The sequence below is a fragment of the Pyrgilauda ruficollis genome, unplaced genomic scaffold (genome assembly GCF_017590135.1).
Source record: "Pyrgilauda ruficollis isolate IOZ18807 unplaced genomic scaffold, ASM1759013v1 scaffold23, whole genome shotgun sequence".
Classification (NCBI taxonomy): domain Eukaryota; kingdom Metazoa; phylum Chordata; class Aves; order Passeriformes; family Passeridae; genus Pyrgilauda; species Pyrgilauda ruficollis.
Window position 1 is genome coordinate 11,764,826 of NW_024522539.1, and position 121,896 is coordinate 11,886,721.

The 121,896-nt window shown below is 36.0% G+C and overlaps 1 protein-coding gene across 1 annotated transcript; it reads right to left on the bottom strand.

Moving 5' to 3' along the window:
• Window positions 1–30,281: 30,281 nt before the first annotated feature.
• WDR72 (WD repeat domain 72) lies at window positions 30,282–121,468 on the bottom strand. Its single transcript, XM_041469159.1, has 19 exons — window positions 121,316–121,468; window positions 120,201–120,307; window positions 117,163–117,241; window positions 114,270–114,444; window positions 113,722–113,798; window positions 111,875–111,994; window positions 110,669–110,814; window positions 110,210–110,306; window positions 107,686–107,827; window positions 107,143–107,388; window positions 106,400–106,620; window positions 104,956–105,151; window positions 94,187–94,389; window positions 77,515–78,335; window positions 74,598–74,689; window positions 73,053–73,135; window positions 68,365–68,476; window positions 36,117–36,215; window positions 30,282–30,337 (listed from the first exon to the last, which is right to left on the bottom strand). The coding sequence occupies exons 1-19, from the start codon at window positions 121,466–121,468 to the stop codon at window positions 30,282–30,284; spliced, it is 3,225 nt and encodes a 1,074-aa protein (XP_041325093.1).
• Between the last annotated feature and the right edge of the window lie 428 nt (window positions 121,469–121,896).

The window sequence follows — 121,896 nt, forward strand, 5'->3', positions numbered from 1 at the left end:
CATCTGGTGCTGTAAAAACATTCATTCATTCATGGAGTGATTCTGATCCTACTAGAAACAATTTCAGATGGATATTAATGATAATATGACCATTTCAATGCAGATGCATAAATATTATATAAAATAAAGAGCAAAAAATACTAATTTCACAAGCGTACATATGTACAAGGTACAAATGTATCTTGACTCCTACCAAGTAGAAAATGCTGGCATAAAGTGTTGTGATAAAGGACCAAAGATGCTAAGTCATTTGTTGAGCCTGCCTTTGTACTGCAGATAGAGCTTTGAGTCTTCAAATATACAACCGTAATGCAGCAAGGCACATTTCTGAATGGTAGTAATTTTCCACTGCAGGATATAGTCATGCTGAGATTTAGTGCTTAAGAAAAAAAGAGAGAAAGAAAAAAAAAGATTGCAAAGGTATTTAATGTATCACAACAGCACCCCACCCCCCATCCTTGATACAGATAAATTGTCATATCTGTTAAAACCCAGCCCACAATGATGGGCAGTCAATACAATAAACAATTCAGTCTCCAGTAGAGATGAGCAAGAGAATTTCTCATCTACAGAAGCAACCTTTTTGTTGCTTCTGCAAAAGAGTGAAAAGAATTACATTTCAGTTGGCCCCTGTTGCTGACTTTCATTTAGAACAGAAAGCTGTATATCTCCACGGAGGGGGAAGGCTGAAGGTCAGTCAAGAAATTCAGCTTGTTGCATCACACTGCCCTGGTCTGAATCTGATCTGCATGCTCAGCAGCAGGGTGACTGCAGAGAACTGCAACCAATATTCCAAAAATACACAAAAAACAAAGAAGAAAACATTGCTTACAAAGGTTTCCCATAATAGCGGGAAATTGTTTACATATAAACTTGCCACCCTAATCAAGGGAACAGGAATTCATTATGAGTCATATAGTAAAAATCAGGAGTTTGCTTAATATGAGAAATAGGAAGATAAGTGATTTATGAATTGGCACAGTAAGGTTGTCCAGAGGTATTTAGATGTCTCATGGGATTTTCAGTCAATGTAAATTAGATGTGTAATGGTTTTGAAAAATCTCACCCTATGCCTATTGCATGTTGAAGTGCCAAATCACTTCTAATATTAGTCAGTGAGGCCTGTTACCCATTAAAAAGGAAAGGTAGAGAACTCTGCTTGAGCTTTGGAATTGTCTCTTGGTTCCAACTTCCAACTGTAAATTTAGGACTTTCTCTTCTAATATGTTGCAGAGTAAGTAATCAGACTTGTCTCTTGAGTGAGACTTTGTACCTACATTCCTGGTGGTGGGACCACCAGTCTGTGCTCCTTAAGCAATAATTTAACATTTTACTTGCCCCAATTGCTTCATCTCTATCTGCAGTCTATAGTACAAGTATGAAGTAATATTTCATCAAATCTCATGTTACAAGGTTATGAGATATATCTGGATGAGGTGACTGAGGAGAAGCCTGGATAAATCTATTAAAAATCATGAAAGAAATGAAGCCTTATTCTTATAAAAGGCACTAAATTCTGCACTATTTAAAATAGATAAACAAGAAAGAGTATAGAGTCTGCAATATTCTAGTGGGATACAAAGACAGCTATCACATTGTTACTGCTATGGAGTTCAAGTGTCTCCTCCACTGTGTCCCAATTACACTGCTCCATCAGCAGACAGGGTTTAGTAACCTCACAGATATGGTAAGAACTCATTTACATGGATTTTATATGGGTGAGCAATGCAAGTTCTGCACTGGACCTGTGTCACAGATGGAGCACCCTGCTGCAGCAAAGGATATCCCTGGAAGAGATCTAAATAAACTTTGTTCCAGTCATTCAAATGTTTTCTGAGGTGTCCCTTGATTCTTACCTTGGCTGTGCCAACCACCTCCACACCATTGCTCAGGGCAGCTCTTGCTCTTTTCTGCCTCGTGACTTGTTTCTCATTTGCCAATGTATCTTGTTTCCCTGATTCACTTGGCTGCTAAGAGAAATATGTTTTGGTAAAATTGTCCTGTACGGGCAAACTGCCCACTAGGAAATACATCTGGAAGAGCTGAGCATCAAATAGGACCAGTTTTGTTCCTTGATTCTGGCTGGGATGATCTATATTTTAGTCAGACTCAAATTTTCATAATCAACCCTGTTGGGTGGGTCTTAGTTTTGCATATTCTGTGTTTGATTTCCAGGAGCTGATTTTCTACCATTCTTGAAAACCTGAAAATATCTGCAGATGTTTGTAAGGCAGCATCATCCGTGTCTCCTCATGGGATTCTCAAATTATCACCATGTAGGTGTGGATTAAATCCTTAAGAAATAGCATTTTTGATGATGGAAAAAGTATCTGAGAGAAAAAAGTAGGATCTAATAAATTCTAAATCTGTAGAGATCCAGGGAAATACAAAGGAAAGGAAAAGGAAGGACAAATAACCCTAGTCTAATAGAAACAATCGATAATTAGAGAATGCAGATTCCCTAAGGAAAATAACAGGCAAATGTTAAGGCTGACAATGGCAAATATTTTTACCTTCCTTTACAGACATAGTATAGAATGTGCACTCAAGTATAGTAAAGCAGCACTTTCACAAGCATTTTTTGCATGAGCATTTATCAAAATGGTTTTTACCTTTCCAGAATGTCAGTTTATTAACCTTTCAATTCAGACTTTCTTTTCAATGCATTTTGTCCCACTTTGACTATGAATACCAGTTATTTATATCTCAGTTTTAGTCAAAGAAATAATGCCTTTTGAAAAACATTTGCTACTTGAAATTTTCCTTCTGTAAGAGCTGTTGGAATTTGGTCATACAAACCTGGAATCCAGGTGATTTAAGGTGATAAATTTGAGAATTAGTAATATGCATTAGTAGTGTTATTGTTTAATAAGATACATATTCATCAGGTACATTAAAATCTGGTACATTACATAAGGTACATTAAAATCTGCCTGCTGGGTGAAGCTGAGTAGTCTCCAGTGCTCCAAGCAACCCTGAAGAGTTGCACTTTAACAACTGCGTTTCCTGTCTTTTTGAAAAATCTTGAAGAAATTGTTTCATGTGGAAATATTCTGTTAAAGAGCCAGAGGCCAAGTGGATCACAAACATGTTTATTGATTTGCATACTCGAGATGGTGCAGGTTCCTTTCTCAGTTACTGGTGGGTGAGCTCTCTGAACAGAATTGCTCAGATGCAGCTCCTGGTAGAACCTGCCCTACTCAGTCCTGAGAACAACTGCACAATACTACATATTGCCCCAAAATGGTTTTGCATTTACACAGCAATACAAGATGCTGAGAAGCTCCCTTGAGAAGGTCAGGGAATAGGAGCACAGGGAGTGTGTATGATGCACAACCACCTACCCTAAGATTTCCAAGCACATCTAGCTCCCATGTGCTTTTTTTCTTGTAATTTCAGCATCCCAGCAGACACAGCTCCTCTTTGCTATCCCATTTCCCATCATCCACTCTCAGCTGTAGTGAATGATGGTCCCCGGTGTTCCATAAACCCCAATTCCCAATTCCAAACACTTTACAAAGGTTTGCAAAATACAGTGCATGTAAAACATGGTTGGTTGTCAGTCTTCAAGATGAAACCAGGTATTGGCTGGACAGGAATTTCAGTGTGTTTGAGTTCCTCCTTTCGCTGAGAGAGGACAGCAAAAGGCACCAATAATGTCACTCCAAGTATCAATGTCACCTCAGAGCCAAACTCTTTCATTCTTATACTATTTTATAAATTAATATTAAAGATGAGAGCACAAAAGTGTGTCTATTCTAGGAGGAAAAAGAAAAGCCCCATTCTATCATCTGCTTCTGTCTCTCAAGTTCTTTTTATGTTACAGAGCTGGTTCTATCTGATGAGACATAATGTCATAATAAATCTGTCTGCCTCTCACTCACTCCACCAGAAAGTAGATCTTGCTTTTTATTGTGTGTGTTCTTTCCACTTTTGTGTGTGCCTTTTTTCCAACACTTCTAAGCAAAGTGCAGAAGTCCTTTTGTTCTCAAGATGTACTTCCTTTGACATTAGTTCTGCCTGTGAATATCATGCACAGGGGAACTTGTGTGCTGCACCTCAATTAAAAAAAACCCAGAATCAGCAGCAACCTCAGAAAATTTGTCCAATCTATTCTCTCATATACCATGCAGAGAACACAAAATACAAAATTCCTCTTATAACTAAGCCCTTCCAACATCAGTTGTGCAAAAGGCATGGCCTTCTTTTTGCTGCAATCTAATACTCTGAAGTGAAAAATAAATATTAGAATAATGGTTTTATAATTATGGTACTAATAAAAAAATACCTTCCAAGTAAAAAGGGAAGAATTACCTTTCTTGGCTTTGGGAAAATTACTGTTTCAGAAAAAGCTTTTGTGATTTTTTTTTTTTCAACATTATCCTTGTTTCATGACTTTCTGCCTCCTGTTTATGTCCCTGGTGAAACAATCAGAACCCAGGCATCTGAACTGACCTCCATCTCTCTCCTCTCTTGAGTACAGATGAAATAAGCAAAGAGATCATAAGATTATCTCTTCTGTCAAATGCACATCTTCTGGATGTTGTGAACAATATATACATAACATGCAAGGCACTTCTAAATCACTACTCTCTTTTGCTGTTAACATCATCTCAGCATCTTAATTAAACTTTACACTCCCATATTCCTTAAATTCTGAGTTCCTGCAACATTTCCCTATTTATAAGTAAAGAAAAGTCAGGAAAAAAGCCATGTATGAAGAAGTGCAGCCAAGGAAAAACCATCAAGCCATCAAACTGAGTAAACTCTGTCTCACTTCTATAAAAGTAAGAGAAAACTTCTTTTTTACCTGACACTGTATTTCTGTCAAAATAACAGCCATTCTTTATGTCTGTCTTCAGGTACCAGACTTAGATCAGACTCTTAGGGAAAAAACTGTTCATGCTTTGTCTCTAGCTCCTTGCCTCTTTCACTGTAAATTCTGGAAACACAACTTTGATTGGGCACAATTCCCTGGCCACTCCACAAACCAAACTGAGATGAGGCCAATTATGGGAGTCTTTCATCTTGTAGAAGTGAGATATCAAAGAGTGTAGTTTGATAGAGGCAAAAACTTCTAGTGAGATATTATCACATGCATTACACTCACACATGGGACTGTGGACATAAAAGATCAATGCAGAAAAGTACCAAAAGGTCAGTTTTCAAGATTTCCTGAATATTCAAGGATTCAGCATAGATTTCTTTCTGACTATTGAACAAAAGCAATTTAAATGAAAAACTCTGCTTGTGGATTGCCTGGTCAACCTTCCAGACCTTCCATACTTGCTATTGTAGAGAGTCAAAACAAAACAAACATTTTAAAAATGTCAATTATATATTTAAATAATTTTCAAACAAAGGAATAAGCCTTAAGTAGATTTTCTAATTGCCAATAGTTTTTGCATTTTCCCTGAAGTGGTAATTCAATAAACATAACTACAGGATTGTTTAAGGGTAAAAGAGATCCTCTTTCAAAAAAACCAACAAAACAAAACAACAAAAACAATATCCCAACAGAACAACAAACAAAAAAAAAAAAACAAAAACAAAACCCTCCAAAAAACCCAACCCAACCAAACCAAAAAAACCCCCCAAAAAATCCACAGAAAAAAGTACCAAAAAAACCAAACAATAGAAGAGATCCTTCTTTAAGGGAGAAAAAAAAAGCTTATTTACTTTTTTTTTTTTTTTTTTGGGGGGGTGGGGTCCACTGTGATTGTAGTCTCTTAAGAAATATAAATTTTTGCAAGTTTAGTTATATAAACAATTCCCAAACCTATTTTTCAAACTCACACAAGAAAATTAGGCAGTCATACATAGAAACAGGTGATTGTGAAGTGTGGCTTTACCTACAGTAATTTTTGGAAAAGGAGAAGCCTGATTGAAAGCTAGAAATAGAATCCTAAATTTTCCCAGAGCAAACAAACAGTTATGTCCAGGAAAAATTTGCAGATTTGCAGAACTTCTTAAAACAACTTCAGTCTTTCCAAAAGCTGTTTTTTGCCTCCTTTCTCTCTCCTTTTCTCACCCAGAAACACATATACACACAGAGCAGACAGGCAGATGTTTGTGAAAACTGCAGTTTCCGCAATCAAAAGTACAACATTTACTATGGCTTTTATCAAAGATTTCAATTCCCTCATCTTAAGGAAAATGACCCTTTTATTTTGTTGTGGACATAAAATTATGGCTCAGGGAAAATTGGAAGCATTTCTGTTGAGGGAAATCAATTTTCTCACTGCCATATATGATCAACATGTCACAGCCATCACCTAGATAATAATAGTAAAGTACAAGTAAAATGGCTGGTAATACTGGCTTCGGGGGGAAAAAAAAAAAAAGAGCAAGATAACACCTTTTTTTCCCCCAACATGTTTTCAATAAAAAAAAATATAAGAAAGAACGCAAAGGTTTCTCCAGTGATCATAGCCTTTCAGAACGAGAATGGGGGTTTTTTTTGTTTATTGATAGTCTGAAGTGTTGATGAATCTGATGAGAAATTTGGTCTTCCTGGAAAAGAGTCAGCGCTTTGTGTAAGCTGTGCTGGGCTCTTTTCAATCAGCTTGTTAATGGGTGGCTAATGGTGAGGAGAAGTGACCAGCCTGAGATTACCCAGGAGTATGTTTATGTAGAGGCAACACTCAGAGCAGAGAAGCATCTTCTTAATTTGGATACTACAAACAAAGGAAACATCAAATTTGACCTTGCTGGGGAAATGTTAATGGCTTTTGCTCATCCTCCTTCTGCCACTTAGCATCTCTTGTGCCCCACCTTGGGAAGCTTCCCGGCAGAAGTGTGCATTAGCAGAACTCTACCCTTACAAAACACTGGCCCAGGCAAGGAAAAAAACATTACAAGTGATTAAATGGTCTTTTGATGTTCACTTCAACAGATGTAACAGGTCACCACAGTTAAGCACATCTCCAGTGATACCATAATAGTATATACAAGGTAAATCAGAACTCTATAAACAAAAGGAAATAATTTCATGTTTCAGGTTAAATTTTCAATGTTGTCAAGTAAAAATCAAGAAACTACAGCTGGAAAAGTTAAGGGCTGCAGGACTGGAAATGAGAATACATACCAACACTAATTTTAATTCATTGAAGAAATGTGACAGAATCCTTCAAACCCTGTTGTAACTGAGAGTAAATAATTTCTAGGACATGAAATAATAATCATCTCTGCTCTTCCATCTCTGTTGTACTTTGAGCTTCACAAAATTTAAAGAGAGATGATGTCATTCATATCATGCTTCACAAATGGCAGTGGGCTTACAGAACAAGCTGAAAAATTAGTGCAATAAGGTTTGTCTTAAGATAGAAAGGGAACAAAGAAGAAAATTAGGGCTAATCCATCTCCCACAGTTTTTGTTGATGATTCTGGACTTTGCTCCTGTTCCTACTGCTAAATCCTGAAAGAACATTCCTATTAACCAGTTGCCGTAACATCTGCAGCTGGATGTAACTGGTTTTTACCTTTGAAAATGGAGTAGGTTATGCATTCCTAGGAAGATATATGGGATCCAAGAGCAAAATCAGTGACATCAGATCATCAAATGAGTTGGGGTCCTTGAAGAAAGGTATCACCTGGCCTCTAGGTGTTTAGCACCAGTTAAGCACTGTTTGGTAGAGTGTACAGATGAATAATAAGAAGTGATTTTCCTTGGTTGTGCTCAACCCATGCCCTCAAACTACCCCCTGCAAATAAGTCTGAAGTAGTATCATTATGTAGGGTGGTGTAAACGGGGATGATTGTGTATCACGATATGAAAAAGAAATGACAGCAGCAGACTGTGGTCACTTTAAAATATAGCTTTTCCTGTCATACCTTTGCCAATAGTTTCTTTTAGAGAAGCCCCTGCTTCCACTCAACACAAGTGAAACTTGTGCTTTGTCTGCCAGATTCCCATGAGAATTCTTGTGAGAGGTAGTCAGAGAAATGACCTAACTTATGTTCTTATTAATAACAAAAGTGAAGGAAGAGACTTTCTACTTGGGTTTTCAGAAAGCAAAAACATCTAATTTTAACACTCTGGTAGTTACTTTCTTGACCAAACTGCATAAAACAAAGCATGTATTTATATTTTCTGATGGACTTATTGTGAATTGCATGAAAGTCCACTATGTCCTTGATCTGACAAAATGTTTAAGAATAAAACTAGTATGACTCCTAAATACTTCAAATCAAGCATCTGCTTACTTAGGTGAGGAGCTATGTGTAATAATTGATGAAGGTTAAACATTAAACCTTCCAAGTCTATCTGATCATTCTAAGAATGTGCAATGTCATGACATGATTCAAATTTAAATACAGTCTGGAAGTGTGTGTCTAAGGAATAAAAAGTATAACTGAAATGTGCTAAAAATACGGTGAAGACCTTTCAAATCCTTTTTTAGCCTTTAATCCATTATTTAGCACTCCATTCTTTAAAAGAAACCTGCAGAGCTATATCCTCAGAAGCACAACCTTGAAACAAAGTGTTTTTAGACATGCACAGAAAGCATTAGCAGCTTTCATTGCAAAATGACACCTGTGTGCCCGTATGTCCTGATCCCTGAAGTCATACTTCACAGTATAGACTTATTCATTCAAAAACACTTCATCTGATTTATATCAAAGTACCTGCTCCTGTCTACATGGACTAAGTAAATGTCCAGCTCAGACAGCAAACATTATTGTCTTGAAATCTTTCATTCTGGTGTATTATCATACATTTATCATTATGGTGTTTCATACCCACATACCCATAAATATTTGGTTTTGGTTGTAGGCAGACCTGAGTGTCATGGTAAGCTGACCTGCAAGTAAGTAAGAGAAAAATCTTATCTGTGGCCTTGGAGAAAGAGAGATAAAAATGAAGGGAAAGTTTGAGTAGTGTGAGCAAAACTTTTTTTTAAGGTAAATTAAGTAAATGTCCCGTAGTCAGTTATTAACTTCACACGGTTAATGCTGTTGTTTGGTCTAGGAAGGTTATCTGCTGTAACATTTCTTAACATTTTCATAATGTTATCAAGAATTAAAAAGGTAACATTTATCAAACATTCACAGTGTCTGTGAGCTAGAACAAAGAGCAGCCACACATTTGTGATAACGTCCGGCTGTCAGTTAGAAGGGAGTCCAAATACCTTGGAGATATTTGCTTTTGGATGATGCATTCTCTGTCATGTAAAAATGTAACTTTTCAAAGTACACATGTTACTGATTAAGTTAAAGTCAGAAAATCTTATTTCCTTCTAATTACTTCTAAAGCCATATGCAAAAGGCATATGGAGAAGGAGAAGGATAATCAACGGGATGATCCAGATAAAGGAGCCTTAACATGAAGAGAAATCAAAGGGCCCAATCCTCCAAATCCTTCTATGATTAGTCTTTAATCTGCAGTGAGATTGCTCATGTGAAACAGAAGTTACAGGACCAGATCTTAAGTCTCCCAACTGCATCTTCCTAAGAAAAGAGGTGGATTAAAATCCAGACCTAATGTCTCATTGTGTCTGGCAGAATCAGAGAAACAATGGCAGCAGCCGTTGAGTCTAAAAAGACTTGTACCATTCCAGCAGGATTTGACTTGGACAGCTAGGACAAATCCTCAATGCTGAGAAGGGAAAATTTTGATTACAGCACTTTGTGTTAAAATGCTTGCCAACAAAGCAATTGAACCCATGCAAGTGATCATGCCAAAGGCATCCAAAAAGCTAGGACTCACAAACCTTTTCACTACAGCAGAGCATAATGTCTGATTGAAAAGCTTACTACCATTTCAAAAGAAGTGAAAGAAAATAAAAAAGCTAGTTGCTCTGCCTCCTTTTTCTAACATTTCCCTCAATGGCTATCATTGCTGCCAGAGTGCTGGAAGTGTCTTGGGACTTAGGCTAAGACATTGTGTGCTGATTTACATTTTACATTAACAATTATAGATGTGGAGGCTATTTCAACAGACAGCAGCGTGCAAATTAGGGAATGGAGAGGCTTGAAAACATGGAACTGAACAGCTTTGAGTACAACCCAGATCTGTTTTAGGTTCACCTCCAACCATTCATTCGCCTGTTCAGGTCTGGGCAGATCCTGGCTCTTCTGTATTAACAGCTTTCATCCAGACCTATTTCTGGTCAATAATAAATAACTTGGGAAGAGTAAATAGGTGAACAGGATTGCTAGTTACAATCTCTAACAAATTAAAAGGCATCAAATCAATATCATGTTTCAGCGTAACTCCACACTTTCCAATTCACTATATACTTCCTAAAATTATAATTTCACTAGTTAATCAGGGATTATTTAAATTATGTGTTAACAGTGGCTTTTCTGTCAGCGTGTCTCCCAATATGCCCAGTAAATCTTGTATCAGGAAGTGGGACTAGAAGAGGCACCTGCTGGTGTTCCTCAGTGTGTAGGTACACACAAAGGCTGGATTCTTCACATCTCTCCTTGGCTGGCAGCCCCTCTTATGGCAGGAGCCAGCAAACAGGTTGGCTCTGCTTCTGCCTCAGTAGGACAGGGGACATGGACAAAGGGAGCAGCACAGGACAGCTCCTACTACTTCTAGCTGTAGAGCTCCCTAGGACCCACAAATGCCTCCACTTCTTGGGAAGAATGTACTTCTGCTCTACATTTTTATTATTTCCCAGATTTGATAAAATTTTAATGTAAAATACATCAAAATTATAGATGACTCAGTGTCTTCTTTCAAGATATTACCAAGGCTTCCTGATATTCTGACCCTCTGTGGAATATAACCCTCTTAGAATAAACCTATTACTCAGATCTGTAGGTATCACCAATTCTGGTTCCATTTCTGATAGGCATGACACAAAATCCCTGTTCAAAATAAATTGTGGGTTTTGTAGCAAAATGCAAAAGTAGTAGAACAACCTTGTGAATTTATTGGGTTTTCTAACTATGGAATTGAAAATATTTGCTATTTTATTTAATATTTGGTATTAATTACAACCATCTATATTCTCCTTTGAGAGGTGCTAGTCCAGGATGAACTATCAATTCCAGGCCAAATTCTGACCCAGGTTATAATCAGCAAGTACAGGATGGTATTTTGATTTCAGTGACACTGCTCTAGATTTACTGTAATCTAACCAAGATCATTACCAGGTTTTCTTTAAAGACATTGTTCTCTCAGATGTCTTTCCAGATTAATTGGCACAATTACATCCTTCTTTCTCTCTTCCCCCTCAGGTCGATCTGTATGTCAGAGGGCTACAAGCTCTGTTGATTCAGAGCTGAATGAGTCCTGTAGGGAAACGAGTTACAATGATCCTCCCCATCTCTAAAGGCCCAAACTCTTTTGGTTTTGATGGAGCAGTCACAAAAATACAGTAATCTTTCATTCACCCAAACTTCCTTTTATTCATTTGAAGGGTAAGAGACACTTCCAGGATGCAATGGGCTGTCTGTTCACATGTGAAGCACTTCATGAAACTCTTACATGCTCTTACTACTTCAGCTTCCAGAGTAAAAAGGCTATTGGCATTTACAGTCAGAAAGTAATTTTTCAACGGGAGAATTGCTAGGCCAGAGGGGATAGCTTAGTGATCTGAACATCGAGGATCAAATTAAGCCTTGGTGCAAAAGAAAGCAACTTCAATGGAACTGAGCACATTTACATCAGAGGTGAATTTTGTCCTGAGAGTCTGCATGGGAGCAGAGACTCAAATCCCAGCAGCCACAGATAAGGGAGGAGTGGATTGTCAACTCAGCAATATGAGAGATTTCTTACGAATGCCAGCTGAAGAATGGCTCCTGTGAGTAGAAGGGGCATCTTTTTGTGAAAGATATGGCACACACAGCTATGAAGAAGGCTTGGCTTGGAAATGTTTACAAATACATGGCATATCATACAGGAAAAGAAATCCCTCCCCCTTTCCTTTCAAAATTTCTCACTTTATTTCCTCACAAAATTTTTACTTTATTTCCTTCAAATATTAATTGAAGATATCAAGATATTTTTCAAATGTTTATCAAGACATCTTACCAAAATGTATTTCAGCAGGGGTTTCCCTTATATAAAAAGTTTTTTTATCTAGTAAAAAGTCACAACAACAAAGCAACATGATATAAAGAGACATTTACAGTTTGCCATGTGTTTACCTAAGTCTAAATAACAGCAACCAGAAGAAAGAACTTCTGTTAACTTTTCCTGAACTTTGTGATAATAGTTTTTCCTCTTCTATTTTATCATTCAAACTCATTGGCTAAATAGCTGACAAATTTTCATCAGAAGAGAATACTGCGAGATGTATTTTAATTGACCATCCCAGGTGGACTGTGGATAATGTAAATTAAAAATCCATTAAATAAACATTTCTGAATGTCCCCCACTTTTATGCACAATTTTCCTGCTGTTGTTTCCATTATGTTAAAATATTAAATAAAATCATCTTTTATACCACAAGGGATGAATTAACACTGTTTTTTCTTTTTTTCCTTTTTTTTTTTTTTTACTGCCCTTTGACTATATTCATTATTTCATCAAGGCTAAGTAATCAATATTTTCATTTAAAAATAAAGAGAAAAATCTTTTTATTAAGAGCATAAATGCCATTTTCAGACCTGCTGTATCAGATATTCTTAGGGAAAGCAGAGAAATCAACGACAGCTCCTATTCTCTCCTCTGCTGTTTAAATTTTCAGGGGAAAAGGCTGTGGGTTAGTAGCATTCAAAGACAATGTTCCAATATTAGAAATCTCCCAACCAGAAAGTTGTATTTTGGGCTTGTGTTTCCCAGACCTCTGCAGCAGCAAAATCCCTCATTGCTCTTGGATGGCAATTACACTTTAAGCAAAAAGATATTGCAGATCATTGATTCCTGCAAATCTCTTCCCCTCTGAAGTAGCAGCACTTGCTTATGAATGAAGATACACACACTTTCACCTTGAAATCACATCAGCCTATTTTCTCCATTTAGTCCTGGAAGCACATGAATTAGATGTGCCAAATTGGATACATCTCATCAGAAGAAAAGAGGTTTGGTCCTGAGAGGCTCCCTTTAAGAAGGTAAGATACTTGCCTGAGGAGTCCTAGCAGTATGACCGACACTATTTGTGGGTGCAAGAATTACCAACAGGAAGCTTGTCTTGGACCTGAACACTCCCAGCTCCATTCAGGTGAGGAAGATCCAAGTCCTGCTGAAGCTTCGTGTCTGAATGTTTGTGTGTGCAAGGATTCCTTGCAGGAGGAAGGCTTGCACAACTCCACTGGGTGAAACTACGCAGTTGACTGACAGAGAAAAAATAGTTGAATTAAGCTCTTCTTTGATTTTACGGAACATTGACTTCTGCAAATGTGACCTTAAATTCAAATTGAATTGATCTTAAATGCAGGAGATTTCATCTACCTTCCAGGCAAATATGCTCCATATGTTAAATACCAGTAAATATAGTTAAGTTCTCCATTGTCTATAAATGGAATACAGAACAGATTTCTGTAAAGACCAGATTCTCCCTTAGCAGCAGAAGATTTAAAAGGTCAGAACTGGTAATGATCAGCTGAAAACAAGGGCTTGCCTGAAAGCTGTTAGAGTCTGCATCATTTCCAGTAGGCCCTAAAGCCCAGTGCTTGACAGTCCTTATAGAAAAATTCAGGTGAAATGGCACCTTGTGGATTTTTTTTTTTTTTTTTTTTTTTTTTTTTTTTTTTTTTTTTTTTTTTTGTCTGGGTGATGACTCTTTCTTCTTTACCTTCTGATGGTGAACAAGAAAACTTAAATGCTATTTTTAGGGCATATCATCAAAATTCAGGTATTTCCTCTCAGAAACTGCCAGAGGTTCAGTATTTAAACTGACCACTACTGCAAGGGGTAAGAAAATAACTTTTAATTAGTTATCTCCTAATTGCTTCCTGTAAGGTTTTGTGATTTTTCTTAAGGGTATTGTACTTCTTGACACCCCAAGAAGATTTTTTTCAACAATTCGGGCTACTTATTTGATATGCAGCCCTCTCATATAGTTCTGGATAGCCTCTATTTTTAGCTCTTGGATCATACATCCTGGGGAAGGAGAGTGATTCTATTCTCTATCCCAAAGATAGATTGCCCCTGAGTGCCAAAAGATGGCAATGGAAAAAAACAAAAACAGCAGCAAAGTGCTCATGGCAGAAGGCTTGATGGAAGCTTTAGGGGACTAATTCTGATATGTTTACTTTATTTTCTTTTTAATGGGTTGTCAGCTGAGGAGAACAAACAGCTCTTCCTGCATCCAGAAGCATAAGCATTTATTGGTCCAGATAAAGCACAGAGAAGAAAAATTGCTCAGGGTGTACTATAAGTCATCACCATGTCTCTTCAGGTAAAAAGCCAAAGTATTTCTGCTGTACAGTTTTCACTGAGCTGCTCTGTGCAGCACAGATTGGAACCAGAATGTACAATGGCCACTGGAACAATGCAGAGTTGAATATTGAATACAACCTCTGAATCTTACCCTGCAACAGCCACTCAGGTGAAAGCATTGCTGATATCATTAACAGAAAAAGCAGTTCCCTTGGGAATGATATGTGTGTACTTTCAGGAGAAGGGTACACACTCCTATGCACATTCAGGGCCCTCCTGAAGCTGGGAGGGATTTGGGAAGGTTTGAAGAGTCAAGGATTGCAGTCTCGCAACTCTGACAGACTTATACTGGGAAGCCCTGCTGTCTTCATGCTGTTAAAATAGTCCTTTCTGTGCAAAAGGAACTTGCTATATTTTCCTCTTCACAATCCATGTCACCAGTAAAACCTTGATTTTTTTTTACACTGGCACTGGATCAAGCAAAGGGTACACATGGAAATCACTTTCCTAACTTTTCAGGATAACGACCTTAGTAAAAACTTAGGGAATTGTTTTCAAAATGCCTGTGAAAGAAAATCACATTGATACTGTTTAGCTGTGTTTCAGAATGTTGTCAGTAAAAGTGCAAAATTACATTTCCCCATGCCCACACTGGAAGTGTCTGGTAAATGTACTGCTGAGCTGACATTCAGTGTCCTTGTAATGAATCAAGTCTATGTCTTTACAGAACCTGGGGTTTACAGCAGCGCTCTGAGTTTATAGCTGAGAGTAGTCTTAAAGATCCATGTTTCCTTTATGTATTTCAAATTGATTTGAACCATAAGCCTTTCTTTGCAAAGAATTCTCTAGAATGTAACCCTTCTAATCACCTTGTATATTCTGGACAAGGACCTCAGCTCCCTCAATAGATTACATTACAACTGCACCTGTGTTGCTGTGTAAAACTGCCCAGAGGGAGACCAGAATGGTGAATAAATCTCATTTCCCAAATGACTGTTCTTCTGGTTAGCTTTGGTGTGGTTCTCTTGAACTGGCCAATCTTGAAAATTGTGGACACTGGTTCTCTTTATGACCACCAGTATTGTCCATGTCAACAAGTCCAACACTCCGAGCAGCCTTTAGCAGTCTGATATGTCTTTGTGGTGACAATGACATTACCCTCAAAGGCAACCCAAGGACATTCCCTGACTCAGCAAAGAGGTTTTGGTGGTAGCCTAAACACATGATGGTGCCAGGCTCTCAGAAGGAGCAATGGAGATGCATACAGGGAATCCAGGGAATTGTCAGACACAGGGAGAATAAGGCCAACAGGGATCAGCAAAACCAAGAACTGGCTGGGTGGCTCTTAAATTCCACTGTTTTAGGGATATGAGAAAGGTGTGGTTGCCATTTTATCAACAGCATGTCCAATAATTCCAGTCCCAACTTCTGCTCAGGCATAATCATTCATCTATATCTGTTAATGACAATTTAATTGCATGTCCTTATCTCATAAATACAGAAATATTTGTGTATAGTAATATGTGCTAAAGAACACATTGAACTTCAGTTTGCCATCAATTTCAGTTTGCTATTTATATACAGCATATGGATTTCAAGTTTTCCCTTGACACTGGCATTGTTGAAACAACCACTTGATCTATTAAATTTTTTGAGTAGCTCTTTAAATTATAAATAGTGCCCAGTTGTTTATTTCAAGTGCTTTCAATACTCCAAATGTGGTTTAATTGTATTTGAAAACTGCCAAATATCAATGGAGATCAATCCCGTCCCATTGATCTGTTTATGCAGTTAAACATGTAGAATATCAGATTCAGGCTCTAACATATTTAAATACTCTTCTATTGATCAGATGCTGCCATGATCCAGCACAGATGATGGCATAGATGATTACAGGAAACTGCCTGCTCTGGTTTACTCAACTGATACCTCCATCTTTCAAAAGGCATCATGGAAAAACTGACCCACAGCTCAAAAGCAGAGGGCGAGTCAGATGGACACATGAGCTTACCATATAAAAATGTTTAATATCCATGGAAAGACTTTAGCAACTCATGTGGGAAAAAAACCACATACTGAAAAGTAGAGTACATTAAAATCCTGCACCTTTCTGCCTTAATGGGACAAGAGATGAGTTAGGGACATCAAATTATCTTTGTTCCTTCCCAAAAGCAAACTAATATCCTCCAGGGCTGCTTGTCCAGCTACAGGACAAAGGTCTAAACTTATGATGCGGAACTGTCTTCTTTAGAACATACAGCAGAAAAATGCAGTAATGCCAGATCTGGCAATGATGGTACTTCAGTGATTTGGATGAGTATGTGATCCTGATTAGAGAGCTGTACAAGCAAGGGAAGAGACTTTGCTTCAACTCAAAACACTTATGAAAAGATTTTCTAGAGCTAAGTAAAGGTCCCTTTTATTTGTTAGCTATTTTAATTATCCATGAAAGGGCTGACCAGGAAACACTGACCTTTGTATTTGTAACGGCACAGAGAGTGAATGCGTGTTAGTTCCCAATGCCATGTACTGATCAGGGCCAGGTATCAGGAAAATCACTCTCTGGCCAGTGGTGAGGCTTCAATGGAGCAGTCAGTTCTGTGTTGCTGTCTCTCAGTCAGCAGAGGGGAAAGAGCCTCACATATCCCTCAGACATCCACAGAGCTAAATGAAAGCTGCAAAAGGCAGAGGAAGACAAGGATTTAGATCTTGGGAAAAGAGGAGGAGTGGGATGAATTAAAGAGCAAAATTGCTCTAAGGGATTTGCAGAGCCTTTCTAGGTAAGAAGAAGAAAGGAATGTCATTTATAGTTCCATAAAATGCTCCACGTATGTGACAATATTTGAGAGAGTGATGAGACAGGAGTGTGGTCCTCCCATTCCTAAGCAAAGGGCTTCAGAAGAAAACCAGCATTGCTGTGGATGAATGAGCAGAGTTCAGGCAGTTCAATAGCTCTTCTGAGACCTGAATGCTTTATTTCTTGGGTTTCTTTTGAAATTTCAGCTAGCTGTGTAATACTATGATGAGAGCAAAAAACAAGTATGTATAAATTGCTCTGTGGTGTTTCAGGTGAGTGAAATGCTTGGAATGCAACCACCCATCATTATTAATATTGTGCTCTATCTGGGAGTTAAGGTAAGTAAGAAATCATCCTTGTCAAGTTTTCTTCAAACTGACCCTTGCTTCAGGCCTTAAGTAAACAACAGCCTTCTCTGGGAAAACTGCATGTGGTACTGTCGTTATCCGATAGGTACTTTTTCCTGATTTATACACCAGACAGTGTTTGAACAAAGTCTAAATGTTTTCCAACTTCTCTTCATAGCATAAAATAAGACTAAATCTAGTTTAAGGTAACTTATATACCCATTGTGACATCCTATTAACTGGTCCTGAAGCTAATTCATATGGTCTCAGATATGAATTAAAATACTTTTCCATTATTAGAGAGAATTATTGCTTTGTTTACAACAAGTTTTGAAGACACTACTGCATCTGCTTTAGACACAGGACTCTACAGCTGATGACTGTCTTTGGCAGGATTTAAATATTTCAGCACCTACTGAAAATAAATTTATTAGAGATACAACACCAAAAGTATTTTTCACATTAAAATATGGAAAAAGGAAAAGCAAGATTGTGTTGAGTTCAGAAGACTTCCTTCTTATCAGGAGTCAAGCATTGCAGACAATACACTGCTGGTAGCAACGACTTGAACCAGCACTCATCAATATTTCTAAATTACTAAGAAGAATTCAGTTAATCATTTGTTTCTTTACACCTTCTGGCAACTTGCAAAGATTGCTATGAGTTAATATAAATCCCATAAAGTTCAAAAATGTCCTCTGAGTACTGGAACTTTGTGGGAAACACTAATAACCAACCCAGGGATTACACTACAGAACGTTTGTTGAAGGCACCTTGGTATCTGCTGTGACTGACAGCGTGATGAATGATGATTGCTGGGCTGGCTTTGAACAAGTGTTCTTCCTCCAGCAAAGTCAAACAGACCTTGCAGAGGAAGTTATGGAATTTGCTTTCTGTTAAGGCAACTCAGAGATTAAAATCCATATGCCAAAACTTGAAAATTTGGAATCCAGCTCAGGAGTGGATGATTCTTCTCAAAAGAATCTCCCTGGAGCTCTTTTGTCACTGCTATAATAGCTAAAGACTCTGATCCCCTGCGCTCACCAGCAGAGCCCAGCACAGCATTCAGAGGAGAGATGCTGCCCTATCCTATCTGCCAGGCAAATGCAAAATACCTGCCCAGGATTGATAGAAATAATATTTGACTCTGTGTGCTCAGCAGATTCTTTGCTGGGAGCTTGTGGGCAGAGGGAACAGTAATTGTTGCCTTTATATTTGTGAATTTGAAAGCCTCAGTTAAAATTCACCATTTATGTTTAAAGGCTTAACATTCACGTGATCCCTCTTCTGAACACAGCCAATACACACCATAGCATTCATTCATAAATACAAGCAAACAGTCACAGAAACTGAAAAAATAAGGATGGAAGAGGGTAAAATATGCAGGAAGCTATCCTATCCCCCTATGGCCTGAAATTTGCTCAGGGTATTATACATGAGATTAGCAACTGTCTGTCAACGAAAGGAAAAAAACTTGGGAAATTTAAGGAGGATATGGCTCTTACTGAAGATGCAGAAGTAAAATAATAATGAAATATAAAAGCCAGCATTGTAAATTTCAGCCTGAAAGGTGAAGTCTTTGAAGACAGAGAAAATAAGCGGTAAGATTCTTCTATCTTTTGTTTGTTGGCATGTTTGCCTCATAATAGGTTAACATTTCAAATGTGAAGCCAAGTCTATCATTTGTATTGTTGTAGTCTGATTGCCAGGACCAAAATGAGACACATTTATCTTTAAAATACCTCTAAGAGTACCTCTAAAATACCTCTAAACATATGTGTGCACATAAAAGTATAGAAGAGTTTGATGAGGCAATAGCATTGATTATGAATGGACATGGGCTAATACACATAAAGATTGGTGTGCAATACATATGTGCAGAGGGAAGAGTTAAGCATTGCCACAACCATTCTTTCTGCAGTCCTAGAGCTGACATTTCCTGATATAATTCCAATCTCCATGTTCATTATTAAAATAGGACTAAATACAGAATATACAGCAGTGGATACAAATAAATACCTACACATACACATGCTGTACATTGAGTGAAACGCTTGACTGAAAATACTTTGGAATCAGTACATCTGTTTTAGTGGGGCAACAGCAGATAAATGTGATAGTCTTAATATAAATTTGCACTTTGAATTTTAATGCATTTTAAAAACCTAGTAAACATTTTAATTTAGCATCTCTAATAGGAGATATTTTACACCTTCACATATAAGTTTCTTAAACCAGACATTCATCATAAGCATGTATAATTTTGTCTCTCTGTCCACAGGACTTTCTGGATTTATGATAGGATAAACTCTGATAGTCTATTCACACCCTGCATTCTTAAGATGCCACTCAGAATATCTCATAGTGGATTCACAGTTACTGCTGTTTCTTTAGGCTTCACTCCACAGTTTATTTCAAAAGTACTGTGAAACTTCTTGGGAGAGGGAAAAATTACATTTAATCTCTTAATATCATGACCAGGTATATGAATCCATATACCTGAATTTGTTCCATTAAAGAAATATAACAGCTTCGTTTCAAAGGTCAGTGACTTCTGCAACATTCTTGTTTCTCTTTCTTGTCTGTAGCCGAGAAGGAGCAGAGACCACTCAATTCTCAGCAGTAAAGTGGTTCTGTCTGCTTAGCTAATTTCCCCACACACTTTGTAGTTCACTGGTGACATATGTTCAATGCTTCCACAGGTCTTAAAGAAAAGGAACTCACATTTTGCCAAAGAAAAGCCAAGACCACAAAGGAGATGAAATATAAGATAAAGTAGTAACACTGCAGTGGAGTGAACCCAAATGGGACCTGGATTTTTTTAAAGTGACATATTACAGACATAAACCCGAGTTGGAGAGATCAAATCTATATCAACAGCAAGAGCTAAGCCCTCCAAAATTCAGCAGGGCTCAGATCTCCTGGCTGGGCTTGCTCCCATCCTTCTGTGAGATGAAAATGTAATAGGAAACTCTAGCAAGAACATGTATTTTCAGCTCCATGATTTGATTAATATTGGTAGAGCACTTTCAAGATTACTCATATTGCATATCATGTATATCTCTTGAAGAGGATCCAATGCACTTTTATCACATTCAGGAATGCACAAATACTATGCTTTACATACATTCCATCATCCTGTGCATACCCTTTGTATATATATCTGTAATAGCAATGTGCCTCAGTTAGTTTTCTGGCAATAAAGCCAACTGCTGGGAGAACTGAAAGTAAGTTTGAGTGAAAAATTATTATACTCCCCAGAAAAGCCGGAGCATGTTCAAACACTTCCTATCAGGCATGCTCATCAGGAGTTGGTGTAGGTCAAGAGCATGGATATTATTCCATCATTTTATAAATTTTTGTAATTTTCCATACCTGAGAATGTTACCTCACTCTAATTTACTAGCACAGATACAGCATCTGTTTCTACAGACAACTTACAGTGAGTCATACCAGCTCGTAAAAATGCATAGCTATAGTACTAAAACCATGGAAAAGAACATAAATACCTCATAAGGAAAAATAGATTAGTACTTAATTTCACAGTGTTGGGCTCAATAGACCAAGGCTGTCAGAGAAGCACAGTTATGGATTAGTTACGCCCATTTTCATCCTATAACATTTTAAGCATTTTATTTTCATTATTACTTTCTTTCTAAGATAACTCCAGACACCCAGGTTTACTAGTGTGATTTCATTAGTAGCATTTCAACTGATAGGTCTGAGAACAGAGAGAGAATAGAAGTGCTCTTGCTGGGAAGGAAGTGTCTGAGGGCAGAGGAGGATCTGCTTTTTTGTTCTCTGGATACCACTGCAAAGTTTTAGCCATGAACTGCCACAGAGGACCTTATGATAGCTTTCACAAGAACAGTTCAATGCATTTCACTTAGTTGTCACTTTTTTAAAAAACACCGTTGTGCAATGGCAATGGTGTGGAATAGAAGTTGAATTTCATTGTAGAGATAGCTACATTTCAGTGGTGGGTGAAGTGATCCCAGCAGACTTTGTAAAGCACTTTGGGATTCTTACAGATGAAAGGTGCTATATAAATGTCAGGTATTGTTATACACCACTTAGGAAAAATGTTCCCATTTATTCCTCTGGATTTACTGTTGAGCATTTAGAGATAATAGTCATTGCTGATAATAACAGCAAGAATAGTATCTTGAACACTGCAGACTGTGCAGATTGTTCTGTATTCTGCGTCTCTGTAGCAGGAGGTCGCATACTGATAAGGAGGAATTTTTTGACAATGTGATTATAGAGAACAAGCTATTTTTCGTATTATATGGTCAAAGTGCAACTGTCAGAGTTATTTACATGGCTGCATCATTTACAACCCAGGATTATTGAAAAGATTCAGCTGAAAGGTAAGCTGCTTTCATGACGATATTCAAAACAGCATAGTACAACAGCTCCCTGTAGTAGGGCTATTTGTTTTACTGTATTACCTCTCTATACTTGTCTAAGTTCTACTCATTCATTTTGTTAACAGAATTTATTTAAATGCATGACAGATGTTTCTAACAATGCTTACCCAAGCACTGATTAGAATTTGTTAGTAGGATTCCAGTGTTTATCCTAACATGAGCACCTTTGAATTTTGGTGTTTTGTTTAGGGTTGGGGCGGGGAGGGGCGGGGGCACTTCTTTTTAGCATAACAGAGTTTCAAATGGAGTTCGGTATTGATTTTAACAGGAGTGTAAAAGGCAGACGGCTTTTGCCAGGTAGATGAGTAATTTCAGCAGTGCACTAACAGATCAAATGGTCTTTATAGTACTGGAAAACAATCCTGCCCCAGCAATTCTCTCAAGTGAGTAACACCTGAATATAAAGAAACTCACATTTCCCCTTCCTCTTCTGCTTCCCTTTCTCTCCTCTCAGATTTCTGTCTTCCAGTTGGGTATCTCATTAACCTGCAGGCTCTATCCCTGCCTCATTATCTTCTCCTGAACATCTGAGAAAGGCAGAAGTGAGGCTGTATTAACCCACTGATTGCTGCTGACCAAGTGATGCCCCTGAGCCCTTTTGGAAGCAGCTTTGGCTGAATAAAAGCTGCTGGAGCATGTGGTCCAGGAGTGACTACTGGATAAGTATAGGAGTAATCTACAGCGGGGATTCCTTTTATTAAAACCTTGGCAAAACCTTTGTGTGGAAGGGAGCTGAGTCTATCTCTGAGGAAGATGTGCAAGCTTCCCTGCTATTCCCAATATCTTTTAGTACAGAAGCTGTAAAAGCATTAAAATGTACAGAACAACCTCCTCTCCTTCCTGCTAGCAGCAAGGGCACTTTCCCAGCTAATCCAGAAAAATTACCCCCTGGAGAAAGACTAAATGCTAAAGAAAACTTAATGTTGCTGAGATTTCTTTTACAGTCCCATACCCCTATCAAAAATGCCACATGAGAGCTCAGTGTCCCCATCAGCATGGGTACTGAACCCAGTACCTGCAAGATTGTATCCCACACAAATTCACAGAAATTTAAGTCTTCCTAGAGTATTGACATTTACACCCACCTTCAGAGCACTGTTCAGAATTATAAAAGATCAGAGTGCAGCTTGGAGGCCAGTGTAATCATAATTTCACCATGCTGGTATATTTACTCTAGATAATAGAGTTTATTTCCTCTTATTTTTCCTTTTTGCTGCTTTTACCTTAATCTCTCCCTGTGGAAGTTTAACCACTGACTATCACGGGAGGAAGAAAAAACCTCAAAATTCTGGAAAAAGTGTGATAGATTTTTCCCACACACAAAGGAAAACCAGCTAAATAGCAGGAACAGAGATTAGCATTTATAGATTAAGGGGGATAGCACAGGATGCTACATGTTCCATGGGCTAAGCAAAAATTTAACACCAATTATATGTGCTTAAAGGACTTACATAAGAGAAGGCATTTTAAAATGAAAAATCTAGAATGAAACCTGTGAAGTACTTACGCAGTTAGTCAGACGTGATTCAAGATATGAGGAAAGACATTTCTAAAATCTCATATTAAAAAAACCCACACAAAGCTTAAGGTTTACTCCAACAGTATCATAAATTCTCCTCACACACAGGGTTAGTACAGGAGAAACCAAAAGGATGGACTGTCTTTCAAATATTGACTCTTTTCAAGTGAAGCAATATTCTTAAGTATTTTGTCAAATAAACATGTACACAGGACATATGTACTAGGACATATGCTCGTCATGTGGTAGGTGGTAGATCCATCTAACTCTTCCCAGAAATTTTTTTATGGAAACCACCAAAGAACCTCTGTAATTTAATCCCTGGCTGCTGCAACTGGCTGCCTGCCTGTTAATTGCTTGGACAATACCCAAATTGTCAGACCAAAAGACCATCCAGTGATTCATTAGGCTGTCACTTCATATAGCCAACGCAACAAATATAAGAAAGAGTGCCTGAAATGAGTCTTTGCTTGTGATGTTTTCTCTGATACTTTCTCAGTATCCAATCCATTACAATTGTTCATCACCTTCTTTAAAAAGCTTGAAATGTTATTGCTGCAAATCTCAAGTTCCTAAGGAGCAGTTATACTACAATGTGATTCTGCAAAAATATCTCTAAGGAAAGCCTGTTTGGTAGTTCTAAGAGTTTCTATATTGTATTACTCTTGTGATTTTGCTGCTTAAGCCTAGTAAGTTTGGGCAGGCTAACAAAAATCTACCAAAATTTTTATTATGGAATTTTGCTTTTGTATTGACTTGCAAAATACCATGACCATCTTTTATATATCCTTACAAAACTGTTCCAATGTGCTACACAGAGATAACACTAACATGGTGACAGTTATTTCAAGTTGCTAGGAGCTTTTAAAATATATTTTCATTATAGGTCATGAATAATCAGCACTAATATGAATTCTAAATCTATGCTTGGTTGCAATGCATAAAACACTCCCATAACTACACTGAGTTATATTACCAGTGAGGTAGAGGGAAGGTGAAAAGATATTTTTTATTACTTAAGCAGTGGCATAATTTTGAAAGTATAGGAGAAAAAAGTGGATTTGGGAGACCTTGAAGCAGCTTTTTGACAAATATCTGCTCAATGAAATGAAATCTAAGATTGATTTAATGGATGCTATGAAGTGAGAAGCAAAACCCATCAAATCTTCAAACTATATCCTAAAAGCAGCAAAAATATATTTGCTCTCAGCATGCATTAGTCTGGAAGACGTTTAAGAAGAGAAGTGCTTTTCCCATTACCGATGTCCAAGGCACTGTACTCAACAAGTGTAGGACAGACAAAAGCTGTCTACCCCAGTGCTTTGATGCAACATGTGTCCAGTTGCTGCTCTTTTCTCATCACTCATCTACTTTTACTCTTGTCACACATTTTATCAGCCAAGAATTTCTGCTTTCCCTTTGTAAATCCTTTGCCTGAAGCAGTAGTTAAGGAGTGCTGTCACTCCAGGATATGTGTCATGACATCTATACCATGTTTTTGGTCACAGACGTTAGAGGATTGTTTGGTCAGAGCCCATCCACTGAGTGCAGTGTGAAGCTGTGACAGACCCTCCCATGTGGAATCCTGGCCTCTGCAGACTGCCTGACAAACAGTTGGTTTTCCTGACAAACAGCTGGATGATCCCCTGTGCCAAGGGTTTCTATTTCACACCACACAGTGAAGGCATAGAGGGATACCCGTTCCCATTTCTCTCCCAGCTTCCGCAGGGGGTTAGAACAGACCTGCCCACATCTGCAGCTGTGGCAGTAGGATGAGGATGGCTCAGTGCTAATTTGCCCACTTTCCCAGTTACTTCAGCGGATCCCAGAGTCAGTGTGGCTTAAACCTCCACCCAATGCATCCTCAGACAGGATCCTGTGGAATGAGATATGCTGTCCATTGGCTATTTCATCTCCCTCTTTAGCTGCCACTGGTTTAGAAGTATTGAGGGAGCTAGTGCTGATCTGCTTGGTATGACAGCTCACTGTAACACTGCTGTTTGCCCCCAGCATTTAAACCGTATTTTCTAGTTCAAGGCACTAACATCATTATACTTTCTTGTGCTAGATTTCCCTCTGTGCACAGTTACACATATAACACCTGCTTTTATCTCTGAGGGCCTGGAGATGGTCCCACAAAATCTCCCTGAGGTTTCAGCTGACACTGCAGAGACTAAGACTACTAGACAGCTTTGATTCTGAGTCTCAGTTTTGTTGCTTCTCTTTCAAAATCTCTCTACTTAGCCAAAGTAAATGTCAGTGCAGACAGTTCTACACTAGGCAAAGATAAAGATATTTGGACCTTCAAAAAAATTTTTTTTACCAGATAATTAATATTTTCTATAAAGCACTGCAATTAGTAGAACCCCTAGCACAAAATCCTACACTGTGTATCCCACTACCTTTATCTGTCCTTCCTCTTTGTTTCTTTGACAAGGATGTCCACAGTCAACAGCTTTCCTGCTAGGGCTGCTGCTCATTCTGCAAGGAAATAAAATTTTGAACTTTCAAAAACATCCTGTGTGTCTTGCAACCTAGTGCAGTAGGAAAAATTCTAGAAATTTAATACACAGGTTAAAAAAAAATAGTGGCAATTATGTTAATACAGACAGATGTGACTTACTGTCTTTTAAACACTCATATTACAAAGTTAAAAGCTTCTTTACAGGCACATGTTACTAAACTAATATCCATATTTAAAGTAATCAGGCTTTCAGTTCAATCTCAGCAATAATATTCCCAAACATGTTTTTTCAAACAAACTCAAGAAAAAGGTGGAGTGAATTTCAAGGCTTGAGTGCTGCTGCCATCTACATGGCAGGAAGACTATAAACCAAAACAAACAAAAATCTGTATGTTACATTTACTGGTCAGAGCTGTAAGTCTGCAGATCAGTGTGATGATAGAAAATACAATTCTGAAACTGAACAGAATCTTTTACTGCCCTGAGTTTCTGTGTGGAAAATTCATTGTGATTTAGGGTAGGATGTATGATTTCCCTACATCCTTATTATCAAAAAGATCATACATTATTTAGATAAATTTAAGAATAAATAAGGAAAATAATCACTATTTTACTATTTTTGAATACTGTTAATATTTTTCTGATGAGTATTATGTTTTCAAATTCGGCCCCCCCTCCCCCCCCCCTAAAATGAAAGAAAATCTGCAGTTGATGTAAAACTGGAGGCTAATGTACTTAATGAAGCAACATATACTTACTATATTACTTTCTCCAGTAAGGCTATTTTTCACAACTGTCTTATTGAGAGTACTGCAGAGGAAGAAAACCAGGTTTTATTGCTATATTTGCATGGCACAATGTAAATTCAGTCAGCATAACTGTATTCTGAAGCTAAATCTTCTTGAATTACATGAAATAAAAAGAAAAATGTAATTGAACTTGTACCACTAAGAAATTTTGTCAAATGCACAGTTTGCTCTAAAAAAACATTGCAGACATTTGCTTGGTTTCATAATCTTTGACATTGTTTAGGAACTCACACTGCTTCACCTTGGCAGCTCTGTTTGTACTCACCCATCACAGCCACATCCATCAGAAGACAGGGAAAGTGTTCTTGCTGTGAAGTGCCTCTGTCCCACAGCACAGCTCTCAGACAAACTTTAGACCTTCCAGCAGGTGTCATTCGAAAAACAAACTTCCCATGGGCCCCAAGAAGACAATTGGGTTATTGTATGAATTTTATGTTGCATCTCAGTTCTGAACTACTTCTCCAAAAGTAAAATTGATGAATTTTCAGTTTGGGGATCTATGAATTCAAACGATACCCCAACTCAAATGCTAACAGTAATGCTAACATCTTTGTCTAGCAGTTCAGACTACATATTCAATGAGGAAGAAAGATGGGGAAGACTGGTCCTTGAACTTCCTTTGCATCCTTTTCTCTTCCAAGAAGTGTGGCCTGCAAAATCCAGCCGAAATCTCCAATAGAAGAAGGGTTCTTTGTCTTCACAGATGCCCCATCATGGATGTGGGTGCAATGTTATTCAGCACTGGGGCAATGACTCTGGGATTTGTGCTGGAGCTCACTGTCCCATCTGCCTTCAGAGAACTTGTTCTTTCAAAAGGAGCAAAATCCTGGGCAGAGGTAATGCTGCTCACTGAACTCTCTCCTTCTTTTCTGAATTTTCAACACTTCAGCTCAATCAGACTTGCAAAATCATTTCCCTTGCTAATCTGCTACTGTTTGGAGCTTGTAGTCCCATTGCATAGTGGTTTTGTTAAAGCATCTCTATATTTCAAACACTGAATCTCATCAAGTCCCATGCCAATGTGTTTTGAAAACATCTTTCACTGGATTAGGGAAGTGCATTACTCCACAAAATACAACCCCAAAATGGAAGCAGTTTATTACAATTATTAATTTCAAAGTATGTAAATGGCACAAGAGATTTCAAAATATAATGTTTGGATTTGAAGACAAATGAACAGTTCAAACTTTAGGGAGGTTTCCATACAGGAATCTAAGTCAGTGACCATTCAGTATGATCAGTCAGACCAAGTATGAATCATTTGGAATACTCAAAATCCCTCAAATAAAAAAGATGCTGAAAAGTTTTGATTTTGTCTTATACTAAAAGCAATAAATGCCTTTTATTTTTTTTAATAATATAATGAATTATATATGTAATGTAAAAAATGCTTACAGAATTTGAAAGCCAAAAAGCTATGTTTAACTAAGACTTTGCACATAGCACTCTGAACTTCAATTTCATGCTAATTTTTGTATGAACTGTCCCACATTTCCACTCTGGATTGCTTGGTCCTCCTCTGGCCTTTGCGCTGAGGCCAGTTCTTGCCTTGGCACAGCCTGGGCACACAAGCAGTAGTGCAAACCTAAGTGAGAAGACAGAAGCCTGAGGCTGGAGTGGGGAGAAATCCCCTTGACTGCAAAACCACACCTTGAGCTGTACAGATCACTGGATCCTGTGACTTCTGTATGAAAAACAATCCAAGCTAAACCAAAGCGCCAAATTCCTCAAGGAGTTTAGGTATTCATGAATTTTCCACCATATATATAAAATTTAAACAACTACTCAAAAATATTAGCATACTATTCCTTTTGACAGGATTCCTTCAGAGTAACACAATAGAAAAATATATTCTTAATTGCCTTGGGACTTTGTTGTAAACTCCATCTCCACAAGCATGAATGCAGTGGTACATCAGACCACACTCATAGAAAATGCTTCTTTAGTTTGACTTTTAAGAAATTATTGCAGGAAGTTCATCTGTGTTTGTGTATTCAGCTCTGAAATTGCCACTTTGTTGCAAAAAGATTTTTCTGAGTGAGTTCACTGTGAGTACATATTATAAAGTTGGTTGTTTGAAAGACATCCAGAAGCCAAGGGGAATATATTTGCTTTACTGGAAAATAAATGTACCTAATAAAAAAGTTCCTGCCTTACCTTACTGATCCTGTAATGATAATTAGCAGAAAGCACGCAAAAGCATGTGCCAAACACCGATCACCACTGCATAAACCATTCCAGAGGGCTGGCTCTATCGGCAGGCTGCTGATGTGCACTGCTTTGCAGAATTAAAGACAAGCAATCAAATATCATGTTGCACAAATGTAATTGCTACTACAGCAGTAGTGGGTGTTATGGGCAATGCCAATTCCTTGAGTTATGAGACCTCCTTGAACACATGCATTTTTGAAATATCTAGATGAAAGAGTTTTCAAAAGATTTGTAATCCTGCCCCAAGTGAGCAGATGCTGATGCAAAGCAGTGATGCTTGTTGTGAACAGACTTTTTAATGTCCATGGAAGAGACTGCTGCAACAACTGGATGTGGTTGTTCTTATGGAAGAGGAGCAAAGGAGGGAGATGGGTCCATCCTTTGTTTGCAATTTGTTCTACTGTCCCCAAGGTTCCTGTAGGGCTACTAAGTTCTGTAGGTATATTTACAATTTTATTTTTACCTCCTTGATGTTTGCAACTCTCATTCAGCCACAAAAGTTAAGAGGAGGATATATGTTAGCTAAAGACATGTTCTGCTCTCAGTTGTGTTGTGCAAGTATAAATGCATCAATGATATTATTCCACACATCCAGCACAAGAAATGCAAAAATGAACCCATAGCACTCAAGTAAAAAATGTATAGCTGCTTTTCCCAATGAGCACAAATTGGTATTCAATGAAGTATATAATTTCAGAAGAGGACCCCAATGGGTTTCTCCAGTCCATACTGGTACTACATTTCTACAGATGATGGTAATGGCAGTTTTTAGAGAAAAGGAAAATTTGCATCCTAGACATGGCCAGATTTGTTATCAATTTCCCATTCTCTCAGAATGGGAAATTGATAACAAATGCACAGAATAATATCAATTGAAATTGATAACCAGTGCACAGAATACTTTTTGTTTTTTAGTTCTAAATATTCCATGTTTAATTCAAACTGTGAATTTCTATTTTCAGTAAAAATAAATTTTCTAATTATTTGAAATGCATTTGGCTTCGCTCAGTGTTAAAATGCTATTGATAAGAAAAATCATCAGGAAAAAGGGAGAAAAATTTAAATTTTATGTATGTAAAACAATACTAAAATTGATATAATTGTTTAATGGCAATCAAAGTTCTAAAGATCACTACATAAACAAGTGAATGATATCCAAAGATGAAGAGTTGATATTTTCTATATTAAAACTACTCAAATTTATGTAAATATATATGTAAATCTATTAGTGATGGGAGTGTGAATTGAAGCCAATAAACCAGCCAAAAGAAGCTGATCTCATGGAAGTTATTTTTTCTGAAAATGAATTGTTAAAGATATCATAATAAATACAAAAAGCCATTTCATATCCACCACACCATATATGTCCTATTTCTTGGCAGTCCTTCTACATCTTCTAATTCTTTCATCTCAGTGGTTTTTTCTAACACACCTTACAGGAGCACACCTTAGATATCCAGGGATGTTGCTTCATGTCATCTGGAAAAGAAATGCATGATTTCTTAATGATTTACAATTTGAGGTTTAATGATTTTACAATATGAGGTAATAGCTGAAACTTTGTTACTAAAATATATGTTATTTTACAGTGTTTTTATAGAGTAACAAAGTCTATAATTTTTGTAATGGAATAAAATTTTAGTGTTAAAAGTTAAAAGTTAGTGTTAAAAGTGCAGAAATCTACTTTCAGAAGACTGTTCACATTATATTTCATATACCACAGGAAGCAATATGGAACCTGAAACAGCTCAATAAAATGTATGGCATTCCTCAAAACTCTTCTCCTGCACAGACTTCTGCTTCTTCCTTTCATTTTAAAGGAAAGTGCTCCAGTGGATCAGCAGAAAGATAATTTCTATTTTGAATTAATAGGGTTTAATGTTTCCTCTGCAAAAATAATTGTCAAATTATATACATTTTCTCTTAGCAGAAATAATCCTACAATAGCTGTAAACAGAAGTAATGTTATATTTTATTTTAATCCTGTGAAGGTATTTTAGAATTTCACAGAAAAGCTTTCAATCACCAATTTTTATATTTATAATTTCTTTTAATTTGAGGCACGGTAACATTTGCAACCTGAATTTTAAATATTATTTGCATTAGAAACACTGCTCAAACAGGTACCACCACACCTCTCATGACTATATGAACACTGAGAAAGCAGCACACATTCTTTTATTCCCATCTAATGAATATCTTGTAAATTTATCGTATTATCTGTGACTTTTCTGTCTATCTGTATCATAGACACAGAGAGGCATTTTCTTGATGACTATTAGGCAGTCTTCTGAGTCTACAGTTTAATTTGCTATTAAAAAAACAAAACCAAAAACAAACAAAAAAATCACAAATCAAACCAAAACATATGAGTCATGATTCTAGTAACACAGAACACTGATAGGATATGACACTACACCTACTGCAGTGAAATGATGATAAATTCAGCCATTCCTATGCTGGAAATTCCAGAACTTCTTTCTGGAATAATTCCTGGGCACTGACATTTTATACACAGTCCCTTAGCCAGGAGTGCCTGTGACCAGTGGGCTGCCCCTGCATTGCATCTTCTTCTTGCTCCAGCATCCTCACCAGCAACAGCCTCCAGCACCCCATTCCCAGGTCAGTCCTCATTTACTGCCTCCTGCTTTTCATGAGCATGCAAACACAGAAAATCATTACTTTCTAGGGTGCTTTGTACCTGGAAATGTACTGAATATTTACTTTTTCATTCTGCCTGTGTTCATAGATAAAATCAGCAACAATGCTGATTTTAAAAACACTCTTCAGTGGATGGAACTTGGAGCTGGTAAGTGAATATTTGATGCAGTAATTATAACTTGCCTGATAACAAGATAGTCACATATTTTAGTGCTATATTTTCAAGGACAGTGTGACTAATAATACATTTTTATTTCTATTTGTTGCAGTTCTGCCTCTCACACACTATTTCAGGGACAGTCAGAGACCTTTCCCATTTCTGTGTCAAGGTCTCTAAATAGGACAAGCAATTAAGCAAGACTGAGAAAACTGCTTGGATTTTCCTTATTATCTGTTATGCACCCAGAATTACATTCTGTCCTGAAAAGTGAAAGATTGAAGAGAGAAAATTTATTATGTGCAATGGTTTTGGAATGAAGGGATGGGAGAGATCATGAGCTGCAGAAGGGACCAGGCAGAGACTGTTTGACACTACAGGCCATAAGCATACACAGGTTTTACCATTTACATGGTTTCTATCCAAAAGATGGAAAACGCTATACTTTCCATTTACAGCTTCCAATTCAATCTTCCATTAGTGAGGCTCATTTTCCCTCTATTACCAAGTGAAGTAATAGTCTATTTCCTACTCTACTTCAATGAGTCTTTTGGGGAAAATAAGAGGGAAGAGGCATCTGTGTCTACATGGTTTCTTGTGACTTCAGCTCAAATCTATTCCTTTTTCCCACAGGAGCTGCACTTGCAGAACTGTCCTTAGTGGGACTGCCCCACTCATGAAAGCTATGACACCTCAAGCTGTGTTTAGTCCTGCTACAGTCCTCGTAGGAAAAATCCTCTAACAAAATTCAGAGCATTTTCAACCCCCTCAGGAACCATTTCAAGCAACTCCCTTTGGACAAGATGATCTGCATCTAGGGTGTAAATTTTCCACCACTGTTTGTACACGAAAGTTCAGGTGAATAGCTCAGACATAGAAGTCTAACTAACACAGCCATGGACACCCACTTTCAGCTTCTTTTTCAGTTCCCTTAAATGTGGAAAATTCTTATAGTAAAATGGAAAACTGCTGGGAATATTTATTTGAAGAAAGAAGCACTTTATGGGATAGTGAATTCTTTAGGGGAGATTGATATGACTAAAAGTCAAGTTCTACAGAAAACTGTTGGAATTCTTATCTGATTATTATGTTCAAGGCCAGAGCAGAGACAAACTTGAAAAGCCAAGGCTTTGCATGTCAAACAGGAGTAGTCCTCAGCATGTGGGGAAAAAATGGCAGTGATAAACCTACTATTAGGCATCTGGGAGAGAAGCCCAGCATCTCCTCTGTGTGGGGCCTAAAATAGACAGGAACCACTATCACAGATAATGGCAGCCTGTAGCCACATGAAGGGAGAAACTAAAATCCATTTCATTTAGACAAGAAACCACAGTCTGACATTTACCTGTGTCCATCACTTGTGAAAAGTGTTTACTGTGAATTATCCAAGAGAAAAGTGCAGGTTGAGGGGTTTCATTACCTATCTGAGAGTAGTTCAGATCACACATTAAACATAAGAAATCACAGGTAAATCTTGGATTGGTGTCTTGGGTAGTCAAATGGATTCCTGCTATTCATTTGAGTATCTGCCTCCCACAATTTCTGGAAGCCAATGCGCAGAGCAGTGAGAACATGTGCAGACAAAGAAAATGGGAAAATAAAACAAACAGAGCAAGCTTCATGTGATTTTTGAAAACAAAGATCACTTTGGAAATAAAGCTCCTTCTAATGTCAGTGAAAGAGACTGCACCGTTCACCACCAAAAACCACAGTGTACAGATAGGTGTGTTAATGGCTGCTCTACAGCCTTCCTGAATCTAGTAGAAGTAGTAATAAAGAACTCTTTCTAGCAATTGTTGGAATTCCTTCCAGGTATATTGTTATATTTTCACCTTTTCCTCATCAGAAGACATAATAAAAAAAATATATTTCTTAACATCACTCTTGCACCTATGACAACATCTTTTAAGTGAAGCACAAGAGACTATAGATTTATTAATAAAAACTTATAAGTTTGTAAGTTTGCCCAGACTTTGCATATGTGTGAGAAAGATTCTTAAGTCACAGATTTCACCAAAGGAAATGCTGACCTCCCAAGCACTCTCAGGTTCCATGATTCAAAGGTAAAGCACCTGAGAAAATCATAGTCAACTGAATGTCATATTATTGTTTCAATGTTTGCTACTAAAAGTAAATGGTAAGCTTTAAGTAAATGTATTGTGTTACCAAATCTTTCCTTTCAAACAAGCACTTCTGTCAGAAGTGTCTTAATTTCTTATCACAGAATTTCATCCGCACAAGGAGCAATAAATAATTCATGTTCCTAGCTCTTTGTTGTGTGTCCCTGAACTGCACAGAGCTGGAAGGCTGACAGCTGTGTCAGGACAAGCACCAAAGATCTGACATGACAAGTGACTAACAAGTTTCTTTCAGTCTATAGTGAAAGAAGACAATGGCATAAAGTGCAAAAACGAAATCCTGAAACAAAATGAAACTGTTTCTTTCTCTTTACCTAAGTGTTTGCTATGAGCTTATTTCCGACCCATAACCTCTGGTCATTTTATAGTACTGCCCAACCCCCTTTACTCCTCACATTCGCCTGGCCATTTACGCCTGTCCACGGATCAATATGAGCAATTCTTGGAGAAATACGATGTCTCCATGACAACCAAGCCACAAATTCTCAGTGGAAAGCAGTGAGACCAGTAGTGAAATCTCCTGAGGTTTTCAGACCTATAAGACAAGATGTCTTAAAATGCAGGAATGGACAGAAACAAAAGCCAGAGTAATTCATTGTTTATTACTAGTTTAATGATGTCAGATGGACCGACTGGAACTCAGTTTTTAAGTTTGGATGCTTTATCAACATGAATTTTTGCCAGTCAATATTCACCTCCTGAAAGGCTTTTATTCTTTCCATTGCTTCATACAGATATGCAGAGTGAGGAATTGGCTATGTAAGTTCCCCTCCAAACAGGCACACTTTGCCAGAGAGAATTAATTTAACGTTAAAATTAGTTATTTTTAAGGTACATTAATTCTCCCCTGAACACTGTAGTGCCGCCTTGCTTTAATCCTTTCTCACTTCAAAACTGATCAAATCTTGGACAATCCATAATTCAGCCCATAACTGTTGTTGAAGTTACTTCAGATGGTTTCTTAAGGAGATACTAAACACCACAGATAGTCAAACCTGTCTCCTTTCTGAGTAGATTACCTATTTCTTTCTAAATCTCATGGTGGTTTCTGCTGGACAACATTGAGTCCAAGTCTATGTGGTTTTAAAATGAATAGAGATTTACAATTCATTGGTTTCAATTATTGTAACATATACTGGTGTTCATTTCTCTGGAAAAGATGAAAAGAGAATGTAGTTCAAATCAGGTATATGACAGTAGTTGAACTCCCAAGGAATCTTGGAAGAGTGGAGCGTGCTGAAATATAATCCCCCAGACATGGGTCCTATCCGGGTTCTGAGATGACTTAGGGGACCTGACATGGATTTCAGACTGCACCCTTTGACTGAAAATTAAATCTCAGCAGTGTTCCTTGGGGAAGGATCAGGGGACTGTTGGCAGCTGCCCCCTGTCAGCACAGGCTGCAAGACTTGGAAATCTCTTAACTAAGCTGACAGGCCACAGAGACGATGAATCAAAAATATGATACACGGATCAGCACACAAAGATGCAGGAGGGTACAGAGAAACCAGATAAAACAGGAAGGAAAATACCAAGTGAAGAAAGATGTTTAACTCTTTCACTAATGAGGACTGTGTGCAGGTTATGTGTGTGGTGTATATGGGTCAAGCTCACAGTTTGCTTAAAAGATCTTGGTATTTAGTCGCACAGAATGTTTTTAATCAGCTGTGACTCGATACAATTTATATTTAATTGTTTCCTTTTGGGATTCATTTAATAAATTTCATAGATGTTCCATAACGAGAAAGATAATGAAACTACATGAAGATAAATCTTTCGGTTACCAAAAAGGATGCACTTTATGGATGTTCCTGTATTTAGCTGAATCAATGTTAAGAGTCATTAAAATGAAATAATGATTGTGAGCTGATTTAAAGGAAAGAATCAAGCTATTTAATGCCACCAATTTGCTTTCCTCCAGAGATACGGTGTTTGAGTGTCCACTGCTGCATTCAGCTGCAGTATATACAGTACTTCTAATTTTTCATAATCTCACGCTACCTTCAAAGGGTCAGACATTGTACATATATTAAGTAAGCAGTATAGTCCAAAAGTAATTATAATGAACTAGTAGTGTCAGCTTTCTTTTTGGTCATAAAGCCTTTATCCTTTTTCAGACCTGAACTCCTGATGAAAGAGGAAAGGATAACAGCTCCACACTGTGACCCCTGGAGGTGACCATTAATTTGACATTGCAGCTGCTAAAAAGGAAACAGCATTACAATCTGCTTTTTTTACAGACCCAAAAGCTGTGTCAGATTTATCACTTGATACTTGGTAGTTGTCTTTAAATGCCTCTCACCTGGACTCTCAGACTCTTCCAAGACACATCTGTCAGACGTATCCTCCACATCTTGGAAGTTTGCTGACTTGGAGCTCTTGTCATGCTTCAGCACACTGACTGGAGCAATAAGAATAAAACACAGGGAGGGAGAAATGTAATGTATGCCAAAATCAACACTTCCTGGCTTTCTGCAGAGCCTTCAATGCTGAAGACATAATTTGTAAACACAAATAACAGATTGAAAAAAAAACCCAGAAACACAAACTACTTATATGCAACCACAGGACAGTTGAAAAATCTAGAGACAGGAATGTATGCAGGGTGCAGTTTGAGGCATCAGCTTAAATGAGGTCCCTCTGAAGTAGTAAACCAGCTTTTTCTTACAGAATCCTAAAATAATAAAATAATTTAGAAGTCATAAAAAATGCTTGTCTGTTTCACCAAAGAAGCCAGTAAACAACATAAAAGATCAATCAGATGGTTTTGTAATTACTGGAGTCATTCAGCAGGGAGAGAAATGGTGTATGTTTTAAGATGAAAATATGTTGTATACAACAAGCTGAAATGTGTAAGAAAGCTACTCATAATTCCAATATACACTGAAACCCAGACTGAATAGCAGTTTAAGGATTACCAAATTTGGTTACATGTTTTACTTAACTGCTAAAAACATTTCCATTTCTGAGCATACAAATATTTTCAGGGAAACAATTACCAGTCTATATATGACTTTTTAATTCACTTGGCTTTTGAACAAATCCCAAGAAACTTTTCTTGAGGAGAAGAGAGATGCTTCCCTTGTCAAAGTCCATTTCCCTCTCTTCTGCTTCATATCTCTACAAGGAGCCACAAATACAGCTTGAAGATGAAGTACAATTATAAGTGGTACATTATAGAATAATAGCACAGTAAAAACTAGTTCTTGATTTTTCTATCCTGTTAAAACTCTTAGCTGATCCTATTTCCTAAGATAATAGCAGTGGTTAGAAAACACTTCTTTTCTTTGTAATGTCTAGAAAACTAAGCAAAGTTCCAAATTTCTGGGGGCGGGGATACCAATGGCTATGCACAAACTCCATGTTCTTCAGTTTTCTTTTCAAAAGAGAAATTCCTTCTCTTATAAATTTTGATAATTTACTTTTTTTTTAGACCAAATGAATATTTGCTAAAGGATTATGTAATTCTAACACCTATTTAAATTTTCCAGGATTATGAGTGAATCAAGAAGGCCTCAGGGCAGTATGCAGACATGAGGAACTCAAAAGACACATATTCCACTTCAGTGCTCTGTGCTTTCCATGGGTTTGCAGCTATTGATCCCAGGTCACCAAAAGGTTCCATTATTCTTGACTCTCGCAGCTACACAGAGTCTGTTTGAAGCAATCAGGGCTTCAATACTATTGTGGAATTAGAACCTTGAAAATGTAATATTAAAACCTAATATATAATAAAATCTATGATAGTGACACCATGCATTTCACCTGAAAAAACAAAAAACCAGTAAATTTTGCTTAAAGGGTTTGCCTTGAATAGCAACAAATCAGTATTTAAAACCCTGCCCAGGTAAAGCAGGAAGTGTTGACATGATAATCTGCATGGGGTGAGTTGACACTGAAGAACAATTACAGTAACAAATAACAAATGTTCTTTTTCACACATAAAAAACCTATTATATGTAAAGGAAGAAATATCTTCAAAGATATCTGTGCTTTTCTCTTTTTACAAAATGTAAATAATTTTCAAATACACTAAGTGAATATTTCCCCTTCAAAAGAAAATTAGAATATACAAGTATTCATGTCATATTTAAAAATAAATATAATTTTATGCCAAATTTTTAGAACACTTTTTTTTAAAATAGTTCTTCATACAGTGGAGTCAGCTGCACTGTGCTGACACATTGAGTCATTACAGCAGCATGAATTTAAAAGTCAGAACTACTCTGAAGTAGAACAATAGGAAAATTTCCTGTGATGAGAGAGAGAAAACAAAAAGTACAGCTATGCCTTTGGAGAGAAAGCAAAAAAATCACAAGACCTGTCTGTTTTGGTCTAATAGTAGTCACCAAAAATTCAGAATCAGCATTTCAAAATGAATTGTGTATTTTTCCCCAGTCAAGAAGTCTCACAGTGATCCAAAGAGGGAAGATAGTTCCGCAGTCCCAGGCAGGAGCTGGCAGAGACTTCCCTTACTGGAAGGCTGTGCTCCAACTGCCTTGTATGGGACTAAAACAAACCTGCTCAAGTGCTCTGCTCCTTCCCAGGCCATGTCAGCACAAGCCAGATAATTTCAATTGACCAGATGGATTTTACAACACAGTACTGAACAGTATTCTCAGTGAAGATACCAGATTTAGCTGAGAGATAACTCAGAGCATAACAAATAAATCCCAACTAGAAGCAGATCCATACACAGATGAGGTACCTCACAAGGAAGGTGTGAAATGAACAAGAAAGAAACCAAGACAGGACAGCAAGATGCTTGGACAAAACAGGAGGATTTCCAGTTGGTGTATCTGAGTTGGTACTGCAGAGATTTGGGGAAATCTGGGAGAGTATGGAGTCATTAAAAGCCAAGAAATACAAAAATAAGAAAAGGAATGACAGGCAGAGCTCAGAGAGCTGAAAAATGCCAAAAAGCATGAAACACTTGCAGAAATAGCTGGTCATTAGAAACAGTTTAAAGGGAGTGGAAAGCAGGGGTGGAAAGGGTTTTCATGGGGACAGAAAGACAGAATTCTGGACAACTTGTGCAAAAACGGCTGCCAAAGAAGGCAGTCCAGCAAGTGTGAGTGAAAGGAGGGAAGTGCTTGTTTCAGAAAACCAGGAGACAGGCTGGGATTGGGTCCCTGGTGCAAGGAAGGGAAGTGTCCCTCAGCCCTGTCACCTGCTCAGAAGTGCACACACCTTCCTAGGCAAAACCAGGCAAATAAACTTCACAAGACCCTGGCTTATGAAGTTACATAATAAGTGCATGCAGTGAGCAAGAAAGGAACCAAGGCAGAGACCTTCAGATCTTTTCTGAAACACCACATTATATGCTCAACTGGAAAAAAATAAAAAAAAGGTTTCTTAAAAATATCATAGAAGAACAAAGGGAATTGAAAGTTAAAAATAAGGAAAGTACAGTCTGGCCCAAATAAAGAGTGAAAGTAAAAATGGCATTATATAATCAAGGAAAAATATATAAAAAAAATCTCAGCACTAACACCTACTTTACTGCAAGTTCTCTTAGGGGAATAGGATTTTATGTACAAATATCAATAGGAGAAAGAGAGTTCTGAATTGCTTATACTGAGGATGCTGATGGAATTTAAGTTATTTAAACATAAACAGTGTCATCTTTATTCAGAAGACACTCTGTCCTACTTTGGGTTTAAATGGACCTTAAAATTACTTTTGCTTCCCTCTGAAAGGTAATCTCTGTCGTCAAAGCGACATAAATAGAGTATAAATGAGCCCCAAATCTACGAGTCCTAAGCAAGTTAAAACTATTTCTGATATTATAACTCCAATAACATTTTCTTTCTATTCAGTGCAGTGTCATTTCCATTGTTACATGGACAGTAGAGATTACCTTTGTTAGCATGGAAATAAGGTAAAAGCACATATTTCATAGAAGCAAATGACCTTGAACTTAGCATATAAAGATGACATAAATCTTCATTGCACAGGATCAATCTTGAGAATTGTAGAATTTTTTTCTGATGCTTCTTATTGAGCTCTTAGGATTTGTTTACTAAACTTGATACCCATTTTCTTACATTATTGAAACAGAAAAAGTCATTAATATAGATATGGGATTTAGAATAGTAAAGCAATGTCATAAAATAGTAGCATTTAATGAAACATTTATGTATCTAGTTTCAAAACATTTAAAACAATTCCACACAATAAAAGCAAATAATTTCCAAAAATATACTGGTGATCAGTCTCTAAAGAACAGTCTTTGATCAAACTGTTGAAGCTGTTCTTTGTGAACACAGCTTAATCACGAAATACACAACAATTCACCATAATCATTTATTTCTACACGTTTGGTTGAAACTCCGTAAATATCCTACACTGAAGTTTAAAAAACATGCTCTGCATACCAATTTTTAGACAGCAGACACACCAGAGAAAGAAGTTTGCATAACTCAGACAACTAAAACATTTAGCATTTTCTGATAAGACGCCTGTGTTATTGATAAGGTGGATTAGTGACTTAAAGACAGTCTGTCTGCAGGGAAAACAAGAACTTATTTGTCATTCAAAATGACTGGATAGGGGAACAAAAATTATTTTTCATTCGAAGATGTTAGAGGGGATACAGGTGATAAATATATTTAAGGTTCAATATGGAATACAAAGCAACCTGAATCTAAATAAAACTGCATGGGGAAAAAAAAAAAGTTGTAAAGGGAAACAAAATGGTGGCATTTTTTAATTTTTGTAAATGGATAAAACAATTGTGCTGCAATGTCACTTCTCAGCTGTTTGGCTTCTAAAGGCAGTTACTGTATTATACCTAAGAAGTTTGATGGAGCAATAAATGCTTTGAGTACTATTTTAAAAGCACATTTCATAGATATCATAAAAATATAATGAAAAGTTTAAGAACATCCATATTTGCTGAAACTAAAAATTATCAGTTTAAGAGTCCAACAACCATAAAATAATACTTTATCAGAAATTTCTCCTAAAGTCTAATCTGAAACTCAAGGAATTACAAAGAATTTTCTTTCCGTCCTGTAATAACTCACAGTAGATATCTGTTTCACAAATTTCTTCAGTTTTTCCTTAAATGTGTAAAGGATGTTTTGCATCCTTTACATCCTACACCCTAACTCACTTTGACATGGCAAACTCCATAGTCTTCTCACACAGGGAGGCACCTCATTTTGTCTGTCTGCCTATTCCCTCTTGGCTTAATATGCAACTTCTTGTTTGAGAAAAGGTTTGCCAGGTAACACTCCCTGGTACGGTGCTTGCCTTTGTTGCCACAGCAGGAATGCTGTTGACTCATGCTCAGCTTGTGATCCAGATTCTTTCCTGAGAAATTGTTATCTTGCTTTTTCTTCCCCATCCTGTCTCTTTGCAGAAGATTAATCCTACCTCAATCTAGATTCCTGTCCTCATCCTTAGTGAATCGAACCATATTTTCTTTCTAGACCATTTCTCAGGCTCTACAAACCAAAAATTCATTTCACTGACAGAAGACATCAGATGCCGGTCATTTAATAAATTTTAGTGTAACTTGAAAAAATCTGCACAGAGGTATGTAGTTGTCATTTAATTGAGAATTGCTGGTTGTTATCTTCTGATAATTAAATATCACATTGGCTCAGTTTCCATTACATTTTAATTAAAAAAAATATATTAACCTAAAGAAACACATTATTATTCTGAAGTGAATGCTGCAGTACATGGAAATTGAAATAAGCCAGTATGGAACCAGCCAAACTGGAAGGTCCTGTAACTTGAATCCATTACAATGAACACAGAAGTAGGACCTGATGGCAGAGCTCAGTTTGCAGAACAACCAGCCCACATGCCTGGGAAGCCTGAGCTGGCTCTTGCACTTCAAAAACACCTGCAAACAGCTCGTGCCACTCGCCAAATAAATTGCAACTAGAGAACATTTTTCCTTCTGTATGTGAGAAAGGTTTTAATACATAAAAAAACCCCTCAAAAGTCCATTTTCTTCTCTCCCTATGTCTATGAGGGCAGCATTCCTCCAAACAGAAAAATTGAAAATTTCAGTGATTCTTTCCCAATATACCTTGAAGTTTTATTCATCCTGAGGGACTTCTCTACTACTCTCAACTAAAATATAATGACATGTAACAAATTATGCTCTCAAAGGACATCCCATTTTTGTTTCATTAGTGCAATGAAACATTCACTCAATTTTAAAGCAGTTGTCTTGATCTTAGTTGTGATTTATAGCAGATTCTGACCATGTATTCTGTGTAGTATATATTATAAAACACCTAACTAGTTAAATTTGTCTCTGTGGGTTCTGCTGCAAGAAATAAAATACTTTCCCATAAAATTCCACACAGTATCTACTGCACAGCTCTGAAGAACAAGCTTCTGTAAAACTTGGGAGGATTTTAGAAAGGAAAATGCAACACCAAACTGCCTTTTATTAATTCTTCTATTGTTATATACTGTTTCTTCTTCTCAATGTTCTCTCTGGATAGAAAGTCTAAATTTCTATTTTCCAATTTCCCTAAGTGTGTCATTTAATCAAACATGATGTAAGAAAGACTGAATTATTTGATTAACATTGTTTATCCCTCTCTCATTTTTTTTTTTACCAACCAGTAATTGGGAGACAATAGGAAAGAAAAAGTGGTTACAGAAGTAGTAAAGAAAGCCAAAAACTGCTAGTTACTAGATAATCAGTCTCTTTTTTAATTAAAGTATATAGCATTTCCTCACCTATGCAAATTTCTAAAAACATCACAGAATATGCTGAGATAAAAGGGATCCACAAGGGTCATCAAGTCCAACTCCTGGCCCTGCACTGCACCATGCTCAAGAATCCCACCCTGTGTCTGACAGCATTATTCAAACTCTTCTTGAGCTGTTTGGTGCTGTGCCCACATCCCTGGGGAGTCTGTTCCAGTGCCTGGCCACCAATCACCAAGGATGAAGAACCTTTTTCCACAGAAATACAGCAAAATTCCCCCTGGTTTCTGTACTTTAGACCAGTGGTGCTGCAGAGTACACAGTGCAGATGTGAATCCTAGCACTATAAAACCAACAAAGAAATACTTCCTATCTTTAAAATTGCATAATTGACAGCATTGACATTATTATTTTCATGATAGCAGATTGATTTGGTATTCAAATATAAAATCATTAATCAGGAAGCTTGCAGAGGATTCTGGTTTAGCTCCTTTCTACAGAGAAATTCTTGCTATATATTGCATCAATTTGCTTTTAAAACCAAAACTAAATGAATGTGTGCAGCACGGTTACGACACTAACACGTCCCTGTGCATAATATGAGTGTTACAGCTTTTATAGTTTTCCCATCTCTCGATCAAAGCTGTCGAAATAGCTTAATCCATGAAAAAAAAAATACACAGAGCCTCTTTATTAACCTCTTCTGGCCAGATTATTGTTATTCTTTTGCATTATGGCCTTGGAGATGTATTACTGATAGGGAGGTAAAGCCAACTGCAGCACAGCATGACTCTGCTGAATGGCTGCTGTAGGAAAGTGGAAGTACTTATTTCCAAGACATTTCTGTGATGCTCCCCACTGTTAAAATGTTATCTGACTTTAAAAGATTTTCAGTTCAATTGTAAGCAATAAGTAAACTCAAGCAGTACAGAACTGTATACTGAAGAGTTTCACTAGCTGGTGAAACAAGCATTATTCCAAGAAACTAATGTTGTATAGGACTGCTTCCTGGTGGCTGAGACCTCTGATTGGCAAAAGACAGTGGACTTTTCAGTCAGCAAGCTAGTTACCCATGGATGTGGCTCAAGGCTGACACACAGATTGACTGGTTCACACTAATTTACTTCACACAGATTCCATTTATCTCCTAGAAGATCCCCTGGCAGCAGCTTATAATGGCATATCCTAGGATGCCTGCCTGCATGAGTTTTTAAAGCGGCAGAGCTTGATGAATCTAAGTCCAGAAAACAGTTCACAGATTGAGGACTAGGTGCAATCAAAAAACATCAAGTAGCACAGCTGGGACTTGCTAGCTTGCTTGACTGGTTTGAGCAGCTGAGCATTAACTACGCTTGCTTTCCTGCTGGCAGCCCTGTGTCACTAGGACAAATCGGAGCACTACCCGACAGAGGAGGAGAAAAGAGAAGGAAAAAAAGAGGAGGGGAGAGGAGAGGAGAGGAGAGGAGCACAGATTATTGCATTGCATGGCTACTATTTACAGGTGCAGGAATAACTCATTAGAAGATTTAATCTCTTTCCAACCCTAGGATTATTAAAGTAAATAATGCACTGTTACAAAATAATGCATGTTTTGAGGCTGTAAATTTGGAAAATTTTCTTTTGGTCATGGGGACAGTTCCTAGGAAAAAGACCTGAATGAAACTAAAGTTGTTCTCATTTCTTTCTTATTGAAAACAAAATATATTCAATGTACAATTCCTGTACATTGAAAAATAGTTACCAATATAGTTGATTATTCATTACAGCAATGTGAGCTACATGTCAATGCATTGCTTTGCCCCCATGGAGAACAACAGACTTCAATAAATGCAAGCAGTATGTAAGCAGTATTTTTAAAAGGACTAAAAATAAAAGGACTGAAAATACAGTCTTACACTCTAACTCTCCAACCTCAGATAGATAGAGCCTATTCTAAAAAACTTTTTAGAAAGGAAGCAAAAATTAATATTATCAGAGAATAACATTTGACAGCAAATGTATTGTGAGAGGTCCAAAGCACATTTAGTACTTAGAAGGTTAAAGACTCAGCTGTAGTGCTAGTTGATGAAAAAGTAGGATTAAGGCTTTAGTATGAGTCTTGACATGATCATGTTGTCTGCCTGCTGTCTAAAGCTTTGAAAAACAGCTGGGATCATCTTCTTATAAGCTCCAACTCAAAGATGTTTAAGCAGTTCCAAATCCAATTAAACAGAGGTAAATATAAGGAAGGGCCCTACTGAGCCAAATAATCTTATTTTTTTTTAATGAAAACCAACATAATTGCAGGTTACACAACTCCTTAATCTCACTTTAAACCTAACAGACTGCTGCCTTACAGTGCACATGGCAAGTCCAGTTAACCCAAGCATTCTGTATTGGTGTGCTTAATTTTTGATCATTATCCTTTATTATGTTACTTGTAATCCTAAAAGCCTATGATTGTGTCCAGATATTTGGCAAGGATTGTACCTGGATATACAGGGATTCCTCTTCTAAGAGTAATGGATTAATTGGATAGCACTGTATGACTAGTAGATGGTTTGCAGTGAAACTGCTGTGCAGTTTTTTAATTTGTGAACTCCACTTCCTTCTCCTTCTGTGCCCACCCTTTAAACAAATTGCCTTTTTGAACATTAGCAGTGTTGCTGGAGTAGCCTATCTATTCTCACCCCTAAGGTGACAGTGGATTAGCAATAACACTGCCCTTTTGGAGTGGGCTGCTTACTAAAATCCTCTTCATAAAAATTAATGGAAGATATGGAAATTGTATTTTTCACAGGGAATTGCATATTCAATTTAAAAGTAGCTATCTTATGAACATGATCCAATCAGACTATGATTACTTAAAGGCTTAGAGCATTAGATCCTTTATTTTCCATAGAGTCAAAAGATTTTTGAGGTGATCATACTGTGCCAAGGTATGTATTTCTTACATTAATACATTTAATACCCTAAAAGCAAAAAACACACATAGGTAATCCTTCTACTTTGTCCTATAAATATGTACAAGGACATTCTCCAAGGATGAAAAGGCAAAATCTCATCAGGGACTACTTCAAATACAAGCTCCTCATGCCGGTAAGAGCAAGAAGGAAATTTAAATGATCAGGAGCGGACTGTTTGCAGTAGTTGTGTTACATTATGCATGATTCTTGGCTGCACAGGATTTAATTAATGATTTCCAGTTACATGGCTAAGATTTGTAGTGAATTAGTGTTTAGGGCAGCAAACTAACATCTCACACCATAATTTTGTGATTTTTCCCAAACACCAGTTACTAGGGGTTGCTGTCCCCTTTGTTATTTTGTAGCTGGAAATCAGTTTTGTATATATGGGCAATAATTCTGGGCTCTGTTACAGAAGCATGAGTTTAGATTAATTTCAATGCAGTTATTCTCCTGATGCAACTTAGAACACAATTTGGACTTTGCTATTCTCTGAATTAATGAGGAAATCTGTTGCTATGTGTAAATATCAGAAAGGTGCTTGTTGAACTGTTAGGAGATACATAATTATATTGGTAATGAATGTGGATCATCTGCTGCGTTATCACAAAGCAGACACAGGTTTGGGAAACAGGCTGTCCACTTTAAGCACCACTGGATGTATCTCCGGAAAATGAATATGGCACTCCCTCAAATGAATAGATAAGCAAGAATCTGTGAAGCACTTAATGGTAAAAGATGACTGCTGCCAAATACTGCTCCTTCATCTACACTCAACCCTATTCTTCAGGCCATCAGCAAGACCTACCTGTAAGTGAACAAAAGAGCCTGGAGCCTCCCCTTTGAGACAGGTAATGAAGAGGCAAGACAGACACCACAGGCACTTCCAAGAAGTTGGACATCTAAGGAGCTGACTGACAACTGCCTCTGTGCTCCAGAGGTTGTGTGAGACCACATGTGCAAAGAACTGAAAAGAATGGGTCCAAAAAGAGCAGCTGATCTGCCTTGCCAGGTAAGACATAGTACAAGACCACATATTTACTGGAGTTAGGGACCATGGTGGGATAAAGAGCAAAGGAGTAACATGAGTGTAAGCTTTTCCATGAGCTTTTTTATGCATTCAAGTGTTATGTATATGTGAGGCAAGAATTTTAAGATGTCAAACTCACTGCACCTTGCTTAAATAAGGCTGGTCAAATGTAACAGGAAGATGCTGCTCAGTGCTGCCAAACTGAAAAGTCTGTAATCAGTTTTGGTATTGCTCACTTTCAGCATAGGATTCAAGAGGTAGGAGGCTAAAAAAAAACCAAAAAAAAAAACCAACAAAAACCCCCAAACTTTTCTTTAGGTTTTTTTTTTTCACTTTTTTTTTACATATTAGCTTTTTTGGCTGTTGAGCCCTTATTGCTCAGGAAGAATAATTTCCGTATAGCAATAAATGCCTACCATCACTTCGCCATATGAATTGGGACTTTTAGAAAAGAAACACACAAAATACCATAAGATTTACCATAAAGTTATGAGGGTTGGTGAAACATTACATTCACTGGCTGCATTTATATTACCATAGTAGCCAAACCATTAATTAGAATTTGTTTTTTCATTAATGTCTGATCATTACTTTCTTGTTAGTTCTGAAAATAAACATTTCTATTGCTTTTTTTATTACACCTTGTCAAAAATATCTGGAATACCTTTAGGTGTTCTGCAACTTAAGTCTACTAGGGTGTTGTTTATTTGTGCACATCTATATTCCAATTCACACATAGAAAAGGTAGGTTTACACTGACTATTGGGAAATTATCCAGTTCTCCACGAGAAATTCCATATGGAAGTGTCCTACCAGTCTGCTGCAGATACTTCAATTGTACTGCTGGAATTCTTCTCTTTTACTGGTTGATTTGTTTCTGTTTCTATTTCCTTTCAGCTACCAACTTGTCTGCACTTGCAGAGGTGAATCAAGGGACAGTCATATATATCCTTGTTCATATGGAAGAATAAAAACAAATTAAGTGTTTCAGGATACAAAACTGCCAGTTCAGGAGACCACTGAAGGTTGCACTCCAGCTTGTAAGATGAGTGAAGTGGAAATGCCAAAAGGGCTCCTGCACAAAAAAGGTACAAATGTGCAGCAGGACCTTGACTGCGGTTTCAAAAGCACTGTGCAATGGCTGTAGCATAATTAACAGAAAGCACAGCAGTCTTGTAAAATAAATCACAGAATGCTCACTCCCTTCTTCACCTCTGTGTTGACTAGGTGCACTTTTATAAAAAGCAATAGAGCTGCTCTTGATTTAGCACAATCTGAGTTTGGCCAAGGTGACCGAGATGAAGCAAGCAGAGTAGAAATTCTAATAGATATGTGAAAAGGATTAGAACAGATACTGTAAAAGTAAGACGACTTTCCATAAGTACATTCAGAAGAACAGAAGGCAAGTTCACTTATAACTGGCACTCAGGAATCTGCTTAACCTTTTCCAAAATAACCCAAGTAAATTCTGAGCTTCAAAACAGAGCTTCAGACTTATTCCATTGATTTGCGACTGCGCAGCTGTAGCACCACAGTTTAACTGCTTCCAATTGTTAATTAAATGCACAGAGCCCACTGAAACTCACAGGCACCCCATCTTTGCACACCTTTTATCACAAATGACAAATGCAGGTGAGCCTCTAACCATAAACTGCTCCCACAACCCAAAGCTTTTTCCAGAGGAGAATAACCTACCTCTGGCAAGAGAGCTCCACATTTTTACATTGCTACAGAATTGCAAGAACTCTCGTGGCAGTCTGTGAAAAAATACCTACAGTGCATGTGGCCTATTGGACTTCAAGAGGGTGGAAACAGATCTACAGCTGTTTTAAGTACCTAGGAGTATTAACTTAGAGATGCAATTTTTCCTAGAAAATATGAAAGGCTAAAAACAAATTTAAATAGTTCTTACAATGGGAGATATTAAATTCACTATTAAAAAATTTGGATCAGCAGTATTTACCATACTGTATTGCTATGAAAAACATTACCTCTATCTACCTGACACTTTTACAGTTGCATACACAGCTGCCACTTCAGGTTCTATTCCCAGGGAATTACTTATTCAGAGCTAAAGGAAAGTGAAAATGTGGTTTAGAAGAACAAATTACTTGATTTTTTTTCAGCTCATGAAGTCAGCTACAGAGTGCAAATGAATAGGTAGGGCTCACCTTCCTTCTTGTCTTATTTTTTATTCTAACATTGTCACCTCCTGAAAAGCAGATTTTTTATTGGCTTCTTTGAGACTGCACCCTCTTTTGGATACGTATTTATTTTCTTTACTTTTGATTTTTAGGGAGCTTCACTTACCACTCAATGTAAAGACAGTACAGGGGTTCTCTTTTCTCTTTGTTTGTTTGGTACTTGTAAAGACAGATCAATCTCTGCCCAGTTAAATGGTCATTAAAAGAGGAAGATGAAATTTGTTTTTTCATTAATCTGGTAAGTACGGTTTTCCATGTATTTTTCTGCTCATTATATGTCTGCAAGTTATTACTGTTGAATTGCTTTTCACTTTTAACTAGCAGTATTACTTTCTTTCATCCAGCAATTGGATGGCATTCTCCACATTTCTTGAACCTAAATTTTAGTACCTTTGATTTTTATGACACTATGAAATCTAAATTTGGTTCCTTCTGCACACAAATCTGCAAATTATCTTTCATGGACATGTAGCATTCATAATATGCAATTCATAATCATGCAATTGTTTTGCATGATAATAAAGGCCAGAGTAGGACCCAGGGTTAACTTGCATATGGCAGCACATGGCCATGTTTCTAGAAGATTCAGAGGGAGCACTGAGAACTCTCCACACAGCTCATCTGTACTAAAAAAAGATTACTTGTTTGTGAGCACACTGTGTAGGCAAAAGCAAACAAATATGATGTATAAAATTACAGAATACCTGCAAGATACAGACATTACTTATGAACAAGGGAAACTCTGCACTTCAAACAGTCACAGGGTTAAATCCTGCATTTCATTAATACCAAATGGCTTTAACTTTCAGTTTAAAGCAACCCAACCACAAAAACCCTAAATGTGCCATCAAGACCGTAACAAGTACAAGACTGTTCTTAAAGCTAAGGAATTTGTTAAAAGGAGTACTGCACACGGTTACAACTCTCCCCACAACAAGCAGACTTTCAGCTTATGACATTTAGAAGAAAACACTTCATTCCAACCAAAAATTGTGCGCACCTTGACATCTTACTAGTATACATTTTTCTCTCCTACTAGAAATACCAAAAGAGGAGGGCTGATAACCTTACTGAATACTAATGGGTGACAGAGCTGCATTTACAAACGTGATTGACTACAGGTATTTGAAACACTAGAAATACAGTATTTGCAACATTTGAGTATCTACATGAATACAGACGTTCAGGGTTTTTTAGTGTAATTTTATCACTACTTTTTCATAGCAATTTTCATCATTCATGTACATATGATTGGTCATATTTAAGATAGGTGCAAATACTATTATTTAAAGAATTTATTTTACAGCAGCATTTAAGAAACCATAAATTTATGACAGCATTACTAGAGGAAATCCATTTCTATGAAAGCTGTATATTTGCAGTACATTGTTGAAGTATATATTGCATTAATACTTCACTGTGCTTCTAAGCGTTAATATAGGTTATTTGTTTATTACTACGTCAAGGTTATTCATCATATGCAGTGTCAGAAAGCACAAGCTGACATCTCATATTGTCTGCTTCAAGGGCAAGACCAATGTGACCTTTGGCTCCTTCTTTTAAAAAGGATGAAATCATTCCAGAGGGATAATGCTGAACGGCACAGCTCCCTTTAAGAATCAATCTGCCATTTATGGTTTCCAATTTTCCATACTGTAGTATAGTTTGTTAAGATCTCATGGCTAATTTTCTCTTCAAAGTTTAGTGTTCTAAAATACTCCAAATATGTTTCTTACTGCAATGTCACTTATGCTTCCTATTTTAATCATCACCGAATTAAAATTTCAGATTATAAATTCTTTTTAATTTTGCTAGGGTGCTTCTGGATTCTGTTTGGACTAAACTCATGCTGGCCAGTGACTTCATAGATCTAGATCACACCTTGAATCAAAAAATATTTTAGACTCAAGGTTTTTTCTCTCCAGATTCTGTTAAATTCTCCAAGAAAAAGTCTTCATATTTATTGACTTTTCTTGCTTTACTGTTCTTCTAAGCTCTCCTATATTCAACTGACACAGGTGTGCAACTGATGATAGAAGATACAGTTAACAGTGAAAATACATCAGAAATAGAAACGGTTCTTAGGTAACTGTGCAAAAATATGGGAGTGACAAAAATGAGAGGTCATCTGTTAACTATGGAGCTCTGCCTTCGGCTGCCTCTGTACTACACCAGGGGAAAGCAGATGCACAATCAAACCATGAGCTAGATGCGAAACTACGTGTGTTGTTTCACAAGGATGACAAGGTGCCTCCGTGATCTTGAAACAGACATATTTGTACAGGCAACTCTTCCAACTTCATCAACCTCAAAGTGAGTACATTTTTGGAGAGAGAGGGATGAGATTAACATGTATTGGTAATTTTATTATCTGTATGTGATACTGATTTCACTATAAAATTCAACCAAGGAGAATGCAGCATTCTTTGACCTAGCTGATAAAAGGTCAGAAAGCAATTTTGAATAATAAATGAGACCTGCTGACCTCATGACCCAAGTCTGGCAGGGTCAGCAGCAGCCCTCTCACCAGATGCTGATGGCAGATATACAAACGCAGACAGCTCAACTAATGAGCTTCCTGAATAAAGGTTTTAGATCCAGTGACATTTAAGTGCTATGCAGTATATAAAATAAACTTACAAATAATCTGTGCCATAAAAAATTAAAGTGATATTTACAGTGAGGTGCAATATGACATACTTTGTAATCTTCACTACAATGATTATTTTACAGCTTCTCCTAGGTGGCCATTAACCAGAAAATATAATACCTGACTAACATTTCCTCTAAGGTCTTTTCACGCTTATATGGTTTCCATTCAGTGGATGTACTTTGAAAAAACAGACTTTGATAGTGCATTTTCTTGGCACCTCATTCAATAAAAGTCAACAAAAATTACTTCTAAGACAAGTTTGAATTTATTTTATTTAAATTCAAACCAACATATTTCTTCCTAGTGAGTAAAAGACAGGCTTAGGGTATGTAAAACCAATAACTATTTTCTTCTCATTGCTTCATGAACACTTCCACACAGAAATGAGTTACACAGCACATGGTTCATGGAGAGGGAAGTGTGCTAAAATTCATTCTCTCCCCTACCTTATATTTCACTCTGCAAATGTCTTATTCCATTCCAGACCTCAGAAGCCCTGAGTTTCAACTTCACCCTGGGTGCTGGGTCTGAGTTCCATGAGCTATCATCTAATTCCTCAGACATATTACCACTGCTAGGAATATAAGTATATATTTATGTTCTGCATGAATTAGCAGTATAAGGCCAAATTTCTAAATATCTGAGATATTTGAGATCTGATTTGTAAGGAAAGATAATTGATTAGATTCTCTTCAGCTGCAAATAATTCACCGTGAATACAATTAACTACAGCAATCGCAAAAATTAGCTTTTCTATCTTTTAAAAGTCACTATTATTAATTCTATGGAAGATGTCTTGTAGCCACTTACTGAACTCTAGAGACTACATTAAAAATGCTACAGAAAAATTGTTGTGCTCTATTCAATTCTGTGTTCCTTTGCATAACTAATTTTAACTTATACAACAACTGGTGTTTAAGAACTTGGAAAAATTAAAACACTAGCCGGAGATGGAAGCAAAAATACTGTCCCATTTCATTGAAGGGGAATCTGAGACACTAGGTTACGTGAAAAATATTTTCTTTTAAACTTTCTAAAGTCTCAGCCTTTCAATTTAATTGCATTCCTCCATGGTCTTGAATTGTGAAAAAGTATAAAGAATGATTAGTTGATTTAATTTTGTAAAACAATACGTACACTCCTACAATATTATTTCCCATTTATCTCCTCTTTCATCTAACCAGCTTTTAAAATTACATTTATATTGCAAGGTGTCCTCTATTTAGGCCATAGCTTTTCAGAGTCAGTAAAAAAGAACACGACCTCTCCAAAAGGCCTCCCAATCAATGTACATAATAAATTTGTAATATTTGCAGTGTTATTTAGATTCTTGTATCTTCGCAGTACATCAGCTCTTCAGAGTGCCACTGTCCAACTTTTGACTGAAATGTTATCCCGACATTTATAGATGGAATTTACCTACACAGTGGTGACCGGCATACCACTAGGGAGAGAGCATCTGTATCCTTCTGATCCAGGGGCTGCCAGGAGCCATTTAGATCTTTTTAATCAGCGCTGATTAAGGCTAGTCAGATGACTACCCTCAAATTTATCACTGCTTCTAAAGTCCTTGGAGCTGCCAGTAGCTTGGGTAGCTCATGCAAAGGATTGTCTTGGCCACTCGCCTTCCCTCTGCACTTGTGAGGACTTTGCAAGGGGAATTACACACTGTCTCTACATAATCTATCCCAATTTTTCACTGAGTCAAGTGTGTGCCCAGAATACAATTTTGGGACTTCAGTACTGTGTGTAGATACCAATTAAACTCATTTTTAGTGAACCCAGCTTCTAAATCTTAGTGCATTCATTTAAGGAACCAGTAACAGTAACCAGCTCCTGCACTCTCAGCCTGCATGCAATTGAAATAGAATTTGATTATAAATATATTAAATTATAAAAGTTGCTCAAAAATCTGCCTGTAGCTTTGACTCATGTATTTAAAACAGCAATAACTTCCACTACCAAGAAAAATTTTCTTACTGCATCTAGTGCATCAGTAAAATGTACTCAGTCTTGCTGCTTTGATTTCTATCTTGCCACTAGACAATTATTTGTATTGTAAGTCTGCTAGATTTCCTTAAAAACATTACATTCAATCTGCCTTAAAATACCTTCTCCATTTCATAGCTATGAAAGTACAAAAAATTTTGGAAGTCAAGAGCTGTTCACAGTAGCTTCATAGCCATTTTCCCCCAACAAGACACTACAAAGCTGTGCACCAGCAGAACCTTCTGCCTAGCAGAGTAAATCTTTCATTACATAAATCAGCTGGACTTACGTTAATTATTTACTGGTGAAATAGTGCAAAGTAGAACAGTGCAATCTGGAATTAGATTCAGGGTTTGGAGATAAATCTCTTAATGAACACCTGAAAATGTAATTGAAGAGAGAGAGGAGGACTTAAGAGATCCACCCAGTGGGATCACCTATGAGCAGAAATTCCATTTAGCTTTGCTCAGCAAGAGCAAAAATGCAAATAACAGAGTGGATGACACTATAGGCTTGCAAGGATATATGTATGGAAAGGAGAATCAGAAAAATGACTGTACCCAACTGGTACTGTAATAACAGAAAACTATTCTCTTACAGAAAACCATCCAAGATAGGTAATACACACTAAAACTGTTAAATCTAGCTGTGTTTTGATGTACCCTCTGCCCCTGCACCATTGTAGTGACAGCTAATGCATGATGGGCTGCTCTTTTTTACTTCTTGTCCTGCTTTTCATGCAATACAACAGGACCATCCCATTTCATTTTTTATTCTGCACATTTATGCTGTGACTACATTCACCAAAGGATCCATTTTACCTCTGTACTCTAAATGAAGAATGTGTAAATTAGTACTGTTCACTAAAAATCAACACACTTTTCAGAGTGTACGATATTTATTCTTCTTAACCTGGAATAGCTTATTCCCAAAAGCAATTAACATGCCTTATGCTCTTTCCTCTCCTCCTCCTAAAATCACTACAAAGAAAACTAGAAATTAGATCTTCATCTTGGTACATTTTCCATCCAAATACAGACCAAAAAATCAAAGCCCTAGTTGCCAGGTTTCTAGCAAAATTATGCTTGAGAAGAGCCATGTTCACATATTCCAGAACAGTTTCTGCTATCTGTGGCTTTCATTTTCTTTTAAATAATTACATATGCCATTTTCCTTGAAAAGATTGTTTTATTCTGATTCTGAATGTGTACTACAGTTTTGCAACTTGAATGAACTAATCAGTTGTGGATTTTCAAAGTAGAACTTGCACATTATTACAGTAATAAACATACTGCAATTTTTTTTTTTAATTTCAAAGAAACAGTTTCTCTGCATATAAGCTGCAAGATGTCTAACAACCCAAAACATAAAGCTTTTACTTGTATTCTTGTTTAGGATCTTAATTAATACAACAGATTTTACAAGAGCTTTGTCATAAGTCATCATATTTTCTCAATCCTTAAACTGCACTTAATTTTAGTCTTCTCTTCTGAATTTCACTTAGAACTGACTCACAAATCAGAGTCAAGGAAACACTGGTCTTCATACATACTTGTCTAAAAAAAGCATTAGAGATTTATACTTCTTGTTCATACAGATTCCCTTTAATTTTATTCTCTATACTAGGCAGCTTATTCACTGAGTAAAATCTAGTTTTCTAGGAGTCCATTGTATGTAGGGGAGCTTTCAAATGTTACCATTGCCAAAGGATAATAGAAAAAAAAAAAAAAAAAAGAGATCATCAAAGCCTCTGGAATAATAATGGGTAAAAAAAAATGTTTCTGATGAAAACAATTAGTTACAAGCACTACGAGTTGAAATTCAGTTCAGTGTTAAAGAGACAGTTTAGAAGCACATGGTACATTTATCACAGCTCCACAGACAAGTTATTGAGCTGTCTGTGAAAAACAGAGCCAAACAGGAAAGCTTTCAGCAGAAAGCAGTGGTTGAGGTCCTTGATTGATAGAGTTAGATGATGCAAAGCTGTCTGATGGCCTTTCTGCAAAATAAAGTGAAGGAACTCAAGGTCTTTCATGACGATCTCTGACCACAGATGAACAGCTACTTTATTACAGCACAGATTGAGGTTGCACCTTAGTCCATATTCTGCCACTTTTGGATGCACACGGTTAACTTTACCAACAATCCACTGTGTTTAACATAAGTGTCTGCCATCTTTATATGATTTTAAAAAGGGCAGCAGATTGCAGTAGTTAGAAGCTTAACCTCTCTTCTGTTTAACTGTGGTGATTGAAAAAATATAATCAGTTTTATTACAGGGTTCTTATTGCAGTGATAGGGTTCATTGTTTAGGGGGAAGTGCCTCATTTAAAAGACACAGATAAATCCCTGTTGTGCATAAGAGCCAAAATCCACTTGTGCTTCCTCCCTCAGAAAGGAACTAATTTACTTTTTCCAAAATGTAAATCCTATCTTCCTAATGACTTGGGGGTGCTTCCATTCTTCACTGATGTGATGCTACAGATATCACAAAATACATCCTCGCAAAGTCTGAGGGCAATTAAAGCACATTTACTTTTAGCAGAAATGGAATACTTATCTCCATGTTTGTGATATTTAACAAACATAATTTCTTAGGAAAAGATACCACACTACCTGAACAATATGAAGTACTTACAGCCACCTAAACAATCCTGACTTGTGGAGCACAATTCAGACAAGAGCAGTGACTTCTCTTCACAGTACAAATTGAGGCTATTTTGTCTGGGGTTCTCCCAGCTACCTGTGATTCACACTGGCTAAGGCTGTACTGCCTCTTTCATTTCAAAGTCCAGCCTGGAGACAAATACTATGACCCAGTCACTTCTACACCTCCCATGCTGACTGACACTTCTGATTTTAGGAAAGCAAAAAATTCCACAAAGAATTTTTAGAGCACATGAGTTTGACCCCGGGGTATATTTTAATTTAGCTTAATTAGCTAATGGGGTCGCTAAAGCAACTTTCCAGAAGTTACTCTCATTCACTCTCTTCAAATGTCCTTTGAAGAAAAATATGTTTTCAGATATTTAAAGTCCTTTCTCCTTAATCATAGGTCTCTTTCCCTCATTAACAAGGCCAAAGTAGCATCCTGGACTAAACAATTGTAAGCTTCTTCCAAATGAACTATTCCAGTCTAGTGCAATTTATATTTGAAATGCTTCAATTCATCCTCGCATTCATTTGTAGACTTTGTTCTGGGTTACTCTCTCAGCTCCAGTGCTCTATTGTGAGCATCCCCAGAGCAGAACAAGTTACAGAAAAGCAGTAAACATATCTCCCCAGGAAGTGTCTCAGTAAGCAACCAAAGTGTCATTGACAGCAAAAGCCTCAGTTCTAACAAGGACAGGTTCATATATTCAGACACTGTCTACAAGAATTACTCAGTTTTCTAACATTTTCTGTTCTGCAGTGATGAGTCTTGCTAATACCAACACATCTACACCCTATGTCTTGGACAGCCTTGGTTTTAAAGTCAGAGTTAATCACTACTCCCCAAACTCTTTTCCTCAGAATAGCTTTTTCTTTCCATTACCTTAGTTTAATATTTGCTTTAGAGGCTGCTGCCTAAATAGTCTGGTTATGGAATTCAGTGTGTCATCTATCAAAGGATTGACAAGAGGAAGTCTGCCCTGAAATTCTGACTTTTGAATTCACAGAACTGCCTTTTTCATGGTTGAAGTGGCATACAGATACTGTGACCTATGTACTCAGCTTTCAACTCAGTTATTCTAGCATTTTTACAATAACATAGACCAGTAGTAGTTTTAAATTATAACATTTTAAACACCTCACTTGATATTATTTGGTTGGATCTATTCTGACTGCTGAAAAAAAATGCTGCAAGTCTTACAGGATTTTTGTGCATAATGATATTTAGAGTATTATCTAGGCTTTTCCTCCTGCATCATGTAAAAGACTCCTCAGCACAGTGCCACCTAAAACTTCCTAAAAAGGAAGATGCTCTCAGTTTCCTGGGTTTGATACTGGTCCAACAGAGTTGAGGAAAAAAAACAACACTGAATGCTGTCAGTAGAGACAATCATTGAGAAACAAAAAATATTTCAGTATTAAACTTTAAACTGATGTTACATGTTTCTACCCACAAAACTGTAAACAACTTCCAAAGCATTTAAGATTATCTCAAAGTAGTCTTTCTCTCAGATTAAGATTAGGAACACTATGTTTTGACATACTAGAGGCTGAACTATGAAAAGGATTGCTTTATTATACCTTGGTTGGGTAAGTTACATCTTGAAATAAAAAACCCTTTAAAAACAAAACACCCTGTCTGGTTCATATAAATAAAGGTATTTTAAAAACATGTATTGACTTTTCCATGTTATTAAGCTTTTTAGATTAATCCAGTTGTTAAATGGTTGTTCTAGTAACTGGCCTGTCATCTGGAAATGTTCTCAGATTGTTTTTTTGACACAATGTCCCTGCAGAAAGTTGGGCAGTGTGACACAGAGAGCACAGGTTTGCCTATCACACTGATTACTTGATGTAATAGTAAGCAAGCTTAAGTGAACTGTGTGTCTTCAATCTTTCCAATCACTTAGGGATGGGCACCAGAGGATACCATCCATCATCCATGGCCTGAAACACATGGTGCATCAGCAATCTTAGGCTGACCTAAATGATAGTAAAAGCTGCTATGCTGTTCACAATAAGGAATTGTTGTCCACTGAATTACAGGATTCTGATTAGATTGCTAACATGGCCAACTTGATGTATAAGTGAAGTGTCCAGGAAAGATATTCCCTAGGATCCTTTGAAGATTAATTTATACCCTTGAAATGTGCACCAATCACAGAATGAAAAAATATGTCAAGGTATTTTTTTTGTGAACAAAAAAAAGCACTGCAGTGGTAACAGCTATTAATTTATTTCTGGCAGTTTTAGCCAACAGAATTCAATAAACAAGGTTCTTATAGGTTTTTGTTTTGTTGCAAGGTTTTTACTGCTTGACTCCTAAAAGCACTGAGTCCTACAACAATATCTTTTATAAAGGGGTCAGTTCCCCCTCACATTCTATTCTAAAATCTCAGCAAGAATTGCAAGTATTACACAAAGGCAGCAAGAAAAAGACTGAAAATTCTTTGTTTTGTATTATTGTATTACTATGTAATGGGCATGTAAATATACTGCAATATCATGTATCTATTTTGAAGATAAAAAACATACACATCTGACCACTGATCCCAAAATTATCAATTTTGTCTCTCCATAAATTAGATTATGCTTGTCATGTTATTCATTCATCAATTTAGGAAAAAATAACCCACATCACAGAGCTAAGGCTTCAACTGCAGTATCAACTTTGGTGTGACTTGGAGCAGGGGGCAACAAAGAAAGGGGGATTTATTACTCCAGAGTAGCTCTATCCCTTAAATCCTCTTTAGGTAGTAAAACAGAGATAGTGAAAAGCACATTTTAGGAAGCACATGCAAAGAGCAAAAAAGAACATTATAACAGCTATAAGCTGTACTGGAACATAACTAAAAACCAGCATACATTTGTGCTGACCATCCAAGACCATTAAAAAACCAGCTTACTCCAGGCTGAAGTAAATTACTCCCTTATAACATATGGAACTTTAAAGAAATTGTTTTGCAAATCTGTCTACTATATGCAAATATCATGAGAAGACTGGAAACAATGGTCTTATCTGCCCTATCTGCCAGTCTATTTTTTTTTTTTTTGGTGAGTTGCTTTGCTTTTCCTGGAACATGTGAGCCTGCTGTGCCTGTTAGCTCAGACCTTCTGTTGGTGCTTTTACTTTATTTCTAATGTGCTTGCCACCAGTGTAAGTTCTTAACCACATACAAATCCTATTTTAAAACATTCCTAACCATGCAACTAAACCATTAAATTTCATTACATAAAAGCACAGGTTTAAAGTCATGGACTCTTTTATTATTCCCCAATATAATCTGCTGACAGAAGTGTAATTCATATAATACACTATATATCACACCTTGACACAGATAACAATGGTCACTAGTGAAAGGGGGCCCTATTGAACCTTTCAAGGGGACATACTAATTAAATAATAAATTCTTTCCTGTGCATTGAGAAGGGCTTTAATCTGCTCAAAATATCTGAGACACACCTATTAGAACAATTTGCCTAAAATATCAAAATGCTACTTTTCACTGAAAACAAAGCTAGGACCAATGTCTGCTTAACTTATATAGAAAAAAAAGATTGTCTTTTCAGTCAAGACAAAGACTTCTGTTCATTGCCAGCATTAAACTTGACAGTTTGGGGAGATGCAAAACCCCGAAAGCACTTAATGTCCAAAAGAAACAGAATAATTTTAGCATTAGCATATTATTAGTACATTAAATTGAGCTTGCATGCTTTAATTATGCCAGACAGGTTTTGCTTCTCTCTTTTTACACTTCTGAAGAGAAAAAGAAAGGAAAAAAGAAATCCAAAACATACTCAGATAAATGAGTTCTAGAGAGGAAAGAGTACACAGGCAAGGTAGTAATTATTCTACAGGACATACTTCCTGAATTCAGGTTCCTGCTTCACCCTCTTCACTAGGCTATCTGAGCATCTCCTAGTAGCACAGCAGGTGATGTAACTAACATCCATCATATGAAAACAACACTGGCACCTGGTCTTTAGAGAATCAGCGATACATATCTTAAGTGTGATAGAAGTTGGATTTTTCCAAGAGTAGGGAGAAAAAAATCTTCTGCTGAAACACTTGGAATGTAACAAAAAAATTCCTCAGATACACCAGAAAAGTTTCTGTATTCTTTAACTCTTACTTCATTACCAGCAATGTAATTGAAGAACTAAATCATGATGCTGAAGCAAGATAGGATACTTGGTGGACATAATGTTGGACCTCAAAATACATACAAGGAAACATTAAATATGAACCAGCCATGGAATACTGAACAACTTAAGTTTCAGAATCTGGAAGTCATTGTGTGCTGATTGGTTATGTGCACCATGCAAATATGAAATACTATTTCTATTAATGATGATCATTTGCTTTGAAACAACATCAAGTCTACTTTTATATAACAAAGAAAAACAGATTTTGTACACATGAGCCATGAAATACAAATAGATGCATTAAGCCTTCTAAAAATGTGTACAGGTGCAGAAGTGCACCCAGAGATGAACACATGGTCCATCCTGAAATTTAACAGTTCTCTTGAGATACATTCTAGTAGTGATGGATATATATGTACCTCCAACTGGTTCAATTTTTTTTTATAAGCTTGGTAGGCAAGAAAGGCTTCTTTTGAGCTATTTCCATTTTTTGTTTGCTGAGACAGATGCCTTGATCTCATTATTAGAGACAAGCACTGTTCAGCTGTGTTAATCTGCTGTGTGTTATCTGGGAATCTCTACTTCCATACTAATAATTACTTGTATAAATAAAGTAGTTTTACCTTTCAGCACGTTTTTCACAAAACACATAATGAAAAATTTCCACCTTACTGAAAACTATTAGGAACAGCTTGAAGTGATTTCTCTTTCTGCAAGTTTTTTCTTTAACAAACAAAACTATTAAACCATTTAACTTGTCTTACTGCCAGATAATATTAATAATTCTGTTGGTTCAATATTTGCATGATTAATTTTATAATTTCATTCCAAATAAGGTAGGTGAGTCTGTTATTCTGGAATTCAAGGACAGAAAAATTTCAAACATATGTAGTTATAGACCAGGTTCAGGAACTCATTCTGTATCTCCTAAAAGTACAAAAAATATAAGATGTAACATTCGAAGGTACCTTGCTTCATATATCATTAAAAAGAATCCCTTCAATAAATTTGATTCCAATTACATGACAGAAAACTAACTAAAGCATGACAAAAATTGTTAACTACGCACTGCAGATTGTTCTGCCTTCCTTACTGCCCAGTAGAAGCCATAGGTAACTGTAGTCAAAATGTCTCAAAGATTTTATTCCCCATGATAAGGAAAATTCAAACAGAGCCCAAAGAAAATATTGCCAAACTCTTGCAAACCTTTTTCAAGCATGGCAACAATATAATCATATATTGTTGAGAAGAGAACTTCTGCGTGGGGGTCATCCCTTTATCCATACTGCTCTGAACCACTCCTTTCTCAGAAAGGCATCCTGCTCTACAATCTTTCTACGGTAGAACCTATTTAAGCCTTTCCTGCCCTTCGTGTACCCATAGTATCATGCATGAATATCGAACAGCAAAGAAATTAATAAAAATAATATCAGGAGACTACAAAACATAATACAGCACAAAAAACTCTAGATGGTGCCTTATAAATATAAACAAGATATTCTGATACTGTGTTATCTATGGTTGTTAGCACAGAGCTCAGTTTCAGTGTTAATTCTGGACTATACACAGTAGTACTTTTTCTCCCACCTCAGCCTGCTTCTCATAACACACCCATCTATAAAATCTCCAGCTTTGCAAGAACTATTTGCACAAAAAAATTCTAGGGGAAGTGCTAGAATTTAAGTAATCTATTTTTGCTATTTTATTCACAAGATTTTACAGCAGCTGGGTGAGCAAAAAACCACAGAGAAATAGGGAAGCATTACTAAGGCCTATGTGCTCTTAAACAGTTTGGACAATAAAGAGGACAGAGTCTGAGCAGTTACAGATTGATTATTACCAAGTTAAAACAGCAGAAAGACAAACTTCAAAATAACCTAGCAAGGTGAAAACCTTCAGGTTTTCTTTCTACCTTTGTGAATAAAATTAACACTAGGTTATACAGACACAAATTGATTAAAAAGGAGAGTACGACACACAAGAAATTAAAACATTACTTTGTAACTTACACGCTTATTTCTTATGGTATGTTCACATGTCTTCCAGTTGTAAGGGTTTATTTGACCCATGGCTCTGTGTACTAAATTAGTCACTAGAAAGCCAAGGCTCCAACAAGGATTACAGGTTATGTACTATTAGCAAGTCTGAACACTGCATTCGACTAAGAACAACCATATAGGCAAAGAGACATTCAGACTAAGGAAACAAGATATGACAAGGAGCGGCTCCTCAAAAAAACCCCCCGAGTAAACAAACCCAAAACCCAACAAAAGAAAAAAAACAAACCAAAAACAACCAGTAGAAGACAGTCTTACAGGAGACTAAGCAAGTAACAGGGAGTATTTGCAGTTCCTTCACTCATTATTTTAAAGCCCCAAGTTAGAACTGTGAAATCTTTCTAAGATTAATGTTGCACTTTGCCTCACCAAATGAACTTCTAAATAAACAGAAGAGACTAAAAAGGAACCAATGATCATTTTCGATGTCTGTATTAACAACTCCTTCCCTCCCAAACCTTTTACCTTTAAAGATTTAAATACAGCATTATAGATTCTTTGCATTCAGTAAACACTGAAAAAGCACATAGAAACCAAAACTGACTAAAGCTTATTGTGCATTTGAATTTAGAATATATGTGATCCTCATGCCTCCTTGACCAGTGAATTCTATCTATCCTAATGTTTTGTAGGAGTCTGAGATGGCGCCTTTTGAATTTGATTTTGTGCAAAAATACACACCAAATCTGATTTCTGCTACATTAAGGAGTCCTCTGGTAAAATAGATGACGCATGGAATGAAATAAGCTGTAGTTCTAGAATGAGTCTTTAAGCTTACTTCCTTTAGTACTTGACCACTAATATTAAAAACTACTGGATCAAACTACAGTTTTAATTGGATATGTAGGACATGATACAGTGGTATAGTTAAACTGCAAGTTAGATGGTAAAATACAGCATTGATTTGTATTCTTTTACTGGAAATATTTGTAATATGAAACTAGGATACAATACACTCATTTTTAATGCATATTCCGTACAGACCAAAGCTACGGCTGTCACCAGGTTATGCCCAAAGCACATTCTTCAAATAAAAGATTAATTGGTTTGCTGTTTCTCAGTCTAAAATGAGATTACAGATGAATCTAATTCACATTAATAGTGATGAAATGTTGATTATACAATTCTTACACTGCTTATTGCTAATGCACATGCACAAAACAGGCCTACCATATCATTTTTCAAAATACCCTGATGTCTAATAATTTAATGAATTGTTATGTATAGGAACTTGCCCAAGAGCACAAAAAACCAGCTCCACTTAAAAACTTTGTTTTATTGGATGAAACGTTTGTGCTAATAAGAAGACCAGATCGGAGAGAGAAAAGAAATTTCATTTTGGAGATCATATACTGATTCCTCAGATTATGTTGGAGTTTTCTGGCGATTTAGTTTCTCACCAGAACACAAGCAATATAAATTATATGAATGTGTTTATAGTTAAAATGTGTCAATGCATTTGTATCCCAAAAAGTTACTTCCTCAGCAGTCAGGCAACAGAAGTTTTCATTAAAATCTTGCATAACTTTTGTTGGCATCAGTGATCCAAATAGGCTAATGCTCCAAGTCAGGATTATCTTTTGAGTCTTTGATTGTTCAAATACAGAGTCAGAATGCATATCTGGACTAATATGAAAAGGCAGTAGGTTATAACAAGATGACCATGTGAAAGATATATCAGAGACAGAACAGCTCTTCTCCTTGGCTGCACTTCCTTGATGAAACCTTGAGACAGCAAGCAGGGGAGGAGTTTCATTTGCTATATAGAAAGACAGACACAGAATTATTTCCTAAGAGCCGACATAAAAAAGTCATCTGCAACTGGACAGATTTCTGAAATGCTGACAATGGAAGTGTTTAAAGCCCTGTGCTGCAGGTCACTATTCCTCTCTAGTGAACAGGAGCTGTTATATCCCGCCTTGCATTGATTTACCATTACTGAACGGATTCCTCATTTTAACAAAACATATCATTAGATGCTAGGTAAGTCTTTGACAATTCTTTACACTGGCCTATGGAATTCAATGGCCACCATTAATTTCACTCTGGTATTTATCAGCAGAAGCTTTTTTCCTGCATGAACCAATTTATTTAATTGAATAGTTTAAAGGGCTCCAAAACCACATACAAAAGATGAGGTTATAGCTAACAGCTTTCAAATATACTTAAAAGCTTGAATCATTAGCAGTTGCTTAAACCAGGAATTTTTAAGTGCAAGCCAGAATTTATTGCAAACTAGTCTTAGTATTGTGATTTTTCACATTTCATTTTTTCACAAATACAGCAGGCAGTTAAAATATTGTGCTGTATTTAGGAATAAAGCCTGTACTTTGCTGTCCTTCCACTTTCCACCTTTTGGCATTCCTGGAATATTACATGCATCATTTCCTCAATTTATTATCTGAGTATTAAATTCTTAAACACTTATCCCCCACAATTCTCTTAAATGGTAAATAAATCCAGTTCCTCAAATTTCACAAAAACCTGAGGCACGCAATTCCAGAAGAACTGGAATGCTGTAATGCCATTCCAGATAAGAAATTTTTGGCTCCCTATGCATTAGAAGTAACAGACATCAAAGGATGGCACATGGGAAACTCCTTCAGTGCAGTAGCTATTGGGAGATTGCAGCCCTACACACAAAATGCACCTGGAGGTGAGAGAATCTCCTTTCTAGCTCTTAAACATGCAAATATTTTGATATTCTCACAAAAAAAAAGGGAAAAAAATTCTGTACATGGCTCATTGCTGAATGCCCTGAGGATAAGCAATGAGTTGCCACTGAGCAAGATGCAGGTTCAGATCTACTCCAGGAGGGAATATCCAATTTCTTTGTGTCCAATCAGTGGGCTAGGGAATGACAACAATGGTATTATCCCCACACTTCCTCTGATCAAAGAAGTTCTGCACGTGACTTGGTATGGATTAGGTATGTATGTCATAAGATCAAACACTACAAATGAAAAATGAATGCCAGCATAGTTCCTCTTAGCTTTATGCTATGTGGATATAAAAGTGAATAAATTAATTTTCAAGACCTGAAAATCACCACCTGTGACACATACGAGTGGAAAACAACACCACATTGACAACCTGTTAAATGGTACTACTAATCTGAGATTATCCCTTCTTGCCTTTTCTACACAACAATAAAGTCTAATATACTTTTTCAGAATTATGATAAGTGTCAAAAAAATTAGGGAAAACCTAAGGTTCTCTGAAGAACTGAAGAAAATCCTGCAGAAATTGATAGTAAGATTGCTATCAATATGTTTGGAACAGGTCCAAAATCATTATCTCTGACATTAACATAAAGAAATTGCAGCTGTTTGCATTTATAATTCCCTTTAGCAACAATGTAAGAATGTACTAGGACAGAACAGAGTTAACCCTTTCTCAGGCATGCTTTACATGCAGAGTTTGGGTTTTAAAAATTCCTTATCTTGGTTTCTGAAAGAATATGAGTTTGGTAACTTGGGTTTTTTCTTTTGCTGTGGTTTTTGTTTGTTTGGAGTAAGCAATTCTGTCTGTATATAACCACAGAAAAATATGGCATTTTAAATTATTCATCAAGTTAAGCTGTTCTCTGCATTTGATCACCCTTAACCATGAAGTAAGGGTGCAGGAGCTTCAAAGGAATAAGTACCTTTCTGGGAAAAAAAAAAAAAAAGCCACAATTATATCATGTACTATGAACTTCAAAGACTAAAACTGAATGGAAAATTCTGAAAGTTTGCATTAAAAAAACCCAACAAACTTCTATTCACTTCAGTGGAAATTTATTGAGTTAAATAAGATGAAATATCTCTAGATCTAACCTATTAATTCCAAGTAAAGAAAAATGCAATGCAATACAGTGCAATGATGATGGCAGCCAAGAGTCAGATTCTTTTACTTTGGACCAGAGGGCACAAACTCAGTCTTGAACTATAACTTAAAAACCCAAAACAATATTTAACCTTTACCTTGATATTGCACAAGATGCCAACTACTGTACAGCCCATAAATACAGAGTATTTAATAAAATGACATACCTATTAGATAAATTACTAAATCTAGACATATCTACTTGTTTTAACAATTACACTGGTTGTGGACTTACCCCTGCATGGGTTTTTAATAATTTGCATATCATGTGTTACAAGACACAAATAATTATATTCTTTCATATATTAGAAATCATAAAATTATTTGTTCAGTTTCCTATGAACTCATGTTTTACAATACATATGACAAAACCCTACAAGCCAAAACAAGAATACTTCTGCTATTTACATATTGTGATAAATAATGCAACAAACATAAGTGGAAATGAGAACAAAAAAAATATAATATAATATTAAATACAGTGAAAAATCTCTTTTGCAATCATTCTGTATGTTTTCTGCCTCTTTCAGACTACATTAAATTCTAAATATGTAAAGACATCCAGTCTTCTTTACAGTATGTATTTATGTAGTTCAGATCATGGAGTATGAAAAAGTCATAGGCAGTACAAATGCTTATGCATATTTTTCTCCTAGCAAAGCAATTTTCTAGTTGTTTTTTGAATAACCATCAAATAATTAGGTTAAGAACAAAATGATAGTAAAAACTATCTGTTACTAGACATACAAAAAATAATGCCCCTTTCAGAGAGTGGAAGTAACTCCCCTGAATTCATAACTTGTCTGATAATTAATTAGAATTAAACATCAATTGACTACTAGAACCATACCAGCACTTTTTATGTAACAGGAATGTTCTTTTCATCTAGTACAGAAAGTTTTGAAATAAACCCAAAGAGCTAAATATGTTTGGAGACACCTGCATCTGCAACTTTCAGTTAGCTCCATTTTAGCTGCAAATCTGTCAAAATACTTCATTGAAATACACCCTGAAAGTTCAGGAAATTGGAAATTAAGTCCATACATGAACTTTACAGCTGGAGCTTCTTTAGTTACAATGCAGCTTGAGCTAAACCACATAAACAAAATTATTTCAAACAATATTCATTGTAAGCAAAGTATAAACTCATATATGACAATCACTGAAAGTGTTTTTCATTTCAAAATTATAGAGACACCTCTTTGTATTGTGGCCTGAAGCAAGTATCACTGATCATTTTCAGTATGCCGGAACAAGGATATTGGTAACAAATTTTCATGACAGACACACACACTCAATGAGATAATAAATTAGTTTCCCAAGTGAAGGCTCACTAATAAGATTGGATCTAAAATTTAGGCCACTTAATTTTAAGACTCAGCTAATGGGCTAAAAAAAAACCCCAGTATAACTTCATAACATAAATTCAGGTTCAATCTTTTTTACCATAAACATTAGCACCATTGTAAAGTTGCAAAGAGTAAGCTTCTTGTAAAATGAAATTATCTAATTGTAAAATGCATTTGATATCTCCTTGCATGGAGGTTATTACTAAAAGAAAAATAAAATATTCTGTATTACATTATGAAGTTATAAAATTTAAGCAATTAATTTTTAGTGCTGTGTAAGGTCTGATGTCACTGGAAAGATAAATTTGTAAAACTTCTTTCCAATATGATTTATTGATTCTATTTCAAATAGAGTGCTTCTTTTATTTGCAAATACCAGGCCTATTATACAATCAAAAAACTTTACCTTTTCTTCTTTAGTATTCAGAGGTGACAAGAGTGTGAAAACCCTTTAACTCCTTGACAATCACATGAGAAAACTCCTAGCCTGATAAAGTTAGAAACAGGACATTTGGCTTGTCTCACACAGAAATAAAGTATTGTGAACTCTACTCCCAGCTTGCTCTGATTTCTAGAGGAAGTTCTTTTAAAATAATATACCAACAAATTTTCCACTTACAAAGAAAAGAAATTTTTCTGAGGGGGATGTTTTACAAGGTTGTGTAGTGATAGAACAAGGGGCAATGTATTTAAAGTGAAAGTGGATAGATTTAGCTTAAACATAAGGAAGAAATTCTTTATTGTGAAGGTGGTGAGGCACTGGAGCAGGTTGCCTGAAGTTCTGGATGGCCCATCCTTGGGAGAGTTCAAGAGTGAATGAAGCCTTAAGTATCCTGGTCAAGTGGAAGGTGTCCCTGCCCATGGCAGGCAGTTGGAACTGGATGATTTCTAAGGTCCTTTCCAACCCAAGCCACTCTATTATTTTTAATGTATTGCAAATCCCCCTTCTCAGTCTTTCGGAGTGTCCAAAACTTACCATTTCCATTCTCTACTCTGGCCAATGGCTCTCTGCAAATTGCTGTCTTTCTCAAGGGATTAATAGTCCTTTGAACTTCTGCCAGCAGCACTGCTTGCATTGCCTCAACAATCTGTCATAAATGAAAATTATTATTGGATTATATCAGTACCTCAATTATTTATCGAAGTATTTGACAATTTTAACCAACTTGAACAAAATCTGGAGACTGTCCTGGTCAATGTCATTAGAAAAATAAGTCTTTCACACAGTGATAATCCTGTGTCTCTACATGCACACCAACAAAAAAAAAAAAGGTTAGCTAGATAGCAATAAAATAGTGTAAGTTATCCGTCAGGACTTCTTCCCAATAAACATTCATTTTCTTTAATGTCAAATCTAGAATCAGTCACCTACTGCCTCCTTGATTTCAAGGATAAACAATTACTAACAAAATATAGCAAAACAAGGTGATAACAGCTAATAAGTATGTTCATTTTTTTTTTCTGATGTGTGCAAAAGTGCATGACAGACTGAATAATGACCTTGTTGTCTTGGGGTGACTTGGTTTTGACTGTTTTAGAATTTCTGGTATCTAATCTCTCTGATAAAATTAAATAATGTTTTGTTGTTAGTAGTGATGCTCTATTCCTCTAGCTAAAACATACTACCCCCAAATTTTTTGTCTAACACAGAGAGAAATATCATTCCTCCAATCCCTCTTATGGAAAAGAAACATCCACTGGAGTTGTGAGCAGCCTGTAAATGGCACTTGCAGTAGCTGATGTACCTCATGTGGGCATTAGGACAATGCAATGTGGAGACTGTCTGACAGAGTTAATATTTTCCTTCTCTTTAGCAAAAGAGTGCCATAAGAACTAAGGACATTTTAAGATGTAAAGACACTCATAAAGCACATGAAGACCTTAGACAAAAGACCTCAAACCTTTGTAATTCTTAGTCTAAATTTCAGTATGATGTACCTTCTCTGCATTTGGTATTTCCTTCAGAAAAGGAATACAATTTTTCCCATTTGGGAAGTTATTCATTCTCAAGTACAAGAAATTTCCTGAAAAACGGGGTGAATCTAAGGTTTCAACCTCAGCTTAAATATGAATTTAAATAGAACACAAAAACTTTAAGTTCAATATATGTTTTTATAAACATTTTAAGCTTATATGCTACTTATATTATAAAAAAGCTATTAAAATTATTTAAGTTTCATATGGCTAAAAGTTGATATGCAGGATCCTTAAAAATGCCTGGAAGAGAGATAGTCTCAACTCACTAATCAATTACTTGTCCTCAAAAATATCTATAACTGCCCTTGTAAATTCAAATCATTAAGTGAAACAAAGGCTGAGGGTGTCCTTTGTGACAAAATCCTTTATTGCAGACAAATATACCATAGTCAGGTCCACAACATAAAAGTTCACTGCAAGTGAACCCAGCCCTGTGTGATTCAACATAGCACAAACCTTCATCTTGTTGTAATAGAACTCTATTTTACAGGGGACACCAAAGTCATTTTCCAGTTCCTCACATCTATACTGCCCTGAGCTTTGGGGATTACAGATCCTGACTTTGCAGCAGACTCTTACAATATATCTATAATAATTAAGAAAGAGAAAGAAACACGGAGACATTTTCATTGTCCTGGGAAAATTTTTGACAAAACAATTCTTACAGAGGTACACAAAAGAGATCTGCTAAGAGCCTGTCACTAATCTGGATCAGATGCTCTTTACTTGTACCGCTGCTGTGCATACCAGGCAGCATCTTAAAGCAAAAAACTGTAACAAATGGCACAACATGATGTGATTGTAGAGGCATCTGTAGATGTCTCTGCATGTTACTTGTCTGTGCCTGTATCTGCATTTCCACAGTGCTTGGTGTGGTCTCATGTTTAGTTTTTTCTTCTCATGGAATCTTACTCCAAAATTTATATACCTCATTTACCCTTATCACCAAGTTTAACCATCTCCAGTACTTTTTCCTCTTTCTAACATGTAACAAACCTATATGAGTACCTTTCATTTTCTCTGATCACTTCCACTTAATCTTTAGTGTCCTTCTAGATATAAATTAGCTACCTTATTGACTACATATGCTTTCATTTTTCTCCCCATAATTGCAATTGCCGTTGAAAACACAATGTGTTTTTTAGTTTGGATTGTTAAATGTGACAAATGATGCTGCTTCTTTGACTGAGGAAGTATAAATAGCATATGTCAACCTATAAATACTGATATTAAAAGTGAAAGATAATTGTTTGACTCTGAAGCAGCAATAACACAGAATAATTCAAAAAGACAAGTGAACGAAAGTTGAGATAAGTTGTACTGTTACATCCATACTAAATTATCTTGGCTTTCCTTTCTACACTTTATCAATTACTTGCAAGGATTACTATTCTCTTTCTGATGAGTGTGTTTAAGGAGAGAAGTCAATAGATATCACTCCTGGTTATTGCTCAGGCCATAACCTCTACAGGTGTGAGCCTTGCAGAAACTGCCTCCCAGGTGCCTCCATAACAGAGTCACATCATGGGGCAAAAATACACATTAAAACATCAACTTGAATGACCCAGTCTGCTTCGCTCTAATTCTGCACAGTAATTGTCAGAACAGTTGTCCAGATACTTCTACTGAACTATATATTTTTCTTCATATACCTATCTGGAAACATGAGCACACATGCCATTCCTGTGGCAAGGAATGGCTATATTTTATCTGAAAGAACAACAAAACAGATGATGACCTTTCCTTTCAAATCATCTGGGGGAAAGAAAATACTAAAAAATATTTTAAAAACATATACATTTTTAAAATTTGATTCAAAAAATTACCTCCCTACAGCCTTCAACTTCAATGAGTCAGTAGACCCTAAATAAAAAATTAGCAGCAGGTTTTTTCAGTTTCTTTGTTTGCACAGAATCTGTTACAGTGCTGTAAGGAGAAGAGGAACCAATAATTGGTAACTCCGTTGGGTCATGTCTGGGAGTCAGTATCCTTCACGGAAGATCACAATAGAAAAAAGTTTTTAAAAACAGCCTAAATAGTGATGTTTTTGGTAAATGCACATGAGTGCTTAATCAGGCTGCTCAGAATTAATAAATTGGGCAATAAACTGTGATTGCACAAATAAAGTTTTAACAAAACCATCTTATTGTCAACAAAAAACTATAATTTCATATAAATCACTGGTCACTAAATATCATACCTACTGACAACATTTTTTTTTTAATCTTAAAAGTTTTATAGCACTTTGGTGGCAAGCAATCTAAAATCTGTGCTGCTAAGTTGGTTATCAAAGCTTAGTGCAGCTACAATGCTGTAGCTGAGTAATGTTAAAATTTGAGAAGCATTGAGAGCATGATATTTGCAGTGCTTGACAATTTCAGAGTCTTACATTTAAAGTCTTTTCAGGTGAAAAAGTGTGAGGCAGCTTATTCCATACCTTATCTTTCAGCACACTAACCTCCCGTGCTAGATGAGACCAGTATCATTGTGCAACTGATCAGTTGCTAAATGCATTCAAAAATATAAATACCTAGATCTCACATAATCAGTTATGCTACAAACACAACTTCATAAATATATTAACTACTCACTGAAGAGTTCCAGTGGCTGACCAGGTCAGTAAGAGATTTTATGCATTCCACATGACAACTGCAGTTATTGAGGTTTGAAAAGGAAAGGAAAGAACACTTATTGTAAGAGAAAGGGGAATGAAAAAGAATTCAGAAGTAATATGGAAGATGTGCAGACAGTAGGAATATAATAAACAACTGATAAGCTCAAGATGAAATGTTGGAATCAATTGAATGTGAATATTTGCAGAAACTATTTTTGTCTAACAGAATAGGGGACTATTACTGAAGCACCCCTGCAAAACTCAGCTCTGGAAAATATGCTTTGCATTTGAAGTAGCAGAGAGTTGCATGCAATTTCAAAAGTAATATCATAAACTAGATTTGTAACAGGTATTTCCCCTTTCTGGAATGAAATCCATTGTTGTCAGAGTATAACATCTTGAGTTTTGTATCCCTGAATATTAACTCACTCAAACAACAACACAGCTTTATTTAAATGCATATTTCCAAAATGAAAAATGGTCTCTAGATTTGACTGCTTAGATTGTTTCACTGCTGCCTGTCAACCCTCAAAAATTATTTATCTCTCAAGACTTCAGATTCTTCACTAATAATGGGGATGAGCATCATCTGACCTGAAGTACCCATAATTACATGACTTGCAAGTTGTTCTTAAAGACTCTTGTAATAATTAAAGACTCAGGATTTTTGCTCTTCCCTAAGGCATTTTCAGTTACTTTTATAATAATACATTAATAAAGGACACTGTCCTTCGGCCTTTTGTTTTCCTGGAGCCAAAAATGGCATTTTTGATGTAAGTTACATGTGGTTGCTAGAGAAAAAAATAACTCATTCCTTAAATAAATGCTATGAATAAGAGCACTTAGATGAAAGATTAGTAGGAGAATTACTTTGTCGCATCTAAACATTTACTTTAAGGCATACTTCATACTATAATACTAATCTGCTTTCCACAGACCTCAATGGCATGTCTTATGTGATAATTTCCCCATAAATTATAACTATTAGGTCAAATTGCAGATTCCAAATACTAAATTACAGCAAATGGCACTTAAGGATAAAATTGCTACAATTGACACAGGATATTTTCTACCTTTACAGATTGGTCATTCCAACAACAAATGAGTTTCAGCAATGAAATGCTCCCAAAGTCTGGGGAATGATATCTACTCTTACCTGAAAAACACACAGATAGTTTATGAACTGACAATATATAGAGAAGCACACAAACAGAAAAATATTTTAACATTTTTGAATTTTCAGCAACATACTTGAAAAGATCTGGAAAAATGTAATTTCTTAGAACATGCTTTCATCCAATACAATAAGCACAAGGTGTTCAGACAGTCTATTACTTTAACATTTATTCTCATCCCAAATTCAATTAGTGTTGGGTTTTTGGGCGGTTTATTTCTGGTTTTTTTTTTTTTTTTTCTTCGTTTGGTTGGTTTTGGGGGTTTTTTTTTTTGGTTTTTTTAAAACAAGGAATTGATATCCCATGTAGCATTCTTTCATCACAACTTTCTAAATATATTAAGAATACTTTCTGTGTTTTGGATTACTTAACTATGCATTCCCTGTCCTGCTGTCCAGTCTGTCCTTGATGCTAAAGAACAGGTTGTTCCTAGAATCTCTGCTATCTGCAAGTTTCAGATCAGATTTTAATTTGTAAATCTGAACAACTGTATGAACTAGGAGATATGGCATATGAGTTAGATTACCTTAGAATTTTTAGGTCACTCAGTAAATCTATTTTTATGCTCATGAACATTTTAGTCACCATTTCCACGTGTTTCCTCTACTTGTTTTCTATGGTCACTTGATTTTATGTTCCATCTCTTTTTTCCAATGGACATTTCTGCTGTCATTGCAAGTTCTACAGTTGTGGCACATATTAGACTCAGAGAAGAAAAGGTAGCTAATTTTTGATGGGGATATTAAGGTTTACTTACACAGCACAGCATCAAGATTTGATGTAAAAGAATTTGTGTTTTCCGTCTAGACATGGCTTATTCTGTAAGAAGAACACTATATTTTTCAGGTAATATGTACTGAAAATGTCCATATTCTGTTTAGGTTTTTATTTAAATGTTCTTTGGTTAGTTACAATCTGCAAACAAACCAAGGCTGGCTTGCAAAGCCAAGATTGACGAGCGATGGCCTGTGGGACATTAACAGGAACAGATTACTTTATTCTGCCCTGAGCCAGAAGTCTAAAGGCATTATTGAACAGTCAGGATGGCTCTTGTATTACTAAGGCAACAGTTTGCTTGGAGGGCTGTATATATTATTGGGTGGGCACGTAATGGTGATGAGGGAGATGGGGGAAGGGGGTGAGGGCAGTGTTTGTCTTATTACATTGCTGTTTTTCTGATTGCTGGAAAGTGTCTTTAGAAACTCAACTAAACATCTTGTCATAACAGGAAAAATATCATTGATTCCAGTTAACACTTTGTTTACACATTTTTCATGATATTCACAAAAGAAACAGAGTAATTCAGTTTCTCTGATCACAGACTGGACAGCATAAAGAGCAACATTTTTTTATCATTATTGAAATTCAATTCCATATTTTAGCAACAAAAAGCATGCAAAACCAGAACACTTAAAAGTTAATACTGCCAATTCACATACTTACTGCTTGGTAATTGTGCATAAAAATTGGGGCATGAAAGTGTTATGTCTTCTACATTTCGCCATTTGTCATGTACAGATTCTGGTTTCTGTGGGCTTAAAGAACATGAAACTATTAAACAAAACCTGAACACACATACGAGAAATCTTATGTATTAAGGTAGAGTTGGGGTTTTTTTACAGTAGGTACTCTGATATCAATCACTATCAACCCCAATTAAGTCTCTCCTCAGAAGTCACTTGCATTCTTTTGTCTATAACTTGGGATTGAAACATTCATAAATATACAACACTGAAAAGTCCCATCCAAATGCAGGAACTTAAGCCTAATAAACTTTGAGCCAAATGTGAAGCTTTATTTTGAAATAAAGAAACAAATTTATATGTAAAGAACTGAATCAAAATACCATTTTCACAAAAGAATTTGTTTGGGTTTTTTCCTAATACACAGGACAAAAGTTCAAGGGAAACTAAAAGCCTTTTTTAATAGGTTTCCCTTTTATTTCCTCAGTGGTAAATAATTTAGAGTATCATTACAATATTTGGGACTTCAGTGGATGGCTACAATTTAAGAGACTAATGTGTACATATGCTTGCTCTTTCTGAGTCACTAACTCAGCAACCTAACCCTTGAAAACAATAGATATGGATGGCAGAGAAAGTAAAAAAAAAAAACACTCAAAACCCTTGCACAATTTAGAACTATTTCTCTTACAAAAATCTCTATAGTGCCCTGAAAAAACTACATTTATGTATCATTTTTAAAATAATATATTTGTCTTTCAAATTCACTACAAATGAACAGTGAGTCATGCCATTTCAAAAGACTTTGCATACCAAACAACGCTGAAAGCTTGCAGCTTGAGAGCTGTAAGTTCGAGGCACAAATGTTAAAAAGCAGGAGGAAACAAATTTGTTGAAGATATTTTCTTCCCAGCTTATTCCTCTCTCTGTCCCACTTTAATGATCTGACACATTTTGCTGCAGGTTCCTTTATTTTCACAGTCTGTGTCAAGTTGCAAAAAACCAACAGATAGACAAACACCAGAACCCATGCAAGCTGTGAGAGCTGTCCTACTAACTGCTTCTGCAAATATTGTGGTGAATTTGAATTCAGTATGTAGGTTTCTTTTCCCTTGAGCATACTGCAGTTTTAGATAAAGCAACCATCCAAAGAGGTTTGGCTGCATACTGTACTTTTTGGAGGAAAAATCACCAAAATAACATTTGTTAAAGATGGTAGGGTTTATATCTTTACGTATCCTAGAGAAAACTTAAAAGTATATAGTATAGTTCAGAGGGGAGGTGGTGGAGGGGGGAGGCTTTATTTTTCCTTGCAGCAACTTTAATATCTATAATTTTACAGGATATATGTCTCAAAGCCAGGATGCACATGTCTGGGAAAAAATGTTTGATTTTGGTATGCTCATTAATTTCAATTACACAATGTCTTTCCAAAAGGCAAGCATAAAGTACTTTTTTTGTATGGAAAGGAATTCCTGTTCAAGCTGGAATCCTGAAACAAGTATTCATGTAAGAGTTTTTATTGAATATGGACCAATAGGCAACACAATTAGCAGCAAAAGTAAACGAGAAATGTGCATTTGTCCTGCAGGATGGTGCACATGTCTTGAGAGAGGCTGAGTGCCTAGAGCTTTGTGGGAGATGCAGATATTTGCTGCAAGATCAATATTTTCTGTCCCCTCTTCTTGCCTTGGGGCCATAGCATCACCAACACTGAAGTTAATTGTCCCTAAAAAACTAAATACAGACCAACACTATGTTTGCCAAACAACAAAAAATTCATGGGCAATATCCGTTGCCTGATTAGCATGCTCTATTTGGCTTGGTCAAATAATGTTGAGCATGTTATTTTTCCTTTAATGCTGAAAAAGCATTTAGTCAATAAATTTGCTTTGAGTAACATAAATGCTACTTGAGATGGTTCTCACAACATAAGGGCTGATGAGGCATTCATTCCCAGGAGCTGCCATCATTACTGGAGGCATTGTACTTCAGATAGTATAACTAGGGCAGACTATTCTTCTCTCTTATGTTTTATTTATCTGTGAAGTCAAGGGTTCCACGGCAAAGAAAGTATATTGCTTATAGGGAGTGGAAGTTTAAACAGCACAAATGTGCTTAATGCGCATCTCACTGTGCCTAAAGAGACCTCATTATTCTACTTAGTTTGAACTGCAAGGAAAAGAGTGATCTCTGGAAAAACTGGGTGTGAAGCTGGATAAGTCAAGTTCTTGGTCTTATGAAAAAAATCTTGCATCTGTTCTCATCTGCTAAACAGAAAAATGTAAAGACAATTATATCCCCATCTCCTTTTCTTCAAAGAACATGTGAAAAACTCTACAGAAAGAACATAAGCTCCATTTAAGAAGTATATATGTAAGAAAAGTTTGTTTCATTTTTCATGACTACAAAGGAAGACTCAGACTATTCTTAGCTGTAAGGGACCCAGAACGACTATCAAGTCCACCTCTTGAGCGAATGGCCTATACAGGGACTGGACCCACAACCTCAGTGATATTAGCACTATGCTCTAAACAACTGAGCTAATCTCAGAGTCCTACAGAAGGAGTGCAGAAGCTCAAAGTATGGAGACATACTTGTTGAAGATCCTCTTCCCAAAAGGTATGTGACACTGTGTGTTACCTAACAAGCCTTTCAGAGGTAAGGTTTGGGGTAGGAATAATACCAATTCAATGATTTATGTTTAGAGATTACTCTGCTGTGACTTGTTCTTTGAAATCAAGATATTGGCTTGGTGTTTTATTTTAAGGCATGCTTCATTTTTGTGTGTTTTTGGGACAGAAAAGTATAACCAAGTGCATTAGTGTGACTTGGAGGAATTGGGTTTGGATGTAGAGACATAAGAAAATACAATCCGCTCATAATGAAGTTCTTACCTTTCAATTTCATCCGTAACTGCTGAAGGTGTGTTAATTATCCTGTTGATTAATGCTATTCTGCTAAATAAGAAAAATAATGTTTCCAAGTCCCTTGTTCCATAATCATTATTCTCAGGTCCATCCTTCTTTCCAAATTGTCCTTGAGTTGCAACAAGGTATTTGTTTGATAAATCAAGGACTCTTTTTGAAAACAAATTGAAAACTCCATGTTCACCTAGCCCACCACAGTCAGTGCATTTCCATCCTGGCAACATCAGTGAGAGGTGGCTTTCATCTGACACAAGTCCAAAAGAAACAGGACACTGAAGCCTCAAGATGTTCAGGTGTCTTACACAGAGATTGTCTATTTCTTTATCTACACCCCATGGTAGAAGACATGACAAAAGCAGTTTAGCTGTATCGGTTGCAATGTTCATATCGATGTTTCCTGATTCTTTCTGCATTCTGATCTTTCTTGAACTCTTCATTTTTTTCCATCTTTTTATGCCACCACCTTCTTCCATAGGCCTAGCTGGATTATTATCCCTGTGAACTTGGTCTGAATAAACAGTCTCTTCCTGCCCATCTACTTGAGGTACAAAGGCAGCAGTTTTATTTCTTTTTAATGTCAGTGCCCTTTTCTCAGAAGTACTTTTAGCTCTTTCTAGAGTGTATTGGTTGTGGAATGATTTTGATGACTTTAATCCATTGAGTTGAGATGAGAGGAGTTCCTCAAGTTTTTCCAGGTCAAATAAGAGAATGTGAAAGTTTGCACTGTTCCATTTTGTCTTAGCCGGTAAAATAGTAAAGGGCTGTTGGATGCAGCTGGTATCAGTCAACTGAAAGAAAAATATTGAATGTCTAAACAAAAATCTAACAGTTCTTTGTAATTTTCAAGATATAAGCATAGAATTGCCTATGGAATACAGAAAATCTATTAACTCTGTTACATTTAATTAAATTATATTTATTCAGTTTTGGTTAAGTAAAACACATTTGCTTCCAAGTAGCTTGAGATACACAGAGACATCAGTGGGTAAATACTATAAAACAGGCTCCTTCAATTACACAGCCATACTGCAGATAGTAGCATGTATCTTTGCAAAAAAAATCTAGGCTGGTATTTTCTTCTGCTAAGTCTCATTTCAAGTTAAAAGGATTTCTGGAAAATTTTAAAGCATAAAACCTTTGTTTTTTCAAAATAAAGCTAGAGAAGCAAATGCTACAATGCTGCAAGACTCTTGCAAACCCTGAATGTGTATATGTGTCTGTATGCCTTTTTACAATTTGCTATATAGGAGGCATTTATAAATATAGGGGATTTGTAGGGGATAAAGACTACACCTTTTGCTATTTCAAAGCATGCAAAACTACCTCCTTTTGAGAGAAGTCACAAAGCAAGAACAATAAGGAACCTAGGTAAATAAATCTCCACACACACAATTAATTACCTTAGCTGAAAATAATTAAGAGAAAAAGGCTACTACAATGTTTGTGAACATCTGACTATCTTGTGCCACCCCATTTTCCTACCTGCATCTTTACTAGAATTCTCCATACTTTTCTCCCCAGCTCTGAAGCCCATTCACAGTAATGGCCATTTATAAAGCATAATTTCAATTCTACATACTAACATAATAAATACACATAGCTAATTGTGTTGCTAATAAATGAACAAAGAACATATTTTTTGAAACCAGAAGATTTGAGAGGAGCTGCAGTTGCTCTCAGCTTCAGAATCACATGTTAAACTGTAGAAGTAACTGAATGATGATGAACAGTCAGCTGAACATAAGGAAATGCTCAAAATCATGTTCACCAATAAAAAGAAAAAATTACTCCATTTTAGCCTTGCAGTTTCATTATTTACATGAGAACTTGTCATTAAGAAGAAAATTTTACATCTTTTCTTTTACCAGTGCCCTTGGCACCGGGTGGACACTATGCTGTGACAAACTCCAGTGGGCAGGATGTCTTTGAAAATGACCTGATGAGTTCACACAGTGACACAACATCTTGTGTCATAATCCTGCAGCACCTACCAAAGAAGTGTGTTTTACCTTCAGGGAAACACCAGAAGAGAGGGAATATGAATTCCTTGTTGACACTTCTGCCCTTTCCTTTAAGCATTTACGACTGGTATGTTTTTATTGTCCTGAACAAACTTATGCACTCAGCACCATGCTCAGCCTATTTCACCTTCACAAGCAGAAAGACACATCAAGAAGCAACTTTTCATGTCAGTAATACTTTTGCAAACCATCATGCCAGCTTCTATATCACAAATGATACAGAATTTTCCAGCCCTTTCTTAGTTTTAATTTTCTTTTGACAATTTGAAGCATTCCACTAATGCAAAGGACTTTCTGTTGAACATAGTTAAATCTCAAAATAAACCATCAAGTGTTAGTAAACAGAGCAGCAACCAGCTCTTGCTGGAATGCAATGTTGTTTACCTCATCTTTCTCATGACCACCTTACCTAACTCCTTTTACATTACAAACTATTATTTTATAGGATTAGCTATTTTAAAATTGTTAATATTTTAGTACAAATAACATGAGCAAAAAATTGACTGCAAAAACTCTATGACGTGACTATTTAGTTTTGGGCAGTAATACAATTTGGTTTTCTGTTATTTAGGGAATGATGCTCCCAACCAGATGAGAATGTACTCTAAATACATAATCTCATTTAAAGATCTCCATAGGGAGTCATAAGTAAGAGATTATAATTGCTTGTTCAGGTTTTTTTATCCCTTTCCTTAAAAAAAAAAAAAAAAACAAAAAAACAAAAAAAAAAAAAAAAAAAAAAAAACCAAAAAAAAAACAACAACAAAAAAAAAAAAACCAAAAAGCATTGTATTTAAATACTAAGATTATTTTAATCTTTAATTATGATGTTTCCTAATAGATAGGGAGAACCCCATGGAATGCAAATACTGGAATTCACAGGCTAGCTTTGACATTAATTGAAATCATTATTATTTAGCCTATCATTTTCTCTTTCTATACTTATATTTGCTTGATTAACATTTAGAAACCTTTAGTGAAATCAGCATCCAAACAAAGGAAAACATAGTGACAATGCCAATCCATTGAGACATCTGGTGATGCTACTACACGTGAAGTCACAATAAACATTCATGTTCTATTGGCAATATGAAAGCTTATTGACATTGATCCTAAAACTGTCTGCCAAGTTATCTTAGCTCTCTGCAACAGGCATTTCATTCCAATGAAAGAAGGTGGACATCCAAAGCTTTAGACATAAAATGCCATTTAGGATCTATGGGCAAGTTATTCTCTGTAGTAGAAGATTACAGAGAATGGAAAGACACTCAAAACTAACTACAAACTAGAGAGCTGGAAACTGCTTTTGTTGAGTATTGAAAAACAGATTAATAGATATTTACATTATATATTGTACCTTCCTTTTCTAGTTTAACCATTTCTAGTTTTAAAGTTTATCTTTGACATCCTACTGTTAGTTTTAAAGAAGCAAAAAGTCTGACTACAGACTAATATTATATCCTAAGACTTCTGAAACTCTTGTACATCACTGACCCACAGCAGAAAATGCTTTCTATATTCAGGAAAGAGCAAGATTCAGGGAGGCTTTGAAAAGCCAAGCTATTTTCCATGCATGGCCAATATCCCCTAACATCTCTCCAGCTTGCCACTGAAGATGTTTGAGCCAGGATCAGACAAGAGCTAGAATAAACTATTTCAGTTGAAAGGGAACTACAAGGATCATTTAGTCCAACTAGGCTCTCCAAATGCCCCTTAAACACTCACTGGCTTGGGGCATTGTACACATCTCTCAGAAGCCTGTTCCAGTTTTTTGGCATGCAATTCATCACTGCTCTACAAGTTACAACCCTATTCCTCTACATCTTTTCCCCTTTACTTATTCTTAACACCCAAGGAAAATTTTCCTGTGACTATGGGAAGGGGGCAGCAGGGGGCTGTACTTACTGTGGCCCCCAACTGCATCAATACATGCCATTATCTTCAACAGATTTAGGACAGACATATCACATAAAAATTTCATGGCAAGTACAATTCAAGTGTTATTTTACCTAGCTGCCTTCTCATCTCTAAAGGCCTTTTTCCACTGGGATCCACCTTGTTCTGGGAATGGTATTCCACTTAAAATATACACTTCCATTAGCTGACAGGGATTCCCATACTTTTTCAGCTCCTTATAGGTATGCACTTTCTCCACGTATCTGCTTTCTTTACAAGAAGCACTCTATTGTGGGTTTTGTACTAAAACCAGATTTGACAGGAATGATCTTGACGTTCATTTTACATAAAGGAAATAAAGGGGCAAAAAATCACAAGACAAAAATTTTAGAAAGCAAAATACCAGCACCAGCATTCAAAATATACTTAGACACTGCTGTGATACCACTGAATAGAAGTTGCACAGTTCACAAAGCACAAGTAGTACCCAATCCTATGCCAAGCAAGTCCTGAAGTATTAAATGTGACTTTTCTTCTAGACTTATGGCCTTCTTTATTCATTGCACTCTCACTTTATCCCAAAACATAACAGGATAAAAGTGGCAGAAAATTGGTCCCAAAGTTCCCAGTGCCTGCAGAATGAATCATGATGTACAAACTCTAAGTGGGAGCTATCCTGTTGATAGCTCATGAATAAGTTTTTTAAATTATGTAATATTTAAGGGGTCTAATTTTGTTCCTTTGAGCTTTCCCCTTTGAAATAACATATTTTGATTCATTAACACTGAACAGGTTCAATCCCCTCTTTTATCCATTGCTTGCCGCCTGCAAAGGCTTAGGAAAATATTAGACAAAGCTGAACAACTTCAATGGGAATTTTTAGGTAGATTAGGCAGGGGGAGACTGGAGAGATGTGTGGAGCTTATGTGAAATTATGCCAGAGACTGAAAGGTTGTTTCATTCATAGAAGGTGCAGTGCTGTTTTATTTTTCTTGAGGTTAGGAATTTTCTATTTCTGATTTGCTTGAGAGTTTGGAGGTTTTTTAAGATATGTACCTTTATATTTTGACAGCAAATAGGCCATTGCCTTTTAATACAGATACAACAGCTCACTGAATGACATGATAAAAGAATAAGTCTTACCTGATGGACTTTTAGAGAGTAATTGTTTCCTTATTAAACAAACTTACTGTTAATAAATTAATGCAAACAATCATTAAAATACCAGCACCCTACTGTTTGCTCTGTGAAGATACTCTGTGAATATCCAATTGTATGATATATTTTCAAACAAGATTTTTTAATCAATACCCAATACTGAATCATCAAAACCGCCATATCTTATAGGCTCTAGGAAGTTTTTTGACATGACAATTTTTGAAATATGACAATGATGTCTGATAATATCAATATGCTTATTTCAATGAAGTTAATAATAGTTTTTGTAATTAACAATACACATTTTGCTTTTAAAAAACTAAATTGTGGAGAACCTGCTACAGAAATGAAAGAGGAGTGTAGTAGAATTTGTCAAACAAATTTGTTGATGGGTGAGAATTTTCTGTCTTGATCAGGTCAGTCACTTGATTGTCAACAGAAGTTCAGAGGTCATAACTTCTCAGAATCACATCTCATCACTGATCTGGCTCTAGGCTCACAAAAAATAAGTACATCACACATCTGCTTGTAAAAGCTATTTAGGTACTCCTACCCTCCTGTTACATTTGCACTTTGTGGAGATTGAAGAACTGTTAACTGAAGCATGATTACCACACCTAAGGGTCTTATACATTAAATTATACTGCCAATGACAGCTCTATTTTATTCTACATTGTTTTATTCTTGCTGGTGGGAAAGAACACCTGTGTTAGCTTTTGTTGGATTTTGGTTTGCATTTTTCATCTACCTTTAACTACTGAATAGGTTCAAAATCATCTTTTCTTGCAAAATATTTTTCTCTTCAACCTTTTTAATGAAAATAGTAGCATAAGAGAGAGTACCTGCAAATGTGTCCCGAAAACATAAATCTATCTCATACATGGTTTTGCAAAATAAGAAACTTGTAACCGTCTCTTGAATTGTCACAGCAAACAAATACATAAACAACACACAAAATGGCTGGCACAGTATAAATTAAAGCATTACATTTATTTCTAAATCCTCTGAGCCCTCAGTTGCTAGAGATGGTAGTCGATAGGAGTAAAAAAAAAATTGCCTCCTTGAAATGTGCTTGGTGAACAGCAGCTTGATGATTGGCAGCACAAATAGAAGACAAACGAGAAAGCCTTCAATCTGCAGCTGATGCACAGGAAGAACATGGGGAGCTGAGTTTACAATAGAGAAAACATTACCAAGCTAATGGCACAGGCAATCGTTTGACCACCATGCATCTCTGATAGCAGCAGGGCATCCATTTTCAGTTAAGTGTTAGAGTACCTTTTTGCTTTCTCTGACCACTGCAGGGGTAAAACAACCCAGTGCGCGAAACCCACTGACTGGTAATAAATTACTATATTGGATACTTTTTGTTTTCTTTCAGCAATGACTTTACTGTGTATTCTTGCCATCATTACCAATTAAAGTGGAGCTCACGTTAGCAAGCTGTATCTAACTGTGTATCAGTCCTACGCTCCAATTGCTTTGGCAAGAATCACAGGGTCAAGAGGCACCTTTGACCTTTAGCAGCTACGTCTCTCTGACCACTCACTGTTTGAAGCAATCTCAGCTGAACAGATGGACACTTTTGCAGACTCTATAATGCTTAGAATATAAAGATAAATGAAATGGTGTTTGGGGCTTCAAACTGGTTTATGAGCATAAAATATAGTTAGCAAGTTCCACAAAAACCTCAGATTTCAAATAGCACATCTTAAACCTATGCCACGAATGGAACACCTCTTTATCTACTGGGAAATTGGATCTTTTGGATGTCTCTTCTACATATAAAATCAAAAGTTTGGTGTAACTTATGTATCTACATAGCATTAAGTCACTTCCAAATTCAGGAATCCTAATTTACTTTGATCACTAAAAAATAAGAAGAAAAGCTAGTATAACCTTTTCCCATGACAGCACAGCATATAGCACACGATCAAACATCATTCAGTGGAACAGAGTGAACACCACTCATCTATTTTATGACTAGAATTTTGATGCAATAATTTAAAAAGCAAGGGCTTTAAGAAATGTAAGAAAGAGAAATGTGAAATGGGTGTCCAAGTTTTCCCTAAAAGAAACCTCAAATTCTCAAGGTCATGATTGAAGAACTGTTAACAATTAGATAGAAATATGGTCTTTCAATCCCATTTAGGTATTTGCAACTTAAAAATAATCTAAGCATTGAATGATGTCTTATTTCAGGTAAATCCTATCAGCAAAACTGCTTCTTGAGTTCATAACCTTTTTGCAAATACACAGTGATCTTATTTTCTTGCTCTGCTGAAAGGACAAGCAATCTAGGATATGTGAAAAGATGCATTTATTCAAAAATAGTTACAAGCAGCAGGTATATAATTGAAATAGCACTTAAACATACACCATACACCATCTCTTAAAATAACCCGCTGAGGAAGAAAGGATGCAAATTATTGGCTACACTTTCATCTCCACATAAAAACCATATGCACTTCCTAATCCAATATTAGCTCTTATCAGCAGTCCACATATCACACCCTTGTCTAACCCTGCCCTCCTCCCGAGCTTCAATTTTAGGGAGCATGTGAAGAGTTTGTCACTAAGAGTATCAATGGTCTCCCAAAGTGTACGAAGAGGCCAGCCTACCTGCCAGAAAGCAATGCCAGCCTCTTGCACAGGGTAAGCATCACAGTTACGGTGTCACTATCCCAAGGTCATTCATATTCCTTACCTTCAGACACCTCACCTAGTCATAGGACAGAGGATCCTTTGATGGGGACATTCAGAACTTTCTTCTTATTCATTTACCCTTTTATAGCTCAGTACTCACATATAAAGGACTATCTGTAAAAAGCCTGGAGTCAGTAGTAGTGCCCCAGTTTGCTTTCGCGTGCAATTTATGCCTGACCTGAGACTTCATCATTTGGACAATGCAGACTTGAACAAATGTGTCAATCCATGATGAATTTTCTTATATGAACTAGTATAAACAAGCTGTTTTGAACTTGCCTTGCATTACTTTTATTATGCTATTCCTTACAACTCTGGTTGTATTATTGAGGATGCCCAGATCCTCCTAAGAATCCACCTCCCATGAAGAAAAGGCTACAGTATTTTTTGAGTTCGCACCAGTGTTTCTCTATCAACTTAATTGCAACATAAGTAGAGTCACCCTCCTTCGTCCCAACACTGTAATCTTGCCTTTTTCTTTTGTTAAGTCCCAGTGGAAGGCTTTACTATCCTCATAGCACTCTGAACAGCAACTGTAGCATCACTGCTGATGCATCTGTGGCACAATGTAAGTAATTAAGCCAAGGAGTCTTCAGACTCAAGCTGTGTGATGAATAGTCTAAGCAACTGAATAAACCCTCTTTTTATCATGTATGGAAGGCCACTGTCAGGCAGATTGTAGTCCAGATGGATCTGTTGGGCACAAAAATTGCAATTGTTCAGGAAGAATTGCTAACACGTCTATTGAATTGCTCAGTGTGGAGGTCTGGTATGAAAATTTAATGTTCCGCATATTTTGTTTTCAAGTTAACACTCTCTCTGTCCCCGTAACACTCATCTTAGACTTTTCTATTGGATTTAATTAAAGAGTATACATAAAAGGCATTCTGGAGACAAATCTTTAAAAGATATCAAAGAATAACAGGCAAGTAAAATTAATATCCTGAATATCTTTCACAAATTTTCAACACTAGGAAACAAGTCTATCCTTTCTTTTTCAGAACAATATTTGAAGAAACGTATGAATTTTTTACAGACAACTTTTGCTTTGCTCTGGAATTCATATCTCTGGCTGTCTGGGCACATTATCAGGCAATTCTAAACACAACACTTTTGACAAAACTTTGTCTAATAATTTTATCATAGAAAGAATATAAAAGTGAACTGTAAATCCACTCATCTCTAACATCCATTTCTGACACGGACAGTCTCTGTGAAAAGTTTAGGTAGAAAGAAGGAATAAGATGGTGTTTAAAATTAAGTATTATTTATACACTCAATATTCAAATACTAGTCCTACACCTTAATATATTAATTATTTTGAATGTACAAGTAAATTTCCTAACCATATCTTCAGAAATATTTACAGCTCAGTGCTGTGTGGTAGTGAAAAATTTCCATCCTTACTCAGCACTTTAGAAAAAAAGATGGAACATCTCCAAAGTTTTCTATATCAACTGGACAAGAAATGCTACAGCAATCCAAAGCCACAGACTGCTGGCTCAAGATTTAGGAATTATCCTATTGAACCATTTACTGGATGAATGAACATCCTAATATCTGTGAGATATAATGCTGAACACTGAGATACTGCCAACAGGACCTTTGCAGGAGTTTGAGAATATTGCTTTGTCCTAAGAAGGAGTGATGCATATAAAAATTGAGTTAGCAATATATGTCTGAGTGCTGACTCCAACTGAAACAACATTTTCCCTGGGCTGTTCTGAGTGCATTTCCCATCTTGAATTATAAGAGTCAAACCCAGAAAATTTACCTACTTAAAAGTTCTAGATCAATTCATAAGTAAGTGACTTTCTACTAAAGACAAAGAACCAAAACCCAAAAAATCCTGTGTATTCTAGAAAGTGCCATTCTTGAGATTTTAAAAATAGGCAAGCTGGACTTTCTTCACATCCTTTAGCATTCTGAGATGCATCAGGATGGCAGCTAAGTTTCTGTACCCATAGATTTCATACTGTTCTTTCCTTGCAAGCTGTTCAGTCTTACTGCAGAGGCTTCCAAAACAACAAGTTTTGGAAACAAACATCTCAGGTGTCTGCTCACATAATTCATCCTTTCCCATAAGTATTGCAAGAACCAAACCTGACTACTGGAATAAATTAGAGTATTAATATACAAAAAAATATATCAAGACAACAGATGTATAACCACTGCTGTTGCTTTGTTTGTTTGAAATCAAACCACAGGTTAGCCAAGGATTTTATTTCTGCTCTATAAATGAGATGAGAGTTTCAATTAGCTATCAGAAGGAAGCTAGCAGATAACAAGACTTTCTTTTGCAGCATAAGGTTTGTTTGCTGCAATTCCCGTTTCTAAGTTGCATGTAAGATGTTGATGCGCTTCTGAAAAAGTCACTGCCTTTATTTTAAAATAGATGTGCGAGGAGGAAACCTAGCAAACAGTCTCACACTGAATTCACTCTGAATTCTTGCTAGTATTTTTCTTCACTAAAATAATACTAATTGAACTATAAGAGGACAGGGAATTAATGTTTAGAATAGAAAAGGTAATTATCAGAACTGTAAAGATTCCACCATGTCACTATCATTAATAGTGAAGAATTTGAAGAACACCATTGAACAACATGAAAGTATAAATGTTAAAACAAAGATCACGTGATTTATTTTAGAATTAGGCAGAGCACTTGGAAGGAAAATCAATTAGGCTGATCTACAGAGCAAGTCACACCTATTAGACTACAAAAGTAGTAAAGGTAAAATGCAAGATAGGAAAACTCAAAGTGTGCCCAGCTCCACAGACCTAAAAGAAACAGTCCTAAGTGGCAAATGTGGTATCATGAAGACCAATTCCATAAGACAGAAACTGTATTTTTTTAGTTATAAGTATAAATCCATAACCAAAATGCAATCTTTGCTAAAGATTCCAAGAGATAGAAGGGAATTGCAGCATGGCAGAGGTATGGGAAAAGAAAAAGACAACAATAGTTAGGTTAGTGCCAATAAATCATCCTTCAACATGAAATACTTCTCAAGGACTGTTGATATTGACCTTAGACTTATTTCTAGTAGGATACTGTAGCAGCCTCTTTAGCTTTATCACACAGTCCAATTAGCTGTCTAAGAAGGGAAAGAAGTTTTAAGTCAGTCACTTTCCATATAGTCACAGAGTAGAAAAGAATCAGTGTCAGAAGCACTGAAATAAATAGCTAAAACTTATTATTAGATTTCTGACACCCTGTGTTAATTGCTATCCACACGTGTAAAATTAAAATGTGCTACAATAGCACAATGGCAACTTTTTGGTTTCATTTTGCTTTGAAGCAATCAATGGAGAAAACACAAATGAAATTCTTGACTTGGTGTGCCAATTTAAAAACTACAGTAACTTCCATAAAAGATGGCATGTGGTCAAAGCTATCAATATCCCTCAGGATCATGGTTCTTTTTAACTGCTCCCAATTTAATCTCATAACTCCCAAGTTATTACTTCACTGTAGTTATGTTGCTATCTTGGTCCCTTGATAAAATACTTAATTGTAAAATTTCACAGGACATGTAGTACTAAAATGTTTTGCAACTGAATTACAGAGGAAAAAAAACACCTGTATATATTGAGTTCTTTTTTCTTTACTCATTTTCCTATTATGCTTACTTAATAAACTATTAAATACAGCTAGTGAAAACTAGTTCCAGAAAAAAAAAAACCAACAAAACCCTTGCAGCATCAATGTGCTGTTACTAACTTTAGGGAGAAATACTCTACTTCTTTCTATTTTGCTTTGTCCTTAATAATCCACTTCACATAAATCATCAAGATCTGTAATTCCCCATAATAATGCTCTAAATATTATAAAAGGAAAGAAATTAAAGGAATCTGGTCTGTGACACCATTGTTTATGATACCACCCCTGATTTCCTATTTGCTAAGTATTATTTTATATTTGTGCTTGTATCTTATTTCCATTTTTCTATCAATTTTTCCATCAGTAAGATTTAACTGGCAGTGATTTTCCAGACTTTCAATAACAATTTTATTTTCAAATTGCTTCCCTTGCTATACTAAAACAAATAGCTGCTATTATCCTACAGTCTTCATTTGCCTCTTACTTATTATGTGCAGCAGCAAAGTAGATATTTCTTTTATTATTTGTAACTTCTGGACATTCTTGCCTTTACATATTTTTGTTCAGAGCAGAATATGTATACTACTATGTAAGTGAATATCAAGTTCCAAAGGACCTATTACAACATATTTTAAGAAATTGCTGAGTTAATATACCAAAAAATACATATACAAGTCCACATATAAATGAATGTTTCTCTCCCCCACCTTTGCCTTATCTTATATGCACAGTAAAAAAAATTCTTTTCTAATCTAGATTTTCAGTAGTATAATTTTAAGAGTTCAAGCTTCAGCAACCATTGCACAGATTCTATAATCTTCTTTTCCCTCCACTGTTTTTACCCAGACCATTCTGATTACTGAAACCACTAGAAACATTAGTGCATGATTAACACAGGCTTATGTCCAAAATATTGAAGCTGAAAAGGTAGGAAACTTTCCAACATGAAGGGTTTCTGGAACATCAGGAAAACAATTCCCAGACACATCCACCTTTTTATGTGCATCAATGAAATCTTCATATGATGCACTGGAGCATTTCAATTTTTTTTTTAATCAGTTTTTCACAGAGCTCCAATTTTCAAGCAGAACTAAGACTTAAAGCAATAATGAGAGCTAGTTCCATATGAACACCATGAGCACAGTCTAGTGTGTATTCTATTGTAATTAAGAGCAGTGATTCAATACCTATTGCTACTGGCCGGGTATCATAGCAACCTTGTGTCACTGAATACTGCTAGAAAACTGTTCAGCACTAGCAAGACCATGCTTCAGGAAAATCTACAATGGCACTACAGATTGTCAACATCTGTGGGGGTTGTTACAGGGAGAGCAACAAAGAAACCTGCTTTAAAAAACCCTATACTTAGAAAATTGACAGGGATTCTACAGTAACAGTACAAAAAGAAAAAAAACAGAGAGGAAGGAAAGAACATTTCTTTTGTCGTTAGTTACACAACTTATGCACCCACATCCTAACATCTACCCCTGTAAATAGAGTTTCAATAATGCTGCCTCATCACATTGTTTATGTATATCCACAAAGCACTGCCTTTTACTTTTTAACTAAACACAAGCAACATTCACCACCAACAATAGTCTGGAAAGAAAACAGCCTCACTTTCAAAATAATATTTAAACTTTCACAAATGAACTCTAGATAGTCTTGTATAAATCTGAAAAAAAAAAAAAAAAAAAAGAGAAAACAGGTTACTATGAACAAGAACCCAATATTGATTTTTCTGTGGTGCAGTAAAGCATCTCCATTCTATTTGGCTGCTGTCAAAGCCACTCTTTAACAGCTGGAGTCAAATTGCACTATTTACAGCAAGAGCCCTTGTCAAGTGGACCATAAGTATTCTAACAATACACTATTCAAATGGCACTTTGCCACACAAATTGCTGACTTGATGAATACCCTATGTCAATGACTAAGGCCAATATAAAAGTTTCATTTTTATGAGAGGTTTTACATTCACATATTAAGTCAAGCTTTCTTGAAGAACTATTAAGCTATATATTTTGGGTCTTTTGGCATTAAAAATAATTAAAATCTGTTTAAATATATCAAGGGGATTTGACAACATTAATATGGATCTTGTGTTAACTGCATTTGTCACAGTCATCTGTTATTGGTACTCCCACTGGCACGTGCAGCACAATAAAAGAATTAAAATGGTCAAAACACCATGAAATCAAAACATTCTGCTTTTGTATCCGTGATTTACATGACAGCAAAAGTTTTGAAAGAAAGCCTTTGGAGCTGGACTACTATATGAGGATATTTATCTTTTTTAGGATGGAGGAAAGAGAGACCATTATTTTGAAAACATTGTTTCATCTTAAATATAATATGAAGGGTAAAACAACTTAATAATGGCAAGAACAAATGCTGAATTTTACTTCCAATCTTCATGTGGATCACTCCTTGTACAAAAGGATCACTCTCAATTACAATACCAACAGGACAGAATAGCTACCCACTCATTTTTCCTGTCACACAAATCTTCCGAAATTGAGTTCCTTAATATATGCTAAAATTGATGATGGGGTTTTTTGATAGAAAAGTTATTAACAATTTAGTATGTTGTTAAATTTCTAATACACAATTTGCCAAAGAAAGAAATTGATAATGAAACACTCATTCTATATTAAAACCCTCTAATAATCTGAAAGTTTTGTGATATTTTTATATGTGTAATAATTATATGCTTTAATTAATAGGGGATGGAATGTTGAAGTCTGATAACCACAATCCTCTCACTAATTAAATGGGATCTGAATTTCTAGAATATTTCAAGATGCTAAAATACAATGATACAAAAGAGTCAATAGAGCACTTTTTGAAAAACCTAACAAAAAATTTTCTGTACAAAACTTAAGAAAAACAGCAGACTTCATAAGAAGCCATCAATTTAGCAATAACAGAACAGTGTTAAAAAAGCTGCAGAGTTCCACACTCCTTTTGTGTAGCCAGCACTGGGCTTCTGCAATAGCATTAAGGGGACTTCCATTGTTATGTTTTTCCCAGGTTCAGCTACACTAAATACATTTAGGCTCCAACTTCTCCCACACCAATCTACAGAACCCTCTCCAATGCAGATGCAAGTGGGAAGAAGCTCTAAATGTACTGGATGACACATGTTTGATGAATGAAAAGTGCTTTCCCAAATACAGAACTTAATTTATTATGAATCTAGACAAACCTAACAGGTCTGTAGTGACAAAAAAGAACATGAAACGAAAAAAAGATTGTGACATAAAAGTCTAAGAGACATCCATAGTATTCTTAAGTTTACATTTGGACAAGAATATTAATGAGAAATATTTAAACACAACAATATAATATTATTTTGATAAATCAGAGTAGACAAGATGCATATCAAATCAAAGAGAGCACTACAAATCTCATGCTACATTTCCATGGTTTCTTGTTGTGATATTTCTCCCAATTTAAGATCATAATTCCCAAAGCATGTTCAACTCCACATTTTAAAGTTTACAAAAAACTCTTCCTCATATTCCATAATCAGCACATTTTCTTTCCTCCCACCTTGTTAAATCCATGCAATTTTCAATTTAATAGACATACCTAAAACTACTTACCAAAGAACTACCAAAACTTTTTTCTTTTGTTCCTATTTAAGAAGGCAAGAAGAAACTATCTATTCCTTTTAACAAACTAACAGGGAGATCAGATTCTGTGTCAATGGCCAACTAGTGCACCATCTGCCCCACAACATGCTCAGCAGGATTACGCGCTAATAAGACTTTTCAGAAAATGGGATCAAAAAGAACTTTAGAAATCAGACTAAGGTTAGTAAAAGGTCAAAGAAAAATATTAAGAGTTAAACTACAGTCATTAGAAACTCAATGTTATATGTAAATTTGAAGATACAATGAAGAAAAGAATATAAAATTCCGAGTGAGGACTTCGATCAAGCTGTACTTTGTCAGTTTTGTAATACCTGCTACTTCATCTGCTATAATTAATAAAGCCACAAAAAAGGCCAGAGACCATTCTGAAGGTTGCTTCTATGTGTGATTGAGGGAAAGCATTTTTTACTCTCAATACTTGTGGTAAAATACCTTCCATGTACATTGAGGGTTGAGGAATAGCAGACATGACTTCTGTTTATTGCAGAGAAAAGGATTCCCAAAACCTATTAATTAAAAAGTGGTAAGCAAGAACAAACTACATAAAAGCCCTTAAGATACACCCTAATCAACAGTTCAGTGAATATATTACCTCCTGCTGCATAAATAGGGTTTAAGAAAATAGGTTTGTACCATTTTTTCCCTACATGAAAAAGGCAATATCCATCTCATTGAATCTGAGATTGTATTAAATTAGAGAGTTATAGCAATCAGTTTTAAAATTAGCAAATACTATATTAATTTTAAATATCCACAAATAACTGATAAAAGTATAGATTTATCTAGACCACAAGAAAATAGAATGACTATTACATTTTTAGTCTCCTCATGATTTGATATCTCAGTACTCATTTTCTCAGTTTTAACATAACACTAACGCTACTTTAAGCATATTATTTCCTTCTATTCCTTATTCAAAACAAAAAGATGGAGCACAGCTTCTCCATCAGTCTCAATTAGTTGGTTTAATGATTTTGATAGGAAAGTATTTCTAGATAAAGAATCTCTCCCTGGCCAAATCTTTCCTGAAGATAATCATACCTTCTTGCAGTGCAGTACTTCACATGAGTACTAATTTAATCACACCAATAAAAACATAGGGCACTTGCAGTGTATTCCATGATGATGCCAAGAGAAAACACACACCCAATAAAAACTGTCTCTGAATGACAAGAGGGATCTTTGGTCTCATTAGAAGAGCAATAAGAGAAAGACCAACAGCATGGGATCTCTATGTGCTTGTTCTCAAGACACACACATTTGAATGGGTGTAAGGTGTATTCAGCTGTTCTCAGGGTACTACTGACAGGTGCAGTCACAAGCTAGAGGCATGAGGAAATAGGATCTAACTACAGGTAATAAGCACTGAGAAAATCCTTTTGAGATTAGCCACTAATGACCTTGCATAAGGCACTCTGCCAATTTTCCTCATTTATCTATGAAATGGGGTTGAAGGCATAAAAACTGGGCCAGCCAGAAGAAGCCTTTATAAACTTAAAACCAAGCCACTATCCCATTTACTCATCAGTGGGTGACAGAGTAAAGAATCAGAATCACCACTAATTGCTCTGGAAAAACGCTCTACTCTTCACTCTTACCTTATCTGAAGATTTCTCTGCATGAGCAGGATAAGGGCCCATGCCATGCTTGTATGAGCTGGAGTGTTTGTATCCAGAATTCTTGTTTTGTTTTGACTCCTGAGACACAGGAAGTAGAGCACCTGCCACTATGTATTCTGAATCTTCAATAGCAGTAAGAATTGCTCTTGCTGTGTCACCAGTTTCATGTCGTTCCAGTGTGCCTAGAGAAACAACAGAAGTTGTAACTTTTTCAATGAGCTGTACTATCACATCTCTATCATAGTAGTAATACAGTACATGACATGTGAGCAAAAAAAAAAAAAAATCACAAAATATTTACAGATGAAGCAAATGGCTCCTCTTTTTAAAACTAAAAATGTATTATACACTATTACTATAAAAAATAAAGCTTAATTTCTAAAGAATTCACTGTAGCAAATAACTTTGTATCAGACCACAAGCAGCTCCAGATATTTTATATGTTTGGAGTGACATGTGGTTTTCAAAGGGAGCCAAAGATATTCCTAAAAATATCACCTGCCTTAACTGTTCAAAACAGAAATTTGTTTTCTCCTCACAAACCCCTCCCAGAGCATCTATATCATTAACAGTGTAAACAACAACATATTTATGTAATATTTTAGTGCTGTCCTCTAGTGTTCTGGATTACAAATAGCAAGAGATAGCTCAATTTTTTTTTCATTCCATTCCTAAAAATTGTTAGATGTAAAGAAGGCTTATGCATAAATATACATGTAGCTTAGTCATCAGGGATATGAATGTGATGTTTCAGAGACTATTTAATCACTCGTGTGACTCTCTGAAATCTAAATCCTCTAGATGTTACAGCCAGTTATATTTAGTAAAAATCTTATCTAGTAATTTTAGTAATACTATTTCAATTATAAGTAACATTAAAAATATCAAAACTGAGCTTAAATGTACTTGAAATGAGCTACTATTATATACTACACATTTCCTATAGGAATTAAAAGAAATCGCTGAAATAGCATGTTTCCTATAAATATCAGAGGTAAAACACATCTGAAGGATTTTTGAAGTATTAAATATCAGCTATAAAATGAAATGTTTTTCCCTTAAGTTTGAATTCTTTCTACCCTCAAGTAATACAACATGAATTTTCCCTTTCACTGCTACAAGAAAAAAATGTGTAACATTGAAGTTCTATCAGTAACACCTGCTAAAAATATTGGACTGGGATTGAGGGATCTCATACAATAAGTGTTTGTGTGTATATGTGTGTATAAAATCTCTTTATCTGAAATTATTTCTCTGAAACTCATCCATTTCTTTTCACTGCAGTATCACCTCTACTACTCATACAACAAAGTCTTTGAATTCAGAGCAGAAGAAAATAGGGCACCTGATTCTTTGTCCCCTATAAAAATCAGTTGATCATCACAGATGACTGTAATACTACACTGAAAGAAATAAGCCCCAATTGTTTTTAACGTGCCATTTTCTTAATTCTTCCCCAGGATTTGCAACCAGTGCCAGGGACCACAACAGAGCAGGATGGTTACTGAAAGAAAATAAGTTGCCCAAAAGGTCTGCCTAGTTAGACTGTCTACAGAGCTCCCAGCACTGACACATTTCAGGAACAAAAAACCATGTTTACAGATGCCTACAAGGGATGATTGTACAGCTCATGCTGGACACGAGCAAACATTCTTAAAAGTACTACAGCACTGGCAAAGTGAAGTTTGGAAATAATACAGTCACTCAGCTAATATTATTTTGGCTTCTTAATATATGTAAAGTAGCCTTTCAAACTACAAACATGCCATGAAATTATGTAAATTATTCAGAGCACAACATGAGCAAAATTCAAATAAATAATTGTTCTTCCTACTTTTAGAGTGAAGGGGCTGAAGCTTTCTCTACCCCTTTCTGTGGCAAGTCCACTACACAGTGAATACACACACATATATCAAACCTTGTTTTCTCTAATACTTTTTTCAGTGCAATTCACTGCTGGAATAGTCCTCAATACTATTATAATATCTCTGTGAAATTACCAGGTATCATGTTCCTTTTAAGAGAAATTATAATAAGTTTTTAATAAATCCAAGACTGGGGACATGGCATGAAATTTCAACAACCTGACCATGTTATTACACAGAACTTCCAAACATGTCTCGGTAGCACCAGATGCAAAAGAGTGCTTCAGCAGCAGTCATCCCCTAGAGTCAGACCATTCTGTGGGATAATCTAGTGGATATAAAATAGCATATAATTTAGTGAAGGCTATCATACTACAGACAGACTTGGGTTATTTTCCATATATCAGAGCTTTTTTTCTGGCAACAGCTTCAGAGCAAATTTTTCAACTTCTGGTTGAAGAAAAAAATTTCAGTTGACAGAAAAAGAAATATACCAGAAGTAGTAAAAGGTACAGAAAAATCTGACAGCAGAATTTAACCTTGGGAGGCAATGGCCTGAATAGAATATACAGGTATTCTCGATGTGCATTAAAGCAAAGTCATGTTTTATGTATTTAACACATATTTTATTTTAAACAGATATGCATATGACAGATATACTTCTATATATTATGGACTTACCAGACGCAAAGTGAGAAGCCACCAACAGGTTGTTGGGTTACTGAACATTTCTGCTGCTAACAAACTTCTCTAAGTGCATCAGAACAATGCCATTGCAAGCATACCGTTTTTGAGTAGTTAGGAGAAGAGAAAATGAACATATTACCAACTAAAAAACGTCCTTTTGGGTTTACAATAATCAAGAAACAGGGCTTGTCTTCTTACATAGAGAACTTACAATTGGTTTGGTTTTTAATTTTCATTCTTAATGCCCATTTATAGAGAGGAGCATTGAATAGCAAATGCCCTGGACAACGAGCTTGTTTTTCTTATTAACAGAACATTATGACACCCCAAAATCAATTTGAAAAACTTCTGTTACTTCTTTAAATTATTTATATATCTCTCATAACAGCTATCTCAAATTCTGTTTAAGTAGCACCTTCCAGAAGATGTCTAGTTTCTTAAAAAAACCCCATCCTTTCTTGCATATACTACCCAATCCTGTTCACTGTTATTTGTTGGCACACACCAACAGTTATTAACATCTGTATGTACAGGTTTGTGTGTACAGCTGGAGCTGCAACAAAATGGCACAAAGTGCATAGGAAAATGTGATCATGAAAGTGTTATTTATATTATATGCTTAACTTTACTCTTCTGAATAGCCCAAAATACTAATTTACAGAGCAAATAGTTGGCAGAGACAAAATGAAGAAAAAGACCTATATTCTGTGATGCCTGAATACACCTGAGAACAAACAGAGAGGATGAGGGGAAAGGATTTAGAAACCTGTATATATGACAAAGACTTTCTGACCGCAGCAAAAAGGCAAAATAATACTGGGGCGGGGTGCTTATTGTCCAGAAACTGTCATTTTTTAGGAATATGCTTAAAGGAAAATAAAGAGTAAGAAAAGACAAAGCTTGTGGATGAGAGTACAGGAAAGAGTGCAGAAATAAAATTCACTCTCAAACCTTAAGTATTTAAATACAAATAAGCCTAAAGGATTTCGATTGAAGAGCATAAAATAACAATGGATGAACAGGAAGAGATAGGGGTGTCTATACAGCAGCAACACCACTGCTATGACCCCCTACTATACATACAAAATACAGGAAAAGAAAGTCTTCATCTCTCTAAAGCTGTGACCATGGCAACCAAGTCTCAGGAACAGACAAGAGTGGAGTATTTCACTCTCCTGGGCAGCTCTGGACCACCACATGTGACTGGCTAGAGACTGCTACAACATCTTATTCTTCCTGTGGACCAAGTACTACAAATTGTGTCTCTTGGTGTTAGTGCTGTCCACAGAGTTCTCTGGGTTCTGCATACTGAAGGGGGCATTTTTACTAGAGAGGTCACGCAAATCTTCCTGCCTCAAGACGAGGCGTTCTCTGCCATCACATGACCCGTCACATCATCAGGCTCCAGTGCTCTCTGTGTTTGCTGTCACAGCTAAAGTATCGAAAATCCTCAATATTGCACTGCTGCTGTGACCTAGTAACTCAGATGACTCTTACAGCATAACAGTGCTCTGTGCATGACAAATTATTTCAGAACTGATTTTATTTAAAAAGAGCATGTGGTCAAGAAAAAATCCTTTTCTTTACTAGTAGTCAAAACAGAAAACCCAGAATTCAGAACAAGTACTATCTGTAACACTAGTTGGTTTATTTTCTGTTAAGATCATCTGTTCTATAAATACCTATTTCACCTGAAAAAACCCCTCCCAACACATTTTCTTCTATGATGGTAAAGCATACAGAATTTTTACGTTCCTTGCTACAAAAATGCTTGAATTTTACAATATTACAATCTTGCTCCAAGACAGTAGGCAAGCACTTTGCTTGAAAAATTTCTCCTTATTGCTAGTACTATCATTCCAATATCAATTGGCCCAAAAGAGACGGAATAAACGTTGCATTAAGAATACATATTCCAAACAATACCAAGACAAAAGTAAATGCCATCTAGCAAATATGGGACAGATTACACAAAATCCAGCCTAATAATCTAATATTTTAAAAGCTATTTTACTTTAAGGATGAAATTAAAAATGGAGATGTGTCTTTGCAGACCCTCCTTCCTCATTTTTGCATTTGGAAGAGTTCTGTCATGTCCATCTCTGTGTTATTGACATTTTTCTGAATACACACTTTCAGAAGAGCATTAGCAAACTACTGTCAATAGCCTTCAGCTGAAAAAAAGCAATGAACATCAACACAAAGAAAACCACTGATATATAATGTTAGTTTATATATGTGGGTAAAAAGAGCAATTCCCCAACACAGCCAGTCCTTATGTCAGGATTTCTGATGCAGGCACAAGACCCCAAAAGAAAGGACACTCCCCTGACTCCATCTAAACTACTCCAAACAGTAAAGGACAATGATGCTTTGAATGAATTATAAGACACAATATATGTGCTAAACTGGGCTGAATGGAAAAAGTTACCAGCTCTGAACTTGGAAGATATGCAAGTAGTTTCCATCTACTCCTTTATCACAAAGAAAGATAGAATGAGAATCTGTCCCTTAGTGTCTGGAATGAAACCCCTCCCTGGCAGGCTCTCTTCTGACTGCACTGGATCATAGCAGTTTTCAGTTACACTTCTTTAATTATAAGAATGAAGATAAATTGTCAACTGAAAGGAACAGCTACATACAGCTAAATTCCATACAAGTCACACCAAGTATATAATAATTACAAAAACATACCTGTGTGTATGCATACATATAAATGTACAGATACACTCGTGTATACTGGCACGAGTGAGGCATCCTCAGCTTCTGCAAACTGAAGAGATGATGACACTCTCCTTTTTTTTTTTTTTTTACCCTGAGACAGAGTTTCCCAAGCTCCACTACCCTTTATTATGCTACATCAATAAGTATTTACTGAACAATGACTCAAATTTAGAGAGCTATGAAATATTCAAGTACAAGCTACAGACTGACCTGAGGCTTACACATATAAAATATAAGATGCAATAAAAATAAGACAAAATATTAGTTAAGTTTTACCTTAAGACTGACAAATTAAATGAAAAAAAGCCCCAAACCCAAATGATAAATTCCACAAGGCATATATATTCATTTTAAAATCTTATTTTGAGATTTGCATATCTTTAGGCTGTGCAAAATTCATTTAAAAAGAAACAAGAAGGTAGTGACTGCTATGACTTTGACCCTACATCATGGCCTCCAGCAGATGAAACACAACCACAGGATTTATCAGTGAGGCCACAATCACCCACTCAGATCTAATTCTGACCAATGACCTGAAGAGAAAAAGAACAATGGGGAGACAGGGAAAACGAAAAAGATATCAAAAGAGACTTAAATCACTAAATTTTACAAGGACAAAAAGTCACAAAAAAAGTAATTATTCTTGGTTCTCCAATTATCTAGGCATAAATCTTAGTAAAGTAATGACCAAATTTACTCTGATTGAGTTAAGATTCATTAAAACTCTACAACTTATTTTCTCACAGCCACCTGATGAAATCTAAGCCTTAACTTTCTAAACAGTTTAATCCCTAATTTCTGTGCAGGATGAGAAAAGTTATCAGATATATTAAATAAAGGTCTACTAAGAAAAAAAAAAAGCCAACCAAACAACTCAAACCCCACCCCTCATATTCTTCAACTCATGTGATACTTGCTGTTTACTACAGGTTTGTAAGTCTCATGTTGGCACCAATTATAAAAATATTGAGGCATATATAACTACATAAAATTATCTTTAAACAGTGTTTGAAAACCTTCCAACATGGTTGACCATCAATATGATCAAAGGCTTGATCCATAATATCATATCTGCAGAATAATTTCATTTTCTCTATGGCAAGTGCACTTCTGAAACAGGAAAGGTTTTATGCAGCATTTAAGTTTATCGATGTGGCATTAACACAACAAGAATTATTTTCTGAGTATTTCTGAATTCTTCTATTTTTCATAAGGTTTCTTATGATCATAGATGGATTTGACTAATGTTAGACACTGCATATTTTATTAGGGCTGAGAAACTCATTAAAAGGCTGGTTTATTTTATTGATACCTGTGTAGCTTTTAAATGCTTGAGGTAAAATTTTCTATGATTGACAGCTATCTTAAGGTGGCATTATTTTTTTTTCCTTTCTCAGCAGAAATGTCTCAAGCCATTAATCATTCTTGTTAAAGTCATCAAACACAAGTGTCTCAGAAAAACTTCATGCCTTAAAGTATGGACTCAAAGCTGAACATTCACCTTCTGTGAACTGAACCTCCAAGCTGACACCTTGCTCCCACCACAGTGACAGCATTGCTTGAAGCACTGCTGCTTTTCCTGCCTGCTCAAGGAGGAGAAGTCCATACAGAGCATTCCACATGGTGACAAACAGTCTCCTAACAGTGAATGGACTTACCTCTACCAAAAACCCCGAGATAAATACATCAGTATCACCCTGATACTACATGTGCAGAACAGGTAGAAATAGCAAAGAAAACCTCTGAATTAAGGTAGCAGGTACTTCTACGTATATCTTTGGTACACTCAATACATCAAAAAATGAGGGGTTTAAAATTACATACCAGCTAGAGTGTTCTCAGAATAATTCTATATAAAAGTCATTCTTAGGATTTCTGGTTTGTTTAAATGCAGACGTTAGAAGCCAAGACAACTGTAATACTTCTGCACTTAGTCAGAAAATGGCAGAACTATTGTTACCAAGCACTCAGATACTGTGAAAATAAACATGTCAAAATGCAAGGAAAAATATTCTATTCAGAAAATTATTCAGGTAGAGCACAAATAGGGAAAGTGATACACAAATAGTGCCGATAAAACAAAATACTGCGTATTTAGTTATTGTCTATAATTTACTGATGATTTTTGACCTTTTCTAATAAGGATTGTAAGCGGAGTTAGTTTTGACTATTCAGGAGATCTGACCTCATAAAAATATTTTTAGGCATGTGTTTCAATTTTTTTTGGAGCTAGTAGCATGTAAGAAAGCTCTGAAAATCTGCACTCCCCTGGGGGAGTAGAAAAAACCACAACATAGCCAGTGTAAAGCTAAATATGTAGGATGAGAACTGAACAATAAATTGAACTTTTATTAAGTGATGTTATTCTATCTTTAAACGCAAACTAAACATATCCTTAATAAAACAGAGAGGGGCTTGCAAGGCAAAATAAAGTAACAGGAAATTAGTAAATGATTAATTCTTAAAGTATTATGAACTTCGAGGAATAAATTCACTTTAAACTTATACTAATTGAAAAATAATGTATCACTGATAAATGAAGATTATTAACTCTGAGCAAGGAATATTGCTATTTAAATCCCACCCATTCATTCCTCACTCTTAATACACATTGGATCTAAAGGCAGCTTGGTAGACATGTTGCCATATGCTGTACACAGCAAGCAAAAATCCTTTGATCCTTTTATTACTGTATTTTATTGTAATGATATTTACTTTTCTAAAAAAGCGAAGATACCAACTGGTTAGGAAAATGTAAAAGCAATACAGATAACAGCTAATTTCCTTATTGAAGGGGTTTTCAAGTGGCAGCTATTGGAAGAAATATTCTGCACTTTAATTAGAATAAAATTTGTTATTGATTTTCATATTTGTCTTCTAGCACACAAGTTTGGAGAATATCCTGTACACATACTATATTAATATTCCAAATGTATGATTAGATCAATATGCATTGTCATGGAAAGATATTCCACTGTAATGGAAAGTTGCCATATCCATATATTAAAATTTAGGTAAAAAACATTAAACTACACAGATATTATTTCATGGCCTCTGTATTGTTTTCTATATCACTACCCACATGCAGGTGCAATATCAACATTTAAACTTCGAATAATTTCACTTTGCTCTGTAAATCAAGGGAATTAAGGATATAAATAAATTTATCTAATGCTAGACCTGTAAGAGCAACAGGCAGTTACTTATCTTTTTCCTTTTTATCTCCCACCTTTTTTAGACTTGTCTTGTAGTCAGTGGGGAAGAGATACATACTTAAATTACACTTGAAGTCAACTATACTCCTGGTATTTAACATTTCATCATAAGCTATGCTGAAATACTATTTATTTAGAATATATGTAGACAATTGTACTCAGAAAACTTCCCAGTGATCATGTAAAATAAGGTCATCTTTGTAAATCTCATGAAAAGAGAGTACAACAAGTTGTATATGAAGTAGCAACGTTTTAGAGATTAACCTAGGACATCAAGTTTATTCTGCTTCATAAAATGATAATTGTGGATACCTGTTGAGACAAACATTTTCAGGTCCTTGGGAATGCTTTTTGTACAAGTGTGTCAACCTCTGTCACAGGAAACTAGACAATGAACCATTATGCACAAAGAAATTTTCCATCTGCTCTAGGGATCACCCTCTTAATTACCTGATGGAAGAACCATTCTAGAGTCAAAGTGGTTCTAACTCTCTAAACTTTTCTAAAGTCACCTGTCAAATTCAACAGAATTATTGCTGACTCTACAACAGTGTAAATACTGAAATATTCATAGAAATTCTTAATCCACAGCTTGAAATTCTAAACAGACTGGCTGTTTTCCCAGCTATCCATTACCTTTTGCACAGGAACACTGTTCAGATGCATTTTTTTAACGGCAAACAGTGATATATGAGTCTGACACAATACTCCACTGACTTTAACTTAGAGGCAAAGCCCAAGTCATGAAGCTAACTGCATAGCCAGAAGAAATATAAACACTTTTTGACTGTAGAAGCAATAAAAGCTATCTTATGTCTCTTCCCATAACAGAACTCAAGCGCAAGGCTACCACTCAGATTTTATCCTATTTAACTGAGTTAGGGAATATGTTCAGAGGTAACTGTGCAGGCAAGTGGGACTATGTGTGGTTGCCCATTTATTTGCCAGCAGATGAAATCCTAATGAAAGGTGTTGTGTTCCTGCAGAGGTGCCTCAGTGATGCTGTGGCATCTCTGTCACACATCTGAACAATGCTTTGTCTGCCTGAGTGCCACTGAAGTATCTACATAGCTCTTGATCTAGGTCAGGCCAATTTCAAGGATCAACGCCATGACCTCTTGTGTTCTGCTGCAATACAGATGTAATTCAACATTAAAGCAACTACAGTATATCCTACCGGGCTTTCTCAGGTATTGACCCTAGATGGCACCTTTTAGTCAGCAATGCATAACAGGAGCAACAACAAAAACGATTTGTTAATTGCTACTGTAAAGCAAATAAACGCATCTTTTCCTGTGGTGAGGTGGTGAATGTGGCACTCATTCTTCCATGATACTCATAACAAAAGCCACACTTTTAGCCATCTGAACCCTTGTCTGAATATGTAATATGCATGAGCAGTGGTATCAATTTTATTTCCTCTTTAATCTTGAAACAGGCAATGGTTTTATGAGTGAAGGAGGGACAGTTCAAATATACTGATTTTTCCTGTTTTGTCTAAAGCAAACAGTGTAGATAGTGTGTTGTAATAACCTGTAAAATAAATTGTGATCTCAGAGCTCAGTTAGTAAAATTAGGTTTTGATACACTTTTAACATGCTGTGCATTTCAGTGGCTCTGGACTCAATTCCTCCTCTCAGGACACACAGCTCTGAATTGCCTGAGCGCTCCTAGTGTCTAATACCATTATAACCCCTAACAGTCCTGTCTGTCCAAGCTCAAATAAGTACATTTATTAGCCATATGAATCAGCATTGCATTCTCAAATCAACTGGGAATCTACAGTTTAACCTGGAAACACACCTTTAGTTTTGCTGTCTACACAGTCACGAGCTTTGCAATTATCTTCCACTATTAACTGATTATCAATTAAATCAAAATATCTCAGGTCATGAATTTTTGGAAGAAATAATAACTTTGTGCTTCAACTTGGGACAGTTTAGACTGAAAACATCAGTCTTTCTAATAAGTTCGATTTTTACTTATAGCTCCCAGGAGAATTCTACTCAATTCACTGCCATGTCAGCTAAACTCCTGATTATCAGGGTGGGACTCAAGCCATTCTATTTTACTAGTGGCATACCTTGAACTGTAAGAAAATTTTCTTTTTTTCTTGCTTATATTAACCTTAAAACTTTCCCATTCAGCATTTTCTACTAATGTTTTTCCTTCTATAAATAACACCATTTGACAGAAAAACCTTCAGGAAAGTGACCAAAACATCAAAACAAATAGGATGACCCCTTTGTGTTATTACCTGTTTCAATTTCCCAAATGTAAACTGAATTGTCTTCACATCCAACAATTAACACATTCTCAAGAGGGTCAAATTTTATCTTCTTCACAGGAAACAGATGCTTTCTAGCATGTAAGAGACATTGTCTCTTCTGGAGGTGTAGAATTGCTACTGAGTGGTCGCTGCACACACAGCACACTATACTCTGGTCTTTTAACTGCAAAACAGAAAACTCCAGTTTCAACGCTGTAACCACTGTAATTCATAACCACATCATTTTAACAGGCCTAGGAAGAGTATTCCAGTGATTTCCTTCCCAGAACATACTCATTTTAAAAAATTATGTTTTATGTCAGCCAACATCTTCAACTGGTTTTCAGCAGACTGGCTATACAATTCATTTCCTGACAGGAAAACATACCTTCATCTTTGTTTTTCCAGTATTTCAACTACAATAATTTTAATTCCATTTATTCACAATATTTAGCATACCAAAGCAGTGATTATATAACCAACTATACAGTAGCAGTTGTCCTAGAAGAGAAAGTAGTAAAAAAATTACCTTAAACCAAAGTGGTGCTCATGAAATATAAAATTATGTCAGGTCTAAAAAGCCAAGAGTTATGTATTTCTAACAAAAAAAAAACAACTAAGTTACAAATTCATTTCATACTGTATGGATCTGATACTGCAAAACCTTCCCTTCCTGCAAGTAATTTTTGGTGACACACAGAGGAATTCCCTCACAGAACAATTCAGCTCTTTAAACAAGACTGAAACACGAGCCAGGCAGGCATTAAATCCTACTCAGTTTTCAGAATAAAGATGAAAAGGAGTCTTACAAATATTAAAAACTTTATTATTGCAAACCATTTTTCTTTACTATTTTATTTTGGCATGTAAGTGGACTGGAAGTCATAAGTATCAAATCTGTCTTTGCAGGCTTTGCAAGAGGAATAATGGAAATCACAGCTTCACAGAATACATAGTTCAAAAGTTACATAGAACATTCAGTACAGTAACTCTCCATCTAAATTTAACTCCAGAATTTAATTAATTAGAACACAACTTTAAACTATTCTAAATATCATAAAATGCAAAAACATACACACAAAGGACCAAAAAGATGTGTCAGGAACCAAAATGAAGTATATCTATTTTGGACCAACAGAGAAGATTAAAATATTATAGTTCAAGCTCCTAGCTGCACTGAGTAAGTTTTTTAAATTTCAGGAGGAGTTAATCAGATTGACACATAAGTTAATAATCATGACAATAAAAATGGTGAATAGAATGTTAAGAGCTTCAATATCATATATTACAGACTCAAAAACTCAACTCCCTGCAACTAAAAGCAACTTTCAAAGACAACAATTAAGTGAAGGTAAATTAAGTGTAAAGTGGGCTAAAGTATTTCCAGATAGTGGTATATAAATATATACATATATTTTATGATTTTACTTACTCTGTAGTGTTCTGGGGATCGCAAGAGCTCTGTCACTGCACCAGACTGCAGATTAAACTGCTGTAGGATGCCTCCAGTAAATATATCCCAGCAGATCACAACAGAATCCTGGCCCCCTGATAACAGCCAGCTGGGATCAAATCTTACTGATTTGTCATGTGGATAAAGTAAGCAAGTGACTCTGCTACTGTGACCATTCAGAACCTTATAAGGTAGATTATCTGTAACAAGATTACACATTATTTTTGCTGTTTAAGACTAGGAGTTCCATGATTTACAGCACATTTCCTGAAAGTCAGGATAGATATAACCAGCCTTTATACAGTGTCAAAGAATTCTGGACCTGTTCCTAAAAGATAGAACAAAGGTCTGCACTCTGAGCTTCACTACTGAGATGTACTCTATATGTTCCCTTCAGCGGAATGATCTTTTAGAGAGCAAATGAAATAGGAAACTGCCAAGACAGTGACATGCCACATATCTCACTTCTAGGGGCTATCCAATCCCACAGCCATTCCCAGATTCCCACTACTGGAAAGCACCTTAGTAGTACTAAGCTGTGATCCAATAGATCAGCTATGGAAGGAGAAAGATCATCATAAACTTCCATTTTCCTCATCCCATTCCTGACTGCCAGCCCTAATTTTCAGAGAATTTTTACAAGGATCACTGGAAGTGATGCCAAAATTATGAAGTCTTCTGTGTTGGACTGAGATGAATCTGAACAAATTGTTATAACTTACCTTTAAGAAAAGATATGTTTTCTAAAAGTCTTGCTCTTGCAGTTTCTAAACCTAATGTTACAAAAATTTTCCCATTTTCGCATCCACATACAAGCTTATCAAGACCAGGTATGTACACAGAGGAACTGACAACTGTGCTTCCAAATCCATCTTCAGATCCACAAAGTTGATCAATAATGCCCTCTGACATGGAATGATGTTTATCAAAACTATCCTGAAGAGTCCACATGGTTGTAATTGGGATCTCTAGAGGGTGGGGCAAGAAAGAACTTTTTTGTTTATGCAAAACAAAATATAAAAAGTCAAAGTAAACAAAACACACCTTTTCATCTCTTGATCACTTCCCTTAACTTATCCTTTCTGCAGTCTAGGGCTGGAAAGTCAGCAATTGCTATTGCTCCTAACTACAAGCAATCACCACACAATGAATGAATGAGCACCACTTTCCAGTGTAACAAGTTTTTTATGAGAATTTTGATTTTTATCAAAATTGACTCCAAGACATAATGAAAAGATGGTAGTAAGGTGCCAGAAGTGCCAAACCTTTTGGAGAACCATCAAACGTTGACACAGGAACATCAGGAACATGCCACAAAGTGATCCGTCCTGAAGCTTCACCAGAAAAAAGAACTTTGTAGAAAGGCTCCTTTCTTTCATTCATGAAGCCCATGACAAAAGGAAGACTCTGTGAAAAAGAACAGTAAGTCAATATTCAGAAAGGAAACAGATAAAATAATGCAATAATTAATTGTAAATGTGAAGGGGGTTTTTTTTTTCATCAAAAGCCGTAAAAACACAAAACAAACCACAGTTGTTTCCTTATCTGCCACTAAATCCTGCTCAGACCAAGTCTACTCTGCCTGGTGTGAACCTCTAAAGGATCAGCCCTGCTTTGCAAGTATCCTTGGCTAAACCCACATCTTAAATGGAAAAGTAGACTGGGAGGTCTCCCTGGGTTTATAGATTCACCAACATAAGGACCATAATGAAAGGTAAGAATCATGCTTTTACACAGGTAATAGCCCATAACACCATCATTCAGTCTTGAGGTGGTGGAGCATTTCCAAAGAGCAATGAAGCTGCTGAAGGGTGCGGAGCACAATTCTCATGGGGAGCAGCAGAGGGAGCTGGGATTGTTTGCTCTAGAAAAAAGGAGGCTCAGGAGACAGCTTATCACCCTCTACAATTACCTCTTATGTTAGATACACTTATTTACAACATTGAAGTTTGAGAACCAGTTTTAAAATAATTAACTGTCCTGTGAAATGGTTCATTTATAGTCTCAAAATGGAGTTCAAAACAGATTATCATACAGGTGATTTGGTTGTCTCACAAATCTGCTATAAAAACTATTCAATCAGTAAGGCAAGTATTAAAGCAAAAATATTTTAAAAGAGAGAGTCATTTTTTTTTAAAAAGCATATATTTGGGGGGAAGCATATGTGAGCTTTCTACCACCACCACAACCCTATTATTTGCTAAGCCATGTGTTTTGGCTATTTCTTTTCCCTCACCTTTCCTGACCTTTTGGCATCCTTCAGCAGTTATCCTATCTGATTTTTAGATCACAGCATTTGGCGAAAAGCTGAATGGCTTATGCTATTTCCCTTCAATGGAAAATTAAATCTGTCAGGCTTCACAGGATTATGCAACAAGCATGCTTTCTAAACGCCTACATTTGTCAACAGAAAACACTAAAAAAGAAAACAGGTACATACTTAGCAATGTTTCCAGTCAGCTGCAAATAAAAATATGTTTCTGTTGCATATTTTCAGAAACTGCTTAACAACCTGCTTGAGCTGTCACACAAAAACTCAAACTAAAGCAATTTCAGGCAAGAAATAAATCCACATCTTCCAACAGTTACAACTTCATTAACAGCATTAGCAAAACAAAAAAAAAACCAAAAAAAAACCCAAAACACACACAAAAACAAAACCAAAAAAACCAAAACCAAAAACAACGCAGAACCAAAACCTACACAGAATTATCCTTTCTATTTGCTCTAGTTCATTTTTTGCCCAAATAAAAAGACATTTCAAACAACGCAGAAACAAAACCTACACAGAATTATCCTATTTGCTCTAGTTCATTTTTTGCCCAAATAAAAAGACATTTCACATGTCTTTCCTGCCCCCCATTCCCCAGCTTCCTAATTATAATGAATTTTCTTCTTTTCAAATCATGTGTGTTTCCTTATTTGTGATCACACAAAACACAACATTAAGAGGGAAGATGTAAGTTTCCAACACAGCTGTGTACATTTGAGATACCTGTCTACCACAGTAACTTTAAATTTGAAATTGGTGTGACATGCTGTACTAAGTATAAATTCTCAAACAAAAGTGTAGAGATCAGCTACTTTTCCAGCTTCCTCTTAACATTAGAGGCTTCTTCAGTCCAAGGCCATGGATCTGAAGAGAGTCATATGTGTCTCATTTTACACATTCTGGGTGCATCAGTCTGCTCACAGTGCAAGAAAGTTCTGCATGTGATTATGCCTCTGAAGGCTCAAGCCAGCAGTATTCTGGATAAAATGCCACAGATTCAGACCCCTTCCATTTCAGGTGGATACACAGCCTATTTATATAGTTACATTGAAACATGCATATATTCCTTAATAAAACACGAAGTAACTTGCTCACATTTTGCACATGGGTTGCCTTTTTTGATTTTGGTTTTATGGCATGGTTGTATTTATTAGCAGATTTTATTTTTATTAATTTTTATATATTTGGAAGTAGAAGCTTCTAAAAATACTTTAGACCACATATTTTTTTAAAATATTTTTCTTTTTGCCAAAATTAGAGAAAATAAACAAGAACCAGTCTATCTAGAGTTGAAGATAAAGGCATTTTTCCACTGTGAAAAAAGCCTAAATATAGCCAAAAATCAGACAAAATACATTACAAGCCTCTCAAGTTTGTAAGTAACAATTTTAAAACAAAGGAATAAATATTACTGTTGTTTTTGTAGAACAATTAAATTTGTTGATGAATTCATATGTTCTTTTGGGATTACTCAGGTTATTGCAAACAGACAAACTTTCAAACCCTTATGAATTTACCTTATTTTCCTTCATGCCAGTAAAGCTGAGTAAATGAGGATAAACTGTTTCCTTCAGCACCTTCCCATCAGCAGGGTATGTGCTTTTAGAAAGGCCACTGTAAAATTAAACAAGCGATTTTAAACATACAAGCTTTAGAAAGTCATTTTTTTAGAAAGCGGAACAGTAACATCCAAGATTCACAAGTTCAATTAAAGGTAACCAAATAAGTAATTACAGGAGACTTTTTGAAATCACAGCACCAGCTGCCCAAGTTCTACATGGCTAATCTTATTCCTATGTCCCCTGCTGTGTCAAACAAAGACTGAGGGCTGTCAAACTCAGGGCAAATCTTTGAGTGCCAAAGTGGTTTTGTTCTGGTTTTTGATCATTTGCAACATGCAGAGATTTTCCATAGTAACCCTCTCAAAGTTCATCTTGTACCTGAACTTTTTGTGTGAATTTCCCATCTGAGCCCACCTGTTTAGCAGCTGGTAGATGTAACTGTGGCCATCTTCTGTCCAGATGATAAGTCTGTAAGCTGCCAGCACTTCCCCACCAGCAAAGCACTGACCACTCTTACAGAACTCAGTACAAAGCAAGGAGAAATCACAATAATCATAGACCTAAGTTCAGAAAAACAACAAAACATAAATAGTATTGGCAAATTCATTTTAACCTAAACTGAGTTTGGAGAGAGAATCAGGAAGTAGAACATGAGTTCAACTCTTTGTTGTGGAACAAATATTGTTAAAGCCTAGCATGTTTTGATAAACTACTACAAAGTCGGACTCAAACCATACAGTTCAAAGTCAAAGAAACTGACAGTTAAAAAAAACTCAATCAAAAAGTAGCTTTAGGGCCTTATAGTCTCATTATAGAAATTAATAGAAATCCATGCATATTACAGATATTTTTCCATGAAAAGTGGAAAAATCCATTCTACACATGAACTTCCTCTATAAATGCTTTTGTATAGAATTTAAGTAGCCCAAGAGACATCTCAAGGATACAACTACATTACTTGAAGTTGACCCTGGTACATGTAAAATTTTTTGACGCATTCCTGTCCCCACAGAGATTTTGGAATCAGGTATAAATGTTAAAATAATCGTGACTGATTAATGTAAGAGAAATCTTTGTGCACTGGAAAAGAAAAATACAAATTTTTTACAATAAGTTTCAGTTTAAATTGTGTTTTTCTAAAACATTTTTTTAAATTTTTAGTTACAATATTATAGCTACAAAAAAAGCAATATAGCCTGAGGTCTTTAGTTTTGCTGCTGCTATCAACAAACAAAGGTCCCAGACTACTGAGGACTCGCCAACTGTGAGTACTTCTGTCATACTTAAACAGGGATTTTTATTCTTTGTCTCCCTTTCAAATGCACTGCAGAGAGGACTATAATGCACTCACAGTGCTCTAAAACTGTCTAATACTTAAATCCCCCTTCTATCCAGCCAATTTGGAGTTAAAGTTTTAAAGAGGAAATACATTCATAAAAAACAAAAGCTTCATCTCTTTCACAAAGTTAAGCCAAGTAGTGTTGCAGGCATAATCATATCTGACAATTTGTGAATGCTTTCTTTAACCTAAGGAGAAAAACAAGTATCTGCATGTAAAAATCATATTTGCTTTCCAAAATTACCAACATTAAAAAGAAAGTGTAATTCTCAATAATGTACCTGCCAGCACATGGAGGACACAACAAGAAGGAGCCTTTCCGTGTAAGTACAAAATCTTACTGCTTGACAGTTTACACAGTCCAGAGATTTTGATTCCTTCTCACACACACTTTGTTTCTCCTTTACAACACAGAGAGGAAAAAAGGCTATAAAATTTGTTTCAGATATCTGAGCTTTTAGAATAGAAACAACCCACTGAAAATAACTTTCTGTTAAGAACTTTCAAAATTGAAAGCAATGTATAATTCTTAATTAACAATAGAAAGGCAACAGGTACACAACTAATGTGTAAACAGAAGAATGTAAACATTCAGAGTGGCTCAGACTGTGATCTCACTTAAAGAAGTGATAATGAATGTGGAGAAGGACTAAAGGCAGGCAATAATAGAAACTGCTGTAATGAGTATCTGCCAGGCATTCTTCAGTGAAAAAATAGCTATAACACCTATAAAACAGAGGATCAGATTCAGAAAAACTGATGAATATTTTACTTTCCCACTCATTCTTGTTGCAAGCAGGAGTCTGAGATGCTGGTGTTGCCATATGTCTAGTTTGCCCTTAACACCTTTAAAGGTAGTGTAAAAGCAATTAATTTTCTTAGCTTTGTATTGCTAAATGTACTGTTAAAAACAATGTATGTATTTTCACACTTTTTGTGGGAATATCAGACATATTAAAGTCATCATACCCAAAAGTATTCTATTGGAATTATATTTATTAATAAAATCACTTTAGATGGATGTTTCCTGTTTTTTTAAGATATCAACAGTCTCAAAACCTCTCAGAGAAGGGCTATGTATGCTTGGAATCATGGCTATAAAACCGAAAGCCATTTTCTTACAACATCTTGCAGCTTCAGTTAATTCCAAGTAAACCCAACAATATTTATTAAAATACTGCTCTTCAGAATTTAGCCGGATTGTTATGAACTCTGCAGCAGTCCTTCCACAAAAGGTGCCCCCAGGCAGTAAAAAGATTGCACCACACCATATGTTCCTCTGACATCTGTAATCAGTTGTTAGGACCCTCAGAATTTTTAAAACACAGCAGTAGGATTTGCTCTAGGAATGTTGAAAAGACACACCCACCCCAAAACACCACAGATAAATCAAAACCACACAGGATGGTACCAAACTTGACAGACTCTCCTAAGGAGCCGGATTCTACCCATGAACAAGTATTGCTGCCCACACCCTGGTTTGTCCAGCCACGCAGTGGTGAGTTACCAACATTCAGAGAAATCTGTTGATATTTTGCCTGTTCTGTCTCACTGCTGAAGTCCCATTGTGAATGTAGCTTTTAGAGTATAAATAAAACAAAAATTGCATCCCAATTCTAACACTTGTTCATGGAAGGTGACAGCTGCTGAGAATATTAACCCAAAAAAGAGTGAGTTTGAAGGTAGAAAAATGGGACACTTGACACAGCAAGGGTCTTTTCCAAGTGAAGACAGCACTGTGAAAAGCAGACTGAGGAAAACAAAATCCAAAGGACCTTTTTGAAGAGAGTAACAAGGGTGAAGAGGGAGTACAAAGGCCAATACTGAAGAGCTTTGAGCTTAAAGGACAGAGTGAAGGGGTTCAAAGACATTATCAGGATGGCAGGAAAGCATTGCAACTTGAGCATCCTGGAATATGAAAAGCCAAGAAGCCTGGCCAAAAGGTAATACAGTTGTCAAGGCAAGATCTGTTCAATGGCCCAATTTTAAATAATGCTATGAAGATGTGTTTTCAGAATTTTGTAACAAAAGTAATAAAATCTATTTAATATACATCCAGAAGATGTACATTTATTCATATTCTACTTCAATGAAGCCTTTACTTGAGAACATTCATGTTAACACTGACCTGAATGCTATTCAGAGATGAAGACAGGTCCCATACTTTGAGAACTCCAGCTACAGACACTGCAACTAAAGAGTCTTCTGTGAAAAGTTAACAGTGAAATAGTCAACTTGAAGCCAAGTGCAAACAGTCCCTATCTATTCAGCACTAAAACAAGGATTCTGCAGGACACTGCTTAGATGAAATATCAGTTTTACAACAAAAAAAAAAGTAAATTAGGTACAGAAATACAAAACATGAAAGCAAGCAGTGAATAATGTATTAATAGAAGGCACAGAACTGTGCCTTTAATTTATCTGACATTACTAAACTTATTTATATTTAAATCCAAGAACTGAGCTTTTACAGGCAGTATAGGTATTTTTTTCTCTATAAACAAATAAAACAGGAGCCTTAAAAACACCTCTTGTGCTATCAATAAAACCTTAACATCATTTACATAGCAGCTCTGTGAAATGATTTGATATTAAATCAAGTAGGAACATACCATCTATGCATAAATATTATATCACAATTTAATTTACCTACATAAATACATGTAAAACATATACCTTGAATTCTTGCAGAGTGTACAATACACATACAATTTATCCAATCAGAAGACTGAGATGATGATAAAGTGTGAAGAACATCCAAAGTTTTAGCATCAATAATAAGAACATCTTGATATTCTCCACAACAAAGAAGCCAGCCTTCACCTGTCATTCGGAATGAGCAATGGTAATACTGTCCAAGTGGAAAGCAGAGAATCAGCACAGATACACAAATGACATGAAGATTTTCACACTGAACATGTCATAATCAACACTTGTAGCATCACTAAAAAAATCTAAGGCATATGTGAAACCATACCCAATATCACTAATGACACTAGCAGGACACACAGCTTAGTAAAAGGTGCTTCAGACTGGAAGCAGCATCTGTCCTTCCTAAATATTAGGATTTTTGTAATTTTTGGAAGAAAGTCAAGTGTTAATTTTCCCTATAAATTGCTAAGGAGTTTGAGACTTGTTTCTGTGAGAGACCCCTCTCCAACCATTTCATAAAGCTCCTGTCATCAAGAGTTGTATGAAAAGGAAAAATCAGGTGAAGATGCAGAATATTTGTAATTAAATTTTTCATAATTAATTACTGATTACTTTCCAGGAAGGATTTCTACTCCATAGGATATTCTTCATTCTGACATTCAACACCCTAGTGTTCAGAAGATTCTTTCTCAGCAATCACAACAGGGAAAAAACCAACAGACACAAGGCAAAGGAACAGAGTGCAAAGTGACTATGAGGATTTTTTTTTGCTAGGTGTTTTATATGTGCAAGGACATCTGCATTATATGTCTAGCTGTAATTGTAAACAATTTATATAAATGCATAAGCAGCCACCTCAAAGCAGATTTACATTTATTACTAACCTTAAAGGGAACAATCATCTAGTCAGACAAAAATATCAGACAACCCAAAAAACAGCACCTCATTTATAAATTTTCTGTACAGTTTTGGTCGTATAATAATTGTTTTTTTCAGTAAACTAACTGATGTGTGTAGTAAAAATAACTGGAAATAGGATAAATAGTACTACAGACATTATGAATAAACATAGGCAGAAATGCTTAGAATTTACAATTACTGTTACCATTAAATTAGGCTTGAAATAGAGGATTTTTATAGTCAGTAATTCCTCTGAGAAAATTCCACACTGGTTAAGAGCCACACATGTTTAAGTGTTGACCCTGGAGTTGAATTTAATTTCAAATGGCAAATATTCAGTTTGCACTACTTGACATCTGCCATTCATACCTAAATCATCTACACTGAACAAAAGGAACCTACTAGAACAGATAGTTTAGTAGTTCAATTAAAACCAAACATTAACTACAGCACAAGCAACCATTCCCCATGGAACAACAAGGAAAAAATCTACAATAAAACACACAGAAAAACAATTTATTATAGTTATCTGAAGGCTGCATTTTAAGAATAGTTTCTCCTCCCAGAAACATCCACTTCTCGTAAGAAAGCTTTCCTGTTAGATGTCCCTATTTTCCTTCAACTCTCTTGCCCAAGTTATTAAACAAACATAATTATTAGCCACAATTAGGTTTAGCTCATTTCTAATAGAGAGGAACTACCTATTTTCTACAAGTATTTGCTACACCTACTTGGAGGGTAAGAGTGAATATTCTCTCTGATCTCCACAAAAAAATGTACAGATTGTCAGCTAATCAGCTAGGCCAGATTTGCCTACTTCCCTGCAGAAATTGTCTGTAACTTCATCTATTAAAATCTAATTAAGCACTAGAACATAGCAGGTCAAATTATAATTTTAGGAGCAATATAAGTATTGCTTTGTTTGTGTACATACATCCATTTAACGAATATAAACACTTTAAGCATATGCACAAATAGAAGTGTAGAATAATTCTTAATTTATACAGTTTTTATACACTATATATATTAAAAAAAAATTGAACAAATTAATCTTCCATAATTTTTGTTGGCAATATATCCAAACTTTTTCCTCTTCCCTTTACAATTATCATATCAACCAAAGAAGTGTCAGGAAAAACATTTTCTTCTGGAAGTGTTAAAAATTTTGGATTCCAAATTGGCTGTGCTTTGGAGTTACATGAAGGCTTGGATATCCATCATTTGGAGCCTTAATTCCAGCTTAGACTTCCTCACTGAAGAAAACCAGCATTTTAACTAATACAGGAACCCTGAGCTTCTCCTCTACTAACATATCCAGAAATAAACCATGTCCCAGAATCAAACCCATAGACATTGGGCCCCTCAGTCTCACTCACATGTTTTTCAAACTCTCCCACACTCCAAAATCTAGATTCTTATTTTACCTGGATACAGTTTCAACCAGACACACAAAATTATCTGAAGCAATATTGAAAGTCTCTGAATATAAGGGATTTGTCCTAAAGTTCTGCAATGAAGGAACATGCATTTTTAAAAATGGGGTGAACTCTTTTGGAGGTAGGAGTTCAGCACCAAAACCAAAAGCTTAAAAATAAGTCTTTCAGCAGATTGTCTCGCAATGTTTGGCCAGATTACTTGTACTTTTAAAACGCCATGAAAAAGCCGACATCAAACTTGAAGCTTCCATGCAATTTTAACAAGACAAGAGCAAAGATTAAGACCATTTCACTTGGCTATCTGATGCACAAACAGTAAGTTAATCAATACTGCATTTCAAATATTTGCAGCTTAAAAGTAATCAGTCTGATTTGATTAAGGAATGCAGAGGAACATAAAATTCTCAATTCTTTTCTGAGAAGAAAAAAAACTGAAAAAGACAAAAACTACTTATTTTGTGACAGGGTCTTTTTTCCGACGTTACAAGCTGTATATTTAAAACTGTTTCTGAAAAATATAAAGTTAATAAAGGAAAACTCTTGCAATGAACAGAGACCCCATGAAAAGCTGCTATACTTACATGGATTGCTGTATGCCTATAAGGAAGCTTTGCGTTCACAATGCACTGTCCACTAGTGACATTCCAAACACACATCTCCCTGCCAAAGATAATTTCATATTATTCTCTGTCATTTCCACTCAATTGGCTGGAATAATTTTGTGCCACCAAGTTTTTCTTTAGTGCTGTATTTAAGTGTAGTCTGGTCATTTATAAAGCTTTTTGTTACAGATTGCTGGGTAAGAAAATGTAGTCATTAGCAGGGGATGACATACAGTGTCTGTTTCTTTTTGTTTTGGTAATTACACCCTGCTGCCTTGCAACCAACCTGACTTTAAGACCAACTCTGGTCTTCAACAAATTGTAGGTATACTGCCATTACAGCTCGTCAACATGTCACTGTAACTATCTGTCACTGGAACTACATCCTCCTGAAAATGATTCATTTCACTGAACTTAAACCACACGTTTCGAAAAGCATCATGCATCTTCTCCCACATCAGTTCTTGAGAGGAACAACGTTTGTTAAGAAGAAACAGTGCCATCATGAGGCTGTTCTCAAAATCTGCTTTCAATACACAACCACCTGAGTACCTGCGCAACACTACAGTTACACTTGGACACATTTAAGGTTGTTTGAGAGAGACTTTGGCACACGTTCCTTATCTACACATTATTCAGCATGCAGTGGGACTGGATTACAAGAGACAGTCAAATTAAATGTTGTAAATGAGGCTGAATGAGATATTATAGCTCAGCAAATGAATGTTAAACTTTTATGCTTTTAGATTTTATTTAAAAAACAAACATTACTTCCAGAACTGAAACACTCATTTCATTATTTCTCACAATACATTGTAAGAAATTTTCTGTATCAAGACTTAAAGAATACACTGGGGACAGCATTTTATTATATAAGAAATACTACTTAGTGATTTACATTTTAACCTACCTACTTTCCCATTTGATGCTAAACTCAAAGCATTATTTCTTAATATTTTTAGCTGAGCAATAGCAGCATCAAAGTTGGTAGATCCAAAGTCAGAAATTAAGTGAAAGCTTTATACTGTCTGCTAAACCTTTCAGAGCAATGATTTTCTCATCGTTTGTATCAGAACTTTACTCCTTTAGCTACATTACTGTGATACATACATACCTAGAAGCATGCACAAATGAGACCAGAATGTCAGAATGTAACTTCAGCTTCTGGATGATGTATTCAATCTACTGTGTGTACTAATAAGGAGTGAGCAATATCACACATTCCACACAGCATGTGCTGTAGGACAGGTTTGTCACTCAGGACATCAGTGAGAATTCATGAATCATTAGAGATTCCTTTATAAACTTTCATATTAGATGTACAAAAAATTATGTTCAATGTGCGTTCTTCTGGGATTAGTCAGTTATAGAAACTTTGAAACTAATCCGGAGTGGAACAGGGAAGCTTATCATAGAATCATCTTACATAAGACTTCCATCCTCACTACAAGAAGATGGAAGCTTGAAAATGGCAAAAGTGAATTATCCACAAGCCAGAAAATGCATCTTGGCAAACCCTCCACCTCCTGAAGACAAGGATTCCTACTTGTAATTACCTGAACTTCATGTTGCATCATTACAGGGATCAGTGATGGATGCTTTGCACTTATGTCATACAGATGGGAAGTCAGCAGTAATTTGGTAAAAGTGAACATTTAAAGGGGCCAGAAGACAATTCAATCCTACCTATACACATTCCAAACAAGTGTAATGATCCCTTCAGAGCTATAAACTTTAGGATGTGAGCATCCCTGTATGGTATATCTACAGTAATATCCTCATTTGTGTCTTAACACTTTCTATCCCAGTTTTTTTTTTTAAGTACAGTGTCTTTGCTCCCAGTATGATCTGGAAGCAGTATTGCACTAACAAAACTTCAGAACTGGGAAGAAAAGCAGCTTCTTCTCAGAACCCTTGAACAGAACTATAGAAGGGCAATACAAAACTGGTTGTAGATTTCTCACCCTCTCTGTACATAAACAGTAACATTTACCACTGCCTGTCCAGTGAGGTGGTCTAATCTTTCAAGATTAAGAAGCCTGAAATAGTTTTTTTTGCAGGTTATCCCTTTGTAGTATACTCATGATTGAATGAGAGAAACAGCCAGGGATCCTAGCAGCCAGAAAGGCCAAATAAGCTACTCAGTGAGAAACCAGTAGCCTTAAGGTGTGGGAAGGTACAGCTTGAAGGACAATTGACAGCTAGTCTTCATGGAAAGCCATTTTAACAGCGCTGTCCTGTTAATTAGAAAGTACGAACCCAAAAAAAAAAGGGGAATATAATTAAGCACTGAGACAAAATTGCTTAAGAAAGCCCTTAAGGAAGTAAGCAGCTAGCCCTGTTTCAACAGGTGAAATCCTAACAGGTCTTCAAACCCCAGCTGAAAATGTTATCAAAGGTTCTTAAGTGTAACCTAGCAGAAATGCAGGAAGTAGTTTGACTCAAGTGACAGGCTATGTCATAACACACACATGGCAGAAAAACTGCAAGATCAAGGTCCTCTGAAAGGATATTCTCCAAAACAGTACATCAGATTCAAATACAGAAAAGAAGCACGTATGCCTTTATTTCATGGCCATTCTGTTTCTATACAAACTGACTGAGGAACCATAAACCATATAAGAGTACATTGGCCTCTTTTACTGGTTCAGTTCTCAAGTCTGAGCTCAGGAAGAAACAGAGAAAAACACCATGATATTCAAATGCTGTTGAATTGCTGATACTCCCCAATAACCCATTAATTTCTCTTTGAATGGGGTCTAGTCAACGCCTTTAATAGTTCCTTTTTTCTGTCTACTAAGTGGATATGTGAATCTGCCAAACCTTTGTGTTGTCCATGGGACAAGCTCTTAGTTGGATCATTGAATTTTAACAATATAGTCACTATCCTAAGTAGCTGCTATCATTTTAATATCATGGAAGAGGATTGAAACATTTCTGCAAATGCATAATCTGACCTACACTTGACACACATTTCATGATTTAAGAAATTAATTATTGAATATTCAGTTACCTACCCATTTTCAGTAGCACTTACTACGTATGGCTGTTTCTCAAACTCTCTTGCTTTTGCCAAACAAGTTACAGAAGCAGTATGGCCAAAGAGAATTTCTTTAGATGAAATCTAGGAGAATAATACAATGATTTATCTCAATTTCTGTATAAACTAAGGATATCTAAAACCAAGAGAATATTACTTGTAGATCTATATAATTGTCAACCTGCTTCATATTTTTATCTTCTCCCATCATGTTTCTGGAATGCAGAAAGATGTGGAAGAATTTTTATGGAGTCTGCATAAAGCTAAGTTTTTGTATTCACTGCATTCATCTTCTGAAGAATGTATGGAACATCAAATGTAATAAAACAGTCAATGTGCAGGACATCTCTAGCCTTCATCCTATAGAATGCACCAAAAGCGACACAGTGAAATAGAAACTGATAAACAAAAGCTCTTAAGCATGTGTTTCATACCACATGTTTGAATAACCTGATTATCACTGCATGCAAAGGTCTTAATTGGAAAAGTAGACTCATAAAATTGCAAACTTTCAGACTGTGTTTGAGAACAAATGTAAAATAAAATTTATTTACTAAATATAAAAAAAAAGAATAGAAACATAGTTCTAGAAACACAGAATAAAAAAACAGGAACTGTTTTGACTCTGTTCCATTCTGAGGAAAATAAATATGAAATAAAGCAATAATTTGCATCTTGGTTACATCAAAAATAAAACTTTCATCTTTCTGCTTCCATCTTGGCAGACAGATTTGGTTTTATACTTTTCCTTTAAATGACAGGTCCTGCTCAGCAATTGATTTACAACAGAAAAAAACCCTTCAAAAATACAAATCATGCTAATTGTATATATTTACTTGCTGCCATTGCTCAGAGCACAGTCTCAAATTATAATCCACTGGGCATGCTAATCTATGAAAAATTCTCCAAATTCTGCAAATAACAGGTTGCTTATATAGGCATTTCACTTCCTGCTTCATGAGTTTCCTATAACAAACATCACACTATCTTTAAAAATTCATCTAAATAACCACAAGTCTGGGTAATCCTATTGTCAATAATAAAAGATAAAACTCCAGTCTACCTGGCAACTGTAGCACAGTGGACACAAACCTGTAAGTCTGATGAAAGATCCCAGAGACATATTTGTCCTTCTTGGCTCCCTGTAACTATGGTCTGTTGGTCATCCGTGATCATCACAGCAGTGATGCTGTGAGAGGGAGCTGTTCTCCCCCACACAGCCACAGCTGGTACTGATGGCTTCATGGTAACACCTGAAAACAAACAAGTCATGATGATCCTAAGTAGGATTAAGCATAAGAAAAAAATCAGCTATAAAAAAGGGGGAATGTAATCAACATCTGGAAAGGGAAGCCATAAAATATTGCCTGATAAGGCATTGAAACATTTTCTTGCTGTTGCCAACATCACACTAACCATTTCAGGGACCAGTACTATCAGAATACTGAATCATCAGCAACAAGAGTTTTGTGCTGCCCCACACAACCTGGTTTAGCTCTGATGGGCTCATGTTGCTCTCCCCAAATGTGGCTGGTGGAATACACCACAGCCAGCAGCGCTGCTCACTGGTAACAGCAGAAGCCATCTGCTGGAGCAGAGGTGGCACAAGAGCAGGGTGTCAATAAGGACCCTGTGATTTCTAGAAGGGTAAGACAAGAGAAAGATAATATGGC

Coding starts and splice junctions, on each gene's coding strand:
- WDR72 (XM_041469159.1), bottom strand. CDS start 121,468: ATGAAGCCATCAGTACCAGCTGTGGCTGTGTGGGGGAGAACAGCTCCC. Junction 117,242..120,200: donor GTAAGTGCTACTGAAAATGG/GTAGGTAACTGA, acceptor TATCTTTGGCAG/GGAGATGTGTGTTTGGAATG. Junction 110,815..111,874: donor TGTCCTCCATGTGCTGGCAG/GTACATTATTGA, acceptor TTCTGAACTTAG/GTCTATGATTATTGTGATTT.